Source organism: Melospiza melodia, chromosome 5 (assembly GCF_035770615.1).
Source record: "Melospiza melodia melodia isolate bMelMel2 chromosome 5, bMelMel2.pri, whole genome shotgun sequence".
NCBI lineage: Eukaryota > Metazoa > Chordata > Aves > Passeriformes > Passerellidae > Melospiza > Melospiza melodia.
In genome coordinates this window covers 15,458,158-15,600,890 of record NC_086198.1, presented here as the reverse complement: position 1 = coordinate 15,600,890, position 142,733 = coordinate 15,458,158, and the positions used below count along the sequence as shown (strand labels likewise).

The 142,733-nt window shown below is 44.1% G+C and overlaps 5 protein-coding genes and 1 non-coding gene across 11 annotated transcripts in view; 3 read left to right on the top strand and 3 right to left on the bottom strand.

Moving 5' to 3' along the window:
- Nucleotides 1-182, bottom strand: part of CLDN23 (claudin 23) — a 1,215-nt gene extending 1,033 nt beyond the window's left edge. Inside the window, exon 1 of the mRNA XM_063157993.1 lies at nt 1-182. This exon is cut by the window's left edge and continues 1,033 nt beyond it. Within this exon, the coding sequence (XP_063014063.1) occupies nt 1-96 (96 nt within the window). The 5' untranslated portion in view covers nt 97-182.
- A 23,403-nt stretch (nt 183-23,585) lies between these two features.
- On the top strand, nt 23,586-46,741 carry PRAG1 (PEAK1 related, kinase-activating pseudokinase 1). 2 transcript variants are annotated; one of them, XM_063156386.1, is made up of 6 exons: nt 23,586-23,607; nt 26,511-26,912; nt 28,059-29,893; nt 37,949-38,106; nt 41,385-42,109; nt 45,418-46,741. In XM_063156386.1, the coding sequence occupies exons 2-6, from the start codon at nt 26,547-26,549 to the stop codon at nt 46,453-46,455; spliced, it is 4,122 nt and encodes a 1,373-aa protein (XP_063012456.1). In that variant the 5' UTR covers nt 23,586-23,607; nt 26,511-26,546; the 3' UTR covers nt 46,456-46,741. The 2 variants fall into 2 exon arrangements, with proteins under 2 accessions (XP_063012456.1, XP_063012458.1); XM_063156388.1 differs by lacking the exon at nt 23,586-23,607 and adding an exon at nt 23,928-23,972.
- A 5,631-nt stretch (nt 46,742-52,372) lies between these two features.
- LOC134418982 (ribonuclease CL2-like) lies at nt 52,373-53,515 on the bottom strand. The gene is made up of 2 exons (XM_063157992.1): nt 53,357-53,515; nt 52,373-52,970 (listed from the first exon to the last, which is right to left on the bottom strand). The coding sequence occupies exon 2, from the start codon at nt 52,962-52,964 to the stop codon at nt 52,530-52,532; it is 435 nt and encodes a 144-aa protein (XP_063014062.1). The 5' UTR covers nt 52,965-52,970; nt 53,357-53,515; the 3' UTR covers nt 52,373-52,529.
- Nucleotides 53,516-55,128: 1,613 nt separating this feature from the next.
- RPS3A (ribosomal protein S3A) lies at nt 55,129-58,726 on the top strand. Its single transcript, XM_063156385.1, has 6 exons — nt 55,129-55,267; nt 55,524-55,627; nt 56,780-56,967; nt 57,110-57,318; nt 57,880-57,989; nt 58,559-58,726. Exons 1-6 carry the CDS (start codon nt 55,206-55,208, stop codon nt 58,678-58,680), a joined length of 795 nt encoding a protein of 264 aa, XP_063012455.1. The 5' UTR covers nt 55,129-55,205; the 3' UTR covers nt 58,681-58,726.
- On the top strand, nt 58,231-58,300 carry LOC134419167 (small nucleolar RNA SNORD73). Its single transcript, XR_010027993.1, has one exon. It is a non-coding gene; the product is annotated as a small nucleolar RNA SNORD73 (small nucleolar RNA).
- A 1,874-nt stretch (nt 58,727-60,600) lies between the features above and the next one.
- SH3D19 (SH3 domain containing 19) lies at nt 60,601-142,257 on the bottom strand. 5 transcript variants are annotated; one of them, XM_063156383.1, is made up of 21 exons: nt 142,121-142,256; nt 124,265-124,304; nt 102,835-102,875; nt 96,687-96,727; nt 95,751-95,793; nt 94,370-94,517; nt 93,940-94,141; nt 92,341-93,339; nt 81,394-81,501; nt 77,936-78,048; nt 75,724-75,782; nt 73,448-73,712; nt 72,183-72,251; nt 70,757-70,829; nt 70,311-70,441; nt 67,946-68,004; nt 66,176-66,363; nt 65,856-65,908; nt 65,188-65,374; nt 64,483-64,580; nt 60,601-63,214 (listed from the first exon to the last, which is right to left on the bottom strand). In XM_063156383.1, the coding sequence occupies exons 4-21, from the start codon at nt 96,700-96,702 to the stop codon at nt 63,098-63,100; spliced, it is 2,928 nt and encodes a 975-aa protein (XP_063012453.1). In that variant the 5' UTR covers nt 96,703-96,727; nt 102,835-102,875; nt 124,265-124,304; nt 142,121-142,256; the 3' UTR covers nt 60,601-63,097. The 5 variants fall into 5 exon arrangements, with proteins under 5 accessions (XP_063012453.1, XP_063012454.1, XP_063012452.1 ...); XM_063156384.1 differs by lacking the exon at nt 142,121-142,256 and adding an exon at nt 139,899-140,098; XM_063156382.1 differs by lacking the exon at nt 142,121-142,256 and adding an exon at nt 127,953-128,044.
- Nucleotides 142,258-142,733: the final 476 nt, after the last annotated feature.

The following is a 142,733-nucleotide window of genomic DNA, read 5'->3' as shown; positions in this document are numbered from 1 at the left end:
CTGCCTCCAGCTGGGTGCCAGCGTGCCCGTGAGTGTCAGCAGGAGCCCGCAGGGGCACAGCACCAGCCCCACGATCATCTCCGCCGGCGTCCGCATGCTGGGGACGGGGGTGAAGCGGGATCCGGAGGGCTTCTGCTCGCCCGAGGTCCGCAGGAGCTCCGGGGCTCGCTGGACAGGAGCTATGGCACCGGTGCGGGCAGGGCGGGGGTCCCGCGGCCGTGCCGGAGCCTCTCAGGCCGTGCCGGAGCCCCTGAGGCGGGCAGCCCGCGGAGCCGCCCCAGCCCCGCCCTGCCCGGCACGGGCCGGGCCTGGGGAGGTGCGGACAGGAGGCGGTGCCGGCGGGCGGGGCCCGGCCTGGGCAGGGCCGGCCGGCCCCTGCGGCGGGGACAGCGCCTTCCCGGGCTGCGGAGCCCTCGGGGACAGCGCCTTCCCGGGCTGCGGAGCCCTCAGGGACAGCGCCTTCCCGGGCTGAGGAGCCCGCGGGGAGCGCCGCAGCTCCGGCCCCGCTGTCCCCTCGCAGGTGGCGGGATGGAGGCCGTGCTCGGGCTGGTGGGGCGGCGTAGGACCCTGTTACAGCTCCCTCCGTTAGCTGCATGCCAGCTTATTTTGCTATCAAATTAGCTAACTAATTAATTAAAATAATTAGGATGAAATGCTGGCAGATCTCACATTTGGTAACTGGCCCAAGAGACCTCCCCATCTCCCTGTCCTTCAGGGAGAGCTCCTGAGCTTGGCCCTGCTCCTCCCGTCCCACGCTGCCCTCAGAGGGCACCCGCAGCAGCCTGGCTCTGGGCAAGAAGAGTCCATGGGATGTCCACTGAGACTGGTACGGGAAATCACCACATTTGAGAGCGCCAGCGTGGGATTTTGAGCCCCAAAAACCACTCGTCTTGGGCCTCGCCAAATGTCCCTGAGTTTCTGCCGGTCACACTGAGCCCAGGAGAGGGCAGCATGCTCTGTGGTTGGATTTGGGGTGAGCAGCGCCGGCTGAGCTGGGATGCTGGCTCTGTGCGCGCCCCACGGCATCTTTGCGCTGCTGGTTGCTGGCCTTGGAGGGAGGAAGGAAGGAAAGCCTTCCGTCTGGAGGGCTGCGTGGGGCTGTGCTGGACCAGCTGTCCCCACCTCCCTTCCCCACTCCTCCATCCCACAGCTATTTCCCGAAGTCCTGAAGCCCTTCAGCTCTCTGGGTGCCAGATCATTTTGAGGAGGGATTTTGAAGTTGTTGAACCCTGGATCTTAGTCCAGCTGGAAGGCAGGGGTGGGTTGGAGTTAGGCAAAGGCTCATGTCTCCAGCCACGTCTACAGAGCAGCCAGATGAGCACAGCTCCAGAACAGGAACACCTGGCTTTGTGGTATGTAGCCAGTAGCTTGCTAAAACTTGGCACTCCTCATCTGGGAAACTAAGCTAGGGGTTACTGATTCCTTTCCTGTCCAATTAACTTCTGTAACTTTTACTCTACTCCAGCCACTGACTCTGTGCCAAGGCACTCACTACTGCCCTGGGAGCTGTGGGTCCAACCAACACACCAAATGCTGCTGGCCTGATGTGTTTCCCGAGTCTGCCTTTTGCCAGGGGATCTCTGCACAGGAGCAGGTGCTGCAAGCCTGAAACCTTATAGTCCTGCCTCTCTTGTGAGCTGTATCTGGACACCTTTCCATCCGGACACCAAGTGGAGGTTGGCTGTGAAATGTAGTGCTCCTGGAGGAGAGGGAGGCAGAGGGAAAGGGCTGGTAGCAAGCTGGGTGGCACAGTGCCATGGATGAGTGCCTATCAGTGCCCTTTGCCTCCTGCCCGCTCAGGAGGCTTTTACCAAGGTGACAAATCACAGCTTGGTGGCAGCGCTGTCAGGTGTAGCAGTGGTTGCCCATGGACCGTCCAAGCCAAGCTGTGAGCAGGTGATAGCAAGCCCTGAGTCCTGCATGGCTGGCCAGGACTTTTCTACCCATCCCAGAAGTGTGGGTAGGCATGTGCCAACCCTGATGGAAAGGGAGGAATTCTCCATTTTGTTGGATTTGCCCACATTTTACCCAGAAAGGCTAAGAAAACTAGAGGGTAATACCCACCCTAGGCTTTGCAATGCCTGCCCTAGGATCTCTCTCTTGCAGCACCTTTCTTTTTCTCTTATCTGTTCCTCCAGCAGTGCTGTGCCCCTCTTGCCCTTGCTCATGCAGGCTGGAGTCTGGGAGGTGGCCAGTCCTTGAATCTGCAGCTGCAGCAGAAGCTGGATCCCAGGAGTATCACAATTATGCACCAGGGCAGGTTTAAAAACCTGGGCCTTTCCAATTTATTAATAATGCCCAGGAGGGTGCATTCTGCCCTTTGGGCTGATGCCCAGGCTCCTGGCTGTGGGACAATGATAAGCAGATTAGGTGATGTGGCCCTGATGCTGGATGACCTGCCCTGAGTAAGCCTGGGGAAGGAAATGGGATTAACAGAGCTGTTTCCCGTTGCCACAAAGTTATAGATTGTTCATTTCTTCTCTTTTACTTTCTAATGAGGTGGTATGAAAAGAAATTCAAAGAAGTGCCTGGCCCTTTCCAAGCTCTGGGGAAGCATTTAAAGCCATCTGGCCTCAGAGATAAAATGGTCTGGCTGAAACTGCTTTCCTTCCCACATTGCCCTAGCTACTGAGTGGGAAAAGCCACCTTACTTGGTGTTTCCTACTTCTCCAAGGCTGTGACTTAGTTTTTTCCTATGCTGTCACAGTCATCTCTTTAAGAACTTTATGAAAGTGATGGAAACTTTATCCAGGCCTGGTTGACTTGGCTTGCATTTTATTACTATTTTTTAATACCCTTGTAAATTGGAAGAGCAGCAGAAGGCCTTGAGCTAATTGGACCTGGAAAAGCTCTAGGGGAGGATAGTCAGCACTTGATTCCACGGAAGAAATATTTTTTTTTAAATTCCATGATGAGGTATTTAGTGTTGAGTTGCTTCTTCCAGCCTCAGATAGCCTGCATCACTGAAGGCTGGGAATGAATTCAGGGCAATATTCCTGTGTTCAACCTCTTCCCTGCCTCTCTAGCTATCTGCTTCCAGCCACTGGTGGTGATGGCACCCCAGACTGGACAAGTACTGGTGTCTCTTAGGTGACAGTGTGAGGTCATTGCGGATAGGACCAGTAGCTTTTGGGTTACCCCATTGTCACACCAGCTGAGCAGGATTTGCCTGATGCCAGAAATGGCCAAAGAACACATGAACACAACAATCTCCACAGCTTCCTATGTGATTCGTAGTCTGATCAGACTTCTAGGCCCAACTGAGCTTTCAAAATGTGGCTCTGGAGAGAAGAGCTTCTCTGCACAAAGTCAGCACTGCCCCTCCATTGTTGGCACTGAGACTTGGGGACAGGGGGGTCCTTTTCAAGGAGGTTACTCTTACTCCCTTCCTCAGCAGCAGCAGGATCTCTCAGCATCCTGTTTGCTGTGTGGGGAACAGTTGGGGCCAGGGCTGTTTAGCAGGAGCCTGCAGCTGGTAATTCCTGTTTACATCCCACTGACCCTGGGGCTTTGCTTGTGTCACATATGGCAAGATGCCCCCCATACCAGCACAGTGCCTGCGTGTCCTGCAAGTTACACTGTACCTGATTCCTTCTTGGGCTCAATGTGGGCTTGGCCCATGCTGGACACCAAGCCATGAGGCTGCCAGGTCTGTGCACATGCACTGTGCCACCCTGGGTTGCTCTGTGATGGCAAGTAGCCAGCAGGCACAATAGCTGCCCCTGGCTGTGTATCATTTATCCTCTCTCTCACCCGAGGAGGATTCGCTTTGCAGAGTGTGGCAGTCGCCTGTGTCTTGCCTGATGTAGGAGATGGGAACTGGCTGAGAACAGTGCCCGTGCAGGCAGGACCTGCACTTGGGGGGCTGCAATTTCCTCTGGTCTAGACACTTGTATAGCTCCACTATCCATCTGTGTTTACCTTTCAGTTTAAACCCTAAATCCCTGCAGGCTGGGATCAAAGCACGATGGCTCAAACAGTCCATGCTATGCTTTTTAGCATTAGACCTGGTTGTCTAAGCCTCTCCTCAGTCTCCATCCCAAAGGAAAATCTCCTTAGCCAGGTGTCCAGGTTGAATTTTTTTGTTCTTTTTTTGCTACTTTCAATTTTGCTACATTATACAGCAAATACATTCAATTTTGCTACTTTTTCCTCTAGCATTTCAGATGGGACCATTTCTAGGAGCGCAAACTGAAGATTCTCCTTGCTCTCAAGCCATGGCCCCTGCAGCATGTGATTGCAAGTGGAACACGCTCTGCATTGTGCTAACAGCTGCAGTTGCAATGGGCTTCTCCCAGCCCAGCTCCCAGCTTCCTCCCTGCACACACACACTGCTGTCTTTGTGCCTGCTGGGAGGCCAAGGATGAGCCCCAAGCAGGACAGGCTCTGTGATCCCCCTGGCTGGTTGAATGTGGAAGAGAGATCTGTGTGTGCTCCCCAGAGCTCCCAGCAGGCAGCTCCATGCCCCAGCTATCCAGCCTTTGTGGTGGCACTCCCACGAGCAGATTTATCAGCCTTCCACTTGCCCATTGACCTGCTCCCCTTCCAGGCTGGCCATAGTGGTAACAGCAGCCCTGAGGATGCACTCCAGAGGGGTTATCTGAGAGCAGGGATGTGTGGGGCATTGAAGGGCTTGCAAACACCCATACTGGCAGGTCTCACCCAGCAGTGGCTTAACATATCCAGCCCTGTGGCCATTGCAGTTTTGGCTGTTCCCCCTGCTCAAAATTCGGTGTGAGGGAGCTGCAGTTTGGGGTCAGCATCCTGTAATGCCTGCAGGGAACAGTAAATCCATCAGTGAGCACTGAGGCTGTTCCAGCTCTCTTTCTGCAGCCCAGCTGTGAGTCTGAGCACCATTCAGCCTGGATCCTGGGAATGAGCTGTTGAAAGCCTTATTAGATGCCCCCCAGGTATTCACTCATCCGTTAACCTTGCTCACTTTCTAAACTGCTGCACTTGGACTTGCCAGATTGCCCAGCGCTGCTTTCAGTTCCGAGAATGATACAAAAAGCATTTTTGCAGCTATATGTATTTTTGTCTGACTCAGTCCTGAAGTGGTTGGGAGTAGTTTAGACACGAAGCTCTTGTGCTGGGTTTTGGAGGTGCAGCCCTTTTCAGACAGGAGTAAGAGAGCAGTTAAAGCTGTGTCTGGCTGCAGAAACTGCATGTTTGTCCAGTTCCTGGGCCACACATCTTGCAAGCTAAAGGGCAAAGCTAATGCTCATGGGTGCACAGCATGTTGCAACTGGCAAGGCAAAATCAGTGCTCCATGATGGAGGTTCATCCCATTACACTGTAAATGTGACTCATCTGCAGGGACTTTGATCTCCCATTGGGCTGAAACACCTGAAACCAAAGGGCAGATGGCTTATACATGTGCCTTGACATATTTGCTGGGAGTTTGGTCAGCTTTGTGGGCCAAACCACTGGACATATGGCCAAGGCCACAGTGGAAACAACCTGCTTAAACCTTTCCCCTTGAGAAAGCCCTGGGTGGGAGACAGCTGTGCCCTGTGCCTGTTCTGGAGGCTGAGAAATTGTGCAACTTCTAGTATATGGGAATTTATTCTAATAGTTCTGCATGGAGAGATAGCTGCATCTTGCTCCTGTGTTATTTCGTTGAGTTACAGAATGCTTTGGATTGGAAGAAACCTTCAAGATCATCTACTTGCAACCTCCCCCACCATGGGCAGGGACCTCTTACACTAGACCAGTTTGCCCAAAACCCCATCTAATCTAGCCTTCAACACTTTCAGGGATGAAGCATTCACAAATTCTCTGGGCAAACTGCTCCAGTGACTCACCACCCTCACAGTATAGAATCATAGAATATCCTGAGTTGAAAGGCAACCACAAGGATTATCCAGTTCTGCTACTGCCCCTGCACAAGACAACCTCAAGAATCACACCATGTGCCTGAGAGCATTGTCCAAACACTTCTTGAACTCTGGCAGGCTTGGTGCTGTGACCCCTTCCCTGTAAAGAATTCCTTCCTAATATCTAATCTAAACCTACACTCTTTCAGTGTAAAATCATTAACCCTTGTTCTACCACTACATTCTCCCATAAAATATTCCTCTCCAGCTCTCTTGTAGGCTCGTTTAGATACTGGAAGCTGCTGTAAGCTCTCCCCAGAGTTTTCTCTTCTCCAGGCTGAGCAACCCCAGCTCTCTTAACCTGTCTTTGTAAGTGAGATGCGCCAGCCCTCCTCTGGACCTCCTCTGGACTTGCTCCAACAGGTCTATGTCCCTCTCATGCTGGAGGTCCCAGAGCAGGATGCAGCACTCCAGGTATGTCAGAACTCAGTACATCCCTCCGGATGTCCAGAGTTGCCGAGGACCCTGCCGGGGGGCTCGGAGACCCTGGCATGCAGCCCAAAACACCTGGGGATTTGATTATCACCCCTGGAGCAAGTTACCAGTTTTGTATGAGAACCTGAAAGTCACAGAACTTTGAATAGTATAATAATAAAATTATCACAGGGTGAAAATGTAGATTTTAGGGTTTTTGGTATGGGGGTTATGGGGACAAGATGGAGGAACTTGGACGTGTCTAGCCTTTCTTCTTCTTCTTCTCCATTTTCTGCAGTGATGTTGGCACTTTGGGATTGGTTTAGAGTAGAAGTACACTGTCTAACATAGGTGATGGGTATTGGGAATTAAGTGTAAATATGTTATACGTAGTTTGTAGTATAAAAGGACAACACTGCCTCGGGGGCGGTCAGAGTGCCTGTGGCTGCCCTGCTGAGCAGATCTCAGCTGGGCAGAAAGAAAATTTAATAGATAACAATTAATAAACAACCTCAAGACCGAAAAGTGAAGAGTCCAGACTCATTCTTCAGCCGCACGGGCCGAAACAGAGGCATCCCACGCATCTCGGGGCAGCAATTAACAACAGCAACCCAAGACAGGTAGGGTCTCACTAAAGTGGAGTAGAGGCACAGAATCCCCTCCCTTGCCCTGCTGCCCACACTGCTTTGAATGCAGCCCAGGACAAGCTGGCTTTCTGGGCTGCAAGGGCACATTGAAAATCATGTTCAGCTTTTTGTCCACCAAAATCCCCAAGCTTTTCTCCTCTGTGCTGCTCTCAATCTATTCTCTACCCAGCCTGTATTTGTGGTTGGGATTGCCCCAACCCAACTGCAGGATCTCGCACTTAGCCTTGTTGAACATCTCAAGCCTGCCCAGGTCTCTCTGGATGGCACCCCTGCCCTGCAGCTTGTTGGCCACACCACACAGCTTGTTGTCATCTGTGAACTTGCTGAGAATGCACCTGATCCCCCAGTTCCTGTCACTGACATTGAACAGCTCTGGTCCCACTGAGACCACGTAACACCACTTGTCACTGGTCTCCACTTGGACATTGAACAGATGACCACAGCTCTTTTAGTGCCGCCACACAGCCAATTCCTTGTCCACTGAGTTGTCCATCTGCCAAATCCACATCTCTCCAGTTTAGAGACAATTATGTTTTGTGGGACAGTGTCAAATGCTTTGCACAAATCTGAGTAGACTATGTCAGTTGCTCTTCCCTTAGCCACCAACACTGTAACCCTCTCATAGAAGGCCACCAAATTTGTCAGGCATAATTTGCCCTTACTGAAGCCATGTTGACTGTGACCAATCACCTTATTATTTTCTGTGTACCTTAGCATAGTTTCCAGGAGGATCTGCTTCATGAGCTTGCCGGGCACCAAGGTGGCACTGAGAGCCTGTAGTTACCTGTGTCTTTCTTATTTCCTTTTTAAAAAAATGCTTCCCCATTCTCAGTCAGTGGGTGCTTCACCAGACTGCCATGACTTCTCAAATATGATGGATAGAGGCTTAGCCACTTCTTCTGCCAATTCCCTTTGCACCTGATGTATCTCATCAGGTCCCACAGACTTGTGCAAACTCAAGTTTCTGAGATGTTCTCAAACTTTTTCTGCTACAGCAAGTAGTTCCTCATTCTCCCAATCCTTGCCTTTGACTTTTGCAAGTTGGCTGGTGTGGCTGGAGCACTTGGCAGTGAAGACTGAGGCAAAAAAATCATTGAGTACCTCAACCTTCTTTATGTCCTATGTAATCAAGTCTCCCATTTTCCCTTTTATTACTGATGTACCTATACAAGCACTTCTTGTTGCCCTTGACATCCTGGTCAGTTTAATTCTGACCAGAATTCTGACCAGGGTGGGCAGCTCCTAATCTGATTCCTGGCTGCAATTTACCTGTATTCCTCGCAGGCTGCTTGGCCTTGCTGCCACCCTCTGTAGCCTCCCTACAGGAGGGTTTGAATTTGAGTTTGTCCAGGGGCTCCTTGTTCATTCACATGGGCCTCCCGGCATTTTTGCCAGTCGTCCTCTTCGTTGGGATGCATTGCTCTGGAGCTTGCAGGAGGTCACCCTTTAATACCAGTCACCTTTCTGCCCCTCTTCCCTTCAGGCCTCTACAAAGCAGATCCCTGAAGAGACCAAAGTCTGTTGTGGCCAACATGTGGGACCCAGTATTTGGCCTTGTCATACCTCAGCCCCTCAACCCAGAGCCTTCCTACCAGCAGATCCCAAGTCCTACTCTCTCCGTGGGGTGGACTGATCCAATTTCAAAGTGTTTTATACTGACTTGAATTGAATTTCATCTGGATCATGTCAAATCCTGTCTTTGCCAGGTCTTTAAGGTCATCTGATGGGTTTACTTTCTGGCATTCCTCTGGCTTTGTTTTCTTTAACATTTTCCACAATATTTCTAACACAGTGTATTGTGATTTCTAACCCCCAGTATGGAAGCAGTGAATAGTATAAAAGCCAGTGCCATTTTCCTGTGGTTCCTTTTTGTATATTTCTTTCTAGTCTGACTGTAAGCCAGGAATAGCTCTTGTAAAGGTGCTTTATTTGCTCTAATTTTACATCCATCTTTCATCTAGATGGTATTTCCCTTTCTGACAAGAAGTCTGAATGAGATAACACAAAGTCCTTTATGGAGGCCAAAATTTTCACATCTGCTGCTTACCCTTTATCTGCCAGATCTTTGAGAGAGAAAATTTAAATGGTTTGGTATAAAATAGTTCTTAAGAAATTGCATTATTCCCTTCTCAGTGCTCATACTAGCCCCTTGGTGCCTCTGAACTAATCCTTTGTGTAGCTCAATTTTCTAGACACTGAATTATGGATCTATAACTCCACTTCAAGCCTTTTAAATAGGAGGCTGTGCTCATTCTGTGCCTTCTCCTTGTTTCCACTCCAGAAGGTCTTGGAGAACATGGCTTGGGAACTGAAGACAGCTTCTCCTCTGATAATGATGTTGCTGTAGCTCATACACATTTCACCTGGCTGAAAATTCAGGAACCTCTTCTTTAACAATCTTGCCTCATTTCCCGACTCCTTTCTCTTGATCATTAAGGCTGAATGCTGGGGCAGGAGTTTGGCTGTAGGTGCCTAAGAGAGAGACTGCAGTCATCATTTTATCTTGGTGGTTTGTGGAGGGTAATGGATCTCTTCAGTGAGATATTCACCTCTAGATTCAGCTTTTATGTGGAAGCTAAATGCACAAAAGGCAGCAGAGCCATCAGTTTCTTCCATGTTCTTTCCTCAAATGAATAAGAGTGATGTTCTTACTCACCTATTGGTCCCTCCTCTTCACTTTCCCAGTGTTGCTTCTCATGTCCATCACATAAGCTGTCTCCTCACTGGAAGCCAACACAGAGATAACTGGTTCAGTCTAAGGCCACCTGCAAATTTACGAGCTTTGCTAATTCTGAGATCTTTCCTTTGCTCTGTTTTCCCCCTCTCCCTCCCTTTTATAAAAAGCTGGTTGCAAGTAATTACTACTGTAGCACTGGGATTTTAGGGAAAAAAAAAAACTCCCCTAAGAGGAGAGGCAGCCCTGGGACAGCTCCTCGGAACAGAGCTGGCCTGTCACCTCTGGGGTTTGGTAGTGTTGGTTAGACAAAACCACCTGGATTGCTCCAGCATTGGGAACAGTCCTGCTCCCGGAGGCACGCTGGACCAGAAACTGGGGAGGGCTCTTCCAGACGGTGCTGCCATGGGTCTGCAAAAGAAAATATTCAATCCATACCAAAGCAGGGTTATTTTCTCACATCAGGAGCACATCTGCACTGCACTTGGACACTGCAGCCCTCTCTTTCTGCAAGGCAGCCCCATGTTACTCATAGGTACGACGGCAACGCAGCACATGCAGGAGAGCTGACCTTGCATTCCTCCCTCAGGCCTGTCACTGCATTTGGAATTGCCTCACTGAAATGTCTGAACTTGCAACCTTGTTGCTGAGCTTCCTGAGCACCACAATTTGGGATTTAGTAGTAGGGCTGGGAATGCTTCCAACTTTTCCCATGGCCCGCACTGCCTGCATGCTCTGGGAGCTGGTGCCTGTTCCATTGCTCTATTGTCTTTGCTACTGCAGCAGTAATTAGGATAAGGTATAATTACAAAGTTTGCTCTGGGACATGTGCAAGGGCATTGAGCTGCATTGAAAAGTCCTCTGTGCTTTCTGCTCCTTTTAGTTCTGTAACAAATGCATACTCTTTGGTTTAAAGTGGGAAGCCAGTGTTAATGTAGGTATAAGCTGGCACTAAGTTCTTCTTCATCCTACAGACCCTTCATCTGTCCTCTCCAAAGTAGCCTGTGGGTACTCAAGATGTGAAATATGGCAATTGTGAATGCAAACAAATTATTGTAGTTTAGGTGCTTGGTGGGGAAAAAATGGCCAAAAAATCTGGAGACGTGTCCTGGAGGTCAGCAAGAAACGAAAGAAAAGGCAGTCCCATCTTTTGGAGACACCCAGGATTATCCAGCAGCACCAGTGCCACCTGGCACAGAGGACTCGTTTTTTGCGGGTGGGCAGAAGGTATCATGCAAGGATGGCTCAGCTTGGCTCTTCTAGCTTTTAGTGCCTGCCTTTGGAGGATGGAGTAATGGGCTTGCTCCCAAGGCACACCCCAAGTCAGACAGCAAAGAAGACCCATTTTTTTCCAGGAAGTTCACTGCAGACCTTGGAAAATATGGCAGTTTACAGCTTGGTCCCTGAATAAACTTGTGCAAGTGTTTGCTAACTACCACCAGTACTCTTCCCTCAGCCCTCTGATTCACCCAGACCTACCTTGTTTTCACATACCAGCAATGCCTCCGGAACTGGGCAGTTATCAGAAGACAATGAATCACCTAAAACATCTGCTAACTCATTCTGTAGGAGCTCATCTTACTCATAGCACAAATTCCAACTCTCAGCTTCTCTGAAAATTTTTTACCCACAATATATGGAGCCACTCCCGGTCACATTTTTGCCATCTCAGTGAGGAACACAGGCCCACATAGCTAGAAGACAAGGTCAGCAGCTGCACATCTCACAGAGAGACCAAGGACTTCCTTTCCACTCAGGAAGAGACTGGTACTCATCCCTGATGCTTGTTTTTAGAATTTTTTTTCAATGGTAGAGGTTCCTTTTGGTTCTGAGTTTTTTTGCTATAACACCAGACAGAGAATTCCACTTGATGGCTGGTGCCTCTAGTGCAATAATGTGCCAGCAGGCTTGTCTTAGCAGGCCTGACCTTTCAGAGAGATGTTCAACTTGATGTCAGATACAGCTGCAAAGCCAAACAGGATCCAGTTCTGATGCTGCTTTTTCTTCTACCTTGGCTGGATTGGCTCCTAGACTGCTCCATAAATCATTGTCCACTGATAAAATACCAAGGGGGGCTGGGTTTGTCTGATGCTACTCTTGAGAACTCAGATCTTGTCTCAGTAAACACAGCCCCTGGGACTTGATGATCTTAGAGGTCTTTTTCAACCTAAACAATTCTATAATTCTATGGCCTTTATGCACCTTGGGTATTCTCAGGTAGGAATGTTATTGTGGGCCCTAGATGAGGCATAACAGTACTATCAAATGGTTCTGTTCCAAGAAATAGGAAGATTTCGTCTTGGTTTGTAGCATAACCATTTAGGAATGCTGTGTGTGTTTCAGGGGGAAGATCTGTTCAGTATTGCTGTACCTTCTTGTACCTCTATGTTCCCTTGGACTGTATCCTTAGCCACCACACCCTCTGTGCCAGGAAGCCTGTAAGGATTACAGACATCAGGTCTCAAGTGGCGTTTTTGTAGGTGGGCAACATTCAACCAGTTCAATCTGTCACCTCATGTGGGTATTGTCCCTCCCCTTTGTGGCTGTCAACTGGCTTAGTCCTGTGGCATAAGTGTGTCCCCCTGTGAGGGGTTATTGCTTCACTCCATCACAGAATGGGTAGAGGTGGAACGGACATCTGGAGGTCACCTAGTCCAGTTGCCCTTGTCAAGCACAGCCACCTAGAGTAGGCTGTCCAGGGCAATGTCCAGTCAGCTTTGGAATACCTTCAAGGATGGAAATTCCACAGCCTCTCTCTGGACAACTGTGCCAGTGCTCAATCACCCTTATAACAAAGCTGCCTTCCAGATGGCCAGCCTCCATCTTGTATGAGAATTTAGATGAAGTCTGTGCAACTTCTCTGGGCAATCAGTGCTGGTGATTAGTCATTCTCACAACAAAAAAGTATTTCCTGGTGTTCAGACAGAACCTCCTCAGTTTGTGCCCACTGCCTCCAGTCCTGTCACCAGGCACCACAGAAAGGAGCCTGGTTTCACCTTCTCTGTCTCCTCCCTTCAGGTATTTGCATAGATGAATAAGATCCTATCTGAGTCTCCCCTTCTCCAGTCTGAACAACTCAATTTCTCACAGTCTTTCCTCACAGGGAAAATGTTCCAGTCCCTTCATCATCTTCACGCCATGTCTCTCTTGTAATGTGGAGCCCAGAGCAGAAACAATACACCCAGAGTGGCCTTACCAGTGCTGAGCAGAGGCAAGGATTACCTCCCTCCACCTGCTGGCAGCATTCCTCCCAGTGCAGTCCAGGACACTGTTAGACACCTTTTCTGTGAGGGTGCACTGCTGGCTCATGGTCAACTTGGTGTCCACCAGATCCCTTTTCTGATGAGCTGCCTTCCAAATAGGTGGTCCACAGGGTGTCCTGATGCCTGGCACTGTTTTCTTCCAGATGCATTTACTTTCCACTTCTCTCTGTTGAACTTCATGAAGTCATTAAAGTTCATCTGCTGTCAACCCATTTCCCCAGCCTGTCCCTCTGAGCGGCAGCCACTCCTCCCAGTTTCCTGTCACCAGTAAACTTGCAGAGGACACAGTCTGCCCCATCATCCATATCATGAATGAGGATATTGGACAGGATCAGACCCAGTCTTGACACTGAATAGCATCCAACAAGACTTCCTACCCTCAGGTGACACCTTCTGGGTAAGGCCATTCACCCTGTTTTCAATCCACCTCACCATCTGGAGTTAGGAAGGCTAAAGTCCAACTGGAATTGAATTTGGACACAGATACTCAAACAATGTTTCTGTATTCCTCCCAGGTTTCCACCCTCCATGGGCTCCCTTTCTGTATCTGGGTTTAGCCAGGAGCTCCTTATTCATCCACATGGGACTCCTGGCACTTTTACCTGGTTATACATTTGTTGGAATGAAGGTCTAATGGACTTGGAATATTAACCAGATTTTTTACCTACCTTTCCCCTCATCTCTTCCATCCAGGGCCTTATCTCCTGGCACTCTTGCAAGTAGACCTTGGAAAAGGGCAAAATCTACTCTCCTGAAACTTGCTTCTCACCCTCCTCCCTCCCCTTGAGATCCTCAACTCCACCATCTCACAGTCACTGAAGCAAAAGCTGCTTTTGACTTTCACTTCTGAGCCCCTTCTTGTTGATGACTACGAGGTTCAGCACAGTAACTCTCTTTGTTGCCTCCTTTGTCACTTGGAAGAGGAATTTATGATAGGTGCACTCTGGGTACCTCTTGGATTCCTCATGTCCTGCTATGTTGTCCCTCTACCATATATCAGGGTGGTTGAAGTGCCCCATAAGGACACCAGGACCTGTGAACATGACACTGCCATTACTCCATTCTGTAGAGGGCCTCATCCAGTTGTGCCTCTTGGTCAGGTGCTCCCAGCAGACATCCATGGTGATAACATGACCTTTGCCCATTCTTCCTATAGTCCTAGTCCATAGAGCCTAGGCTGGCTCCTTACCCATCCCCAGGCAGAGCTCCATGCATTCCAGTTGCTCACACACATGAAGAACAGCTCTCCATCCTCATCTGTCCATTCTGCCCTTCCTAAGAGCCTGTATCCCTCTGCTGCCACACTCCATAGTCATGGGATTTATGCTCCCACAGAACTGCAGCAGCACACACATCTCTGATTCCCCATCCTGCATGCATGAGTGTACAGATGTGTTAGAGAGTTCCTGGAGAGGCTCTGGGGGATTTCTCCACAGTGGTGCCACAGCTCCTTGCTGAAGCCTGGTGGGTGATTTTGCGACCCTCTCCTGTCACACCACCCTTTGCTGAGCCACCCCATGTGCCACTCCCTCCCAGGGCTGCTGACTACTTTCTCTGCCTGTCGCTCCTGGTGCAGACGGTGGCTTTGAGCACACAGACGCGCTGACGTTTCCTTGCAGCCGTGCCCATGCCCATGGGTGTGTCAGCCGACACTCAGTGTGTCCATTAGCTAATTGAGCTAATTGAGTTTCGCTGTTTGCTTAAACTGCACCGAAAACAGTTTGCATTCCATTGTCTCCATTCCCCTGTGAAGTACTACTGACTGCAACCTTTTAAGAGCAGCAGACTTCCAGAAAGCAGACAGATCTCTGTCTTGCACCTTCCTGCAGCCGTGAGAGCACAAGCTGGCCATAAGAAGATTCATCCTCAGCCCAGGCACTTTGTTGATGTGTTTCTAGGGTTGGCCCAGTCTTGCTGAAGGCTAAGTGGTTGATGACTGCATTAATCTCAGCTGCTGCAGGTGAGATGGTGCCTCTGTTCCCTCTCAGAGCAAACTCTGGTCAAAGGTTGATACGATTGATACACATGCCTTAGTCACTTCCCAGTTGACTTGGAGAGCTCCATTTTGAAAATGTCCTAGGAGACACATCTGACAAATCTCTGGCAAATGAAGTTTAGCTCTGAAATCCACTGATTTTCTTCTAAAAAAGTCCCCTTTTGACAGCCACAAAGGGGAGGGACAATACCCACATGAGGTGACAGAGTGAACTGGTTGAATGTTGCCCACCTAGGTGCAGCCGAGGGTGAGATATTCTCTGCACTTGTTCCCTGGCGGCCTGGCCAAGTGCTCCAGCTGCTCCTCTCTCAGTAACCACAAACACTCGGGATGTGTCAGCACAGATGCAGCCCTGGGTGACATGAACTACTGGGCTTGTTTGTCATGTAAATGGGAATGGATGGTCTGGCAAGGAGCTGTGGGAGATCTTCAGTGCCAACACAGATCCCCCCTACCCTGGACAAGGTGGTTTTGGTTGATGTTCTCCTTGTGGTGTGGAGGCAGAGACAATTCAAGATCATCAGGAGCTGCCAGCTGGACACCAGCTGGCAGGACTCCTGGAGATGGGGAGCTCAGCCACTTTCTTTGGCCTTGGTGTCTCCAGGCTGAGCATGACAGTCTCCAGGGCCAGAGCATTTCCTTATAGGAGAGGAGTACTTTGCTGTTCACAGGTCTGGAGAAGCCCAGGAACCCAAAGAACACTGAACAGCAGTGAAGCTGAGAAATGTTTGCTGGCTCATGGAAGTTTCCAAAGCCTCTTTTGGGAATTGCCCTCCTCTGCTGTTGCCTCGTGTTCACTCACCTCCTATTCCCACTTTCTGGCACACTGTTTTTGTTTTCCTTTTGTTTACTGGCTGTAGAGTATTATGATAATCCTTGGGTATTATCAGCATCTCCTGTTTGGACTCATCCAACTGTTTTGCCTTATTTTCATACTTTTCCTATCATCACACATACCCAGGGGCATGGAGAAATCTCCCCTGCTTTCCAACCCTTGGAGTCACAGCTGGGGGCAGACCATTGGCCCCAGGGCTATTAGCATGCAAGAAAACCAATGGTCAGGGAAATGTCTCCCGGGGCAGTCTGTGGAGATGAGGACATGGTCACAGCACTCGGTGGGTGTCCTGTAGGTACACACAGCTCTGGTCCTCCCAGGCCTTCCCACACGGTCCAGCTGGGCCAACCCCCAGCAGGGAGGGATGGTGAGAGCCTGCATGTTCTTCTGCTGGTGCTCATCCTTTGAGGGAACTGTGTTAGAAGGCTTCCTGCCTTCTCTGAGTCATGTCAAAATCAGTCCCAAATATTCTCTTTGAAGCTCTTCACACAGCACTGAAGCGATCTTGCCTTCAAAGCAGTTGCTGGAAACAGGCAGGCTGCTTAAAAGGCATTTGAGCGCTCTCACATCATGTTCAGGCTGTATTAAAATTTTACCGTGCTGTTTCGCACCTCACATGAATCACAGTCGCTCCTGAAAAGCATCGGGGGCTAGAGGGGGAGGGTGGGATGTGTGCAAGGAAGGGGCTTTTGAAAGGGATTATTAATGCACAGAGATGTTTTGGTGTCTGAGAAAGGCCCTGAATGGCAGCTCCGTGCTTTCTTTCTCTGTGCTCATTATCAGTGAAGGGTGTAGCTGCTGAAGAGCTGAACAGAGCGAGGGGAGGACATGGCTGCTGCTCAGGCGGGGATGAGCAGGGGAGAGGACGTGGGAACAGAGGGAGGTGGGTGCTGGCTGTCTCCCTGAGAGGCAGTTTCAGGTTACGAGTTCAATGCCTGCCTCCCTTTGGGAGGCTGCAATAAGGCAAGTCGGCAAGTCGTTTCTTGATGTGCAAACAATTAAAAAGAGGGTGTGTGAGTGTGGAAGATGGAGAAAGCAAACACCTCCTCTGGGATCTGGCTGTCTCTGCAGCTGCTCACCTAAGGCACCTCTTGCGGAAGGAGTTTCACACAAGAAAAATAGCTGGGGGCATCAGGTTACTTTCAGGATGGAGTTTGAAAGACTAAGAGGTCTGCCTTGAACCTCAGGGTACAAAGGGTATTACTCACCCTTTTACACAGGCATAGAGTGGGTCTCTTGGGTCGTATCAGGGTTTACAGTTGTCCTTTTGGTGTTCCCCAGGGTTGCCCTGTAATAGTGGAGAGAGGGCTGTGTGGGGAGGCAAGAGGTCCGGGTGCCTTTATTCCCTCCCAGCAGCATCCCTGGGCACAGGGAGCACATTTCCTGCAGTGATGGCCTGCCCCGGGATGCAATCAGGCTTAGTTTCCTTCAGGTTTGACACGGTCTCCCGAGTTCTGCAGGTGCCTGCTGGGTCCTTCAGCCTTGTTTTCTGGAGAAGGTGTGTTCCAGTCCCCAAGGCAAGGAAGTGCATGTCTTTGCCTCCTCCTCTTGCCTGAAAATTCCCTGACTCCCCGCACCATGCCAGCCTCGTTGCAAATAGGCTGCCCGAAGGCACTTGCCCTCCTGCAGACTCGCGTAGCCAGGCCTCCTGGGCACGTGGAGAGGCCAGGAGAGGAGTCAGACATTTGCTGGCGGGGTGGGAAGCGCCTCCTTGCAGCCCTCTAGAGGCTGGGGTACTGCAAGGAGTGAGCAGCTGGGCTAGTGTGTGTTTCCACCCCAGCCCTCTGGAGATGAGGGCACACAGGGCTGACAGCACTTGCTGCCTGTGTGTGCCAGGGGCTGGCACAGGGTCTGCCTTGACAGGGCACATCCATCACATGGCAGCTGCATCAAGGATGGGCAAAACCCTGGTCCTGGTCCTGCTCCTGACAGGGGAGGATGCTTTTCTATTTCTGCTCACTACCTATTCACTCCAGATCTAGGAAGCAGAGGGGAAAACCTCTGTTTTATTTTTTTCAAAGCTAAATTTCCATTCTTCTTTGCCTGCCTCAGTGACCAAGCATCAAACCAAGGGCTCTATTTATCCCCTGGGAATAAAATGCCCCTCAAAATAAGTACTATTTCTTTCTGCTGAAGCTGAAATGTGCTGTCTCCCTTATCAGAGAGGGGGGAGAAGAAAGAAGATGCCCACAGTCTGCTGCCACTCCCTCTGTCCTGCTTGATTTGCCACTGCCCCTCATCATACTGACGCCTGTCACTCTGCTGACAGCATGAGACACAAACACTAGTTTGCCTTGGCCAGAAAACTTGCCTTGCAAAGAAAAAAAGCCAGCTCAGGCTTTTCACTTGGAGAGAAAGAGAGTGAGAAGAATAGACTTGAAAGCAAATTCCCATGGTTTTTTTTTTTTTGCTTAGGGTGAGAGCTTTTCCCACGCTCCATTGGAAAGAGTGCAAGGAGCAAATGTTTCCCAGTGCCTGCAAACACCAAACACTGCTAAGGAGCAAGGGAAAAAGCCAGTCTCATTGGAGAGAGGCAGAAATCAGCAGTGTGCACTCCTGCAGTGCCTCATGCCTGTGTGTCTGCTCATGCCAATGGCCATTCCAGGCCTAGCTATGTTTTCTGGCTGTGATGGGAGTGTCAGACCCTGGAGTACTCTGACATGAGGACAGGTGGTGTTTGCTGTCTCCCACAAAGCTGCTCCACGGTGCCAGAGGCTGCTGCTTCTTCTGTGAGAGTCCCAGATACTGAACCGGGAAGAGGCCGATGGGTTTATTTCCCAAGTTGACACCTGGGAAGCTGGTTGACATTTTTTTGTGTTTGCCTGGCACTGGTCAAGGACTATTACCTTACTGTGTGAAACTTTTGCTACTCTCTCCAAGGAAGGCTGGGAAAGCAAGCCTGGTTCACTCCATCTCCCGGGTCAGTTGCTTTGCCTGGCTCAAGCCCTGTTCTTCATCACCTTTCTTTGGTCAGATTCCTGACTCCTGTCTTCAGCGTCAAGAACTGACTGAAAACTGATCTGAAAAATCATTTAACATCTTTCCCTTTGCCAGTCATCAGCCCAGTCTTCGGAGCAACCTTTCCCAGAGCACCAAGTGCTTTGGGGCCTCCCCCCATCCCTTCCAAGTCCATGTGCTTTCCACAGAAAGCCAGTGTTTAGCAGCCAGCCTCCAGCAGGGCCGTGCAAAACCCATCCATGCCTGGGAGAGCGTGCCCATGCAATCGCATCCTGGGAACCGGTTCACCAGCTCTGCAAGCAGGGGCCTGTCTGGTGAGGGAGTCTGTGTCTCAGCTCCTGAGGAGCCATGTGTCTTTCAAACACTCCGAGGATGACAGATTTGAGGGCAACTTTTGCAAATGAGGAACCAGCTGAGGCTGGGGATGCTCAGCAGGCGTCCATGAGGATTTGGTTCAGCTTTTCAAGGGAACTCATGTCAGGGGAGGTCTGGAAGCTGGCTCTCACTAAGCTGTTTAGAGGTGTGGGCCCTGCTTCATCCCAAGGCGCTTAGGGGTGCTTGGAAGTCTGTCCTGATAAACGCCCCAGCAGCCTAGCGAGCCTGCTGCTTCTCCCAGCAGCCAAGCAAAGAGCATTTCCAACAACAAAAGCCCTGCCCAGGGGTCCCAGTTTTAAACACAGCACTGGCATCCGACTGCTGGTGCATCTCGGCATCTTCTCATCAACGAGAAACGTCTCCTTTGCCCCCCTCCCCTTGTCTTTGCTCTTGCTCGCAGAAAGCCGTGACTGTATCCTGCAAGCGCCCCTATCTGCTGCTGCGATCTCCCTTTGTTTGGCTGCCAGCTCTCCGCACCTGCGTGCACGCCGGCTCTCCCTCCCCGCTGCGGTTCCTCCTTCCCTCTCCCAGCCCACGGCCAGGAAAGCGGCTCGTGGCCGGGTCCGAGGGCTAAGGGGGCGCTTGGCAATGGTGAGCATTCCCATCCAAGGGCAGCCCAGCCGTAAGTGGGGTGGCACACGCAGCTCGGTTATTTGTGAATGAAGCACGAGCTGCTCTGTGATTAACCCTCTGGAGGGATCCTGCCCAGATCTGTCCCGATGGGAGCTGGAATCTCCATGTTTCCTTTGCTAATTGAGCCTGAATTGTATTAGCTAATCCCATCCCCAAATCCCCCAGCTGTCCAAAACTTACTAAGAGCAACCACACATGCCGGCTGGGAGTTTGTGCTTGTCTCCTGTTGGGACAGGGATTACTGGACAAAGTGTGTGTAGTTTTGGAGTTACGGAGTGGGGTTTTTATGCCTTTTTTGGGGGGGGGGGGGGGAGGAGGGAGTTTTTTTGCTTGGCAATCTGTAGCCAGCTGCCATAACCACTATCTCCCAATCCACAGAGAATATGCATCGTAACAAAAAAGACACTGTCATCAAGTGATGACAGGTGATGTAGAACCAGAGTTAATAGAAGTCAGATGCTGTGTGCTCCCATGGTCTGCTCTCTGTCATAGTGCCCACCCCCAGATTTGCTCCTTTTCTTGCAAGGGTTGCTGGGACAGGATAATTTGGAGGCAATGACCTGCCTTGCCCTTTTCCAAGAGTGTGCTCCAGATTACCACCAGACTCTACATCAGCAACACCAAGACCCTTTGAGTGATGGCAAGAAGCAAATGAGGCTCCTGGCCAGCATGGGCTCCAAGTATTCATCACAGCTACGCAGGGAAAGGAAACAAGCTGGATGAACCTACTTGGGCATTCCTTGTCCAGGAGGAACTACAACAGACACCACCAGCCCAGAGAAGCCTCTAGAGACCTTGCTTGAATGGAAGGAGGAGGTGCTCTGCTACAGTTTCATCTCTTAAAGAGAAGCAGGGACTGAGTCATTAAAATCTTATCTATGTCATCCTCATTTGCTTGAACTTTTGTAGCTTCTTCTCCCACCCAAACTACCTCAAGAGAGAGCGGGGACTGGAGCAGCTGTGGGAGTCCCTGGCCACAGCATACAAAGCCCACTTGTTATCAGCACTGTCATATGCCTCTCTGCTCCCTCCCCCTTCCCAGCTCCACCACAACCGCTGCATCCCAACAGCACAAGCCGGGCATCCATCAAAAGAGCTATTATCCCACGATTTCTTAACAGCCACTGTTGCTCTTGGGTATGGAGAAGCAAGCTCCCCCTTTGACACAGTGCCCCGAGCTAAGGAATAGCGGTGCCTGTCGCTGGCTGGCATTCTGATCTGCAGATTGTCATGGAAGCCAGGGTGGGATGGGGAGCTGCTGCCTGCACACGGGGCTGGGTTAGCAATTTAGGCCTTCCCTCCAGCCCTGCAAGGTAGACAGGTCCTACAGAGTTCATGCTTTTGGCCTCCAGATGTTAGCAGTGAGGGTAACTCCCATGGAGGGTGGCTAACAGACCACATCCTTCATTCTTTATGGCTGGTGCTTTTAATCTGCTCTTCCCGGACTGGGGGAGAAAAAGGGCACAGAAACAGTCACCAACTTCTGGAGTAGGCAAAGGGTCTGTGGTGCATGGAGAGGCAGCTTCCAGAGATGTGACTCAGGCAGCCTCTGACTGGCTCTGGGCACTGACATCCCCAGAGCCTGCTGGAGGGCGCCCCTTTGCCCTTTTGCCCCACAGGCAGTAGGTGCTGGCACTGCTTGCCCCTGCCTCCATCACAGGTGCCTTTTTCTTGCTGCATATGAACAGGCAAACTGGTGGCAGCACAGACAGTGCCACCTCTTGCACACACACAAGATCTACCAGCTGTGAGACCATGGGCAAGGCTGGAGTCCTGGCAGGGATGGGCAGACACCCCAGCACATCAGGGACCATGGCCAGGAGGAGATCTGTGCACCACAAGTGGAAACTCAGATTTGCTCAACCACACAGCGTAGACCATAACTGATAAAAGGTATCTCAATTTTCCAGTTGCTGGGTATTTTTAAGTCTCTTGGAGTAAAAAGCACTATTGGCACCAGCAATCTTGGTAACTGGGCAACTTTGCTGGTCATGAGTGATACTGAACCCATCTCCAGAGGGCTTTGCTTCTTTTGTCTGCCTACAGAGACACTCATTGTGGGTTTGTGCTCTTTGCCTGCCTGCTCCCAAGAGTTACTCTTACAGATGACTCTTTGAAAGCAAGACTCAGTGATGGTCTGTCTCCTTTCTGCCAATGAGGGATGGCACTTGAAGCTCCAGTCATCCTAAAGTTTCCCTTTGTGCTGTCAGGGCTGCTCTGAGCCATGTGCCTCGTTGTGTGACAGTGTTCTGGAAAACAATACACTGGGAGACATATGGCTGGCTAGGATATGTAGTCATGTCTTAGCAGGCATTGTGTACTGCTTTCCACTTGAGAGGGCTTCTTTTCTGCCAGTTCTCTTGGACATTGAGAAAATACCAAAACTGGACAATGATGAATACTGTACTGAGGAAACCATGTGGCCTTACAGACACGTAAAATCCATGGTCTCAGACCTTACGGAATAATTGTTTTATAAAAACTAGAGGTTGTTCAATTTTCTACTGAAATCTCTGGGCATTAACAGGCTGACTTCATTAGAAAAAAGAAACTTTAATTATCCTGTAATCCCAAGGCCTCTGGCATGGGAAAAGATTTCCTACTTGGGGTAAACATCTCAGGAGAATTCACTCACTTCAGTGCTGTTCCAGTGTGAACATAGCATGAATTTTAAATCTGGTTTTTCTTCTTAAAGCTGTCCTAGACTCTTCACTAAGAAGGCTGGCTGTGAAAATTATAGTGCTCTTATTGAAAAGAGTGGAGGCCGTTTTTAAAGTTTCAGGTATAAAATTCAGATACTTGAATTTGAAGAAGTTTACCACCCTCCAGGATTAGCCAGCCATGCAGCCATAACCTCATCTGTGCTGGTTAGAGCTGGGTTCTTTCCTCCAAACTTTCTAAAATAGAGAAAATGTCAGAAATTTGGGCCATTTGTTTTCCCAGCTCATTTCCCCCTCACACAGATGAGCTGATCTGTGCTAGGAGAGAGGTTTCTGTCATGGTGAGGCATTTCTGAGAGATAATTTACTCATACAAATAGGTGTGCTGGATCCCACACACAAAAAGATGCAGTAAATTGACTGTGAGTGGTTGCTTGAAAGAAGAAGCGGGAGATTGTTAAGCAGATGTCTTCATGGCAATACAGCAAATTAAGTGGAGGAGTTCTGGGGTCTCTGGACTGTTTTAATAACTGATCAAAAAAGGAGAGAGAGCACATGAGCAGACAGCCACAACTGCAAAAGACCAGCCAGCCAGGATGTTTGCAAACTGTGCTACTGCCAAAATTCCCTGAAGGGGAAGAATTTACTGGGATGTTTGGTTCCTGAGAAAGATTTTTTTTCTATAAGTGCTGTGCATATCTCCAGTTTCTGTTTTGTTATTTGGGGCTGGGATTCTCCATTATGCAAGCCTATTTGCCTTTTTAATCCACTATTATGTATGAGACTAGGAATGCTTTGTTGCACTAAAGGAGCGGTGACTTAAGCAAGGAACTGAACTAAGGCCCTGACCAGGGCAGGGGGAGAACTGTTTTGGTTTTCCCTAGTTTTGAAGAATTTAGATGCTCAAAACTACTCACCACAGAACAAGTACCGGGGTAAGTGAAGACTACTCCTTTTCCAGCCTGCCCTAAAGCATAGACACTACAGTGAACAAAATCTCATCCTGTTCCCTTTTAATGAAGCCCAGCCTCCCACACCAGCAGAGGTTTGACATTTTCCTGAGATGCTGTCTGCAGTTTTTGCACAGTGAGGTCAAATCCTGATTTCAGTTACGGCAAACTTCTCTCCTTTCCACAGCATCCCTTCGAGACGAACTTCACCATGTTGTTGTCTGGAAAGCTGATGAGTGAAGATGGGTGAACCCTCTGAACTCTCTGGCGCCCAGTGCCCTCCAGCTGGATCCCTACCGTCTTCAAGGCTGGTGTCGGGCTGCGAGGTGGGTTCGCGGTAGGACCCTATGGGATCGGTGTCTGCCTGCCCCGGGGGCGGATTCCCGCGGGGATGTGCCTGAGGCAGAGCCGGTCTGCGGGAGCGCTGCCGGGGCGGGGGCGCAGCGGGGACGCGGCTGCGGGCGGGGCGCGGGCAGAGCGCTTTGTGCGGAGCGGGGACGCGCGGGGGGCGCCGCTCCCGCCCGGGCCGTGCCCACGCCGTGCCCGAGGGGCGGGGCCGGGGCGGGCCGGGGCGGGGCGGCCGCTGCCCCCCGGCCCACGCGGGGCCCCGCTCGCCACTCGCCGGTGGCGGCGGCGGCCGAGGCGGGCGCGGCGCGGAGCCGAGCGGAGCTGCCGCCGCCGCGGGAGCCTGGTGAGCGGGGAGCTGCTGCCGGGCGGGCACCGGGCCTCCGCCCCCCGGGACAAAGCCGGGCTGGGAGGGACCCCGGCGTCGCCACTCGGGGCCGGGGCGGGGCTGCCCGGGGGCCGGGGCGGCGGGGCTGTGCCGCTGTGCCGCTGCCCACCGAGCATGCGGGCGGAGGGCCGGGGCGGGGGTCGGTAGCCGGCTCGGGGGTGTGCAGCCGGCTCGGGGCGCGCTCCGCTCCCGACCCGCATCGCCGCCCACCCCGGGAGCCCCGGCGGGCTCTCCCCGGTAAACTTTTCCCGGTCCTGGTTGGCGCCCGGCGCCCGGAGGGTCCGTCTGGCAGCCAGAGCTGCTTGGGCTGGGGGCTTGGGGCTTTTCTTTGCGCCGGAGCATCCTTGCGCCGCAGCCCGGGATCTCTGTCCTAGGGAACAGGGAGCCGTTCCTGCGGGTGCTCGCCGGTGCCCCGGGACGCGCGGCGGCTTCGGGAATGCCTCAGACCCAGGTGCTGGCTTGGGGCTTGCCCGGGGACAGAGCCAGGTGCTGGCTTTCGGTCCCTCATCTCTCGCCGATCCCGGCCTGCTTCCCCGCGCGGCGCCGCGTGGGTCGGTGCGGGTGGGTCCCGGTGCCCGGCCGGCGTGAGGACACGGGCCCGCCCCGCGATCCGGGCAGCGAGAAATGACGGCCGCAGACAGGGAAACCCTGGTCTTTAACAGGCATTTGGCAGCGCCGAATGTTAAACCAGAAGTGAAGAGTTTTTTCTGGCTTCGGTGCCTGCTTCCCTCCCTCTGATTTTTCTTTTTAATTTGCTGGCTCTCATCAGGACACTTGTTCAACTTCGGGTGATGCTGGACATTGCGTGCTAGATCTAAAAGGAAACAAAGGATTAAATATTTTTAAAGCTGTTTTCTCTGCAAATACCATTAACCTCATTGAAGGTGATGGAATATGCCTGAGAGTGATTCGCTGCCCTTTGGTTAATTCAGACTCTATGAAGTCCATGAAAAAGCCTGTCTATAACAGTGTCTTCCCTAAAAAAAGACACATGGCAATCTGCTTGGTGAATCCCACTGATACTTCCTTTTTCCCGTGCTTTTTTAAGAAGCAGACCCTAATTTATTAGCCTGCCAGACAGGAGGAGTCTGCAGGTGCTAATGGTTTGGCCGATCAAAGACACCCTTCCCATAGGTGCCACTTGAATTCAGAGATGCTTGTGGGTCAGTGGCTCTCTTCCCCTTCACTTTGTCCCACCCAGGCTCTTATGAGTTGTCTTTCTTTGTGCCATGTAGTGTGGGTGGCTGTTAGAGGGGCTGGCCAGGGCATCTCTGAGCCCAGAGGCAAGAATCTTTACTGCAGTGCAAGCTGGCTTAGGGGTGCATGCAATTGCAAAAGTGTGCATAGCTCTGGTGGTGTTCCGCTATGCCTATGTGGAGGAAGTGCTTAAGGATCAGGCTGGTAAATTTCGTTCATGTGCCTCCAGGATTGGAGTGCAAAAGTGCCTGTTCGCTTGGAGACCCTCAGGAAAGGGGCCTCAGTTTGCCTTGTGATCACTTGGCCAGGGGGTGATGACCTAAACTTGGTTAGATGAGGAAGGACTCTCTGTAGCCGCGTGGGGAAATTGTGCGTCCTGGCACCCACAGCAGCCGGCTGCATTCTCTGTCTGATCTTCTTTCGTAATCTGCTGAGCTTTGTGGGAGTCCTCCTCGGAAGTGTCTCCAAAGTTCTTGGTTCCAGGTTTAGTTCTACTGGCTAGAGTGCAATCAGACCTGGCCGGGAGGGGGGTGGCGGGGACAGGGACACAGGAATACAGCAGGAATGTCTTGTTCCTGGGGCATTTCCCTCCTGGGGAAGGAAGATGGGAAGGAATCCTTGTCTGTAAGTAATCCAAGAGCAAAACGTTTCTCCCCTTGCAGACAATGAATCGTTTCAGCGAGCTGACACTGTTATTTGTGGCTCTTGGCAAACGAGATAAGAGCATTCTGCCAGACACTTGCTCAAATCAGTGCCAGCCCCAGCCCTGCTGATTGCCTTTCACTGGGTGGGAGAGAAGCCTTTGTGTACCACGGCAGTAATCACAGTGGTGCTTCTGGGTGAAGGAAGGTTGTTGCTGGTCCCCTTGGTTACACAGTCTCTGATTCTGGTCCTTGTGTCTCCAGGCCTTTTTATTTTCCAGAGAGAGGATGCCCCTTTGGAGAAGAAATTTTTCCTGACTGGCTCTGCTTGTGGGGCTGTGAACAGCTATTTCCAAGACCCCTTTTCTTTACCCTTGATCTAAATCTTGCACGAGGCTGGTTATACATGCTGATTAAGCAGGGAATTAAATCACATAGGAATGCTGCTCGCTTGATGTCTTCTCTATTACGGAGCTATGCTTAGAAGTTGAGACTTTTCAAGTGATTGTGTGGGCTTTAGCTAAGCTGTGAAAAAAGCCTTGTAAACAATATGCCTTTGTGATGAATGCATAGTAAGTGTAATTATCACCTATCCTATTAAAAATCTTCCAGTCTGAGGGCATAATCAAGCTAATCAGACAGTGTTGTGCTTTTCCAGATGTCTAGGTGATCCTTTCGAGTGGCTCAGGAGCAAATGCAAAATGAGCAGTGGAGGGCAGTGCAGAAGACGCAGTGGGCTCTCAGTCTGCTCAGTCTGACCCACGAGGATTTGAAGATGTCTGCGTGCAGTGACTTTGTGGAACACGTTTGGAAGCCCGGCTCCTGCAAAAACTGCTTCAACCCGAAGAGTTCCCATCGGCTGCAAACACCCCCGGACGTGGGAGCTTGTGGCGTGCTCCCGGATGGAGCTAGGACCAAGCCCGAGAGCCTCGTGTTGGAAGACGAAGGTATAACTACTTCCCCCTTCTCAAAGCCAACAATTGCTGTGAAGCCAACAATGATAAACTCGGATGTTTCTGACGCGTGGGCGGATGTGAATATGAACGCAGATCTGTCACAGGTAATGATTAATCCAGTCAAAGCATGACTTCCCGTTACTTACCTATACTCAGAGTGCTAGGAATATCTGTTACAAATGCTTCCTTCCCTTTGTTTTTCCTTCTGGTCTTGACTCAGGATTTTAAGGCATATATTGGTTTCTCAGTGTATCTTTGGGTGAAGCTGAATGAGCTGTTGCTCACAAGCCATGTGCAGAGGAGCTTAAAAATACATTGTTTGTTTAGGAACTTCCGGTTTTAAAATGAGGATGCGGGTTATTTTTCTGGGAAGTTTTACTGAAAAGATGTCTTGTCTGGTTGCAGTCAGTGCTAACTGGATCCGTGGTCTTTGTGGGTGAGGAAGAAAGTGCCCTGCCTTCCTACTCCTTCCTACCAATCTCTGCCAGAGCAGTAATGCCCTGTGGGTGCAGCTCCTCGCCCTGACCAGTTGATACCAGCAGTGCCTCAGCAGGGTGACGCACAGGCTGCTGCCCCACTGCCTGTGGCAGAGGTGTGCTCCTATTTCCCCATGCCCCAGAGCACAGTCAGGGCTCACAGCTCTCTTAGCTTCTCATTGCTGTCCCTTTCTTTTCTCCTAAGGGGTGAAGGGCACACAGTGTGAGCTGCCATTGTTGGTGGTGTTTGATCTGTGCATGCAGATTTGGCATGCCTGCCCCCCCCCATCCCTACTTCTGAGCATGGCTAAGCTGCTATCCCAGGGTAACCCATGATAGTCTGTGTCTGTGTTCTGGAGCCACACACTCTGGAGCAGTGTGAAATGAAAATAAGCAGAGAGAGGTGCAAATATTCCTTTGCTCTCTGAATCTTTAATTGCACAGTGATTCACAGATAGGATGACAGGTTGGACATGTTTCTGGCAGCAAACCCATAGGAAGAGAAAGGGGAATGTCTTATTCCAGTGCATTACCATTGTTGGTAATGCAAGGATTACAAATGGTCCAGGAAATACAACAAGTGTAGTTTTACCTGGAAAGCTTTGTGGAAATTAGTGGTGAGGTGAGCACAGCAAAATAGATGGAGAATTCCAGAGTGCTGTTCTGCAGAGCTGGGCTTTTGTTTTTGCAATTTGTGGTTTGCTTAAATTTTATTTGTCTTTTCTTTTGCATATGCATGTTCTGACAGGGAATTTGTATCTTTGACCCATGCAGGTCAGTTGGGGCATGATTTCTGGCAAGCAACTCCTCCTGAAATCAGGAGATGCACAGCGCATCTGCCTTGACAATTTTGGCAATGGTGGTGTGAGAAAACCTTTCCTTCACAACCAGCCCAGCGACTGCTTGTCTTGCTGTCCTCCCAGCTACTCCATGGTGGGTCTGCGTGGCCTGGAGAGTCGAGTGGAGAGAAACGTCTCCGTCCACAGCCTGGTGCTTGTGGGTGAGGTGGGCAAGCAGGAGGACAGAGCTAAAGACAAGTTTGCCCTGCCTCATCAGGTCCCCTGCACTAATCCATCTGCCTTGGGGGACAGGAGCACCACTAACTCCAGCAGAAACACTTCTCCCCAAGCCAGAGAAGGAGCGGCAATCCCTTCAGGGCGTGACTGTGGTCACATCTCCTCCATCTTGGAAAGCGAAGGGGGCGAGTACTGTTCAATCACAAACTGCCACAAAGAGCACCCCGTCCCATGGGAGCCCTGTTGCACAGAGGAAAAGGCTGCACAGTGTGAGAAAGAGAGTCCCACTCCCAGCGGGTGGAGGCAGCGGGATGCTCCCGAGATTCCAAGGCCAAGTGGCCGGGCAGTCAAGTTCAGCGAAGAGGAGCGCAGAGCTGTGAACGTGGCCTTCTGCATCACGAAAGACCAGAGTGATCCTCTTCCCTATGCCCTGTGTTCAGACAGGAAAAACCTGGCTCTCCATGCTGAGCCTGCCACCCTCCCTGAGACCACGGGGAGCTGCAAGGCGGCTGCCCTTGCTTTGTCCCGGGAGGATGAGGAGTTGCCTCTCCCCGGGGAGCCCTCTGTCACTGGCGGCCCCCGTGCTGAGGGCTCAAGCATCCCTCAGCAGGCTCTGGTGGAGCCGCAGCGCCCTCGCCTCGCCGAGCCAGCCCACGGTGATCCCATCTATGCCGAGAGCACCAAGAGGAGGAAGGCACAGCTGAAGGCTGTTGGCAGCCAGGCAAAAGCGGAGAAGCTGGCCCACGGCACTGCCAAGGAGAAAGCTGATGGGTTGTGGAGGGATGGTGGCTGGGCTTTGGGAGGTGAGAAGGAGCACCAGGACTCCACTGGCCAGGTGGCAGCAAAGATAACTATAATGACAGCACACACTGAGGATGATCACAAGACAATATTCCTCAGCAGCCCTGACTCAGCAGTAGGAGTGCAGTGGCCATGTATCAGCCCCACTTCCCACCCTGATTTTGGGACTTCATCACCTGCTATTGAGTCTGGACAGATTTTTCAAGCATCTGGATGTGAAAACAGCACAAGATTTCATCTGGCAGCTCCTGTCAAGACCTCACTTACTGAGAGTCCAGCCATCCCCCCAAAGATGTCCAAAAACAGCCAGCCAGGCAGCGAGGGGAGCCGTGTGCCCCCCGTCAGCTCCCACGTGGGAAGGTTTGGTGATGACAACAGCCATGATGGAGCTGGTGCTCAGCTGCTCCCAAGGAGCTGTACTGATACAGGTGCCTTTGGGGTGACCCCTTCCCCCTGCACTCATGGGAATGGGGTCTCTGTGGAGGAGTCCAGTAGAGGCCTGGCAGGCTCATCCTATGACAGGAAGCAGAAATACTATAACCCAACGTGGACCAAGCAGGGCCGAATAGAGGAGGAGGAGGAGCAGGAGGAGGAGCCAGAGGTCTCAAACCACTCGTGGACAGGAGGAGCTGAGAGTGGAAGAGCTGGTGCCGACTTTGTGGATGACAGCCCGATACTGGAGGGCCAGACTGGAATGACCAAATCTTCTTCCTTCTCCTTTGATTTCCCTAAAGACAAGAGCAATGGTGTGGAGTTTGCACCGCCGCCACCGCCGCCGAAAAAGCAGTCTAGGTACAGCCCTGTGAGCGTGTGCATGGTGCTCTGTTAACCCTTTGCAATTGGGAGGGTTGCTGCAGGAGTTCATTGACTGGATGGTGCTTCCCATTCTTTTTTCCTCCTTTTCTGTCCAAAGGTGGGCTTTCAGGAGCATGGGGAGTGGCTGCACAGCTGAAAAGCTATTTGTCTTTTTACTCTGAAAAGCTGTCTGATCTTTTCAAGTCTTGGTTTGAATGTCATGTGCACTTTTAAAAGCCCTCCAGGGCTGCAAGATATGGCCTTAAGTCCCGATATTCAAGTGAGAAAAAGGTCTATGATTGGAATGGCTGGTGTTTCCCAGGTCAGCTTCATTCTGTCTTGGCAGTTCCTTGATGTTGAATAGCATAGAAAACCTGGTTGCAATCTTCTCTTGTAGGTGGGAATGGGCAACTTTTCTTGATGCTAATAACAAGGGCCTCCAAAATCAACATTTTCAATTTGGCTGTAATGACTTTCTGCTTTCAAGGTGAACTCTCAAAGCTGCAGTTTCCCAGGGAGGGCTCCTTGCCTGCAAGCAGGTAATTGGAGCTTGCCCGACGTGGGCTTGTTATGTGTGGGAGCCACCTGGCTTCAGGCAACCTTCTGCTCTCTGCTTTCCTGCAAGTCAGGTTTGCAGGCAGGGCAACTGCAGGCCCCAAACAAAAGTGAGGGAGGGAGGGAGAGCTGTTCATCTGGGAAGGAAATAGCCCTACTAAGCAATTAAAAAAAAACCTCGGGCTTACAATACTTAGTGTGCATTTAGTATCTGCAGCTGTGTGCATCACCAAACAAAAAAATAACCAGACAAAAAAGGGGGAAAAAGGGAAAAAATAAATAAAACAAAGGTCAAATGGGGGAAGAAAATTTGTTTTTCTCTCCATTAATTACGTTGTCTGAATTTACCAGGGAAGGACTTTCTCCTTTTGCAGGTGTCCCATATTTGCTTTATTGTGTGTGGCGGTTTTGCTACTTGAAACTGTGCATTGCACAACAGATTTTACTCCAGCTCTTGATTTAAAAGTCAAGAGAAGAAGGGATAGGTGTTTGGAGGAGAACTTGGCCTTGGGGTCCATGGTCAAGCTTATGTGTAGCCATCACTGACCTCCAGGCTGAGACTGTGAATTTTCCATGTGTTTTGGGATTGGCTAACCTAGGGAACTAGTGTTTTAAATTGGCCAAGAGGTGAACAAATGAGGTTTCTCAAGGGAAGAGAAGAGATGAACAAGTGGCTTTAGTTCTCCTTAATGCTAGGCTTCCTGCTGTGGTGCCACATGCTTGTTGGAGTCAGAGGAAACAAAAGATCCACAAGCAAATGAGCACACAGATGTATTGCTCTTGTTCTCTGTGTGGTGTTATGACACCAGAGGAGTGTGGAGCATTTTCTGCCCCTTTGAGGGGCTATTTCATGCTCCTAATGCAATTGGGCTGTGCCAGTTCTAACAATTGCTTTTGAGTCATCCTGATGAAAGCATCTGTGTGCTAGAAAGCCTGTGTGAAAGCAGGCAGGGAAACTGAGGTCAGGGAACACGTGGCATCCACGACTGGGATCTCTGGCAGAGCTGCAAACCCTGCCAGGTGGTTGAGTTAGGTGTTGGTTACCCTCTGTGGCTGCAGGGCAGGTTGTGCTACAGGTATTTGTCTCCCAAGGGCCTTGATGCCTGTGGCTGAGCCCTGGGCACCTTACTCAAAAGAGCTTAGTCCTGCCTGCAGCTATGGAAGCTGGAGCCCAGGGAGCCCAGCCAGCTGAGGAGCAGTAAGGAGTGATCTGATCAGGTTTTGCAAGGCCTGCTTTGTTTCTTTGCTTTGAGGGTGCTTGGTTTTGTCTCAAGCAAAGCAGTGGCTGCTGTGAGCATGTCAATGCAGGAGCCAGGGTGCTGGGAGGGATGGCTGCATGCACAGCTGCCAAAATCACCATGGTGCCATTGTGTCACCCTGGGTGTTGCAGCTTCATGCCATGGCCTGGTGCTGGAGGAACATCCCCTCTGTTCATCCTGGGCTGCAGCCAAATACCTGAAGAACCAGAATCACAAAGATGACTCTGAGACACATCCAGGCTCTCCTGGTGCTGGGTAGCCTGTGAACATGTGCTTGTCCCTGATGGAAGAGCCACTGATCCTTCTGTTAGGCTTACATACTCCCCACACAGAGAGAGAGCCCCTCAGCCCAGGACATTCCCTGGTGGCTCAGCTGCAAAAACTCCTTTGGGGGATGGAGGTGAAGCCAGTGTAGACCTGGTTGTGGCACAGGCTTTGGACTGGGGGCTTAGCAGATCAGGGTTCATCCCAGCTGCAGGAAAGGCATGCAACTGTCCTTTTTCCTTATAGATCTCAAGTTGCAGCAAGGCATTTGATTTCATGCTGGAAAATTAAGTTTGCCTGTTTGACTTTCCTAATGCAAATTAATTGCTTATTTTAAGGAAAATGTGTGTTTGAATAGTTATAAAGCAGAGAAAGAAAAAGTGAGTCTGTAGATTTTGTTTTGTTCATCTTGGCTTTAACAATTAAAAGGGAATTTTTTTTTACAGGGTACTTTCCTTCCAGAGACTGAGGAAGCTCTGGTTTGGAAGTAAGTTGTCTCTTAGGATGGCAGAAGGAGCAATTTCAGGGGGACTTAAAAGTTGTCACAAGAAAAGGGAAATAATGAATATGTGCCTGTTTTTGGTCCTATATAAAGCTGTTCTGGATCTCTTGCAACTGTTTCTTCGTACAATCCTCTTTTTCTGCTTGTTTGAAAGATTACAGATATTTGATGTTTGCTTGGTCTAGAATGACAGATAAGAAGTAAGAAAGATAAGAAACAGAATGACAAATAAGTATAATTACAAGGGGGAAAAGGCTGAAAAGGGAAGATGGTGGCTGATCTTCTTCCAAAAGCTGGGAAGGTAGTTGGCTAGGGAAGCTCACCAGGGAAAGTAGGAACCCCAGACATGTATGTGCAATGATGATTTAAAGGCTCTTTGATGTAAAATGCACTAGTATGGCCTTCAGTTTCTTGGCACAAGGAATGAATCTTTGCTGAAATTTATGTCTCTCTTATGCAGAGGATCAGGCTTAAATGATCCTCGTGGTTTCTTCTAGCCTCCAGAACCTTGATGGCTAATTTATTTTGTGTGCCTCCTAAAGAAAGAAAACAGTGATGCTGTTTTGCATCTTGAGCCACTTTCATCACAATTAGTGCCACCTTCAAAAGGCAGTGGCAAAAAAAGCTTCTGAAATTTGCTGAGCGTGCTGGCATGGGTTAGCAAAGGTGCAGCACAGCACTTCCCCACACCTGTCACTGCTGAACACAGCCAGGGAGAAAGATCCCAAGGAGTGCCAGGATTGCCTGTTCTGGTGCTGCTGCCGGAGGGAGCAGAGCACAGGAGTGTTACAGAAAAGCTGCAGTGCTGGGAATTGCATCACAGGAGAGGAGCCAGGTGTTGGGGATGGGATTGCCAGGAAAAGAGCCAGGTTTGTTCCTTGCTGGGGAGTGGTGCTGGCTGGTGGGGCTGTGCTGTGTTTTCTTGCCAGGAATCAGTCTGTGACGGAGCAGCAGCTGTATCTGAGGCAGAATATTCCTCTTTTCTTACTGTTCCTGAGGCACCCATTTCTCCTTGGAGCTCAGTGTCAGGGTGTACCCCAGTGACAAAACACACTGGCTTCAAATGTTGTCATCTATCAGCTTATCTTTTAGGAGAGTTTGTTTCTTTTAAAATTAAAGTCATTCACTCTTCTGTGTGTTTCCTGTCTTACCACTTAAAAAAGCACAGAGTTGAAAATTGAACTGAGATTCTTTACCACATTAGAGTATGCAGTGATTTAATTTTTGACTCACCTACCATCTTAATTCTGTATACTATCTGAATTTTCCTGTGCCTCTCCGGATTCCAAACCCTTGTTTCAACTTAACCCTTGCTACATAAAAACCCTCTAGTACAGGGAGGAGCAGCGTATCGCTCTGAACAAAGCTAGGAGTTCTTCAAAATTCTTTCTTTTCCTCACCTCAGTTTTGGTTTCTCCACATTTGCCAGCGGAAGGATAAGTACAAATCTAAGCTTCAGATGTTGTAAGCTCCTGTATGCTGGGTTTTAATTTCCCTCTGCAACCAGGGAAAGATGCTGAAAGAAACAGCAAGTGGCAAGAGGAGGAAGATATAATTATTCATGTTTCATGATAGACAAGCATATGGTACAATGGTGCTTCCTCTTGTGTAATAATTATGCCTAGCCATATGTTGTGTTTGATGCTGTAATGCAAGTCTGGCTTTTCTCTCTTCTGTGCATTAGTTCCATTATTTTATACTGGGAGGGGGTGTCTTGTTGACATTATCACCAAACACCTCCTGGAGTGCAGTTTGCTGTGTGGTGATCTCTGTGTGTTCTCTGTTCTCCTCTCCTCGTTGCTCTGTCACATGATTTATAAAGCTCAGCTTCTCTGTTATCTGTTCAGTCCTGTCATCTGTGCTGAGGAGGAGTGTCCTCCTCCTGCTGCTGGCACAGCAAGGCTGGGAGACCCCCGTGATGGCACTGCAGAGTGACAGTGGCTCTGTGCAGGGCAGAGGTGCCTTGCACATCCTCCAGAGCTGCCAACAGGCTGCCCGTGGGATGGCTGCGGGAAGGGAGCCAGCGGGAGCCTGGCAGCTTTTCTGTCTGTGGGGCCTCCTGCTCCCAAAACCTGCCCATTGCACTTGTGGAAGGTAACCAGATCTCCGTGTCAAATCTCAGTCAGGAAATTCAAGAGGAAGGTATGTCCAAAGTCCAGAGATCCCTGGGGCAAGATCCCAAGGCATGTGGGTCTTCTGCACTTAGGGGAGCCAAGCTTTGGGGCCCATCTCCACTGTCTCTCTGAGAAGTGCAAAGCATGCACTTGGTGACGCTGGAGTCCTGCAGCAGCATTAGGTGGGACCCTGATCTGTGGAGAAATGTGAAATTATACACGTGGCTAGTGGTCAAACTGAGACACAGGAAAGATGAAGCCAGCCCTGGCCAGAGGTGCAACCCTAGACAAGGGAAGCGAGCCGGGTCCCTTTTCAGTGTTAAGGGAACTCCAGACTATGGGTTTGTTGTTTTGTTTTGGTGTGCTTTTTTTACAAGACCACTCTTTTCAATTTTGAATTGTTTTCGGCAGGACTGTGAGAACCATGTGGAAAATCAGCTGGATGAAATTGTTTATGATGGGAAAGCTTGGAAATAGAGAACTGGAAGGGTTGTCTGAATATGCCAGGCTGTTGCATAGAGGATGTTGAGTAATTGAAGTGTATTTTAAGCTACCAGAATAGTTGGAGAGCTGAAAATCTGTGAAATCCTGTGGGTTTAGGTTATTAGATTGAGAGAGCTGACTCTGGTGACCTGTTCTTTATGCACAGGCACATGATGACAGCTCTGGTGCTGCTCTTGAAGTTGCTGGTTATGTTTTAGGTGCTGAGCAGGCATTTTTAAATTGATGTAAATTAACTACTGTTACATCTTTCTGAAGAGGAGTGTAGCCCACAGATGTTTACAAGTCAGTGGTGCAGGGCACAAACCCAGTGTTTTCTTTGGGTTTAAGATGGGTTGTGCTCTTTATTTCCAACACCCTTTGGTGATTTCCAATATCCTTTGGTGAAAAGGGCAAGGCAGAAAATAGCCACCTGTGCCCTTGCACTCAGGTGAGGTGGAAGGAATACTAGCAAAGCAGGGGATGTTTGGGGTAGCTGTAAAACAGGATCCCACAGGCTGTTGCAGCAATGAGCTGTTCAGCTCTTGGGGTGGAATTTTACTGAAATGGGAGAGTTTGACCCTAGCAAGTTTTTGGTAGTAATTCTTCAGTGGAGTGAGCGGTATTTTGATTGTGCAGGCTGCACCCTGGTCTTCAAGCAGCTCATAGGAAAAGAGGGAGATGTGAGGCAGAGGTAATTCCAGAGGTATTAGCTGGCCAGGCTGTAACATCTGAAACAAGAGCAGGATGTCGTTTAAGCGGCAAACAATTTCTATTTCGGTGCGCCCATTCAGGAACTGCGCTTTGCATCAGTCACGGCGGTGCGGGGAGGAAACGGGGCTCTCTCTGCATCTGCCTTCAGCCACGCTGAGCACAGCACAGCCAGGGCAGCAGCCAGCACGGCTCTGACCGGCGCTGCGCCCAGGTTGCTCGGAGGAGGAATAGGTGTGGCTGGGCACGGCGGACCTTGGACCGCGCCGAGCAAAGTCTCATCTCTCCCTGAGTGCGGGAATGGTAAGGCAGCTCCGCGAGTTTGTGTTTAGTGATGGGAAAGAAACAGAAATGCACCAAGGTTTTGGGGGGGGCTGGGGGAAGGAATGTGTTAGGAAACATCTTATCTCTGTGAATCAAGACCGGATATTTTGCTAAATCTTCTTTTCTGATGGGTTCAAATGCTTCTTTGATTCTTGCCTGGTCAGACAGTGTACTGGCATGGGTGTGCACCCTTGTGGTTTTTCCACCCAAATTACTAAGTGTTAAACATCTGAGAAAGTTATAGGATAAAGTTGCATCTTTATAGTGAAAAAAAATATTTAAGTGCAGTTGGTTGCTTTCAACAGCATTAGCCATAGCAGACCTAAACCCCTTAAACTCTCTGTCTGTCTCTCTTTCTCTCTCTCATTTTTGAAACTGTGACTTGTGTAGTTCATTGTGAAGTTTTGTAAATTGTCCCCAAGAGACTTGCTGTGATAAATTCATCACTGGTGGAAGACCAGTGTCTCTGCTGAAGTATACCTGAACTGGTTTTTACAGCCTTATTTTCATCAGCCCTTGAGTATTTTTAGACCAAGGCTGCTCAGGCAAATGAGGAAGTCTGGCAGAAGTTTCTTCCGGGCTTCTCATACACTCTGCTCTCCATGTGGTGGTGTGGACACAAGAGTAAGTGCTTTGTCTGGATTGGGAATGAAACATTTCTCAATCTTCAAATAAAAGTGTGTGTCTGCTGTGCTTGGGAGTTTTGAATGAGGAGGGGTCCCATGCATGTGACCAGGGTGCCACAAGAAAACGGTCGTGCGTGTCTTTGTTTGTCTTTCTCAGCAGCCATTCAGCCGTCTGATTAGGAAACACCGGATACCTTCCAGCAAGATAGCTGGTGGAAGTCCTTTTACTTCTGTACAAGTCTGCTCCTAACCTTTTTACATTCTTAATCAATGTGTTGAATTTTATCAGCAGATTGGCAGTTTTGCTTAAAAAATGTGGGCTGATAACCTTTGTGTTCTGGCTGACGGAGTGGGAACTGTACCAATGCTAAGAGCATTTATGTTCTTCTGTGCTGCCTGATTTCAACAGTTTCTGTTGTTTTCCAAGGCAGAAACATGAAGAAAATCCAGGGGAAATTCTTTATCTTAGCAAAAAATCCTGCTTGCCTAAACTGGTCACTTAAACCATGACCTAGCCGGTTATAAGCCCAGTTTATGGTTAGTTTATTTATTTTTTTAGGTAGAAGCTGCATGGAAAACTGCAGGTTTTACATTAAAAGCCGTATGGTAGGTTCTGAGTTTGGCAGACTCATGTTTTCTGCAGAAACTCTTCTTCTTTTGTAAGGTGTTGGTTGTTAACTGTGATACATGGTTGGAGATGATGGACTCTTCTGCTACCTATGCCTCTGTCATGCAGGAATGGGGTTCACACACCCAGCCTCAACTTGCCTTCTGTAGAATGGGAGGAGTGATGCTACTTCCTTCCCTTGAGAGCTTTGTTGAAGGTAAAGCTCACACTGGTGAGTCCCCACTTCTGAGTGGCACTGGCCAAAATAGAATGTGGTCCAGGACCTCACATGTTCTAGGTAAAGGAGGTGCAGACTTCGGCTGAATGCTCTTGGCTCACTGGCTTTCCCTCTCTGATCAAGCACAGCTAGTTCAGCTTGGGGGCTGCAAGCCTGTAATCTGCTCAGAGTCTGTGGGATGCAATTCCCCAGGTCCTGGAGAAAGAAGAAAAGTGCACAGGAATGAGGTAGTTTGGTGTGATAATACACTGTGCAGTGTGTGGATAGGCAGAGACCAAACTAAGGCTGCTCTCAGCTTGAATCTCCGTGCAAAAGTGCAGACACGGTCTCCTTTTGCCATCTGTCTCCTGACTTCTCTTTCCCTCTCTCTAGGCACGCTCTGAAAATGAACCCAAGTAACACTGAGTTGGAGAGAGTGAGCAACAGCTCTGCAGAGAGCCTCAGCCCACCCTTCAGGAGTGCCCACGTCAGCTTCACGGCCGGCTCCAGCGACAGCCTCGACTCGGACACGCAGACCGGCAGCGATGGCAGTAAGTGACCTCCGCCTGTGGGAGAGGTGGCGTTGTACCTGAGACCCACTGCCCATGGGACAGCGTCCTCAGGCAGGGGTCACGAGGGTCCAGTCCCCAGCTCCCCCAGTGACCCTTCCTCTTCTCACTTCTCCTACCCTTCTTCTGCCTCTTGATGCACTCTAGATGAATGTGGCAGAGTCAGACCAACGTCACAGACTTTTTTATTCAGCACGTGCCAATATCATTCACCCAGTAGATCTCTTCTGGTCTAGATAAAATCTCCATATAGAAACAATCCTGCTTGTGCTTCATGCATTTTACATTGTCTCAAGAAGCCCTGCTATAGAAAGTCCTACATAGATTTGAGAAGTACCAGAAGGAGTTTTGTGCTAGACATGATCTCTCCCTCTCATTGTGTTCCCAGTTATTTCTTAAGGGGAAAAAATCTGCCTGCACTCGTTTAACTGAGATTAAAAAATACTTACTATGAAGTCACTTTTTTCATCAGTGTGTAACTTAGACATGCACTAACGTGTTCAGCAGCTCAGAAAGTATTTCCTTAGCAAGAGCGACCTTCATGTAGTGGAAGTTCTCTCTTTCCAAGAGCAACAATGTGCAGCAATAAAATTAAGAGCCAGAGCTCTGGAAACTGTTTTTCCACCACTAACTTGGGAGTCTGAGAGTGAGACCTTGCCAGGAAATTGTACAGGGGTAAGAAAAACTCACATATGTTGGATCTTTACTTGCTAGGCACAGAAGCATTTTGCTGTCAAAAATGATAGGAACAAGAGGATTTCTCTGCCTTCACTAACAGAAGCAACTGTTTAAACTCATCATGGGGAAGATGAGTTTTAAATGAACACTCAAATGCAGCTTGTCTTGCTGATGCAAACAAGAAGCTCTGCAGTCAGTCACTGAGTGAGGTGAGCTCAAATTAATTGGCTATGCTGTCAGATGTTAAAATATGAACTGGAGGGGAGCTTTTACGCCCTTGACACGCAGAAGGCCTCCATGCTGAAGGTGCAGAGCACTGTTAGGAGAGTTGTGAAAGGGGTTAATTCATTACCCTCTGCTTGGGGCAGAGCCCAGCAGCATATAAAAAAAACTTTAGAGCAGTTTGGCATTTGTGGCTAGGCATGTGCGCCGGTTGCCAAAGATTCCAGTGCTGACGTTTGTTACTCTCTCAAGTAAATCTTGTCTCTTGAAACAGGGATTCAGCTGCATGTCCTGGCAGAGATGCCTCTGGTCAGGTACTCATGGACTGCACACTGAAGAATTTCTCTTGGCTCTATCCTCTTTTAAAGCCCTGTGGATGGAAGTGGCGTGGCAAGAGGTGCCATGCTGAATGATCCCTGCCTGTGGCTTTTGACAGGGTTTTAATGGAGAGAATCTTTCCTGTGGACCCATTAGAGCATCATGTGCATTTTCTCTAAAGCTTGGGACATAAATCTCAATTGTTAAGGCAGGTATTTCTTAGCTGAAACTGCAGAGCAGTCACTTGCTGGGCAACTGGGTGTACAATGCAGGCACACACCTGGGGCAAGGGTCCAACAGGAGTCAGATAGCTCAGCACGCAGGCACTGGGGCAAAAGAGACATGTGCTGATTCATGTTTCCTACAGAGCTGTTTCTAAGCACAGAAATGGGCTGTTGAAACAGCTTTGCATGGGAGACAAACGTGCAGAAGCTGAAATCAGTGCTGCTCATTCCTGAGGTATCTCTCAGTGATGTTGGTGTGATGGGAGAGATTACAGGAGGTGCACACAGAGGGCCTTGGCACTGGAGGAGTGAAATTGACCAGTGCTGGTCACAGTCTGGTGAGGAGGGATAGGGCCAGATGGTGCCAACATCCACTCTGGTAGCTGAGAACCAGGGGATCTGCCCTCACCTCATGTGCTCTCAGGTGGTGGAGCAGCTAACAGGGATTGCTACTCTAGCACAGCTGGTGCAAACCTGCAAGTGACGTGCCAGGATGGGCTGGGAGCTCAGGGACCTGAGCCCCTGCCCTTGGAGGTTGTGTGTGGTTGCTGGTGAGTCACTTGGGCTGTGAGGAGACAAGAGCCTTCTGCGGGCTGACACGGAAAGTGCCCCAGGGCATCCCTCTGGGCAGGCAGAAAGGCACTGTGAGGAAGTGCCTGCTGGCAGCTGAACCCTCAGCAACAGCTTTGTGAGGAGGAAGGGTTGTTTGCTACCACTCTGCAGCTTTGGAAAATAGATTTAAAGAAAGCAATAGATCCTGCTATCTGCTGAACTATTTGCTATTTGCTTGGAGCAAAACCCCACCTTCACCTTGCAAGGTTTACACGTGCATGTGAACTGTTAGCAGAGTCCCATTTCTCATTCAAGTGGCATGGATAAATTCCCTTGAATTATTGTCTCTCTTCTTTTAATTTCTCCTCCACTCCTCACTTTTCTGTCTCTGTGACCTGAAATTATTGCTCTTTATTTCAATGTCAGATCACCTTTCTGTCCTTTTTTTTCATGTCCCACTTCTTACATGGCATGTAAATGTATTACCCATCTCCATTCTGGCTTAAGTAGGAAAGCTGCTGCTATGGCTGCCCAAAATGAGCCAGCCATCCCAACCCAATCCATGTGCACTTGGCATGTGGAGCTGCTTGGGGTTAGTGCTATGTAGTGGGGCCAGCCTGCCCTCTGAGCAAAGAATAAGCTGGGAAACAGGCCGTGGGGGGAAGGCCAGATTTTTTCAGCAAAATGGAAATTGCCAAAATCCCAGGCTTGCTCAGCAACCCTTCCCCAGTGTGAAGCAGAGAGAAAAGGTCGATGTATTTGGAGTGCTCCAGTACAGCTAGAGGGCTGGAGCTATGTGCCATGAGTCACTCTCTCCTTATCATGCCCTGCTGCTGAAGCACTGGGTGGCAGCTCCCAGGTGAGAGAGGCTGTGTTTAAAAGATTGTCCTTGTATCAAGTGCTTCGTTCTTACCTCCCTGTGGATGACATCACAGCTTAAATATTTACCCTCTACTACCTTTTTACTACTGTATATGCAGTTCACAGGGGAGTGGTTTCAAGGGTGGGGAAGTGCATTTCTCTGGATGGCTGGTTGCAGCCTGCTTTGCAAACCTGCTCTATTAAACTGGATTAAGTCCCTAACCCCTCCAGTGAAACTTTGCAGTTGTGAATAGCTGAAGACTGTGCACTGCGTTCAGATGTAACTTGGCTTGCTGCTTTTCTTCCCAGCCAGGGCCCTGGGGGTGTCAGGGATATGGGGAAGGACTGTGCTCTCAGCCTGCAAGGCCCACTCACGCCATCTTCTTGTGCGTTGCTATCTCCTAGGACACTCATCTGAGCCGAACCACTCACCCCCTCCAGCTGAGAGCCAAGTGTTTCCCTCTGTCCCTTTCCTTTCTGTTTCTGCTGAGGATGGTCCCTCCTCTGTCCCCAGCTGCCCGCCCCCTCTGCCCCAGAAGAAGACAGTGATCAGAACCGTGTCTTCTCCAGATGGCTTTTTTGGGGGACAGGCATCTTCAGGCAAAGCAGCTGGTGCTGCCAGCCCCAGGCTGAATGTCAGCCATTCTGAGAGCAATATGTGCCTCCGAGAGGAGCCTCCCTTCATCCACCCAGCCAGCCTGGGGGGACGCCCTGGTGCCTTCTCCTCCTCCGAGTCCCTGGAGAAGAGCTCCAAAGGAAGCAGCTACTGGGGCTCCAGCGCCACCAAGAGCACAGGGCCCAGCAGAACCCTCCAGTCCCTCTCCTCCTCGCAGCTCAGCGTGTCCAGTCAGGTGTCCTCGGCCTCCAGCCTCCACAACCTCCTGAGCAACATGGACAGCAAGGAGGGGGTGTACAGCAAGCTGGGGGCGCTGTACGCCGAGTCCCTGCGCCGCCTGGTCGCCAAGTGCGAGGACTGCTTCATGCGGGAGCAGAAGAACGAGCTGCACTTCAGCGAGAACAACTGGTCCCTCTTCAAGCTGACGTGCAACAAGCCCTGCTGTGACTCGGGGGACGCCATTTATTACTGTGCCACTTGCTCCAAGGACCCTTCTACGACCTATGCTGTGAAGGTAAGTCCACAGCCAGGAGGTGTCCAGGCCTATTTCCATCTTCTGGGTGGAGATGTGTGCACTAGCAGCACATGGCGTCTCATGCAATGTCTGGTTTTCTCTGCTTGTATTTCTCACAGGTGAAGTTAGGCAAGCAAAACCCCTTCCAAAATTACCCCTTTCCCCTTACTGCTTGTGAAGGTTAATTTGCAGAAGGAGTTTTCATTGTAACAAATGCCAGTCAGTTTTAGCTTATTGCTGAAGGGGTCTGAAACCCAACCATTTTCTCTCTCTGAAAACATCTTTGTGCAAATACTCTGCTGTAAACTCAGAGGCATTCGCCTCTGATGACACAAACTGATGAAAGGCTGCTCAAAAGGCAGTGTTTTTGCCTCTGCCTGCCTTTTAAGTGGAAGCTCTGACCCAGATACTGAGTGCTTATATGATCTTGAAACTACAGACAATAAGATATTGCAGATCCCAATTAAACAACGTGAGGCTGACCCAGACATGCTGTGTAAGGTCAGGTCTGAAATATTTTCCTGTAACTCCATGGAATACATGTTTTGAAATGGAAACTTGAGGTGCAATAGTTCAGCTCTTTGAAACCTGGATAAGTAAGCTTATCCAACCAGTTCCATGGACATCCTGTGGATTTTGGGTTCTTGATCAATGTTACTACTTGAATACAGAGATTTTAATTTCCCTTCTGACTTAACACTGGGGACATCTCACCGCTGCTTATTCCTCAGGTTGTTTTCAAAGCCTAAAGTAATTCCCAGAAAAGCGCTGTCAGAGATGCATTAAGGAAGAAAAAAAAAAGAAAATAATCTCTGCTGAATACTTTCCACCATTATGAGCTCCAAGGGTTGTTTTAGAATGTTTTAATACATCCCTAAGGGATGTTCTAGTTAAGTGGTAGCTTAAAAGCCAGTTCATATCCTAAAGAAAGTACAGCCAACCCAACAGGGGGGCTGTAAGTAACCAGAATCGAATTAGATGAGATCTTGCACCAATACCCTTAGTCCAGCACTCAGAGCCACAGCTTTTCTTGTGTGTTATACCTAAATCCATCACAACTTTCTTCCTGAAGCCTAAGAACTGCTGTGCTTCTTTTCAATCTGCAGTTCCCTGTGGCACACCCACCCCTTTGCTTTTGCCTGCTGTGCTAGGTGGGGTTCAGTAGCTCAGCTCTATGGCTGCAGTGCATGAATTCCTGCCAAGGCAGAGGCAGCACATTTCAGCCTCCTGACAGGACTGCACTTGTGTCCCTATGTGTGAGGTGGGCTTACTCTGTGCCCTAGGTACACTGCAGAGTGGCTTAACAAAGTCAAAGCCACTGCAGCAAGGCCATGCTCTGTGCCAGCATAGTGATGTTGTGTGTGTGTTTATCCATGTGCATGGATACGATTCCTGTGTGCCACCATCCCTCTGGCAGCCAGAGTAGGGAATGAATAATTGTGAAACAATTCAATTGGCTGATCCCTAGCTGCCCCTCCTGGCTTCTGGTATAGATTTTTTTGACATGAAAGAAATCAAAGACCTGTAGTTAAAATTAGACTTGGAGAGCTCAAAATGGGCAGAGGATCAGACTTGAGCCAAGGAGCCTATTGAGAAACAGGAGCCAGAGTCTGAGCTGTGCACAGACAGACATGACTATGTATAAAACAGTTTGGAAATGGCTTTGGAGGAATTAAGCCAAGATCTGCTCCATGCCTTGGCTTCTTTCTCCACTAGAGGTGTGTGACTAAGCCAGCCCAGGCTCCTAGTTGGAGCTTTCAGCAGGAAGGATGCCTCTGGTGCAGTCAAAGTCAAGAAGAATGGCTGGATGCGGAAGATTTCCCTGTATTTGTTTGGCTGTAGTTATTCTTCCAGAGACTTTTCTCTTGCCAGGAATTCCCCCCCTTTTCCTATGCCTTACATGACTTTCCTTTGGGAGGAGGAACAAGCAGGCTTGCTAGCTAGAGGGCTGGAAGGCCTGCTCTGCATCTGGGGACCTCCTGCGTCACCCTGGGTCCCACTGCATTCATCTGCATTCTGCCTGACTCTCCAAAGCTTGTCTTTCCACAAATAAGCCAGGGCAGGGTATTTTTGTTTAGAGAAGAGAGGACAATAGGGATTTGAAATGCCCCATCTCCATAGTTTTGTCTCATCTGAGTGAATTATCTGTAAATGCCTGGATTCAGACCCTAGCTAGAGGAATACAAAAGCAGCCCTTTTCTTCAGCTCCTCTCTATTCTTGTGAATATTTTAACTTGGAGGCAAAATTGATTTCTCGTCGGGTCTGCACGCATGCTGTGACTGGCACTGGCACGCCCCAGGCTTTCAAACCTTTTATACTGAGTTTCAGCCTGTTGCTTACTCCTGTGGATGACATATAAGCACATCACTAAATAAAGGGGAAAAAAGTATAATAGAAATGCCAGGAGGCCCCATAAGCTAATGGATACTCCTATAATAAGCCTGGCTTTGAGTCTCTAATGCAGTATAAAGCTAAAATAGGGAAGAAAATGAAGATAGAAGTCATGTAGGTTAAAGAGAATCCAGATTATAAAATGCATTTTTCTCCCTAGAGTTTGCTGCTGCACTTTGACTTCTTTCTAGGCCTGTTGTAAGCTCCCATTTTCTCTTTGGTGGTTTTTTGGCCTATGCTGAGGAGTACAACTTATTGCTGGTTTTCCTCAGCCATTGATCAGGGGCTTGAGAGCAGTTGCTGACACACAGAAGTGGAATGGTTGAGGAGGGTGTGAAAGTGGCTCCAGGGCTTGGGACCAGAGAAGGAAGGTGGGAAGAAAGTGCTGGAGGCTTCTGTCCACCCCTCACCACAAAGAGCACAGTCGCCTCGCATTGAATGGGGCCTCATCCAGGAGTGTTAACTATCCCCAGAGATGGAGACAGCATGTCTTCTGCCACAAGCTTTGCTTTTCTCCAGGAACGTCTCCTGGGTTGCAGGAGTTTATCTCAATGATACCTGTGATGTAAAAGATATGTTGCTTCTGTTGGCAGTGAAACAAAATCTTCAGAAGTTATTCATGGTAGGACTACTGTCCTCCTTTCCTCCAGTTACTGGGCATTGCCTGGCAAAGGAAGCGTGCCCAGAAATGCAGCCCAGACAGCTGGTGGCTAAGGTTAGGCTGTTGCAGGACAAAAACAATCCTCAAATCAGGAGATAATTTAAAGTGCTTAAAGAACCAGTGCACATCTTGCTTCTTCTGTTGTCTTCCGGAGCATCCGCAAATCACAGCTTAGCATCCCACCTCTCAACTTCTGGTCTCTGCCCTGTCTCTGACACTGGCTGATGAGACTTTTCTTTTGGTCTCTTTTCACAGATTTGTAAAACCCAGGAGTCCAAGGCAGCTGCTTCGTACTGCAGCCCTGCAGTGCCAGTTCACTTCAACATCCAGCAGGACTGTGGGCATTTTGTGGCCTCCGTCCCCTCCAGCATGCTGCTGGCCTCAGATGTGGGGAAAAGCATGGCTGGAGATGGCTTCCATCCTTCCCGCAGTGCCAGCGAGCATGACTGCGTGGTGGTCATCACCCGCGAGGTGCCGAGCCAGACCACCGCCGACTTCGTGAGGGACTCAGTGATGCTGCACCAGGCCAAGCCGGAGCTGTACGAACGCCGCGTTTGCTTCCTGCTCCTCCAGCTCTGCAATGGCTTGGAGCATCTCAAAGAGCATGGCATCATCCATCGTGACCTCTGTCTGGAGAACCTCCTGCTTGTGCCCTGCATGCCCCCCATGAGCTGTGTGAAAGCCAAAGATGACAAACACTTGCCCCGCCTCATCATCAGCAATTTCTTGAAAGCTAAACAGAAGACTGGAACTGGAGACTCCAAGCTGAAGAAGAGCCAGGCCCGGCTGGCCCCGGAGATTGTGTCGGCTTCTCAGTACAAGAAGTTTGATGAGTTTCAGACTGGTATTCTCATCTATGAACTGCTGCACCAGCCCAACCCTTTTGAGGAGAAGGTGCACCTCAGGGAGCAGGAGTACAGCCCTGAGGACCTCCCTGCTCTGCCCAGCCTGTCCATCTACTCCCGGGGACTCCAGCAGCTGGCCCACCTACTGCTGGAAGCAGATCCCATCAAGCGTGTGCGGATCACCGAGGCCAAGCGGATGCTGCAGTGTCTGCTTTGGGGGCCCCGAAAAGACCTCGTGGAGCAGCCCCATAGCCACGAGGAAAGCCTGCGCCAGGTGCTGCAGAACTGGGTGGACATGAAGCGTGCCCTGCTCATGATGAAGTTTGCAGAGAGGGCCGTGGACACGGAGCGGAGCGTTGAACTGGAGGACTGGCTGTGCTGCCAGTACTTGGCATCTGCTGAGCCGGCCTCCCTCTTGCACACATTAAAACTGCTGCAGCTGCTCTGACCTTGGCTGTGTCTTGGAGGCAGCTGAGGGCTCCTGACTGCCTTGTGGCTAAAGGTACACAGCCCTTTCATACGTGAGAGGTTTGAGGCTCAGCTGCGAATGCACGTTCAGCTCCTGGCCTGCACTGCAGTCAGAGTGCACACGGCATGTTTAGTATCCTCAGCACTGTTAGTTTGTGAGCAGGCAGAACTGGGAACCTGCCCCTATTTTGGGGGATTTTTGGTTTTTTGATATGGTAAATGTGGACTAATAAACTCCTGCCTGCGTGTGTGCATGTTTCTAATGAGTTCACTGTACCAAGTTGATTTCTGTGCCTATGGGACAGTCCTGTGATCCCCACCTCTCCCAAAGCATCAGAGCCTTTTTGCCTGGGAACAACACCACACTCTAGAGTGGGAAGCAGGGATGAGCAGGTGGCTGGTTCTCTTCAGGAGCAAGGGAAGTTCACATAATGCTCCTTTGCAAGGGACAACCTGGAGCTTTCAAATTCACATCTTTTGGGAGTTTTGGCATCCATTTTGCTTTTCCCTTTCAAAACAAAAATGACTGCTTGTTCTCTGTGGGCAGTTCAGGATCAGCTGCCTGTTACTAAATTAGATACTAACACAGCCTGGCTTTCCTGTGTAGTGGTGCAGCTGTAGTGGAGCACAGCTCTTGGATGTGAAGGCATGAGAGGGAGCTCAGGGTGGGTCTGTTCATGGGAATGATACTGGGAATTACCCCTTGTAAAGCTGATGAAATGGAAAATCCCCAATTCACCTCCAAGGCCTTGGGGGGAAAGTCAGGGCCAGGTTGCTTTGCTTTCCACATCCCTTCAGCTCCCTCCCTCTGCCTGGTAATTCACCTGTCCCTTCTGTTTAACATTTATTTAACTCCTTTATTGAGAGATGAGCTGGCACGTGAAAGGCTAGGGCCACTGCAGGCTGGCAGGGTCTTATTGCTGCTGGTGTTTGAATTAGAAATGCATAGGGCTGCATGCACTGCCAACATGTTTCTCCAACAGATGGGAGGCAGGAGCAGCACAATGAAAGGTGGAGAAATGGCCTAGCTCCCTTCAGCCCCTTTCCCTCCATCTAGACATGGAACAGGCATTCAGTTTGGGAGAGAGGCAGTGTTGCTGAGGAAAAAAAAATATTTTTCGCCAGTTGCGAGCTTCTTTTACTTTTCCACCCCAACATGAGGCAGAGATGAGTGCCCTGCTCCTGACATCAGTTCTGCAGCCCTTGGAGGAGCGGTAAGTTTGGGACATTTGGAGAGAGCCCAGCATCAGCTTTTCTGAGACAGGATGTCACTAGCTGAGCTACCCACCTCCCAGCTCTAAGCAGGAGACATTCACGAGCACCTTCCTCCAGCCTTGATTCACCTCCAGACACAGCCTGGTCTTTTGGGGAATTTTAATTCCTCAGGTTTTCTTGACACGTTGTGTACTTTCTGTGAATCCTTTCCAGGCTTCTCACCTGGATCTTTCTTTTTTTAAATCTGTTTGGCTATGGTTGCTGCTGATGGGAGGAGATAGTTCCTTGGCTGGGCACCCATTTGCAATGAATTTCCCCTGATCCCCTTAGGGAGGAGGCTGTGCACGTCCCTGCCTGCTGGAAGAATGTGGGATGGCTCCAACTGCGACCGCTGGGAATTTTTTATACATTGACTTTCTTGCATCTGACTTTTGGGTCCACTTCCCTCTGGTACAGGTAGCAGGAGCTTTTCTGGCTTGAGACCCACTGTCCATCCCATGGATCATCCTGGGCACGACACACTGAAAGATCTGGCTCTGACTTGCTGCATGTGGTCTCACATGGGCCAGCAGAATGATGAAAGAGCTGGAGAACCTGTCTGAAGGAGCCCAGCATGTTTTTCTGAGATAAGATGAAGAGATGACTCAGTTTCTAAGCATGAATGTAGGGAAGAGGTTGGTGGCAGCTCTGCAGGAGAGCACTGAAAGAGACAGGACTGGCCATGACAGATCTATGTTGCGCTGGCAAGGGGGAGATAATTTGTAAGGCAGGTGGCTTGCAAACCTTTAGCTGTGTACTCAGTGGGCTCAAGAGGTAGCTAAACATTCAACCAGCCCACAAAACATGAGAATGGATCCATTTTGCATGCTGAGTTTCAGTTTGGTGACAAACACTGTTACAGGTATTGGCACAGGGCCTGCATGGTGTGAGATGTTAACTTGATCAAAACTCTTTACTTTGAGTTTGAGTGCTTGAGTCTGGTGTTTGTCTTGGCACCTTGCAGCAGCATTCCCAGCAGACCAGAGCCCAAGAGGTCAACAACAGCATTTTTCTGCTATATTTTTTTTAGATTGGGTGGGTGGCCTCTTGGTCGCATATGAACAGAAATTCTTAGCTCCTGGTTTTCCTGGTACTTCCTTTTTGGTAGCTCATGCTTCTCCAGCCTAGGTTTTAGGTCTTAGTGTCAATGCTTGAACTGGAGAAGTGCATCAGAATTTCTGATGTGTAGCTGTTGTGGGAAAAGTGACACCTAAGCCTCAGCTGAGTGCCACAGCTGAGTGTGAAGACTTTGCTGTCTTATGCCCTCCTTGTCTTTGCCGTTCCCACCGTGCCATGAGCAGCAGCTCCCTTTTTCCTAGCAGGCATTCTTGTCCCCATGCCCAGGAACCTCTGCCAGAATGGTGGAGGGGATGGATCCTTGCCTGTGTGGCAGGGGACACAGATGACCCTGCACCCTGGGGGCCAAGTGTGTCACTCAGTCAGGGGGAAGGAGGATTGCAGGAAGTGTCTGACTGGGAGCTCAGCTGGAGGTGTGTATGCCATAGGGACAGTGCTGAGGAGCAGCCGCTGGAGGAGCAGCACAGACCCAGGATCTCAGAGGTACTGCTGGAGGGCGAAAGGGCTGATTTCTTGTCTTGTACTGCCCCCAGGCAGCCTGGCAGCCCCTTTCCCAGTGGTCCAAGCACACAAGAAAGGTGGATGTGCCTTACAGAAACTGTCTTGTATTTTGCTGTATTTGTGCAAGGATGTATTTTAAGAGGAAGCAATAGATATACTGGAAAGAAGCTTTTTCCATGTCAATTTTGGCATGCATGGCATGCAGCAACAGCCTGGGTTCACAGGACTCGTTCTGCCAAACCCATGGAGCTGATACATGACTTTGCTGAGTAAATACTTCTGAAGGTCTTTGCAGTGCCTGCTTAAGCAATTCTCTGCTATGGTTCTGAAAAAAAATGCCCTTGCTTTTCAAGGAGCAGGAACAAATTTCCACAGTAGCACTGGAAATATTGACACACTGCTCATGCCTCTCATCTTATATCATCAAAGGCTGGGTGGTGGAAGCTTGTGAGCCGTAATGAAGTGCGTGATTCAGGATTATTTGTTTCATTTCCCTGTGCAAAACAAGCAACAGCCAGTTTCTGGTGAAGGAATTAATTGTTTGACAATAGAGTGAGTGAGCAGAGCAGGCTGACCACTGTTAAAGCAAATTCTGGGCATGAAAGTCAAGCAGATATGACTCAGAGACAAGTTGTAGGCATATAGTGCTGTTCTTCAAACATTTTTGGTCACATTTTTCTTCAGAAAAAAAAAAAAGCACATAAATGGGAAGGGAGGCTGTTAAACAGGGCTGAGGAGGTCTGAACTGAGGTCCTCTCAGACTTTTCTGTGACCTTAGGAAAGTTTAACTCCCACCCACAAAGCAGAGATGATCAGTTTCTGTGTTACAAAGCAGAATGAACCACAAACCTCACAATTTCACGTTTGACTGTGTTGGGCAGGACGTGAAAGTACCTAAATGAGGAACAAATGAAGAAATATATGCACTGATTTATTAAAACATAATATTGCAAAGTTCCTTCCTTTATTTTCAGGCACCAGTCGCTCCCTGGCTTTTTGTTGCTTGCTGCTATTACAAATTTGGTGACCACTGCCTGTAAATGGCCCACTGCTGCTTGTGGCAAAAGCCACAACACCCTCTGGATTTCCTGATTCCTTTGTGGCTATTTTTTCCCTTTAGCCTTCACAAAGAACAGACACAAACATATGTTGAAGAAACACAGCTGCGTCTTAGGAGAAAACACAGCAGAGGAGTGAGCCAACAGTGCAGTAATGGGATGGGATGTGCTGAAGTGGTGGAGCTGCCCTGCCATCAAATGGAGGATGCCAGGAATCATCCAGACTTTCCAGCAGACTCAGGTAGCTGCAGCATGCTGGGCATCCCAGAAATGGCACTGCTGTTTTGGGACTGCAGCTGTGTCCCCAGGACGGGTGCCCCCTCTCCCATGCACTTCAGAGCCTGAAGTGCAAAGCTTGTGGGGTAAATCTCAGTGATGATATGTTTCTCTGTCACTGCCGGGATGATCTCACCTACCAGAGAACAAGTGGAGAGGTGGAATCCTCCTCCAAATCCTAAAGAACCAAGGGAGCAAGAAGCAGAGATCAAACCCTTGTACTTGCAGAGACCCCGAGTATTCCCTCCTGAGCCAGTCAGCTCCTCCCATGGCTAGGAGTGAGCAGGGTGGAGAAATTAGTCTGCTCTAACTTGCTGGTCCAGAAATGCCCCAAATACCTTTGAAATACCCCAATTCCTTCCCAGTGCACAAAGAGAAGGGCTCCCCTCACTGGGCCTTGGTGGAGCTCAGCAGTCCACGGATGGCCCTCAAAATGCCCTTCACCTGAATTTCAGGAAAGGAGCCCCGGAGTCACTTGATGCACATGAGCAAGAGGTATTTTGGGGTGAGAGGAAAAGGATTGGGAAGACCGCTTTCTGCACTCCTTTTCCTCCACAGCAACACTTTCTGGATGCATTTGGGCTGCCTTTTTGTAGCAGCACAGCCCCTGGATGTCAGCAGTGCCATGGGATTTCTCAGGGCTCCCACAGCAGCAAGACCAGAGCAAAGGGGTCCCCCAGCCTGCTGGGCTGCATCAGGCAGAGTGCTGCCAGCACGTGCAGGGAGGTGATCCTGCTCCTCTGCTCAGCACCACTGGGACACACCTGGAGTCCTGGATCCAGTGGTGGACTGAGTACATGAGAGCCATGGACATACTGGAGAGAGTCCAGCAAGGAATTGATGATGATGAAGGGACTGGAGCATGTCTGATCAGAGCAGGAGCAGAGAGAGCGGGGACTGTTCAGCCTGGAGAAGAGAAGGCTCAAACAGGGGGAGCTTTTAAGTACTGACAGGGAGAATGAAGGACAAGAGGTGATGAACCCCAGCTGAAATTGTGAAATCATATCAAGACTCAGGAACACAACTTCTGTATGTGTGCATACTGTGTGTATGTGCTGGTATGTGTGTCCTGTGTGTGCTAATGCTGTGCTCGGAGCAGGGCAGTGAGTGTTGAATGCTTTGTGTTGTGTGTAGCTGCATGCTGTGTGCCCAGTGCAGGGTTTGTGTGCATTGTGTGCATGTGTTGTGTGTTCAGGGTGTGTGGGATGGTGGCTCAGGGCTCTGTGTGGCCCCAGCCAGGGCTCAGTCCTGTGGGGGCCCCAAGAGGGAGCAGCCTCAGCCCCAGAGAGGTCACAGGTGGGGTCAGAGGCATGTGGGAGATGGGGCAGACATGGGGGAATTTGGGGGTACCCAGGGAGGTTGTAAGGCATGTGGGAGGTTGGGAAACCCTGTGAGAGTTATGGGCTATCCAAGAAAGCAATTTGACACTCAGAGGGTCAGGACATTGGGGAGAGGATTAGGTGCACATCCAGGAGATTGATGGGCCTTGGGCTGGGAGGGTGCTGGTGGTTGTGGGGCACCTGTGGGAGTTGTGGGACACCCAAGAAAGGGGAGAGGGCACAGGAGAGGGCAGAGACACCCCAGGGGGCTATGGGACACCCAGGAGGCTGGGAAAACCCAGGGATTTGTAAGGCACGTGGGGGCTAAATACAGGATTGGGGTCACCCAAGGGGTTCGGGGTGGGGGGGTAGGATTGCAGGGTCCCACCGCAAGCTGATGCTGGAGCCCAGGCCTGTGACACCTCCTTTATTGGCAGCACGAACAGAGCCCCTGACAGGAGGGAGGATCCATGAGGGCCCACGGGAGCGCCATGGCAGGCCTCACTGCGGGGCAGCACAAACAGAGCCCCTGATGGCACGGAGGGCCCATGAGACCACCACGGCAGGCCTCACTGCGGGGCCGTGTAGGTGCCGGCCAGGTGCACGGGCAGCCCGTCGCGGCAGGCCACGCGCACGTGCTGCTGGGCCTGCCGGGCGCGGTAGTTGCACGGCGGCCGCGTGTCCCCGCCGCGCAGGCGGCACATGGTCAGGCTCAGCGCGTTCGGCGTGCTCTGGAAGCCCGTCGCGGGGTCGGGCGCCTGCGAGCAGGCGGCCACCAGCTCGGCGGGAGGGGCGTGCACGAAGGTGTTGGAGGGCTTGCAGGGCCTGCCCGGGCCCGTCACCCGGCGCCGCGCCAGCATGGTCTCGCAGTAGCGGTGCGCCGCCAGCGTGGACGTCCGCGGGCTGTCCACGTGCTGCCGCAGGAACTTCTCGTAGCGCGTCTCGCCCTCCGCCCCTGCCAGTGCTGCCAGCACCAGCGTCATGCACAGCACCCAGCCCGCCATGGACACCTGCGGAACAGGGCGTTACGGCCATCTGCACCTCTGGGCCCCCGACTGGAAATCCCACCCTGGACTCTTGGTTATTCTACAGAGTCCCCCTCCCAGATCCCTGGGTCCCATATACAAATCCCCCCCCAATGCCTGGGAGCTCTCTGGACAGGTGGGCTATCTGTGGATTCACCTGGATGCATGGGTCCTCTAAAGTCACGCACCCCCCAGAAGCCTCAGTACCCCATGGAACACCCCCTAGCTGCTCCTCAGACCCCTGGCTCCCCTACAGATCCACCCCGTACCCCCACACCCGGATGCCATACACAGCCTCCCTTCCCCACTGGATGCTCGGGTTCCTCCCAGACCCCTCCCACAGACATTCTGGTCCCCGATGCACCCCGCACCTGTGTGCGCGCCTCAGTTTCCCTTATGGCCTCAGGGTCTCTGGGATCCCACTACTCTGCACCTCTTTTATACTGGCCCCAGCTGTGCCCAATGGGCAAGGATCCAGGAGGAGGGGCAGGGTAAAGAGCAAGGTCCAGTGGATGTCTGGGGAGAGCCAGGTGTCCAGGAGGCCCCGCTCACCCTCATGGCCCCCAAGGTCATTAGGCAGTCATTAACGAGCCACGTGACTGTCTGCGTGCATCCCCTTGGGTGGCCCCTGCCCACTCTGGCCTTGGCCACCTGTCCCATGAAAGGCAGGATACCTGGTTCCTTTTGGTGGCAGGGCAAGATCCGTGGTTTCCTGGTGGCGGGCAGGATGTCACCATCTGGGGGGACATCATCTCTGGGGCAACTGGCAGATGTTCCTACAACTCTTGAAAGATGTGGAACATCTATGGCTCTTCTGCAGTGCTAAGGGACCTACGTCTTTCTTTTCCCTGTGTCCCCTTGGAGGAAAATTCATACTCCTGGGAAGTGTCAGGATGCATTTTCCTCACTGCTACCTCCCATGTCCCAGCTGCTCCATTGATGCAGAGAGAAGCACAGAGCCAGGATCCAGCTTGAGCCCACCAAACACTCCTTTCCCTTGACCATCGTAATGCAGCCCCAAGGAAAGCGTGTCCCCTCCAGACACACTCTGCTTTCCACTGTCCTGGTGTGGTGCAAAAGGGATGGCGCCCACAGGAGGAGGAACAAGCCTGGATGCTTGGCAGCGAGCTGTCTCTAGCAGGCATGGTGCAGGTACCTATGCTGGATCCCATCCTACCCGGCACAGCCTCAGGCATGTCCTTGCCAGAGGCTGCTGTGAGGCTCATTGGTGAGCCACAGCCTGTGGTCACCCCTTGTCCAGGGAGGCCCCAGGTGCCTGGCACTATCATGGGCACGGCTTCTCCATGTGCCATCCCTGCCCATGCCCGAGGGCTGAGCGGAGCCTCCTCCTGCCCTGTGTGGGGCGGAGAGGAGCCCCTGGCCGAGGCATTTGGGGCAGCCCAGACCAAACTTCTGGCTGTCCCCTCGCGCCCCAAGGCCTGGGAAAGCTGCCGACATTAGGAGCAGTCTAGTTTAGAAAGGAGATATTATTTATTCTGCATGGGATGCAAACTGGAGGTTTGACAAACACACCATGGGGTTTTAAAAAGTAACATCTTTTATACAGTAAAATTTATGTGAGCCCTCCTGTCTAAAGCATATTCCTCGTCTATCGATGTATATTTATTTGTATGATGGTACTCTTATGTGATGCTTGAAATACATTGAGTTCATTAAGCAACTTCCATTGTAGAAAATACCAGATGACATCAGTTACGTTTACAAAAGGTGACGAGATTCAGCCTGGGGACAGATCATTCAGCTTGAAGACACCAGACTGGGCAGGAGGCGGCAGCTGCCTTTCACCGGGGTACAGTCGGTGCAGCGAACCCCGTCCCTGTGGCCCTGCCCGTCCGCACAGCGGCCCCACTTTCGGGGAGCAGGGACCGGGAGGGCCGGGCCGGGAGATCGGGAGTGCCGGGCCTGGGGATCGGCAGCGCCGGGCCGGGGCATCGGAAGTGCCGGGCCGGGCCGGGCCGGGCCAGGCGCTCCCAGGGCCGGGCGTTCCGCAGGGATCCAGGCGGGGGCGCTGACGGGCACGGGCTCCCCCCGCCCCCCCCGCGCCGCTGGTTCCGTCCCGCCGTGGTACGTCCCGCGCGGGCCGCCCCCGCCCCCGGCGCTGGAGGCGGCCCGGTTCTCGCAGGTCTCGCGCGAGCGCCGCTCTCGTATAATCTCGCGGGAGCGCGCACGCCCCGCCCTTTCCGCGGCGCGGGCCGGACCATGGCGGTCGGGAAGAACAAGCGCCTCACCAAGGGCGGCAAGAAGGGCGCCAAGAAGAAAGTGTAAGGGCGGCCGGGGCGAGGGCGGGCGGTGCCCGGGGGCGCCGGGCGGGGCGCCGCGGCGGCGGGATGGCGGGGATGCGGGGCGGATGGCGGCGGCGGCCCGGCCGGAGCAGGGCCGATGCTGTCATGGCGTCAGGCGGGCGGGCGTGGGCCCGGCGGGGCGGGAGCAGCGGCGGGCAGTCGGGGAGGAAGGTCTTACTGCAGCCCGGTGCGGCCCGAGAACGTCGGCTAAAAAATCTAATTCCTTTCATTTAAGGGTCGACCCTTTCTCCAAGAAGGACTGGTACGATGTCAAAGCACCGGCGATGTTCAATATCCGGAACATCGGGAAGACGCTTGTCACCAGGACTCAAGGAACTAGTGAGTATTTGGGGTTGGTGCAGTACAGCGGATTGTGTTGGCTCCATGTGCTGGCTCCAAGCGGTTAAAGAACTTCTTGGATAAAAGACTGATGAAAAATGGGTTTTGCTTGTACTGTTAGGAGCTTGGAAGCTAGAAAAGTTGGGTGATTTGAGTGGATTTTTTCTTTTTTGAGTTGACCGTGTTGCTTGAATAAATGAGCTTAGCTGCAGGAAGTTCGTACACTGGGCTCCCTTTTGTACAAGAATGCCAAACCATGGAAGGAAGGGTCTGAAGTTTCTTATGAGGTTCCTCTTGTGGTAACTTGGCAAGTTGGGAAAAGTTCAAGAAGTAAGCACTAGTTGTGATTGTCACCGGGGGAAATGTGGGACAGTGCCACAGGCGACCTTAGTCCTTATAGGATCGCAACGACCGGCACATCAAGACACTGAAATATCTGAAATGTAAAGGTTTTGGGTAAAGATTAGAGCCAGAATTGCTGGCTTATTGTGAGGACTGATGTATCACTGGGGGTAAATTCGGTTTTATATCCTCTGGCACACCTTAAGAAGAGGAGACCTCTGTTAGGAATGCAGAGGGGTCTGGATAGAGGTAACCCTGTTTTTGGAGGCTTAGCCATGCAGAATGGCTAAATAGCTTTGTGATAGATACTCTGCTGGCTGCAGTCAGAGTTAGGATGATGATTGTTACTTTGAGTTGTAACATGTGAAACAGTTAAAATGAGGGTCACTGCCAAACGAAGTGTGAACCAGCCAGTGTTGTTAAAATGGTTCCTCGTTGGAGGAGGAGCTGGGAAATTATTATGCCGGGCTGTTCATTGCTGCTTCACCCCTGCTGAGCACTTGTGGCTTTTTATGTTTGGTTTTCTCATTGCTGTTGATAATTTCCAAATGCTCTGTAGCCCCTTTATGCTTGAAACAAACCAAATTACTACACGTGGTGGGATCTGCTGTGTGCTGCTGTTCATATCCCACACCTGGCACTATTGCCTTGAAAAGATTCCTCCCAAAGGGAGAAATTGCCAGCCTTGCTGGCTCTGTGATCACATTAGAGAACATCAGAGAACAGGATTCCAGAGGGAATTCAGTGCCTGATTTGAAGGATGTGCTCCTAATGTTAATCTAAGGTGTTTTGTTCTGTTCCACCCCACAGAAATTGCCTCTGATGGGCTGAAGGGCCGCGTGTTTGAGGTGAGCCTGGCTGATCTGCAGAATGATGAGGTTGCCTTCCGCAAATTCAAACTGATCACTGAGGACGTTCAGGGCAAAAATTGTCTGACCAACTTCCATGGGATGGACCTCACACGGGACAAAATGTGCTCCATGGTGAAAAAATGGCAGGTGTGTGAGAAACAGCATCGCTGCGGTGCCTCAGGGAGGGAGGGAAGCGCTGTGCCTGGCAGAGCCGTGTTTGAAGTGTGGGCGTGTGGGGCTGGGCAGCCTGTGCTGCAGCGTGCCAAACGTTCAGTGCTTCCTCTTGCAGACAATGATTGAAGCCCACGTGGATGTCAAGACTACGGATGGGTACCTGCTGCGCCTCTTCTGCGTGGGCTTCACCAAGAAGCGCAATAACCAAATCCGCAAGACCTCCTACGCCCAGCACCAGCAGGTCCGGCAGATCCGCAAGAAAATGATGGAGATCATGACCCGGGAGGTGCAGACCAATGACCTGAAGGAAGTTGTCAATAAGCTGTAAGCTTTGGCACTGTTCTTTTTTCTCCCCTACAGTTTAAATCCTTGTTTGGGGGTTGGTTGTTGCTGAGTGCCTGGGGAGTGCTGGTGTGTTCCAGGCTGTTGGTCAGAGACCAGGCAAGGAGCCCCTCGTGTGGAAAAGCCTTTTGTGTAAATGGCTTCTGTCAGTCTCTGCGTCCTGTCTGACCTGAATCCACTGTCACGTTTGCATAAATGTAAAATCACTTTCCAGAAGATTTCTGATTCACATTTCTACAGACTAAAGCTGTAATTCTGATCTACTGGGGCTGTGAATGCTCTGAGCTCTTCTGATAGAAGAGTCTGTCAGTGTGCTGATTGCTTCCAGAAGTTTGCAGGTTTGCTCTCAAAATGAGCAGTTGCACTATGTCCCTTCTAATGTTGGAAGGGCGGTGTCTTAGACTCTAAATGTACTTGGAGAAAATCGTCAAAGTGATGATACAAACTTTTGTAGAATATTTTGTATTAAGGATTTTTTTAAGCCTGTGTTGCTGCTGCAGAAGCAGGCAGCTTTTAGCATTGTGTTGCTCTGTGATTGCTCAGGATCCCAGACAGCATTGGCAAGGACATCGAGAAGGCCTGTCAGTCCATTTACCCTCTGCACGACGTCTACGTGCGCAAGGTGAAGATGCTCAAGAAGCCCAAGTTTGAATGTAAGTGTGTTCCTGCAGACATCTGGGGGAGGGTGTGGAAAGGAGGCAGTTTAAATGTGTTTGCTTTTGGATAAAGATGGTACAACAGCCTCAGTGAGCTTTAGTAGTTGTAGAAGGGAAAGTGTGTCCTTGTTCTCATGTGTGGCTTCCAGGACTGAAAGCCAAGCAGTGAGCGTCCAGTTTGGAGCTTCTTGCAGTCTCACCTGGAATTGCTGCTGAATGTTAAAAGCTTTGCTTTGGGAATGAATGATGACAAAATGTTTCGGTCCCAGATGATGTGGAATGATTCCATTTCCCCAATTTCTGACATTCCCGTGTAATGCAGCAGTAGGTGCTTGACACCTTTTAGGAATAGGTGTCATTGGCAGTTTCATTGCACAGCTTTATTTCACTGCTTGATCTGACTGTCACTGCAGCAGCATCTCTGTGCATGAGCTGTCTGCAATGGACTTAGTCCTAGCGACAGAAAACATTCTGGTGGTTCCATTTGTGTGTGATGAGTAATGGAGTAATTTAAAACTGTTCAAACAGGTCCATCTCTCACTGTTTGTGTCACTGCTTCTTTTTAGTGGGCAAGCTGATGGAGCTGCATGGTGAAGGTGGTGGTGCTGGAAAGCCCTCTGGGGATGAGACTGGCACCAAGGTAGAGCGAGCTGATGGATATGAGCCGCCCGTGCAAGAGTCTGTGTGAAACTCAAAATTGGTGGAAAATAAAAGGTTTTACTATACAGAACTAACACTTGGTTGGTTGCCTCTATTGCTCCTGGACAATATTGGTACTGGATGTGTGGATGAGTTTTCAGTAAGGTAAACTTACAGCCTTGGTTTAAAAAACAATTAAAATAAAAGAAGTAATTGTGTACTTCTCCAGTTATGTTGTAGAGGTGAGTGGAAGAAGGTGGGATGTCCTTTCTGTGGATTCTCTGTGTTGGTTTTACCCAGTAATTTTAGTCCTCACCAAAAAAACCTTGTGTATGTGTGCAGAGGTTGTATTGGTAAGAGGTGCTTCACAGAGTACAGGGAAGGCAGGAATTGCACAGGGAGACCTGTGTCAGAATTTTTTGTCAGTATTATTGAGAAGTTTTATCCAGATGACTTGCTTCAGAATAATATGCATATGTTTAAATTCCTTGGTAATTGAATACAACCTCTCATGGGATAGGTGTGGTCTCTGGTGGTCAGGTGGTGTTTGAAGGTGTTAAGGTTGTAACTGTGATGATGGAAGCAGTGTTAGTTAATTGAGCATTACAGAAATCCAGAATGTGTTCGAGCAGTGGAGTTGGGTGTTGGATTTTAACCTGTCAGAACTGAGGGATGACTGTATTGGAAGACCCGTGGAACTTCAGGGGAAAAGATTCTGTAAAGAGGCAATGGTGTGTTTTGAAAACAAAGCACTTAAATGTTTTGCTGAGTAATTTGTTTTTTCTGTTATCTAACAGCATTTTTGATTCTTGCTCAACTTACTTTGGCTTATAAGTGAAGGAGTGTTTTTTTCTGGCTAAAATTAGTTTTGTGTGCTATGGATGTGTTTGTTCAGGCCAACAAACCTAAAGTTAGTCCTGTTAAATTGTTGGTAAGTTAGTGATTTAAAACCTGAGAGCAAAACCTGGAATTCACTGAGATTAGTGGCTCTTGCAACTGGTTGTCACAGAGCTTAGGACAAGAAATAAAGGAAAATAGTGAAAATGTTACTGTTCCAACAAAGCTATTGGAATAAAGGAGAGGGGGTTCTGCTACCCATGAAGGCTGTACTATTCCCTGCCAGGGATTTTCACATTTTCCTAGGCAAAATGAGAAGAATGCTTTTGAACTTACTTCAGAACGCTGCAGGTGATGTGACTTTGTCTTGTGATTCCAAGTTAGAGTTTTAATATGTTCTGGTTTTTCTACTTTGTGTACTGGAAGGAAGAGCAGTGAGTGCTCAACACTCAGAACCTTGGAACAGGGGGAAGGAATCATGTTGCTTTTCTGTTTCCATCTGTACTGCTGAGGCAGGTGTCACCTGCCTCCAGGAATCCCAGACAGCCACATTTTTGAAACCATAGGTTTTATTTGTTACTTGCATATCTAAGGACTGTTGCCAAAAGGTTAGTTAAAGAGGATTGGGGGAAAGAACAGGAACTTGGGCTTTTTCAGGCTTTTAAATGTATTGTTAGGAACAGTGCATTGCCATGCAGGCATTCTGGGTAAGTGTAGGCTCTGTAATGTGATTTCAGGTGGGGCAAAAGCAGGAAGGAAGATACTGTGAGTCATCCTCTGTAATCTCTCATCAAACACCAGCTGAAAAATCACAGAGTATGAAAGCAGCATTCAGCAAAGCACACCTAAATTATGTGCAGGATCAGCCTGTGTCATCTTCACAATGTTCTCACAGTGAGAAACACAGTGTGTGTGATGCCCTATGGTAGCAGGTAGAAAAATGTGATAGGTTCTGCAGGTGGTGAGTGTGAGGCATACCCAAGTGCAAAGGATAACCTGTTAAAATCATCCACAATCTGAAGGGTTTGGACTGCTTGTCTGGGGGTGGGTGTCACTTTGAAGAATGAGATCTTTCAAACTGTCAAGTGGAAAGCTCTGCCTTCCACAGCATAATACAATTAAAATGCCATCATGACTTAATTATAAAAATTTTATTGGTTAAATACATTCTTAATTTACAGAGGTACCATAACAAACTTACTGGACTTAACAAAGGTTTATTTAGGACACTGTTCATTGTACACAGAACAAAGATATCTTCCTGAAGATATTTCTAGAGAATGGGTCAAACAAAATATTTTGGTAAGTGAGGCTTTTATTCTAATGCATGGAGATCTAGCAGGATTTCAAGGTTACCGCTGGGATTTGCTACTACATTGCAGTTAATATTTGCACTCCACCTCAGTCTCGGCTTTTCTGTACACCTTTGGAATCTTCTGTTGTGGTCTGTATGCAGTCTTACAGTGGTGTTGGGCATTGTCTTAGCAGAATCCTGCCCTGTACAAGCCGAGCATCTCCCTTGCTGCAGCGTCACACGGACGCCTTTCAGCTGCCTGCAGCCACGCGAGCAGCCCTTAGATGGCACTCGGTGCTCTGAGTAAAGGCCTTGCTGCTACTCCTGCCCTGCCCCACGGGGAGGAGGAGATCACGTACAGCAGAGTGGTCTTGGCAGTGAACAGGCACCAACTTTGAACATTCAGTGAAGTTACAAAAACAACTGGTTAAGACACAGTTATAAAAATGGGAAAGAGGAAATTGAAAAAAATATAAAAAAATCAATTCTACTTTTGAGACTTGTATCAAAACCTTAGAAAACTGCCAAACAAACAGTAAGTAAACATCATACACTTCAGCCTCATCTGCCACCACACTGGTGTGGTGTGTCTTTGAAGGACCTGGCAATTCCTTGGATTTCTTTAGGACACGACTGGTTTTTTGGAATAAACAAGAATCTTTAGAATCTCCTAACAGGAAAACTTGGGAGAGTGAGAAGGATTGTCCTTGGCTGTGGACTGCCACATGATTATTCCACAGGAGTTCTGGACAGGCTTGGTGGGGATGCTGAGTAACAGCTGTAGCCATTGTTGCATTTCCAGCCTTCTAGAACAGCACATAACAGTATTTTGCTTATGTTAATCCCTACTGGAAGTAGAAGTCCAGCTCCTCAGCTCATTCAAACTTTGTGTGATTATCATCCCCCAGTTGTGTGAGGGGGTACTGGTGTAGTTTAAACACAGAGCAGAACACAAAGGGGGGCTGAGTCTGTCTGTGCAAGTTCTGTGGCCTGGCAGTGACTGCTGGGTGAATGGTGCTGAGGCACTCAGACTCGCTCCCGGTGAGCTCCAGTCTGCCATGGGACTGGATGCCCATTCCTTGCTGTTACAAAAAGGGACTGACTACCAGAAGTTCCTATAATGTGAAACTACCTCAGTCACATCCCTCTTAGCTGGTCAGTCCAGCTACTCTGCTGCTCTGTACCAAGTGCCTTGGTGAGAGCTGCTTGGAGTAACCTCTTGCCAGGCATGTTTTCCTTAAGGCCTCCACGGGCAGTTTATAAGGATGCTCAGTGTATTTGGTATGTGGCAACAAACTGGAAACTAATCCCACGTCTGCTGAAAACTAAACCCAAGGCTCTATAATATCCTTCATGTTAAGGATAGGAATAGTGTTACTGAAGTATGTTCCAGTGCTTCAGTGACAAATAAAATGCAGACTGGGTGAACACTGGCTTTCCACTTCCATGAGGGGAGTGGAGGGGCAAATAGTTGGAATAGTGCAGCTACTCCATGGCTGGGATCTGAGAAAGCTCCATAGATACTGTCTGTCACTAACTTCAGCTGGAAAGAAGGGTATGATGGTGCTCTAAGAACAGTGGGCAGTAGGAGAAAACTAAACCTGTACTTTCAAAGTATTTTGGGGAAAGTGAGGAAGGTCTAAGATGATTCATACTGATTTAAACAGAATTCATTAAGAGGCAAAATACTTAAAAATTTTCTTTTTGTGATCTTGCTGTATGAGCAGCCTGGGCTAAGAATAGAAGGATACTATACAAGGATTTATTTCTCCATTTCCCCTCTTACCAGTATTAGATTCAATACCTTTCTACTATGAAATACCAGTTATTTTTCTTATCCTCTAAGTCATAAAACAAGTGGATTCTACTGCTAATGTGGAACTCAAGCAGTAATGAAACCTGAATATCAAACTTCATCTACATACTGAGTGCTGTAATTATATATTAAAACAATTTTAAAAGTTTGGATCTTAAGAAGTTCAAAGAAGGCCAAAGCAGCTTATGTTATGCAGACTTTGTGCATGATAAATATAATACCAGAGAGTAAACATACTAGAATGCTATATAAGTTAAAATGGTGTTGCACCACAGTATTTCCCTAGTTGGAAATGGCTAAAAAGCCTGCTTGTTTTGCTCTCTGAGCATTCATGAAACATGATAACATACACTGTCACAAAAGACTTAAATTTTCTTATCTGACTTCAAGATACTACTATGACTGTCTAGAAAAAGTAGTGCAAAACATTGATAATCAACACTTGTTGATGTCTTTGCTGTGCCTTTAGGGTAGAAAACATTCTCTCCCACACGCAGGGAGTAGTAGAAAGGCAACACTTCATGGTGTTTTTAAAATCTGAACAAAGTTCCTGGGAAATATCCCAGACTTTCCTAGTATCTCTCCACTCATCCAGTCCTCGTCTACAGATTCCAGCTCTGTTATCATGTCACCTGCCTGCAAGAGAAGGAGCAGTGTGAGTCAGTACAGCTTTCTGTGCAGCCTTACTGAGCAATGCTAATGCATGCAGAGCTGATCCTCTTTAGAAACAATTTATATCAATCAAAGAGAAGAGGGGTAAGATGTGGCCAGTCTCTTCTGTTGGTTACATCTGCGGAAGCTTTTCCTAGGCTAAATACTTGTCTATGCTGAGAAATCACCACCTTCAGGGGGACAGAAGAGCACTGCTGGATAACTTCTCATGTTGCTTTGCCTCTCCAGGTATGTTAAGAGCTGGCTCATGGGGCCCCTGCTTTAGTGCTTATTTGTGTGTGTTTCTGGGATTTGGTTTCTTAAAAAACTGGAAAGATTCTTCTTTCATTTAATCCCAGTATTTTCTAGTACTTGGAAACTTTCCCAAAAAAAAAAAAGGAAAAGCAATCTAAAAGCTCAGTATGGCCATTTAAATCACAGATCCTGTGTTTGGTACTGGCTCTTGTTCTCACTGTCCCATGCCACACCCTTCATCTGAAGTACTGGCCTTTCTTTTGGTACCTCTATTCCTCTTTTCTGCTTTAAAGGATCATCTATCCTTTCAGCATTGCAAGCTGCTAATGGTGAAACTAGTTTGCTGGTTTTAGAAGAGAAAATACTGTGTTGCAGCTCCTGTGAAAGTCTACTGCTTCTCAGATACTTGCTTTTGAGAACATGGTTATCTAAATCATGACTTTGCATACCAAGGGCACTCTGTCTCTTGTTCATGCTTAATATGATCTGGGCATCCAGCATGTATTTAATTTTTCCCCTTGTTCCCATGGCAACTCTGAATTGTGTTGCCAGTTCAAGATGCTGCTGTACTAGGTTTCCCTCAGAGGCCTGGCTGCTGTAATATTGGCACTCTCACCATTGCCTCCTACTCAGAGTTTTCTTCCTAGATCAAAGAGAGGCTCCCTTGACCATATCAACCAATCAGGAACTGAATGTACTGCAAAATAAGGTTTGTTTATCTTGTCATGTTAACTAGATCAGAGAAGTCAAGAATTCTGCAACTCCTGAGCTCCTTCCAGTGTTTTAATGAAGATTTTTGCTGATAGGTAACAGGAGTGATAAGGGAAAAATGTTTTTTAGAGAGACCACTTATCAAATGTGTTAATATCTATGCATATTAATATCTATGTGCTTCATCCTTCTTGTTTAAAGCCTACATTCAAAGGGGATGAACCTTATTTTTAGCACTCCTTAGGAGCATGAGACCTCTTGAAAATTGGTCTAAGAGAGGTACTTACTTTAAAGGAAAGCTCATCTTCATTTTCTCCATGAAAATCATAAAGAGCTTTGGCTTTTCCTTTCTTCCCTCCTCCAGGCTGTGACAGCTCTATCCTGGCTACAGAACATGGACAAGAGAAGTTAACTTGCATGGGAGTGAAATAAATCTCTGTTTCTGGAGAAGTTTCCTGTCATTCTGTTGTTCGCTCCCCACTATTGTGCTACAGGTTGTCCAAATGTTATTGCTACTGCTGTACAGAATTCCCTGTCCTACTGGAATAAAAACTCTACTGCCACCAGTCCATTTTATAGTATTACACAGGCTCACAGTTCTGCTTCTAAGCAGACTAAATTTAAAACTCACTTAACTTGAACTTCCCAATGGTGATACATAATAAATGCTGACTTTGCCTCTTTCTGCTCTAAAATGAAGCAGCATCAATACTCCTGAGTTACTCCTTAAAAGTGGCTCAGTGTCCCTGTTTTGCCTGTGCCCAAACCACACTGGAAAACATCCCAGAGTCTGTGTAACCTCACAGATTACTTACTGACTAGAACATTATATTGCCATTGTTAGAGTGGTTGGTTCAAAACTTAAGTTTAACTTTAGAATACTGAAGACTCTGGTGGTGTGTGACTTGCTGATGCCATTGTGTTCTCCCACAGCTGTCATGACGGGCACAAGCCAGTGAATAATGAATTGCCATCTAGTAGGAGCACTGTACCTGTGCAGGTCTGAACAAAAACTGCTGGGAAAATCCCTTCCTTTCCATTCAGTCTTCCTCTATACCACTCCAAATCGACTTGTTCCAGTATTTGGATGCAGTCTCCCTTTCTGAAGGATAGATCATCTTTGGTTTCTGCTGTAAAATCATGAAGCGCTTCACACCACTCCAGTGAGTGTCTGTTGCTCTGTTCAAGTTAACAGAAGAGCTGCATTAATTTTAGAAGTGTGAATGGAGCCCAAAAGCTGATGGATGCTGCTGAAAGCAGCTGTACAGCACATGGCTGCCCTGACACCCTCCCAATACAAAAGTGCTGCTGCAGATGTAGACCAGAATGGCATTTGAGCAATTAACACCACAGAATTTCATCTAGGCTCAGCCACATTCCTTTTTATCTCTGGTGGCAGGGGAAAGGATTAATAAATTCAAAATTAGATCACTGCATCTTAAAATAGAGCTAACAAGAATTTCCTTCAGCACAAAGGATAAAAATTTACCAATGTTAATTTGTCAGAAGCTCTGAATTCAGTCAGCTCAGGCCTTGAGTCAGAACAATGCAGCATTGTGTGTTGTGGGAGTGGTGTCACATTCTGCAGTTACTCCCACATTATAATAGAGTCTGTAAATCTATACATAAATTCTGGCCCTCACCTATACAGTTTTATTACCTGAGGAAGGGAAGACAAAACCTCCACCTTATTCTTCAGTGCTGTTTCTGTACCTATGTAAGTAAAGCACAACTTAAGAACAGGAGCGATGTCTATTCAGAATGTTACTAATGACAGAGATTTTAGATATTTGAAGTAATTATTAAGAATAGCTTCTTAAGAAGTCCTACTGTTAATTTTGACGGATTTTTTATCAGTCTTCCCTCTCTTTTTACCTCTTTTCTGCAACCACTGTCCTTTTGGAATTTTCTCCTATATGCTGCCTATTTGCATTAAGTACAAGAACATGCTCTTGAAGACTTTTGCAAACATATTCATACCTGTTCCAGGCAGGTCTTCAATTACTTCCACAAAGTTCAAGGGGAAAATTCCAGACATGCCTCTGAGCTCTCCTTTGGCCCACTCTTCATTTACATATTCTTTCAGGATAATAGTTTCACCTTCTGAAAAACTGAGCTCATCTTTCTGATCTCCAATGTATTCAAATCGTGCTACACACCTTGGACCTCTGCACAAACAAAAGAGAAAATTATTTTGCTTCTTTATTATTACTTTCTACTTAATAATAAGACAGCATTGTGTGCAATATATGGATTGATATTTTAATTAAAATGATTAAATATGCACTGAAGATAGGACAGGTGGAAAATTGGGGGCCTGCCCTGGTTCTAATCTCTGCTTTCTGAGGAGAATGAGTACAGAGTCTGGAGAAGCCAGATGCAATTTCTGCATCCCAATTGCTGGATGTTACAGTATTTTGCAAAAGACCCTATTTCCCTTCCAAGCAACAATAAACCCCTTGTTTCTCAGTCACCTTCTCCAATTTCGTATCTTTGCCTATGTCCAAGCAAGTGTCCTGATACACTTTTGTTAAGAGTTTGATTATTTTTTGAGCTAGCATCCCATTTAGATGCACTCAAACATGGGTGGGGTGAGTGCTGTGTATTTGTCCCAAATACATGGAGGTTTCATATGAAGAAGCTAGGTTTTATCTACTTTAAAATACTTTATTCTGTAAAATCCATCCCTTTAATCTTATAGGGAAAAAAGCTTATCTATCAAAGAAAGAAACTTCAATGCATCTGATAAGTTTTATATATTTTGGTACAGCACTGAAAAAAATCCTAATTATTTTTCCCCTTGACTTAAATTGATTTCATTATTTAAGACCTAATAAATGAAATTTAAGATATTAACCTAAGAAAATTTTTGATCAATCAGAAATGCCATGCTGGAAAAAAGCAGTAAGAGGCTTTAATTCTTTCTATATATTCATAGCACACAGAAAAGGTAAGCAGCCCCTTGTCCCCCACCAAGTATCTTTGCAAAGGTGTTTCTTTCAGGACAGAGCTAGAACTTTCTGTTTCTTTCTTAGCTGCAGAAGCAACTTTTTAAAATAAAGTTTTTTTTTCTGACAAACCAAGCTTCATCTAAAGAACAACTGAATGATCCCACTGACACTGGTTGCTCCTGCCTCTGCATGAATTTGCTTTAATTCCCGGAATGAATGATTACAAAATCCAATAAACATCACTGAGAAATTATGAACATGAAAAATCATTTCTTGCCCACAAATACTGCAAATTGTTTGAAAATCAGAAATGAAAGTGCTGGCAATTCATTTGATAATTTGGGGGGAACTTTGGATTTACCCATACATCAGCATACCTTAAGTACAGATAGATTTCTCTGCCTAAAGTACCTCTATATTCTGTTCCTTTTGTACCTTGTTCTTTCCCATGAGTAGGAGCCCTACCATGTTCCATTTTGTGAGGACAATGGAAGAAAGTAGCAAGGTCAGGAGCAGAGAGAGGTGTACAATGCTACTGAAGTTAATTAGATTGGTTCATGGTTTCTGGAACCAGTTTTCATGAAAGGAGGGTTTTAGGCTTTTTAAAACTAAATATGAGTCTTTATAAAACATCATAAACATTCAGAATTTTAAACATATAATTTAATTTTTACAATGTATTTTAGTGAATAAATTGTTAACCTCAGTGAGTGCAGAGAGCCCCTGTTTCAAAGTTAATATTTATTTTTCATTCCTTGTAAATCAACACGAGAAAGCAAATAAGATTCATCTGACTCACTTGATACATCGTGATGAAGAGGGTATTTTTTTCTTGTTGGCTTCTTCTGGAACATCAATCTAATAAGACAACAAAATAAATTGTATCTTCCATTACAAGCTCATGGCAACTTACCACAATAAACTTGAAACTGGTTAAAATAATCTGTTTTTCAGATGTGTGACACTCTGTAATCCCTGGCATGCTCTGATATATGATCACATTAATGTAAATTTATGCCTGTTTTCTCATTTTTTAATCTTATGCAAACAAGGAGCAATATTTAATGTTTTGTTTTATGAAGCTGGTTTATTGTTTCTACTTGTAGCATGACTGATTGACGGAATACTTGACTAGATGCTACCACATGTTGTTGAATTTAGATCCCAATTCTCAACTGGTAATTGCTCTCAATTATTTACTAGCACAGTACACCACAATAGACAAAACTACTGTTTACACTTATCCCTTCTGTGCTTTGGTAGCCAACTGCTCTCCAAACAAAACCACATCTCACAAATCTCCCTTGAATTAGAGAAATACAACTTTGAAAATCAATACACCAGTATATCAAACACCCAACATTCAAGTCCTTTCTCACAGGAGGATTTCAACTGTATTTTTGCTGTGAGATGTACAGGACCAGGAGCTGAGAGGCCCTAGTGAAGAGCTTTGGGTTGCAGCTCACTATTACACAGCCAGCTCCCATTAAATCAACAGGAATGTTCCACAGCTTGTGTGAGGCACTGGAAGAAATCACAATGCCTTTTAGGACAAATAATCTCTGCATTGCTCTTGCTGAAGGAGCTGGTATCTGTGGTGCTCTGAAGGTTCTATGGAAAGCCATAACTATGTATTATTGTTAGGTGTCTAAATCCAAACTACTACCCAGCTCAATATTGTAAAAAACACATTGCAGTGTATAGTATGGAGACCTTTTATCAAGATGAAATCTGACATGAATTAACAGGAGAATCCACTCAAGTAAATTAGCTTCAGGTACTGCACTCTTTTTTCTTTTTTAAAAAACCCCAAATTCTCAAACAAAAGATTTTTGCCCTCAAAGGATAATAATTTTTTACAACTAAAATAGAAATGCATTTTCCCTAGCTTTTATGAAGTTGTATCTGTCTGTATGAATGCTGAATTCGACTCCAGCTACTCACTCCACTACTTTAACATAAAATCTTTTCTTCATTAGCTATCAGTAGAAGCAAGAGCTTTTAAATGGAACTGTTGGTCTGTGTAGAAACAGCCAATCAATTTAGCTAACAAATCTTTCTTGTGAAAGTGAATCAAGCATGGTTCCATTACTACTAACTATGAATTTAGTTTTTATTCTTCAGCACTTCTCAGATCTTAAAATTTTTCTCCAATACCACCATTACAAACTAAACAGACACCCTCTCCTCTCTGATGTCCACCAAATCCTTGGTATTGCCCATGCAGCAGCAGGGCTCACTCTGCCAGCTGTGCTGGCCCAGGAAATGCTGCCACAGACACCTCCTGCACCTGGCATGGTGCCAGCCATGCACCTTCCCAGCATCCTGGTGTCCCTCTGGCATTCCTCCATGTCCACATGGCAGGTGTGGACAGCCCAATGCCCTTCCCACTGTCACAAAATGGACTTCAGTGTCAGGCTCAGGTTTGCAATGGGTTTGACCCAGCATTTGACTGCAGGGAACCATACTGTATCCCTTTTAAATGAATTACCATTGGGCTCCAACAGAGCACCTGCCTCTTGCCTTCCACTCACTGTCAAGTGTCACATTGAGCAACAGGATTGCTTTAAGCTGCTCATTTGCAACAACACAATCTCCTTGCACTGTGCCAGCACAACCATTTGTGCAGCCACTTAGAAAACCACTTAGGCAAATTGATCCTGTTGGAAAAAACAGTATTCTAGGAAGAAAAAAAACCCAACATGGTTTCAAATTGCTACTCTGACCTAGTTCATTACATGGCTAAAAAAGGGGTGATTCCAGCAAAGTTCAAGGGATGAGAAAATGACAGAAGATGGGGAACTGGGAGGAGGCACAAAAATCAACCATCGTATACTGAGTGTTGCTTCTGACATGCAGCTGTCAAAAAATAATCTGCTTTGAGGACCCTGAGAAACTATGCATGTTTCCAAAGAGAATCTGGTAAGGGCAATGATTTTCTCACTTGGCTTTAAATTGACAGCAAATTATTCCCCATAACACAAGCTGGTTGTGCCAAATCAAGCATCCTTCTAATACCACACAAACAAGCTGATGAATCTCCAGTGGGATAAGAGATTATCTAAACACATTATGGAGTTAAACACACAGGAGCCTTAGCAAAATAGAACCAGAAAACAAATGCAACAGGATGTTATGTAGCAATGTATACAAAGCCTACATACAACCACTTTAACAAAGTTGGCAGGAAATATCCCTGTGCGATTCCCACATTTTCCTCTGTACCACTCGCTATCAATTTTCTCCAAAAGACAAACAGTGTCTCCAGAATGAAGGTCCAAGTCATCAGCATGCTCTGTAAGACAATATCATTTCAGTTAACAGTACTTGTCACATTCACTGATTTTCTCTAAGTAAAACCTTCTTAATACAAATACCACAGAAAAAAAACAGAATCAGCTTTAAAAAAGTCTTAATTTTACCTGCTAAATCAATTAGCTTTAACTGAAAGATGGACCCATCTACATCTAAACCCACTGATTTGAGCAACTTTATGTGCAGACCTTGCAGACTGAGTTCCACACCATTTTTAAGCTCTAATTTCTAAGAAAATTTCCATTTGACAGTCTTAAAAGTAAAACATGCTTCCAGAATATTCACATTTACTTACCTGCAGGAAAATCATGCAGGACTACAGCATGAGGTGCACTTGTGTCAGAAACCTTTGGAGGGTGGTTTGAATCCTGACAACAACAAATAAATCCAAGTAGTTTATGAATCATGGAAGATACTAACAGATTCTCTGTTATGTGCTCCTGAATTCATTTTCTGACTTTGGACACAGAGCTTTTCTGGTATTGCAGAAGGAAATGGTTATTGGTCACACAGCATAGGGTTTGAATTCTGTATGCCTTTTGCCAGTGTAAACAAGAATACATTTCACCAAAATCTACCTTTGAGCCAGTGAAAGGAAGGGAAGTCATGCAACTTTTCCAAATATAGAAAAAGCCTCAACTATCTCTGTGGGCCAGAAATCTGTAGACTGATAGCAACACTAATTGCAAGGGCTGTGGACAAATTTTGTACTGGTGGCTTGGTACTTTGTGCTACCAGCCACTCTTCCTTGCTCAAGAGAACAGCCAACCCAACTCTGCCCCAGCACACTCAGCAGGGACAGCAAACAAACATTCCAAGAGGAGCAGGGAAGCCCCTCTGCCTTTGCTTACACTAAGGTAACACTGAGGGGAGCTGACAGTTTTGTTGTGGCATCTTCATAAAGAGAAATTATATTCAAAATGCTGAGCCATCTTCTCTGTCCCACCCACTAGGAATTTTTAGGCTGTACTGATGACAATGATGGTGTGTGAATTACATTCAAAGTAATTCACTATGTACAAAAAAAACCCCAAAACAAAATAAAAAACTGAAACAGCAACAACAAAAAAACCAACGACCCCCCCCCAAAAAAAAAACCAAACAAAAAACCCCATAGAAAACCCCAAAAAAACCCCACCAAAAATCCAAACATAGACAAAGATAAGACCTGAATTACAACAGAAAATAACATACTGCACAGAAATCTATTTCAGCCATACAGGCTTTTGATAATAGTCAAAAAGTCTGCTCATAGCTCTAATTTCCATTAGCTATTTAATATTAATAGGGTCATGCCCTAAAACCAAGTCAGGATCTGTAGAAGCAGAGAGAAGAAAATACTTTCAAATCCGTATGCCAAAGCCAATTTGCTGATGTACCATGTACAGCACTTCATAAAGTACTCACTTATCTTTTGCTCAATTCTCAGATACTCAGCCAAGGGAGTGATTATTTTCCTATGAGATGGAGGAACTTTACCAGTTTCCTCTCCCTTCTGGCACTCCAAGTAATTACTCTTGCTCTGTTCCATAAGCTGAATATCACTGTGCTATGAGGCAAATCACCATTATTGGGTTTTGTTTTGATTACAGAAACACAAGGATTTGATAAATCACTATTACATGTCTCAGTGTAACCTCTGAAGACTAAAACATTTGATACTTTACTGCAACAAGTCTTGTTCATTTAATATTTAAGCCAGCAGGAAAGAAGTACCTTACCTTACAGGACAGTTCTCCAGTGTTCCTGGGAAGACAATCTTCCTTGGCAACTCCATGAGGCACAGGCAGCTTGAAGAGAAACAGAGGCAAATGAAAAAGTTTTTTTCACTTCTAAGCATCTCAGATTTTCACTTCAAGTGATAACAGTCAGATGACTGAACTATTTAAACCACCCACTACAGGTAATTAGGAGTCCAGTGGAAGAGGACAGGTTCCTTTGGAAGGCATTCAGAACAGACTGCAGGTGATATGAACTGACACTCTGAGAAACTCAGGGGGTGTCACCCCCTTTAAAAGTGTCTTAGACACTTAACTGGTATCACACCATACACTACAAGATATTCAGAAAGACACTCTGATGCAGAAATATATTCATTTGTCATGGAGGGCACTAGAAAAACACCCTGGGAGGAAATTTTCCACTGACAGTAAGACTTCAGGGCAGGAAATTACTACTGATCTCCTACAGAAAAAAATCTCATACACGAAACTCTAAATGCAAAAGTGAAAAATCAAAAAGGTGGCAACAGAAAGTTTCCACTTCATGCTGATGGAATTTTGATGCTGTTCATGCTATGGCTGAGTGGCTGCTTCTTTTTTTGGACAAGAGCACCAGTTCAAGCAGTCATCAGCTCTACCACTGACCAGCTTCAAGTTTCTGGGGAAAGACCTTTGTTTTTATTTGCAGTGTTGATCCATTTGTATTTAAAATTCCATAATAACACATACAACACCAAAACCATTTTTATAATGAAAAGGGATGGCATCAATAGCATGAAAAATATAAGATTTGCAATGTTACATTCCTCACACTTTGCAAGCTTGATTAAATAAGGTCAACTACTTTATATGTTCCAATGCTTCCCCAATTTCCCTAAGCATTTTGATATGTATGGCTGAGCCAATATAAAAATGCAATTATTCAGCATAATCTCACTGAAAGAGAATTCAGAACCGGTGACTGGAAAAAGAACCCCCAAGCCCCAAGAGCTATGCATTAAAGATAAAATAATTACATATATACACAGAAATGCACCACACAGGTCTATACTTTACATGTATTCATTGCTTTCTCCAGTATTGCCTTACAGGACTTATTACTATTTATCTACTAGCAATTTCTAGGGAAGATTATGCTGATAGATGCACTTTGAAAGCCACATAATACTAACCTACTTTAGCAGGTTTAACTACCTTTTTTTCTAGTATTTTAACCAGCACTGTTTTATAAAAACAATGTACTCAGACAGAATATCTCAACTCACCATGTATTTATTGTAGAGAGGATGACCTGGTTTAGGTCTAGGAGGTAATGCTGGATCTGGATTTTTAAAGACTGCACTTTTTGCTCTCTTGGGTCCCAACTTGAACTTGTTGTTTTTTTTATCAGAAGCGATGTCCGAAATAGATCGCGAAAGAACATCCTTCTGGGAGGAGGACTTGGCTGCAGAGAATTTTGGTGGAGGTGGCCTGCCAGGAACACTTTTAGGTGGGGGAGGTCGAGCAGGTATAATTTTTCCATCCACAGGCCTAAAAATTGTGCAAACCATCAGAGAAAAATACATAATAAGCCTGCCACTTCATCCTAGATACAGAGTGTGCAGTAAGGAAACAAGATTTGTGATGACCTGGGCTGCACAGTTTGTAGTCTCTGAAGCTTTCTAGGAATACATCAGATCCTGACTGGGACCAATGATCAAGCCCTGAGACAGATCCTTTGACTACATATTTCCAACAGCCTGCCAGCTTTCTGGGGAGCCTACTAAATAAGGAAGATTTGTTTCAGCAATCCACCTCCAGAAAGAGCTTTCTTTGTAGCTGCTGCAGGATGAAGTTCGGCTATTAGAGAGCTTTTGTGAAAGCTGGTCTTCAGGAATCAACCTGGCTCCTTCCTTGGGATGTCACTTACCTAAAGTGACTCTGATGAAACTCATGACATACCACAACACTTTGCACACTGCCATCAATAGCACAATTTACCATTTTTTATGCAACAGATGTCTACCACAGAAAGAAAACACTGGTGAAAATACTCAAGTTCTCTGGCAATGATAGAGGTCTCCCACTCCTATTAGCACACAAGCAGTTTAGAAACCAAAATCAGAGACTAGCAAGTGACAGTAGTAATAGTTAATAGCAATTAATATTACTAGTAATATTCCAAAATTGCAGTATCATTTGGTTGTTATTGGGAGATCTTCAACAAGATACTGCAAGTTTCTGCTACAACTGGCTTTTTGTTTCATATAATGTAATTCAGCATAATTATTTGCTCATGTACAATCCTCATGGGTCTGCAAAAATTATCAACCCCAACAAGTGTGCATTGGTGGATCTTTGAAGTATCATTCTAACACATTTTGTGAGTGTCACCCATCACTTGAGAAGATACTAGTGCTCTACTAATGCTCCTGACAAGAGTTCTCTCTTACTATTTGAGTATGGAAAAATTTTTAAATGTCAAAAAAATTTTCCACTTCTCATCATCATCCATCTCTCCCTTTTCTTGGCCTCATCTTAAAGTAAGCATTTTTAATATTGACAAAAGGGGATATTCCAAGTTAAACTACTTTAAATCTGTAAACAGACCAACTCACACATTTTTAAAGCAACTAACTAAACAAGAAGACCCTAACAAGCAATTCAGTGAACTATTTTACTGCTCGCTTAAAATAAATTAAAAATCCATTTGAGCAGAAGAGTACAAGGACAAAATATTTACTGCAGTCCCAGAGACCCTAATAAGAATCAGGAATGTTATGCTAAACTGAATGTGGGGAAGGAACAAGCCAGTAAATGAGGTGTTTCCCTGTGGCATATCCATGTTCTCTCCTGTTAATTAATACTAATTATTATTGATAGACTCATTTCAATAACAGAAAGATTCTCTTGTCCTAACACAACAGAGCAAACTCTTGTGTTTCAACTCACAGATTTAGAATGCAAACACTGAGATACCCACAGTGGGCTGGCCAGTCAATGCCAGATCTCCATCCACTGTGTCTCTGGCATTGATGAACATGAATTAAAGGCTGGTCCAGCAACTTTTGCCCTTGGAGACATTCTTTCTTTTTGGTTCACAAGAATAAAAAACCCCAAGGCTGTCATTGATCCTGCACCTGCATTTTAGGTCCAAAGTGTATAGAGTAGCCAGTGCTTCGGGGAAGCTGCTGGCCCAGCATCTGCCCTTTTCAGGGTGGCATCATCTGCCACCTCCATTCCTTCACCACCCAAATCCCACCACAAGTGCAAGTGCTGTGGGTGAAAAGGTTAAAGATTCAGAAAGGAATGACTGTCAGCAGCCACTGTACATTAGCTGAAAAGTTAAACAGCTGCTCTCCTATAATCTCCCTGCTCATACCATACTGTACAAACAAGTATTAAACAGCTACCAACTTGGTCCTGCCTATTTATTACTGAGCAGAGTGCCCAGCCAAGACTATTGAGCTATGGTTGGAGTCAATAGTGTCTACACTGAGACTAACTATGCAAATTAATTTAGAAACAGCACTTTTAAGGGCTTTTGGAGAACCACACTCACCTTGGGGGTAGTAGAGGTTCTAGCTGAGGCACTCCACCTTGTTCTGAGTGATCCAACTCCTACAACCATTCAAAAGAAAAAAGACATTTCTTTAAGCCTAAGGAAAATAAAAAATCCTGTTTAAATGATATAATTCTTGTATCAAATGATATCATATGGACATGAAAAACAAGACTTTCTGGAGGTCTGTGAGTAAAGTAGTAAGAATTATGGTGTGATTCTGCAATTTTAAAGTGTTGTTGGATATGGAGAAAAATATGGAGGGTAGATAAGCTGATTTACCACCTGAAACATAGCTTCAATTGTGCATTAAGTATGACCCAGCCCCTCCTTTCCTATTACATGCCAGTAAGGACTTAAGAGCCAATTCCTGGAGAGTCATACAATTGTACAATTACACTGCCCACAGGGATTTGCTTTATCAACTTGGATTTAACTTTGACACATGGAACACTTTGAACAGGCTTAAAGCAGAAAACATGACATTAATGCAACTCACACAGGACAGCATCTCTTGCAAACAACATTAGCTCCCATTAAAGAAGGCATCAAAATATGTTTGCTAGAGATCTCACAGACAAATCCCAGTGAATCTTGCTTTGGCAGATAAAGGCATCACTCCTCCCAGCTGCCCATGCTGTCCTGCCAGAGATTACCCCCACAGAGCAGTCAGAGAGGAGGACATGTGCCATGTCTGAAGGGCTTGGACCACAGGGATGGATTAACAAGTGACCATCCTTACTGCCTCCTGCTGCTCGTTTTCATCCCAGTGCCAGAGAGTTCTGCCAGCTCTGGGGAACAAGCACAGCTGCTTCTGGAACAGCATCATAAATCAGATTGCTGAACCTGGGTTCAAAGGAACCCTTTCTGAACCAGTACTTCGAGACAGGTCTGAACAGTCTTGTTTACTTAATTAGCTGCTTGAATATGCCTGAAACTCAAACAATTTCTGTGATTTTTCTCATCTAGAAAACACCCAGATATATCTTGTGATAAAATCTGAGCCTTGATTGAGTTCCCAAATTTCATGTTCTGATTAAATGACCCTATTAGAAAGAAAACAACCTGCCACTTTCAGATGAGGATGTTATCTTCATATCAAAAATTTTCCTCTTCTGTGTGAAAAGGAAGAAATCTGTGCCAACTGCTGCTTATGGGCAACAATTTTTGCTGTTGTCATTTAATCACTTCCACTGACAATACTAGTTTTAGAAGTACAGCTCTTACCCTTCCAAGCATAGAATTTCAATGTTCCAGTGGATTCAATACAATCTTTTTCTAAAAGCTGAAGCTTACACGTCTGTCACAATAACCTGGATGACACTGCAAAAGTTTTGTAGTTCCGCTGCATAAAATGTCATTTAATGTCTTGTTTCATAAATTATTTTTTCAGCATTATTCAGAAAAGGTGGAACCTCTCTTAACAGCCTTTTCAATGGCAACATTTTAATATCCTTTATCTTAGTAGCAAAGGTAGCTACAAAGGCATTTGTTGGCAGCATCCATCTAGTAAGGGCTCTTAATTTTATTTGATCTTTTACTGTCTGGGGCTTTCACAAGATTCTCTGCCATTCTTGTCATCAGAAAACTCAATATTTGTAAATTTTACTGTCATTTTCTAGTTTAATTCCCTTTTGAAAATCTGTGTCAAATGTCATTTAGCTACAATGCCTACCATTACTATGTACATGCCCCAGAGCAAGGAGCAGAGCCTTACTTCCCAAAATAGGTGGTTCTACTCAGCAGAAAGAGCTGAAAAAAAGCAAGCTTCATTCTTCTACAGAAAAGTCTCCTCTGCCTGCAAATTAGTACAGACACCAAGAGCAATTGTGTGCAAGAAGGTAAAAAAATACATTACTAAAGCACAACACTGACAACATTTCACCATGTAAATCCCACTAGACTTTGAGCCACTTTGCAATGCTTTTGGCACTCACTTGCAGAATCATGATTTCAGATGATGAATACAGAAAATTGAAGATATGATCAAAGCTTAGTAAAATCACCAGAGTCTTTTTCAAAAACTGACAGCAGTCTAAATTACCTAATTAATTAGAGAACAGAATTAAAAGAAAAAAGCCTTATATTTTTGAGTAATTGTTTTCATCTTCTAGTCCTTCAAACAACTTACTTTACAAATGCTTGAGGATCACAAGAGATCTTTTAACCAAAGCAGACAATGCTGTAATACAGGAAAACAGTTCTAACTTACCCCTTTTTTCACTAGGTCACCACTGCTGGGTTTTCCCACTGTGATATTGGATGTGTTCCCAATAGGCTTTTCAGCAGGAAGTGGAGGAGGGCTATGTGGGTTGTCATTTAAAGCTGTAAAAAACAAACAAAAAATCCCAAATGAAAGTCTAATTAATACCCTCTTCATGTGGATCAACAATAGATAAAGGAATCCACTTTTGTTTGGGACATTTTTTGTGTGAATGCAACTTCCCTCCTCAAAGCTGGAGCAGCCAAAGGGAAGAACCACTTAAAGAGCAGTGAAGGGAAAAGGGACATGAGAGGAACATCCTAACTCTGAGGCTGAATTCAGGAGTACTTGCCATCCTGCAAAATGGATCTTCACTTTAATCTAAAGACACCAGCAAGTCATTTCAGAGTTTCAGCTGCAATATTTGGTGATATAATATTAGATGAGTAGAAGAGTTTCTACCCCTTGGAATGTCAGATTCATTACTGGATACCCTGAAACGCCATCACCACATTTCTAAACTGGCTCACTTTTTTTTTCAGCTGTCAGCTCCTGGAATATCCTTCAGGCTGGAAAACAGCTGAGGGTTATTTCAAGCAACCCTGAAAGATCAGGAGACTTGGATGGAAGAACCTTCAGAAAGGTAAAGGCAAGAAAATAAATTATTGCCTGCTACAAAATTCAGGATGACAGAAAACAGAGATGGAAGTTGCCAGGTAGTCTTTAATGAGAAAAGCAAGTTTAGACATGGAAGAGGAAACACTACAGATCTTACTAGGGAAGAGTGATGATGTCCTCATGCTCAATAAAGAATAGAAAATCCTTCTAAATATGACATTTGCTTTCAGTGTCTCTGCCATTGAAACTTGGGAAGTACTTGGACAGGTTTTACCAGCATATTTGCCAAACATTTTGTCTTTATATATTGGAACCATGTCATCTATTTTACCATCTGTTTGTATAATAAGAAAATTAATTTCATACAAAGAACCACAGACACTTAAGCTCTTCTGACTTCCAGCTAAACTTGGAGTTACATAAAAATATGTGTAGACAGCCTGGACATTAATAGACTAATGACAAAAAAATAGGAGGAGAGATGCTATTCAAAACAAAACAGTTGCTCATTTAACGAAAATTACTCTCAACAAAGAAACAACACATAGAAAGGAGCAGTGTTGTTTATTTTCAACACCTTTGTGGCATTACTATTATGTAAAACACTGCTGTGATGTTTAAAAATGGGTCAGTTCAGTTCAATGGATCAGTTCAATTCTTAGGAGAAGCTCACAGTTACTGTGTTGGCAGTCACCAGGTATGGGGAAAAAAGTTCACCACTTTTCTAAGGTACTGCAATGGATGAAAAGTAAAACCAATACCTGGCAGTAATGCCTAAAGAAATCTTTTTTTACCATATTTTACTGATAAAAAAGCATAAAATATTTATTTACCAATTCCAATCCTGCTATATACACAGACAGCCAAATTTCCTCTCTCTTACTCTTTTTAAGGTCAGAATTAATGGAACTAGAAGAACAAAAAAAAAAAAAAAAAAATCCCCAAGAACTCAAAGTCAGGTGTTATTTTCAGTGATTTCTAAGTGTAATAACTGCAGTGGAACTTTGATGTTTCCTTTCTAATCACATCTCAACAAAAATGCTAGTCCTAATTGAAAACTTCACTGGAGTTCAAATTCTTAAGCAGTTCTGTCCCTTTTTTGGTAGTGCTGGGTGGGCAAGTTTTGGAGGGTTTTAAAAATTTGTGTTATTTTGTTTGTTCATTGGGGCTTTTCAGTTTTTCCTGGTTCCTGACAGAATTTATCTCCTCAATAAACAAGATGGCAAAAGACTTCCCCGTACTGAGATTATGGGGCCCCTTAACAATGTAAGCCCTACTATATCAATTTTTACTTTGGCCCAGTTGTACTGTACTCTTTTAACTTTTAACAGGTTACATTTCTGCAGCAGCTCCTATTTGACAAAAGGCTACTCTGTTTTCTTGGAATATGCTTCTGTTCCTCCCTACCCCATTAATCTTCCAACCACTGATTCCCATAAGGCAGGCAGTCCTTCACAACCTCCTGCTTTTTGTAGCTAAGTACAGGACCGGCAGCCCTTTGTGGAAATTTCAATTACCACTAGAGAGCAGCAAGAGCTCAGTTATCTCTAAGTTCAAAAGGGTATCCATCTCGAAAAAAAGGAAAAAGAAAAAAATGTCAGGTAGTTGGCTGGCTTTTTGTTTAATTTTAGTTTTAATTGTAATTAAAATTTCCTTCATAGAGAAGAATTATGTCATAGTTTCTTTACAGACATATTCTTCCAAGTGAAAAAAACTTTTCTTTTTAATCAGGTATTAACAGAAAGACTTTTCCTCACAGCTTTTATCTCCAGTCTTATCTACATTTTTAAATAATTTCCACTGCATTTCTTACACATGCAGGGGAAAAGAAAATTGAGTATTTTAACAGTGGGTTGGTGACAGGGGGAGATGGGAAATAATGAGTGAAACCACTATTGAGAAATACCACCTGGCCATACAGTTACCACAAGTTGACTGTACACCTACTAAATGTGGCAAAACATGATTTTGAAACATGAGTTTTAAGAGCTATCTTTTGACATTTTTCCCTAAGCTCTGAGGATCAAAGATAAGGCCAAACAGAATTCTGCAAGTGCACACTCCAGCATACAAAGACCAACACAAAGACCTTGTGGCTCATTGATAAATTTCCACTCTGAGACGCTGTCAGTGTCATTTGTAAAGCTGCAAAAGATTAGAGGTGGCAGGCTTTAGGAATACAGTGACTTTCAGAAAACTACAGTCAGGACCCTGATGCAAAACTGAACACATAAGATTTTTGCATCCTGATTCTCACATGCCTCTTTTTATTCCCTTAAACTGCTACCTAAACATTCTTGCTTAAATGGCCACACATTTCAAAACTAGCAAGGATCATAGAAACTTTTTGATTTAAATGATGAAAACTATGCTAAACATCCCAACCAAGTTGTATTTGAAGGAAAGTTTAATGCACCAGTGTTTTTCTTTTGACAAGGAAGCTTGGGAGCAGCACTAAACCTCAGCTAAGGTCAGCACCAAAGTCAGTTAGGCCAAAGGTTCAGCTCCAAAATATGGTTTAGCAGACAAAACAAGGTTGCTTCTGCTGCAGGGGTCTCCTCCAAGTCTTCCTTTCCAGCCTGTAGATCTGCCCCTTACATAGTTTCACCTCTGATGTGCATTAGCTCCATCAGGTTTGAGACATCAAACTCAAGGAGGCAGGAGGGAGAGGGGAACACTCATCTGCCTCTGCCTCCCACCACAGCTCTCAGGCTGGCTCCTCTGACTTGTCAAACCATGACATGGGATTCCTCTGGCAACTGATATTAGCTACTAAACAGCAAATCACTTAAGCTCCAGTTGAAATGGCTTTCTAACACATTTCTCAGACATTTGGGTGAAGAACTCACATTTCCCGGGTTTAGCTGGGATTCGGATTACAGTGGGTTTCCGAGCCAAAGCTGGCTGAGCCGTCTGTTCCTTGGCAGGTTCACTTTTTGTAAGGAGCTGAAACGGATCTAGAAGGAGAAAAAAAACCCAACATTTGAACACAAATCTTACCAAATATTGCTTTCATTATTAAGGGTATTTAAATTTCACACTCAATACAGTAATAAAAATAGATAGATCAGGCTGATGCAGCTAGCACACCCAGCTCTTGGTAAGTAACAGCTTTTCTTTGTACATCTACTTTCATAGCAGACTTAACACAAACATGCTCCAGATACCTTCTGGAATTACATGAGCCACTGAACAAGTGGAACTGCATTGCTTGGTAAAAGGGACCTGAAGTCAGAATGGCTTTAGGGAAATGTTTACAAAGCACCTGATCTAATGCACTGACATAGCTGTGAAAACATTCACTGAAAAGTTTTAATCAATACAATATTGTCAATGCTAAACAATCAGCACTGCAGCAGATAAAATATCTACTGAAACATACAAAACATTTAAATACTGCTGATTACAACACGTCCTTGCTGTAGAACAACTAATTCTTCTGAAGATTCTGCATAATTTTGTTGGTTATAAACCAATTCCCATGGAGGGAACTGGTTCACACCAAGGAGAGTTGTGCCTGAGCTCTGCCCCTGCCTATATCACTCATTCCTCTACAAGCCTGCCCAAGCATTCCAGTGGTAAGACAGAAGCAATGTTTCTCATGCTTCATTACCTTAAACACTGGTCTCTTACTAACAGGCATAGGAACATAGGTGCATGTAGAAGGCAGCTCTAAAAATACTAGTACATAAATAAAGACCAAATTACTGTGTTCTTTCCCAAGCACACCTTCATGTCAAAGAGCAATACTTCTTTCTTCTTAACAACTGCTACTTCTTTGTCTGACATTATCAAATTCTGCAGTAAAATGGCAATGCTTAACAGTATCATAAAAGTGTAGAGTAGAAACTGGAGAAGGACTCTAGGTGATAAATCTGACACATATTCATAGCCACAACAACTGAGCCTCATCTCTCCTGCTGGCCTTTTCAGATGTGCAGCTCAATGAGATGTTATTTATGGAGTGTCACAGTCCAAGAGAAGAAATATGCAGGGCATCTCTTTGAATTCCTCATGACTTTAATAAAAGCATACCCTTTCCCAAAACTACTGCCATACTTCCTGATAAAGTTGGAAAAATCTGTGTTTGATGAAATTTTACCTTCAACACTTAGAAAAAAATGTTATGTCATATGAAGTCATGATTTCTTATGGACAATTTTGAACAATACAATCCAATCTGAGCAAGACACTACATATCTGTGCCTGGCAATTCATGTAAGATGTAAGAAATGCAATATTTATTTAAGAACAACCTCATGCCCTGCCACATGCACACCACTCAGTGGCCACAGCTCCCCCTTGCCAGTGCATCTGCCATCAGCCCCCTCTGGCAGTGCCCCCAGCCCCTGCTGCCAGCATGCAGCTGTCGCAACAGCAGGGACAACATGCCACAGGGCCCATGCATGCTCACCCTGCTCAGATGCCACCTCCCACCAGCCCCTTGCTTAAGGCTTTCTTCACAGGCAGAGCCACCCCGTATGGCTGTGCTGCGTGGATTTGTGCCGTGGCCTCTCTGAAAGCCAACCTGCCTACAGGTTCCCCAGAAACCCTCCCGGCTGCCTTCAGATCTCATTTTAATCAGGAATCAAGCAAATCAATTCCTTCTGTCAGGATGCTTGTACAAAAGCTGGGAGTGTACACTTCAGGTACAAAGGATCATGGCAGGTCAGCAATTTGTCTATAGATAAAGGTATACAGGCTACAGTTAAAAATAAATTCTGTTACCATCTAGACAAAAGATGGCTCCATCACATTGTGCCCAAAGATTTCCACTGCATCTGGAAATTAGGTACGGGCAACCCACAATGCTTTAGAATGTAAGGGTGAAACAACATTTTGTTCAAGTTATGGATTAGCACATGAGGGTAGAGGGTTTAGGTCCCTTCAGTGAAAACTGCATCACAGCAAGAGTTTTTGTAGAGGACTTGAAAACACAGACCACAAGTGGGGTACAAGCATTCTGGAAGTACAGTCACTACAAGGAATCAAAATCCCACCACTGGAGCAAGTCTGCAATATTCTTTTACTATTTTATACCTCCATCTGCTAGCTACAGTGCAAACACTTGAATTGCATTAAAAATCCTGAAGATTTATAAAACCTTAATTTTTGTGCTGGTGTTTAGAGTGACTTTAAGTGCAGCTGAAAAACACCCTAAACCCTGAAACTGGGCTTTGTTCTCTTTCAGTTATCTGGCAACTCCACATCAGACTTGAGAAGTGACCCTCAGGAGGCAGCAAGGCCCCAAAGCTGCATTTGCCTAAACAGAAGCTGGAGACACAGGATGAGCAGAGGAAAGGTGAGCAGGGCTAAGTCATGGGCTCCTTGACACAGCATGACCATAAGGAACACTCTGGCACACACAGCACCTCCCAGGGTAAGGTTCTGCAAAGGTGAAGGAAGTTCTGCATGAAAAATGAGGAAACCATTTTCCAAAGCCTCCATCTTATGAAAATATAGACACTTGAGAGACCGAGTGGAAATGCTCCAAATATCTCAAACCATCAAAGTTCTGTAAATATAAAGAAGATTTAAAATTGTAAAAAATTGCTGTTTGTCAGCTGTTAATCACTGCTATGCATGTGATGCATAGCATAGCTGTTGTGATGCATATGTGTTAATCACATGTGATGCATAGCTGTTAATCACTGCTATGCAAGTTTTCTTGACCATTCAGCAGCTGGCAGAGGTCCTACATCAATACATCTGACAATTTTTAAGTCTGAGAAAAGCAATTTCTAAGGCTGAGAAAACCATTTGATGAACGTTAGTTTTCCACTCATTATCTTATGTTCAATTATACTGTTGTCACCTCATAATTAGTTTAAAACTCATTACCTTGTTTGTGTTATTCCATTCCCTAGTGCTGGGCTTGCAGCAGAAATTGGCTGAGAAAATGACTGTGCTGCTTTGTGCAATGGGACTGACAACATATCAAATTTTTATGTTGTTTAACAACAATTGGGCATCATTTGAGCATAATTCATGGAGGTGTGAAAACAGAATTGTTAATGTACTCATTTAAAGCTTCTCAGCTCAAGGAAATTAATCTGCAAGTAATTTTTCATAAGACATATCAACAGACTTCTATTGATTTTTTTATTAAAGTTTTACAACAGTGCTTAAATTGTGTGGCTTTCTTAGTTTCATTTTTCTAGAGCTTCTGTTTCAAAGGGTTATGTGATAACATGTATTACTGTGCTTGTTGGAAGGAAAGACAAATGCAAGCTGTGTATTCTAATAATCCATACATAATCTCCTTTCTTTTAATTTTTGGAGAAACAACCTTTTACCTCCCATTCACATACACCACCCTTGTTTAAAATTAACAATGAGGTTACAGAAGAAGCAGTAAATTTTGCCCATGCAAGAAGGATAGATGGGTACCTTCCTGAAATATTTACTGATAGTCTTAAAGTGAGAAGTAGTAAGATGGGAATGGATACCTCAGTAACAACAAGGGGAATCTCCAAACAAATAGTAAGTGGAAGGCTAAAAGCCCAGATAGTACAATCTGCTGTGAAGATGCTCAGTCCTGCAAGAAGTACTCAGTACACATGAGAACAATGAAGTTCGAAGGTGTGGATGCTGATATTACACTTGCCAATACAGAAGTATGCAACTGTGTCCACTTTCAAGATTTAATTTAAAAACCTAAATCAGCTGTTAAAGGCAAAACTCCCACATTCCCTTCACACAGAACAGCATCGTCACCAGAGTCTTCCAGGAACAGAGAAGAGGAACAGACCTCATCAACAACTGGTTTTATTAAAACCAAGCCCTGTGAAAGCACTCTGGTGTTTATGGAAGCATAATCAACCCGCACTTGGGGGAAGATTCTCAACAACAAGCCCCTCCTAGTAATACAGCCAGAGAGTCAAAGGAAACCTGACAGGTAACACCTCAAAAAATAGGGCTCATGCTCAAGAAACACTGTGAAATGCCAAAAGTCTGATGTTCACTCAACCTATTTACAACAACAGAGAGATGTATTAGACAGGTATGGAATCTACATTCCAGCATCAGTGATTTTACCAATCTGCTTTCCACAGTATTTTTCATCAAGAAAATTAACAGTTCACTGTTTTCAGAAATGGATTTCTGACACAAAGAGAATAATATAGACTACACCACCTTTCACAAAATATGCAATTTGCAGCTCCCTCTGCACGGAACATTGTCATGATCAGGTCATGACTGCAACTTTTAAGAGAAAGGAAAATTAAAAAAAAAATAGAAAAGAAAAAAAGAGAGAGACAATAGGATGCATGTTCTTTCAGCATCTGATCTATGCAGAAACTGAAAGTAAGGTCAGGTGACACTCAGGCTTCTTGGTACTCTCTCAACGCTAGGAGACTGGACCAGCTCACTCAAACAACAGGAATGCAGCATCATTTGGGAGGAGACTTAGTATGCTTCAGACTTTAAACTGGACGAGAGGCAAGCAAATCTGCTTTGCAGAAAGAGCCTAGCCATCACTGTGACAAAACTGCGCAAACTATAATGTTTTGTATTCTCTGTAAAGTATATAGTTTTGTATTCTCTGTATAGAAAAAATTTGCCAAGACATGCCACAGAAGATTTGACTTAAATATACTTGCTGAAAATGCAAACTGTCCTTAACTAAGCACTGACATCTCATCCATGTAGTAAGAAAGCTGGAGAGCAGATAAAATCTACCACTAGAACAGCAAAACTTCTTGGACATTTTGTAACATTTAATGGCAATAAAAGCATTCATGGGGTAGAAAATGACACACTTGTACCTATAGAGAGATAGAGATGGACCTTTTCTGAGCTTTTTCTCTCTGGAAGTGAGAGGGGGAATGCCCATATTTTACACCTGTGTATCTAAAAGTGTCACCATTTGGTTCATTGTTCATCTGTACTAGTAAAGGTGATGGGAATTACATTGCCTTTGGCACAAAACTACTGTGCATACCAGCACGAGCTATTATGGGAGAGGTGGGAGGCTACTCCTCTCTCACAGATCCACAGATCCAGTTTGCTAGTTGATGTAAGACTAGGGCAGTTCAGATTGCGAGAGCCTTCAGGAGGTCTCTGATCAAACCTCCTGCCCAGAACAGGTCAGCTGTGAGGGCATGTTGCTAGAAATTGGTTGTGTAACCTGGTCTGACTTCAAAAATTAGATGCCAGAGGGTATTTGGACATACAATGGGTGACCAAGAAAATATACCCCCAAATTGCCCTGAAGATTAAGAAACACAGCCTTGTCCATTCTTGCCAGGTAAATAAATTATTTTCTATTGCTAAGAGATTGAAGTGCCCCAAAACAGGCAAGCCGGAAATTTCCAAAGCAGGTAATGGAAAGCAGTCAGATGCACAAAATATGTTTTTTTAGCTGAAAATGTGAAGGACAAGGTAATTTATAATGTTGTGTAAAATATCTATCTACTCTCCTGCAAGAACCTCACATGCTTTCAGCAAAAAAAAGGGGCGTTTTAAAAAACATTTTCTTTTAAATAAGCATTTTGTTGTTCTTTGACAAACTTTGTGAACAAAGGATATCTGCATTTCAAATACTGTAAAATAAACAGATTTAATTATCACAGAAGACAGATCTTATTAAGAACATTATTATTTATGTGTTACTTCACAGTATCTATAGACCTGGAACTCAAAACAAATTAATTTGCATTTGAAAACCTAAAGGGCTACTCATCTATTATGTAGCTATGATTTTAAAACCTTATTTGTTTCCTGAGCCTAGATATAAGGCCCTCTCCTGTGCCAGCTTTCAAAGTCCTTGACAGCTCCAATTTATGTCCACTAAGCAAGCATCTGTAGTGACTGAAGAGTTAATGGATGCTTCTTATCACTTTTCCTGGAGAATGTCAACCTTGCAGCAGAACAACAGGACACAGCACAGCCCCCAATCTCCAACAGCAGCATGTCCTCAGGTAAAACTGTTTTTACAGGGTTTTATGCCAAAGAGCAGATTAAAATGGATGAGACAGCTCATTCTTTTCTGGGGTGATAATTTGTCAATATGTAAAAAAGGAGACAGGTGTCTTGAAAATAACCACAGTAAGAGTCATCAGAAACACTGCTGAACCCTAAGAGAAGCTGCATTATTTTGATGATATGTCTGGACTAATCTACCAGTTAGAAGCATTTCCTTTTTTTTTTTTTTCTTTTCCGTCCTGAGGAAGCAATTAAAATCAAGCAGCTGGGCAATATCCCCACAGCAGAGAAATCTGGAGTTACTCAAGCAGCAGTTTTTCTGAATTGTCTATAATGTCACACAAGTGCCACCATTCATGCCACAGGAAGCAACAATACATATAAATGAATAGCAGCATTGCTTTAGTTGGGTATTTTTTTCTCAGGAAGACAGAAATGAACCTTTATACTATGATAAAGTAGTTAGACAGACAGATAAGACAATTAAGAAATGCAGTAGCCTTACTACTGTTGGACCTGAATGTAATGAAGATATCAAAATGAGAGCTGTCTCCTGCTGGCAAGGTAAGGCACTCTCTGAACTTCTTTTCAAAGCATCTGGTTTAAATTGAGTTCAGCTATGTCAGGCACAGAGCAATCAGTGAATTATATGCTGTTCCAGAGAGAAGGGAGAACAGAGAAGAGCTCCCCACATGTGAAAAGGAATAAAAACATTGCAGCAATATCACCTCCAAGTTTTAATTCAAATGTATGCTCTAAATGCACCATAACCTGATCTTCTTTGTCCAAAACATATTCTCATAACTTTTAGCAAGCAGGTCCACTACATGCTTTTGACATAGCAACTAATACAAGTGACAGGTAAAAATCATGAGTCTTCTGAAGCTGTGAAATTTACACAGCTAAACTTGCACTAGAATTTAATTTCCAAGCCTTGTAAAAATGGTAAGTGAGAATTGAGCCCACCTGATACATTACCAAAACTTTTAACCACCAGTGCATAAGTTTCTGTTATCAGCCATAAAAGAAATGCAGAAGTAACCCAGATGATCCAAAATACAACAACTATCATCACAGCATTAGAAACAAAAGGTGTGGAGTCCCAAACAGATGCCTTCACATTCTAAATGACTGACTTAAATAGAAGTAATTTCATTAGAACATAAATGGCTTTCAACATTAGCCTTTGAGTCCAAAAGTATGGCACTTAAAACTGTTTTTGGTGATGACAAAATAGTTCTACAGATTTGTCATTCCTGAATTCTCCCTCCTGGCACTTCCCTTGGGCCAGCATCATGAGTTGGCTGCAAGATTCTGTCACAATTCCCCTCTGAATTTCAAAGCTTTCAAATCTCCCACAGACTCCAAGTCTGAGTGGATGCTGAAAGCTTTAAAAGAAATCTCAGTATCCAGAATCTCTATTTGCACCAGAATGATTCCCCTCTTCACATAGGTTGGACAAAGATAAAACTATTGATGTTTGGATAAGGGTAAACTCAAGTAACAGCTGTGCTGCTGGAGATGCTGTCAAATACTGACAAATCTCACAGGATTGCTTGAGGTAAACTTGAATCATTCAGCTAGTTTTGGTAGTTGAACTACCAGTTAAAAACTGACATTCAGACAGGTGAAACCAGAATGGTTTACTGCCAACACTGTTGTTCTTAGCAGACACACAGTATTCAAATATCTTTCACCTGCTGTGGCGGCGTTAGCCTTCTGTTAGAGGAAGCTGATGTCTTATATCAGTCAACTAAACTGCTGCGAAGACCCTGAACTTTGTTTTGCCTGTTTCACCTTCTCATTCATATGCTCACTTCAACTTCTGCCTTCTGCACCCTCCTCATCATCACTGAACACTTCCCCTTCCTCCTTTCACAGCAGGAGCCAGCAGCAGAGGGATTGATCCCTGCAGTTCTGTTTACATTGGCCTTACACAGCTGTGCTGTTCCAGACAAAATGAAGCTCTGGTAACACTGCAATACGCAATGTAATGCTGCTCTCTGACAAACAAGATGTTGGTGCTTGCCTTCCAATGCCACTGCATAAAAGCTGCCTTCCTTTCCTAGGGTTGCCATAACAACAAGCAGAGCACTGTCATTTTGCTAAGTAATGACAATGACAAATATCTAAGAAATGCAAAGGTCTGGGGAACTGGGAGCAAGATTAGAGCTTCTCTTCCTGCCTTCACAAAACATTTTACCATGGATTCATCTTGCAAATCCCTAAGCTGTTCCTATGGGAACATGAGAAATAGCCAGTGTTAGTGCTCTGTGCTGCCTCATTTTCAGAGAGCCAGTGTTGCTCTTGTGGATGCTCTATCAAGACACTGCAGATTATTAGTTATCCAGGGTACAGGATATGATCTTGAGCTCAAAAATGCCAGCAAAAATCTGGAATCAGTCCTAATTTTGCAGTGTAATAAAGTGGTAATGCTGCCACACCTTTTTCTCTTTAGTGGACAAGAAGGGATTACAAAGTAGATCACATTTTATTGAATGAATAAAATCATGGGCAGATGACTTAAGAAGTAAGGAAACTATTCTATGAATAATTCCTTTGTTAGCCACAAGGACGGAAAGCATTTTCTTCTTAATTAAATAAAGAATAGCACCTAGGACACCAACCAGAAAGAGTAAAAACAACACTCTTACCACTTCATCATGAAAGCTGTTTTTCTCAGGTGATTTTCCTTTGTGATCACTCAACCTCTGATTTAATGGAAGAATTAATGTTTTATATTTTTTCTAGGTTGTGGGCAAGTCTGTCTTTTAATGTACATAGGTAAAACATTATTTTCCTTTTTATACATTTTCAAAATGTAAATATTCTCTTTTCTTGCCTACTACATAGAGCAGGTACATTTTCCTTCTATTAGCGACCTCAATAAATCAAAATAAAATGACTGAAACTACAAAAGTTTTACCCTAAAATGGCATTTCCTCTAAAACATCCACATGTACAGGGTCTATTCCATGACTCCAGCCTCCAGACACAATGATCATGCTTCTGTTCCCACCTACTCACCATCAGGCATACATTTCCGTGACATAAGTACAAAACACCTCTCCAGTCACCCTGTACTGCTGCCTCCTTTCAGTTTTGGTGACATTTTTGCCATGTTCCTGGAATCTATCAGCCCAAGAAAAAATGGACTTCTATCCATGTTCAAATAATCACCTCTTCTGCAGGATCTTTTGTTGCCTCATTTTCGTTGCTTACATAAGCTCTCCTGAGAACTGTATGTCTGTACATACCAATCTTAACAATTTAAAACTTTAAGGGAACTTTATACATCTGCCTTGGGGCTTTTATGACAATACAGAGGAGAAACAATAACAAATTGGAACTTCATCTGTCAATATAATTCACGAACTGTGAAGCAATTGCATTTGTTAATAATCATTAATATTGATTTGCCGTGACAACTACGCAGCATCTACACCTCTCTTTTGTGAAAGTTAAGATGATAAATGATGTATGGTGGGTTAACCCTGGCTGGATGTTAAGTGCCCCCCAGAGCTACTCTATCACTCCACTCCTCCAATGAACAGGGAGAGAATATGTAACAAAATGCTCTTGGATCAAGATAAGAGCAGGGAGAGATCACTCACTAGCTGCCATCATGGCAAAACAGATTTGACTTGGGGAAACATTACTTCACTTTATTATCAGTCAAATCAGAGAAGGGTAATGAGAAATATATCCAAATCTTAGCAACACCTACTCCCACCCCTCCCTTCTTTCCAGTCTCAGCTCCACTTGCAATTTTCTCACCTCCTCCCTGAAGCAGCACAGGGGGATGAAGACAGGGGCTGTGGTCAGTTCATCACACCTTGTCTCTGCCACTCCTTCCTCTTCAGGGGAGGACTTCAACACTCTTCCCCTACTTCAGCATGGGATCCTTCCCACCCTGTCAGACATGGGGGAAGCTTCTGGCAGCTTCTCAGAAAGCCACCCTGTAGCCCCCCAATATCAAACTCTGGCCACGCAAACCTAATAGATGAGGCTAACAAAAAAAAATTTTAAGTCCTAGCCACTCCCTTAAACAAGCCTTTTGTATGACACACCCTCTGCTTTAAAACAGAACTCTCCCTAGATTGGAATGGGGCTGGTGAACTAAACCAGACATATTGAATATTAAGAGGGCAAAACCTATCGCAATAAAATGTGATGACAGCCCAACACCCAGCTGTGTCTTAAACTACCTAAAAACAACACTAAAAAAAATTGACTCCAAGTATCTAATAGTATCAAACAAAGTTTATGGAAGGAATGTAGTTATAGTAATTGATCTGTCCCAATTAATTAATTATTTTCATTTATTAAAAAAAACCCTGAAGCTGAAACTGTGTTACAAGAATGCTGTCACATGACAGGACAGAAAGATAGGACAGAGAAAATAAGTAGGCATTGGTGAGATGGACAGACCACCCCAGTATGTTTGATCATGAGTGCTCCTATATGCCACAAACACTGCTCCTTCTTCAGATGACCAGGTTTCCAGTACAGAACCCGAGGCACTCACATAAATGAGTCACATCAGATGGTGAGAGATACACTGTCCCAAGTTCCCCAGAGAGAATTGTTACACATTCTGGAGGTGACATCTAGCACATAAGATCAAGTCTTTTATCATTATTTTAGTAATCACATAATATATCCAACAGACAAGTTCTGAGATACATACAGCCTTGAAATCTCCTAAGTCTTAAAATCCACGTAATTTCATAGTGATCCTGGCATAACAGAAAACCAAAGATTTCTTACACACACATAAACCCCAACAAGACAGGTAGATGTAACTCACACAGGATACACCTGCAAAGAATAACCATAGTAAGAGTTTAAAAAAAATTTCTTCTTACCTGCTGCTGCTTCAGAACCGATGCTATCTTTAACTACACAGGCTGGACTCAGGGGCAAAACATCATCATCAAAACTGATCAGATCTCCTTCCACATCTAGTTTATTTTGCAAAGCAGGTGCTGGGGAGTTGGCTGCAGGGGATAATTCCCCCAGAGACTTTAAAACCTTGTCTTGGGCAGATACAGAAGGCCGTGGAGGAGCAGCAACTGGTTTTAGTGAGGCCAAAGAAAGGGCAGGATTTTCTGAGTAACATGACTTCTTAGGAACAAGAGGCCTTGGAGCAGGAACAGGAAATCTCTTTTGTCCATCGCTGTTTTCTGCAACTGATCCACTCCTTGCATCAAGAAAATCACTACTGCTACTTTTAACAAGGCTGGGTTTTGGCTTCTTTGGCAGTTCAGGTTTGGTTACAACACTGCTCCCAACTATTTCAGGCTGAGGCTGCAATTCCTTGGAAGGAGTTGATTTGCTTTCAGTCCATGCATCCCACTCTTCTGAAACTCTGTCTACCCCTGGCTTTGGAGCAATCACTGGCTTCTTAGTGGTAACAGATCTTGGAACAAATGAACGAGGGGCAATTTCTGGCTTTTTTGATAATCCTGAGGTATCACTAGTGCCTTGGGATTCAAAAGCTTTGATCCTTGAAACAATACTATTTTGGCCCCTTTCTGCACTCATGCTGTCCATCCCCAAGTGATTGTCTAGTAAGCTGTCTTCATCCAGAAGAGGTGACTGCTGAATTGGAGATTGCTGCTGTTTTGCATTGGGCTGGTTCACTTCTTCTCCACTGTCTATCTTACTTTCAGTACTTTTGACCACAGGTCTGAGATTGCTTCTTGATCTTGGTTTTGGCACAGGACATATCACAGCACTGGGATTTTCTTGGCACCTCTGACGTTCAAGATTTTCAAAGACTAATAAAGGATTCTCATTTTCTGCAGGAGACTTAGACAGAAGAGTTGCAGGAGGCCTGGGAGGTTTAAGAGGACTCTGCCCTGCTAACAGAAAATAAAAGGTTTTACTTATCTGTTCCAGAACATTTCATCTGTGTTATTTTTTTGACTGCCATCAGGATGGTAAACATGATGCCTTTGATTGAGAACTCTACTAGTGCTTGTAAAAATACATTTCTGTCCCTAAAAAGATGAATGGAAAAATATACAAACTTTAGGAATAAGCTGAAGACTGCTGAAATGCTTGGTATCTACAAGTTGAGTCCAAAAGCTCCTGTTAACTTGCAGCACTGAGAGGCATTCAAACAAAATCCAGACTAAAGAAGAGTATAGTAGCTTTCCCAACTTGGTTAGCACAGTTTTCAGTCTAAATTTATGAAGTGCTGCTATTTTGATAAGATATCTGAGCTCCTAAGGCCCCAAAGTTCTGACTGTCATTTTGGTTGAATTGAACAAAACTTTAATGATATTCTGAATACAATAGTAGCTTTTCAGAAGAAAGGATTTTTACAGAAATTTATAGTAGTAATAATTCACAGAAATTTAACTGTTATTCATAGTAAATGCTGCACAGACCAACAATAAAGTTCATCTTCAGAAGACAGGGTAAGGTTTTCATCACAGAGAAATCCAAAACAGTCTCACCTCGACAGCCTGCTGATTCCCAGTGTGTAGGCACACTAGTTTTTACATTACTTCCTGGCAAATGGCTGATTAGTTCCTCTGGAAAGTCAGTTTGTGTTGCAGAAGTAGTGGTATGTCTAGGAGCAGCAGCATTATTGTTATTTGTTGTATTGACTTGCACTTGATTGATTTCTTTTATCACCTGCTCGTATGATGGCGGAAGCTACAAAATAGAGATATAGATATTAAGGCACATCCAGATATGATACTTAAAAAAAATTGGCATATGAATTAAAAAATACTAAATTAACATATACATAGGAAAAGAACACTGTCATAGTCTTCTATTCAATGTGATGAAAGTCTGAGCAAGCAAAAATTGTTCTTGTCTAACCTAAAGAGCTTTTAACCTTTGTAAATCAAACAATGTCTCATGTAAATTTACACTCACCTCAGCTGGAAGATGCTCATTTCTCCTCCACTGAGCATGAGATGAAGCAGAAGGGAATCCTAATCCTTGAGGAGTGACAGGACTTGCACCTGGAAACCAGGAGGATGGCCGGAGGGGTTCAGCAGCAACTATTGTAATTTCAGGACGCCTAGAAATGAAGGCAAAGGGGAATAATTACCTAAAACATTTACAAATAGTTCTTTTAAAGTAAAACAGCCCAAGGTTTTCCCAGAATGGGAAATAAAAATAGCTCAGTTTTTTTTTTATTTACCTAAAGATGTTTTTCCATGATTTCAAAGCAACTTACCTGACCTTTCTAACAAACACTTAGGCTTCCATTCAAAACCCCTAATTAAATGCCTTAGCCAAAAAGTAGGTTTACTGGCTTCAGTGAAATAATTTAAATGCCTAAAGTACTTAAACACAAGTGTAACTCAATTAGATGGCAGAAGTCTTAGTCTTCATGGGATAATGAGAACTAATTATGTGTTTGTCCTTAACCAGCTACAATCTGAAAACAGGCAGGGCAGTTAAAACTGCTTCTTGGCTGGATACCTAAAAACTTGTGTATCCTCAGACCCCAAGGGAAGATTTCCAGGGTGCTGAAGTGGGGCAGAGCAAGGCTCACAAGGTCTTTGGGGCAGGCCTATCTGCTTCCATCATGCAGTACTACAGAGACCTCCATGAGAGTGAAGGACTCACAGGTAGCACCCCTGGTTTATCACTGTACCTCCTCTTTCAGAGCCTCAGCTGCAGGAGTGGCCCGTGCTCCCAGGCCATGGTCCCTGCAGCACCACTGATCCATCCAGAATCTCACAAAACCTCCACTTTGAAAAGGGACTTTTGTGAGTAGATAAAGCATCTGCTTACGGAAGCTTTGGTCTCCTGACAGAAAAAAAAGCTGCAGAAGCATAACTTTTAAAATTATTTAAAAAAAACAATTTAAAAAAAGAAGGGTACAGTTCCTTCACATCTAAAATAATGGGAGACTCAGTTCACCAGCAATCCAGGTTGGTGACCTCCTTTCTCAATACCCTTTGAGAACCTGAAAGGAGGCTTGAAAGTGTGCTTATTTTCGTTGTGAAGTGATCCTGTACATAGATGTCAGGAAAATAAAACAACTCTGCAGAGGTTTGATGGTTGGTTGCATTCTCCTTTTGAGGACACATAAAAGTTGATGAGAGAATTCCTCAAACTCTTAACCTATCGTGCTTAAAAATCAAAGTATTTCTATTTTTTTTCCAAGTCTACTCTAAACATACTAAGGATAGAGACAAGGAAAAAATAAACTAGAGGAGAAAGCCATAAAAAGTAACATTGTGACACAATTTAACAAGTTTTACAGTAAAACCTAATTGCAATATAAATAAGAGCATCATACCTTCTATCCCTCTGTTGATCACTATGGCTAGAGTTCCGAGAAGCTATTTAAAGAAAGGAAACAAAAATTTGAAGAGGTTAAAATATACTGTCAGAGCAATATGAGGATAATAGCTGAGCCCTTACCAATCCACTATCAATGAAATGCAGAACATAGAGCATGTGATCCTAAATCCCAGATTTTAAGACTGGCCAAGGTTAAAAAAAATATTTGTATTAAATATGAGAAGTTTTTAAAATAGTCAGAGTGGAGTTTCATAATCATTTAAAGTCTCTCTCTGTTCCAAGTTACCACCAAGAGAGATGGTCCTTTCCCCTGTCTTCTTCATTTCCATACCTTCCTATATTCTGCATTGTGGGGAACCAAGAGTTGAAACTTCTTCTCCTTTCATTAAAATGACACATGGATTAAACAAAAGGAAGTGTTAAACATAGCAGGCTTTTACTTTCAATGAATAATTTCTGAGATGTGCTCTTCAATCTTATTTAGTGTCTCTTTCTGTTTGTTTTATAGAAGGGAAAGGTACTAAGGCACAGAAGCTAAAAAGATATTTCACTCTCCTTCGTGCAAAAAGAAAATACTAAATGTTCCCAACTAGATATTTGCTAAAGTTTAAATCACTTGTGGTTTAAGAGTCAGAATTTTTTTTTCCAAACAACGTGTTTTAAGTTACATAAAATAAGCAAATCCTGACCTCTTAATTTTTCTGATTTTGCCATATTTACATTCAAATATTTTTTTTCAATGGCCACATTGCATTTTCATTTGGATTTCTTTAGACAGAAAAACAAATTATCCAAAGGAAAAATTTTTTGCACAGCAAGTGCAATTTAAGGAAGTGGTAGGATCTGTTATTGTGCAACATCACAGCATCATTAGCCAAAATCAGCAAAGCATACTTGATTGGAGAGCTGCAGAGTGTTGTGTCAGACATACCTCTTCGACAGGGCATTTTGGATGTGCACTATTCATGAGTGCTAGAGGAAAAAAAGAAGGGGTTACAGAAGACAAAGAGGAGGTAAAGGAGAACAAACCAAGGCTTCAGAGTGCCAGAAGTCATGATCAAATGGGTTAGTCATGCAAGGCGAGTGCATGTGCCAGTGTTGTAAGGGGATTACTGTAATGTCTAGTCACAACACTATTTACTTCACTTTTTTATTTCCTAAAAAATGAAAATAAAAGTGTATTTTATTTCTAGTCGCATGCCAATTTTAACAGCGGCTGTTTAGAAGTTTTCCTCGCAATAAATTAACCATGAAGAATATAACTGAACATGGAAATGCCCACTGTATGGCTCAACAAGTAAACACAGTGGAAATGAGGAGAGGGAAATCAAATCTCTTTGAATGGTTTTTCTAGTTTAAAATTTTTGTTTATTTGGGTCTGCCTTTTCTCCCCTCCAAAAATAATAATTTATACTGAGGACTTAGCTCAGGACAAAGAAGTTGGGATCCCCTACCACAGAGGTATGGGCAGGCAGGTTGATCCCAGCAAGAGGCTGGGATCAAATTATTTCACATCTAAATCAGTTCTGTAAAAATTGTCTAAGTAAATAAACACCTCACCTTCAGCTTCTTCTTCAGAGATCTCAACATAGCGCTGATCTAACACACACATTGGGAAAAAACCCCCAAACTGACTCAAACCAATCAAATCCAAGATCACTTTTGTGAAGATGACAGAAGAAAGTGTTCATTTGGTAAATGGGGTCAATACATCTGCTTGGGTTATAGCTCAAGTCCAATGATAAAGGCAGGAGAAATAAAAGCTAATTAAAGAGGAATGTAAAACTGAATTGAAAAACCGGTCACCTTACTTCACTATTTCTTAATTTCTGAATAAATTCTACAAGCTCTTTCATCCTGTGAGACTCTAAATGTGCTTCTATTTATCAAAGTGCTTCTATTTATTAAACAGGAAAAATCTAAAAAAAGCCTGAAAGACCTTTTTCCTTTCTTAACATAGGCAAAAAAAAAAAAAAATCTAGTGAGGTATCTACGTAATCCATCAAGCTCCAAAATTCAAGTAAACAAACATATTTAAAATATTTATATAAAAATAACTTTACTAGTTGATATATAAATAAATAAACAAGTCTCCTTAAGAGGACTAATGCCCAAACTATCATGTACATTTTCAGAATGTACTCATTCCTCTGGAAAAAAAATCTCTCAAGCATTAATGGAATCAAGTTACTTCCATGTGTATATAAACATTTAATATAAACATTTATTTTTTAATGACACTGACAAAGGTCTTCCCTTCTTCTGTCAACATCTCCTCTACTTTTGCTGTCCCATTATTTTACAACCACACTTTTAGAACATATTTTGTTTTGGAAGCTCTTAAGAAGATTTAAATCCACAGTAGAAACAGAGATGAAAGCTATTGCATCTTCTGCTCTCAGGTATTCCACAAATGCTAGGGAAAAGAAAATACAACCTTTCTAAATAATCCTTGTCCCCAGACTTGCACAGCTTTTATTCCTTCACTATTTCTAAGAAATTAATTTTAATTAAAAAGTGCATGAAAGAAGACATGAATTGTTAAAATATAGTATATATCTGACTTTAAAAACACAAGAAAAAAACCTGCAGCCATTTTTCTAGCCTTGGGGTCTTTTGAGCCTTTAAGGCCATTCTTCTTTCCCTTTGTGGATTGTCTTGAAAAAGCATACTATTAATTTTTCCATTAGAAAAATACAGATTTCAAATTACGACAGTTTTAAGATTTAAAAAACTTCTCTTCCATCAGGGGAGTCAATGGAAACATATTTCAGCACTGCTTTATACACTGACAACTGAAAACAGTTGGTTTCTCAACATCAACAATAAGAATGCTCAGGGTGAGAATCACTAACATTTCCAGAAGCTTATGCTTAGGGGTATGTAAATAAAACAAGCAAAATAGCTTCAGAAGGGGAAGGAGAGGAAAATATCAGTGCATAAAACCCTCACTTTTTCATCTTGCGGGGGGGGGGATCAAATTGATTCATACCATTGTCAGTATTTATTTCTGTTAGTGTCAATGAGGCACTTTATTAGCCAGTGTCAATGAGGCATCTAAATGTATTTAACCTTGTACAGCATAAAGTACTAATGGTAATACTGTAAATAGAGTATTAAATACTGTAAATAGAGTATTACTGTAAATAGAGATCAGTGACTATATATAGATTCCTCTTTACATATTTCTTAGAAGAACTAATTCGTGGGCTTTTCCAATTATTTTTAAACATGTGGACACAAAGGGTATCCCATTTGTGCTGCATACTTATGTTTCAAATTTTTTCCTCTACTGTTTCTTCTCAGGGTCCTACTTTTCAAGTGTACTTAATATGTCATTTGTATTTGAAATACATACATATGATGCAGGGGGCATCTTAAGTTTTGGGATCAAAATGCCTGTGTAAGTACAAGCACCATTATACCTCAAACCCGTAAAGTTCAATGCTACAGACAAGATGATGGCAATAGAAGTCTGACATGCAGATTTGAGCCTTTAGAAGACAGCTGGGCTAGAAATTACAATCTTTTGGGCAACCTTTTAAGGCAATACAAAGACAACTGAAGTTATCAAGGATGTGCTCAGAGATAAGGTTCTGTTGTGGGCACTGAGTGCTTCCACAATGCACACACTGCATAGCAATATCTGTGTGCTTCCATTAGCAAAACAGTATGAAACACTGAATAATTTTGTCATTGCAAAGTGTTTTAAAAGCAAGTTTAATTTTGCATTAAAGATTGGAAAGATAGCCTCAAACAAGCCAAGCTTTCTACAACAAGGACATGTGCTAATATTTAAAAACACAGCTTCTTTCAATGCTTTCTAAAACTAAGTTAGACATTTCTTTCAAACTTATGAAATATGGAGACTATTAGACTAAAAAGTAATTTGTTTTGCTAATTTGTCTCACTATAGAGATGATTAGGAATAAAGGTTATTCATTACAGTATTTCAAGGAAAGCCTCAAAAGTGGGCAAACACTCCCTCCCTTACCTATAAAGTAATGCAGTTTGAAGAACTCACAGAATGTTCCCATGGAAGAGGCCACACCTGCAGTCTTTAAAATATCAAAGGTGTCACATGACTGTAGAGATTCTTCTTCAGGGAACACTAAAATGATCAGATAATCCTCAAGCCAACACCAGAAAAAAGAGCCTTAATTTCACCCAACACCTGGTTAGACTATTTCTGTATGAAATGGCTCTGAAGAAAAGATTAGGAGGTTCAAACTAATTGGAATTTTTCATGCATCTCTGCAATAAGGAAGTTTTCTCCCAAACTGTTTCTTGGCACAAGGGGGAGGTCTTGCTCCTTTTCTGGTTCTGTTTCAGGCACCTCAAGGAAATATTAGATTGTCTGACATTGCAGCTGGGCTGATTTAATGCCTGAACATAGCTAAAGAGATGGTGATGCCCAATTCCCCTTCCAAACACGGATTTTTGAGTCCCCTTGAGTGAACGCTAGCACTCATGTGACTCCACAACGAGTTCACAGTGATAAAAAAATAACCACTGTCTGTACAGTTTTTGTCTCACTTTCCTCCCTGAACCTGCTTACCTTGGGCTCAGACCACCAGCAGCACAGGGGAAGGAAAATGCCACCCCCAACAGCAGTCTCTTTCCTGCCTCTGTTTCCTGTCTCCAGTGCTTCTCTGTGCAATTTCAGGGAAGGAACTGATAAAATAATAACCATGGGGGGTTACAGGGATTCCTCTTCCCATCCTCAGGGTAGCCCTCTATACCTTTTTCACATCTGATCTGACTGTTAGGCACAGTAGAGGCTGGCACTGCTGCTGAATTAAATCTTTGTAACTACACCCTTAGAGCAAGTCCGTAGTTTTACTCAAATTTGACAATCATGATTTATGAAGGCACTTCACTCCTTCCTACACCTTTCCTTGCCTTGTATGTTCCTGCCTCTGCACCATTCCCTGCATTATGCCAGCCCAAATGTTTGTGCAGATGGGGAAGAGAATGAGGTCATGGAATCGATCTGGTTGGGAAAAAGTGGGAGCCAAAAGAACCTAGGAAGCCCCCAAGCAAAACAAATAAATGAAAAACAAACAAAACCCACAGCCAAAAATGGCTGCAAAACTGCCAAATGGAAAGCCACAGCTTCAGAGTGCATCCAAGCTGTTACACATCCTTCATTCAGCCATGTATTTATTTAGGACAGAATAGAAGAAGCCCACAGGTTCTTCCAACATTTTAGGATAAGAGACTTGCTTCTGTAGCCCTGCTTCCCAACAACAGCCTGGTCTGGAAGGGTGGAGAAGTGAGTGAAAACACTGTTCCCCTTTGTCTCACTGCTGCAGCATTTGGCTTGCCTCTTTCCCCTTTCTTTGCCATTCTTGTGCACGTTGCTGCGCTGGCATCAATGGAAACAGTTTCACTGATTTCAGTGGGAGCTGGATAAGTGTGGGGCGTCTAGGCCTGAGACCATCATTACTTTTTAAGAGTTGAGATCAAAAGATTACTCCTGAGCAAATCTCATGCTCACATGCTTGCTTCCTTCAGGTTACATTGGGCTCACTTTTCTGAATCCTATGGAGCAGTCAATGAACTGAAAATGACACCGTGGTTCTACCTGGAGTTGTGGTCAGGGTGCCAAAGGAAAATAAATCCTCTTTCTCTCTGGCCACAAGAAATGGAGAGACTTATCAAAACAAAATGATATACAGCATTGTCCACAGGTGGGTAAGTTGAAACTCTCTACATACTTAGCATGTTTCTTCCAAATCTGAGAGTAAGAGCTCAAAGAATCAGGGACTAAGAAAGACAGATTTCTAACTCTGTTAGGGAAATACACTTGTCCAGAGATTACCATACTTTTTCCAGATTAATGGCAAGGGGAGTTAGGAATTACTCTGTGTCCATTGCAATATAGGTCCATCCTAACAGCACTGGGTAATGGCATACAAAAAACTATAGTTTCATAAACAATGCCTTGCTACGTACATGGATGTTATTTTGCTAGCTTATTGTCTGAATTATTCACATGGTACTTATATTTCATCATAGGTATTCACATGTTAATAAGCAAGTACCACGAGCCACAGCTTCTTGACTGGATTTTTATGTGATTATGCCTCAAAACAGAGAATCACTTGCTACTGCATTTTCAAAAACATAGATATCAAATGCTTAATGATCTCGTAGATGATTTCTCAGTTTGGCAAGGTACAGGGGCTTAGCCAGTCTGAATCAATTTCTGACTCCACCACAAAAGGCCCTCTGTGATCTGGTGCTCTGTTTTCCAGTTTCCATCTGTGGCAGCAACAGCACAAATAAAGTGCCGCATTTTAAGGACAGCATCATGCAGACTGACTCTGAGTAAAGCTTTCATGATGCCCTTTCACTACCTCCAATCTAATCCACACTAATGAGTCCCTGACTAATAGGTCCAGGAGAAACAAATCAGCACTACATACACTAATTTATTTTTCCCCATAGCAGAATCCTGAGTTGTTTCATTAATATGAAATTAAAAGTCATGGACTGAAAATAAATAAAACTGAAAAGGGGAAGAAAGTAACAGCATAAAATACTTTGAAAAATGCATCTAAAGAAACTCTCTGCCTGGAAACATCATGAGTAGGGAAAGGGGAGAAGGACTTAAATGCTGAAATCAGGGAAGAAGAGTTTGGACTTTCACTCAAGATTTATACACAATCTTTTATTTTCCAAAACAAGCCTAGTACAGGAGTCTAATTCTGTCCCCAGTAAAGTGAATAAGAAGTTGCAGATTTCTACAGCTCTGTAGAGAACTCTTCTATTAAAAATCTTCTATTTTGTCAAACAAACTAAACATTCGGCACATCTAACCCAAGCTTTTCAGAGAAGGATCACACCTGTGCACAGGTGCATTAATGCATAAATAAGAAAATGTTAGCAACTGGAAAGAAGGAACAAAGAGAGATGGTCTATAAAGAAAGAGAGAAAGAAATTACAGCTCCTCAGCTTACTGCTTTCTTATTTACAGCTACTTTGTTTTTGCATACCAAGTTAAACAGTTACTAAAAATAAAGATGTAGCAATCTTACAACATTACAGTTCTGAAAAAGGAAAAGTAAACTTACATCTCTTGATTGCCGCTCTTATGGATGACAAGGGTCCTTGGCTTATTGAAGAAAAAAGAATTATTAAAACATGGTTAATGTCTCAAAGAGAAAACAATTAAGTAACATCACGCAAAAATTCCCCACATATTGTAAAGGGTTTGCCAAGCCTGTTTTTCCCCTGTGCTGTTATCTTAGAGAAACTTGTCCAAAACTCCTGGACTATACAACCATACCCAACCCCTTTTAATGAAAACCAGGTTACAGCTTGGCTTCAAAACTCCGCAAAGATAGAAAGCCAATTATTAAATCCATTATGTCTCTCAATTCTGTCTTGAAGTTCACATTCTGTCTCATGTGGGCGTGCATATTTACAGATTGCAAGTACTGAATGACTTATATTCTCATAAATAAATAAAACTTACACAGTGAAGTAAAAACATACAACCCTTTGCAAAATATTTTTAACAATTACTTAACTACTTGTCTTCCCTTCCAGTTGAGGTAACATTTTTCAGTAATAACTTGGTGGGTGGGGTTAGGAAAACAACACGACCAAATATTTGTTGATATGCAGGGACAGAAAAATGTTTCCTTTTGCCAACTCATCTGTTTTCTTAGTAAGACTAAGGTTTCTGATGCCTCTCCTCTGAATGTTCTATTTAAGAGATACAGCAGTCCCTACTATTTTTGCAGGTAAAAATCAAATCTAATTTGGGATTACCACTTTCAGAAATGCTGCAATTTGAAGAACAGGGTATTAAAATTCTTCCACTTTGTGTTAAGCTACAGAGGAATTAAAACAACACAAACAAACAAACAAACCAATCAGTTCAGAAGAGAAGGGTTTTTTCTCTTTTTTCTCTTTTAAGCACAAGAGATAAAAAATATTTATTGGTGAGAAGCTGAATGGACTTTTTAAAGGCTGAAAATAAATAGAGTGTATCTGGTTCAAATTAATACATTATCTTAACAACAAAACAAAGGTATACTAATCAAGCCTTTTCCAGAAACGTTCCAGCACCAGACTCCATCAGCAGGAATGTTAGTACAGGGAGTGCATTAGCATTTTGAGTCTGCTCTTGCGCAGCACACCAACTCTGCCAGGGCTCAGTTTAGCTCCACATGCACAGGATGGCTGCAATTACTCCAGTGCGATGAAGAGTGGGGGGAATTGGAGGAGAGAAGAAAGAGACAGTCAAAAAGGATGTGGATAAAAAACGTCCTCCCTCTACAGTCATTCTGGAAACTAATTAAGACTAGAAATGAATGTTGCTCTGACTGAACTGTTTTCTGAAACAGTCTGGCTAGTCTAGGATAAACAATGCCTATTTGTCTGGTTTCAGAAACAGTTCAAATGTGGCTTGGCCCCAATCCACACTGCTTGCAAAGCTGCTTTAGAAAACATTTCTATCAGTCATATTTCACTGTGCATTTTTAGCAGAAAAGGGTTCTAATTTTCCTTTAAAGTGTCCCATCAAAATATAGCCTTATCTTTAAGAAACACTTTTAGTTGTGTGTTCCTCACAGCTGTACCCTGGACTCTTTTCTGAGCTCCTTGTATCTCATGTCTCTTTCTTTTGGATGTTCATTTTTGAAGCCTTAATTTTGGTTTTATTTTTCTGAATAACTACAATCTTTAGGGTTTTAATCATATTTATTATCAGACAGAAAGGAGACTGAAGTCTGGTAACATAAATCCGAAATCTCCTGGAGCAGCAGTAACTTTCTAAACTAAGAATTCAGGATTTACCTAAGCTTCATAGGCAGAAATTAAGAAATCTATGAAGTATGCACATTCAAGTATGAGTGACAACAACAAGGAACAAGCTCTTTCTTGCACTGGCAAAAGCCCTTTGACCCCTTGCAATTTGCCTCAGAATCTGATAAACACTTTTATATGAAAGCAAGTACTTTTGGCTGGAAATCATAGGAGTTGTCACATAGACACAAGTTCAAGCTTTCCATATGGCATGAAGACCAAAAGGATACATAGAAAACATTTTTAAAATCAAAATACAAAGAACAAAGAAGTAAAATCTCTCATGAAACCAATCTAGTGAAGTTGAAGAATGGATATACCAAGGGCAGCAAGGCAGCCCAAATATACGACTATTTCTAATTTAGAACCCAGTATAACATGGTTCTATAAGAAAATATATGAGCTCACAGACAAAACAAGCTGTTAGAAGACAGTTTTTCTTTTCCACTTTCCATTAACAGGTCACTCATCAACAACCTTTTGGCAAAGCACTACATTTCCTACCCCCAGGAGAGTTTGATTCACATCTAGCTTACAATTATTTAAGCCCTTTAAAAACATGGAAATGACAGTAGACACATTATTTTTTTCCCCATGGAGCCCTGTAAAGGAACTGCAAACTTCGTAACTTCCTTATATACTAAACTTCAGTAATTTAAATAAGCCCAGTAATTTAAAAATCACCAGCTCTTGGGGCAGCTGGTGATTTTACCCATACCTTATGCTGAGCCTACCCATCCCTGCTCCATAGGAAGCAATTCCTGGTCTTTTATTCTGTGTTGCAAAGAGAGAAGTGACTCCTCTGCTCCACGGTTAATGACATGTTTTCTCTCAAGCCATCCAAATAATTAAAATAACCAAATCAAATTTAATTCTCCTATTTGATGAGGTAGGAGCTGCAGCAATTACTGTACTGCATGGCTCTTGCCTCTTTCCCACCTCCTCCTCCTGTTCATAAGGCACAGCAATGAACCAGAAAGCAGAAAAAAACCCCTCATAAATGCACACGGCAAGGAAATATTAATCCATCCAAAATGTGACTCCCCCCACAACTACATGAGAAGTCCTGAGGGGACAGTGTGACAATAACCAGCTGTGGGGATGGGAGACAGCAGTTCCTGTGGCACCCTGCAATGTACACAAGCAAAGTTCAATCTCACACTGCTGGAAGAAAACCATGCAGAGAGCAGGAAGTTTGAAAGTATTAAAGAATCCCATAAACATCAGGAACAACACCAGAGTCACATCTAATACGGAATAAGTAAAGATGCAAACTAGCCATCCAACCCACACCCCCATCTTCTAGCAGGAAGGACTGAACAAACAGAGCAACTCCTCTGACATCTGCACACTTATCTTACACCTTACTAACTGTTAATTTAAATCACAAACGTGGTTTCATTTCCAGCGAAGGCAATAGCTTTGATGAGCTTCCCCTGCCAGCTCCTCAAAACTCACATTGCACCCAGAAAAACACACTCAGTAAGTTCAGAGGGGATCTGTAAGTTGCTGTGCCTGCTACGCTGAAAGCAGTTGGGTACTTCAAGTCGGCAGCAATATGAAAAGGGTCCTATGGGTCACCATTTCTGAAAGATAAAGAACCTGGAGTGGTGTGTTTCAAGTTGTTAAACACCTACTCACTCTTTCTTGGCAGGCTCTGGGTTTCAGGGACAGGTTTTCTAAATATAAATACTTGAGGAAAATGCTTCAAAAGTATATTTCACATCTGTACATTAGGAAAATAAAATTGCTCTGGCCAAAGAGCTGTAAACTGTTCAGTGGAGTAAGTGCAATTACTGTGCACAAACCATGGTTTCTCTCTCATCTGGGGCTGTGCTTCAACACTTCCTTGACTTAGCACTGTCTCTCTTCAAACACAATTTCAGTGTAGCTACCAGGTTTCTCAGAAGGCTGCTCCTGCAGGGTGACTCCTGACCCAACACAGCAACTGTGTGAGCATCACTCACCTCAGCAGTCCCACAGAGCAGGGAAGGGGAGGTGCTGTTTAAGTGGAAAAAAGCTCAAATCACACAGCCATCTCCAAGGGAGCAGGCAGGGAGCTGTGTCTGCCCAGAGCAGGACAGCTACCTAAGCCAAGAGGCCTGGAGGTTCTGAGCTTTTCACCCACCTGGTCCTTTGGCTGTTTCAGGAGTACCAGAGTCTCCAGTCCAGTGGAGGGCACCTCATGGGCACAGTCCCACAAGCTGGCTGACAGTGAGGCAGTTTGGTTATTGAGTACAAAAAGGATTGATGGATTTCACTTGCCTCTGGAGATCACAGGCAGGACTGGCTTCTGACTGTCCCCTTCCTGCCTGTGAGCCTACCCATAGCCATCTAGGGAGGGTCTCCCCTGGCTATCCACAGCCTTCTGCTCTACAGGTTGTGATACTGCTTGGGATACAAAAGACATCCCAAGCTACTAGCCTGCCCTAGCATCTCTCTGCCATCTACTTCCACACCCTCCTATTGACTTGCATGTGATTCTCAGCAGGAATTGAGCAGCCCTTCACATTGCCTGCTCCCTTTATCAGAACCAGGACCTTTATTTTATTTATCTAAACTGACATAACAATGAATATTCTACAGGAAAACTGATTGCACTTTTTTCATACATCATTCTAGACATACATAAAAGCCTAAAGGGGGAAAAAAGCCAACAAAAATAATGAAAAATGATCACTTGTTCTAAAAAATTAATATTCTCAAGCATTTATTCCAAGATCTCAAAAATTATCCTTTATGTCAAGTTATATGAAGCTTTTCATAAAGTATCAGTCCTTAAGTTCACATACCCGTGTAAAAGTTAAATGTATGTCTAATTGTGATGGTTATTGACCCTGCTTTATACTTACACACAGAGTAAAAAGAATTAAAATGTCGCTATTTTTAATGTCTTGTGACTTCTTGGAATGTGAGCCAAGAATTTTAAAATAGCTCATGCTGAAATTACTGTAAGGCAAAACACTAGTTTAATAAAAAGCATCATATATTCCTCTCAGTTACTTTAGAAATCATGTCATCTTTATAACAGCCAGAGAACTACAGTACAACATTCTAAAAACTTATTAGAAGACATTACTCCAAGCACAAAATGTTTTAAATGTCACCTAAATTATTTCACTGCAGACTGAATTACATGAAGATCGTAGTAACTTAATAGCTAAATTAGGGGTCGTGCAAAAGATCAGATTTACCACCACCTGCAGGCCAAAGACACACTTACTAGTTCTACCAAAAAGCTCTTAAAGCTAGAACAGAAGACTCACAGCTATCCCAAATTTATGATGTGGGTGCAGTAGACAGAATTGTATCAATCCTGTGGAAGTCAATTTTCACTGAAATGCACCCACAGTGGTCAGCTGCTTCAATGCCTCCATTGCTGAGGAGCCCCAGTCCTCTAGCTGATAGTGTAAATTAGCTGACATGGCACATGGAGTCCAGGTGCACCTTCCCCATCAGTGTCACAGAAGCAGACAGTGCACAGCCAGTACTCCTGCCTTCCTCATGCTCACCATTTCCACCAACTCTCTTGTATTGGTGCTGGCATGGTCACAAGTCTGCTGGATCAGCCACATGGTTTTGTTAACAACAAAGAATCCCATCCCAAATATCCTGATTAATTTTCAGCCAGACAGGCCAACTGCTCCAGCTGGCTGCAGAGCCACATGAGCATCAGGGTAGCACCGGAGAAGCGATGGGAGTGGACAGGGAGGCCAGCAGCAGTCCTTGGGGTAAGCAGCTCAGCCTCCACTGACAAAACAAACCTTAAGTCCATGAATCTGCCACTAATCTGACAGTAAATCACCAAATGTTGGCTATACCTCATGTCAGCTGCTCTTCTCATCCTTCATTATCAGCTGACTCTTTTTTTTTTTTCCTGTTAGTGCTGATCATCCATATTGGCTCACTAGGAGATCAGACAAGCACCAGAACAAATACAGTTGGCAGCAGCCTGTCCCCACAGCCTTTCTGTAAAATGAACACTTGCGTGTTCTCTGCTAGATCATGGGGTATTGTCCCGGCCCTGCAGGTACAGGAGGCTAGAAAAGATGTAGTCACCTAAGAAATCACATGCTCAATAGTACAGATAGGTCATCTAGAAATTAAGACTTACCCCCACACAACTTCACTTCTCTCTTGGGTTCAGCCTCAAAAGCAAGAAATCCTGAACCAGTAATTAAGTCCAGCAACAATTCAATCCTCATCAACATGCTGAGGATGTCTGCTTCTGCATCACTTAATGAATGCCACAACCGCGACTTCCCACTGCCTGGACAAGTGAGGATGTAGTTAAGCAGCAGCTAAAATCCAGCTGCTTAGCTAATTAAAACAGCTCACATTGATCAGCATAGGGAAATCCTTTCAGGAATTGCTCTCTAGCTGTTTCTTCAACTACTTATTACATATTCATGTGCTTGTCACTGTCATACTTTGGGATCATATTTTAGCAATGAAACCTTCAATTTTAAGGCAGAACACAGGCAGGAAGTCAAAGCAAATCATGGCAGCAGATGATAACATTTCACAGTTCAATTCTCACAGCAGCCTACAAGTCATGAGGTTACAACAGCTTCCACATTTAATAATGTCCAGCTTAGACCCTGAAGCTGAAACACCTCACAAATTTTTTGTGAATCTGAGTCATTTGGTTTCTGTGCACCCTGAACTCTTTCCTGACTGAGAGCTACAGACATTCTAGACAGATTTCCTACAGCATTTTCTTTCAGTCAACAACCTGAGCTGAACTGCCCCTAACCCCAAGATGACTGTATAAACACAGCCATTCCAGAAAGGCAAATAAATGCCTAGAGCATGATTCAAGTAATTCTCAGTCTTCATTGCATATTGACTGATTTCAGCTCCCAATAAAATGTATGCTACAAGAAGACTTTGGCCCTCCTGTAACAGCTAAAAAGGCTCCTCACTATGCCATCTATCAACATATCACACTTGCTGTTATGATAAGCCAGCTAGTATGTTTTGATTAAAATCAGTAAATAGTATTTATGATTAATGGCAATTTAATCTTGGTAGTAAATAATTCTAGGAGTAGAAAACACCTATAACTTTAATAATAGCATAATAGCAATGTAGCACTGTAAATGTAAATTAAAGTATCACTGAATTGTTATAGTGATAGGATCAGGATATTTGGGAAAGTAACAGTTAAAAAACAGAAGGGAAGAACCAGCGCTTTCAAACCGAACAATTCAGATGTAAAGTGCAGCTTCTGCTGATGGAAATATTTTACCATTAAAGTCTACAGAGCTTCTGCATTTGCACATGGGGAAAGATGACAGTGCCCTACTTTTACAGTTCAAGAGTACAAAACAAAGCCTATTTCTGAAGAATGGCTTTTTGATTCAACTATTTGCAGTTGCATTTCAGTCAGTAAATCAAAGCCTTCTCTCGCCACTGATGGGACATTCTACTTGCTTCATACATCTCTGTACATCAAATATAACCTGGTGGCTAAATGAGCTCCAGAACCTTTGTAATTGACATCACAGATGAATAAAACCTGGTTTAATCATGAAGGATGAGCAGGACAAAGGCATAAAGAAAACCAGTAAATCTGGATCCACAGGATTCAAGATGTCTTTACAGGGCTTTAGCTGTTATAAAGCATGAATATTAGATTTTCTTCAAATAGTTTCTATATTTCATAGAACATATGAGTATAGTGGAAAGATTATCTTTAAAGTACTGTAAAGGGAAAAAGTGGTATGTCAATGTTCTCATCTGACTAGAAACATTAATAATGACTGTAACAAAATAGGTAACGCTATTTTTATAGCAGTGAGTATCTTAAATCCCTACTAAATCACTTATCTGCAGATAAGCAAAGCGAAAACAATAGAAACAATAGGGAATGGGTGGGGAAATCACCCAAAGAAATTAAAAGATGTGTATATTTCAGCTGGACTTTTGAAAACAGAGAAGCTTCAGAATAGAAACACAAAAGAACATTGCTCCAGAGAAGAACAAGCAAGAACAAAAGGATGTTGACTGCAAGGACAAGAACTCAGCAAGACCCAGATGATGCATGTACTGGAGGTGAGGAATCCAGTGGTGAAAGCTCAGGTGCCTGCAAGTATAAAGACTTCAAAGACATCACAGCAGTAATCAGACCAAGGCAACAAGGTACAGGTTGATTTTGCCTACATATGTTTGTTTCCCGTGCAAAAATCTGTAAAAGACACACCCACTTGCTTAAATTGCTGTGCATCCTTTGAGAAGAAACTAGAGTAATAAGGAAGGAGTTCCTGGGGAATCTTGAGGCAACTGAGGCCTCCGACAGGTGAATCATTGAGTCTCACTTCCCAGAAACACTACTAAATAGGTTCTACACTCAGCATTGAAATAGTGTCTGGATCTTGCCTAGTCAAACATTAGCATCATGATTCCAGCACTGCAATACAAAAGACAGATATTTGGGATCTAAAATGTAAAGTTCAACCTAACCCACAGAACTGGGATTACGAGAAGCGTTCAGCACTGCTATGACCTCAGTGCCAAAAAATTGAACGCCTTTGAGAATTTCAAAGTACAACAACTGCCAATACCAAGTTCCTTGATAAGTCCCATGCCATAGGATTGATTTCTGTGCTCCTTCAGCCTAATTCAACTTCCTTATAGGCCAGTTGAGTCAAACAAGCAGCATGAAATTTGCTGGAGTTTAACCTTTAGCTGAGTGAGGAAACAAAGGGAATTTCCTTATTGTTTTAATTATAGATGTGTGTTGGCAGTAAAGGCATTTGTTGTGAAGGACAGCCTACATGACAGAAATATTAAAACATATGTACCAAACAAAGTAAGGCTCTAACTGAGTGCTTAAAAATGAGAAACAAAGAAACCAAAACCCCTTGTACAACGTAAATGTGAACCAACAGCCAAAAGATGTGTTTAAAAATACTACAAGGTCATCCATATAAAGAAACATACTGGTTTCAAATAGGCCATTTGTACTTATAAACAAATAATTTAACAAGCAGCAGAAATACTAATTTTCAACCCTCTTACATTAAAATCTCACAAAAGTAAAACAATTTTCATGCATGATCACATCTTGTTGCAATGTACTGCTGACTCACCCAGTTACACCCTACAGTATGTGAGATCCATGAACTTGTAATAGTGGCCCTTACAGAATGCACAGTGCACAGCAATTGTCAAATAAAATCTCAAAACCACATCCTTCATTGGACCTGTCTTTTGAGAAGGTACCCTGCATGCAGCTCAGTCAGAGAGATGGCATATTTTCATGAACACTTTGCCCCTGCCCTTCTTGAAATGCTTCCTTTTCTTCTATGACACAGATATTCATAAAGCTTTTGGTTACAAAACACAGAAAATGATTCACCAGAAATTTGCACTACACAACAACAAACCATACATTCACATATCTGCAGGAACGCAATGTTTACCTCTGAGTCTAAACATGACCTTAAAGTTCACTCCTTTTTATACATTCACAATGATCCAGCAACTCTGAGTTTAAGGTCAACCACAAAAACATATGCATCAAAGATTATTTTTCAAGTCTTTTAATTTTGATTCTACAAGGAGGTTGGTAAGGTATAGTGTATAGGTAAAGTTAACACCTTCACTAGCCCAGGCTGGGGAAAAGAATTCAAGTTTATACATACTCAAATTATTTTCCAAGAGTGATAGAGAAGCATCGATCCACAGAGCCAAAGAAATTTTTAAAGTCATTCTGATGCCTACAAAACCTGCATTTATCCCACTGCAAAATCCTGATAGGTGGGAACAGCACTGAATTTGCTGTAAGAACAAAATACCTACCTCAACAACCAAGAGAAGGCTTTTAACCTCCGGGGACATTTCTCCAGAGATCTCATCTTTGAGCAAGTCACCATGCAAACATACTACAAGACAAAAGGAACTCCCTCCACCCTCAATCATATATCCTGGCTGTCTTACAACATCATGGACCTCAAATTATATGGCAAGACAGTAAATACTGCAGTCTCTAATGGATGATTACAACTTGGAAGAAATAATCACTATCATTTTTTGCCACCCAACTAAATTTAGCTTCAAAAACAAACACCTTGTAGAACAGATTGAACCGGACCTTGTCAGCGCAACAGCCATAAGAAATACCTCCCCAAAACATTTCACAGCCACAGATATCAATGCCCTTCCCTCACCTGTATCCCCCAAACACATAGCTCTATCACGTGCTCCTCCATGCACTTCAATCAATGTGCCACATGTCATCAGGTGAATTAGGCAGAGGAAATTAAAAAGAGCCACAAGTATCAGCTTACCCCAGCAAATAAAAAAACCCCAGAAAAAACCAGGGACCAGTGGGGTTACCCTTCTTTTATAACTACCTCTTCATCTCTGACCTCTAACCCTTGATCCATAGTTTTTACAGGGACAGGTGTAGAAAATAAGTATTGCTTTTTTTCAATCTCTATTTCAACTTAAAGGCCCTGAATTCAGATAACATAAGCAGGTAATTTCTCCAATCTCCACTCTCAGTGATGTCCTTAATTCCAAAGGCAGTAAATCATTCCTGTCCTTTTTCTTATATCAGTCAGCCTTCTTGCCTATTGCTAAAATGCCTCTGGGCCTCCAAAAGTAATAGTGACCTTTTCCTTAAGACTACCTAATTGATTGACAGGATCTATTTAAAAGCCGAACACCATCATTTTAACTTTCTCAAGAAGCAGCAAAGCTATAGGGAATGACAGCTCAGTCTCTTGCTGTACAGAACATAGAAGGTATTATAAAAAACTAGCAGACACCAAGCTCAAAAGAGCCAAAGCGCCTTTTCAACATGCAATGTGAGGTTAAGCTTTGGCACTGCTTGCCACAACACACTGTAGGTGCTAAAAGTGTGAATGAATTCAAAAAAACCCTAATGAAAACCTACTGTCGGCTAATAAATACAAAGTACCACTTCTCTCAGAGAGCAGTAACAGCAGAGCAAGGGGGGTGATCCTGCCCCTCTGCTCAGCCCTGGTGAGGCACATCTGGAGTGCTGTGTCCAGTTCTGGGCTCCTCACCACAGGAGAGACATGGAGCTCCTGGAGCAGGTCCAGAGGAGGGCAACAAAGATGATGATAAGACTGGAGCATCTCCCTTAAAATAACAGGCTGAGAGAGTTGAGCCTCTTCAGCCTTGAGAAAACTGAGAGGGAACCTCATCAATGTCTCAGTATGTGCAGGGAGGGTGACAAAAGGATGGAGCCAAACTCTGCTCAGTGGTGCCAAGCAACAGGACAAGAGGGAAGGGACAGAAACTGATGCACAGGAAGTTCCACCAAACACAGGAAAGGACTTTTTTACTGTGCAGGTGACTGTGCCAAACTGCCCAGAGAGGTTCTGGATTCTCTCTCACTGGAGATTCTCAAGAACCATCTGGACACAATCGCTGCCATGTGCTCTAGCATTACCCTCCCTGAGCACGGTCCTTCACCTGGGTCACAACAACCCCAGGCATTGCTACAGGCTGAGGGAAGAATGGCTGGAAAACTGCCTGGTGGAAAAGGAGCTGGGGATGATGGTTGATAGTGTTTGTTCATGAGCCAGCATACATCCAGGTGGCCTCCAGGCCTGCCTCAGAAACAGTGTGGCCAGCAGGACTAACACAGTGATTGCTGCTATGTACTTGGCCCTAGTGAGGCCATACCTTGAATTCTGTATTTAGTTTTGGGCTCCTCACTACAAGATGGACACTGAGGTGCTGAGAGTGTCCAAAGAAGGGCAACAAAACTGGTGAACAAATCTTGGAGCACTGGAGCACAAACCTTGTGACAAGCAGCTGAGGGAGTTGGGGCTGTTTATCCTGGAGAAAAGAGGCTCATGCAAAACCTTATTGCTCCCTAAAACCACAGGAAAATAGGTTATATCAAGGTGAGGGTCTGTCTCTTCTGCCAAATAACAAGGAAAAGAACAAGAAGAATTGGCTTCAAGTTGCACCACAGAACTGTGTTGTCATTTCAGATCCGTCTTTGGTGAAAAAAAAATAAATGGTGTAACAGAAAACATTTCTAGTCAGTTCACACTGTAAAAAGTTCATTTAACAGAACTCATTTCCTTGTCAACAACCTTAGAGGGAAGAAGACAGATTGACTAGTAAAGCAAATAATCTTTTGTCCTATACACCAGTAAGGTGTGGTGAGAAAGCCTCTCCTGCAGCTGTCATTAATGTACTTGTTCCATCATATTCTTCCCTTTCTTCCTACCTTCACCTGTCAGGAGCACTACATGCTTTTAGCTATTCATCGACCTATTATTATAGAGGAGGCCATGGAAAAAAGGCAATAAAACAATACAGTGGTTTTAAAAACAGTTGTCCAAAGAAACTGTGAAACTTCCTGACCTGGTCCAATCACAAAATGATATCAGGATTGTTTGAACTATGCTGTATTCATGGAATCATAAAATCATCAAGGTTGGAAGGGACTTTTAGGATCATCAAGTTCAACTGTCAACCAAGCACTACCACTGTAACCCCTGAACCACTAAACCATTAAATTGTACCATCCAGCACCAGATCCAGATGTCTCTTGACCACCTACAGGGATGGTGACTCCACTACCTCCCTGAGCAACCTACTCCAATTCCTGACTACCATAACAGTGAATTTTTTTAAAAATAATATCTAATCTCAATCTCCCATGTCTCAGCTTAAGGCTATTTCCTCTAGTCCTCTGACTTCTCCAACCTTCTTATAGATTCTAATACTAGATCCTGGATACTGGTGTGTGAGGGGATGGAGAGGCAGAAGTCCAATGACATCAAAGAGAAGAATTATAATAGTAAAACCAAAGCTGTTTCTTTTTACTAAGCATTTATTCCAAGCAAAAGTATTGCCTAATAAAAACGTGATATCACTGAGGTACTTCTTTTGCTTCAACTAAATTATTATGCTATAGATCAAAAGAGAGATTTAACACAGTAATTACTGCTTGTGGTTGGAACACCCTGATTAGATTTGGACCTCCTCTTTAATTAGAAGTCAACCTTTGCCTCAAGGAGATGGCAGTGTCCACAGTAGTCAGATGACAAGCCTCTTGTAACAACAATGCTCCCAAGATTAGGATGCAGCTATGCATACTTATAAAGACCATACTTCTACAAATACTTTCCATATTTAGGGTTGCATGGTCTAACTTTAGTCCTCAGTACTAGGGGACCCTCCTGGGGCATGAGATCTGCTGGTGACCTGCCTTAGTTGTAAGCCTCCAAGGGAACAGGCAACATGACGTTTTGTATCACTGGATCTTAGTTCTCTTGAAGCTGAAGCAGCTGGAACAGATGAAAAAGCAGCTCATCCTTGTCTATACTAGAGACTAATACTAGCTCAGTTGAGCCTGTGATTTGTCACAGATGGCCAAAACTAGGACAAATGCAGTATGCAAACATGGCTTAAATTCAAAGGGTGATGCTTGCACTGAGCAAAACACCATTTTTGAACAGAGAAATTTTTTAGAAAAATCAGAAATGCAATCTCTCACAAAGGACAGAATCAGAGTCAAAAGTACAACTGTGCAAACTGCACATTATACCGTACATTATACTAAAATACATTTAAGAGGAAGAAATTATCAATGTGACAGGCCTCACTAGGAATACTTTACCCCCATGATGTAGTAAGAATGCAACTGTTACAGGCTTTAAAAGAGTACTTGATCAATCATTTCAATGTTCAACCTGCCAAATCAGACGCTGGTACTTGAGGTAACTGATTCCCTATACCAGAATAAAGAACAAAGACACCAAAGAAATAACTTACAATGAAATTACAAAGTAGGTGAGTGGTACATTAAGAGAGCAAAATAAAAAAGAATGAAATAACAATCTCTTTTGTGCACATCAGAGTAAGAGGCCATAGAAACGAATACAATATAACTGCAAACAGAGCTCTCCCACTCAAATTCCAGAGGCAAAAGAAAATGTAGATACTGAGCCTAGACAGAAACCTACATAAATCCTTAGGGAAATAAACAAAAGCTCCAACACTCTTAAAATATCAACATGAAATTCTTTCAGAGACAACCTCACGATTACTACTTCTGCATTGCAAGTTTACAACCTGCTGAGTCTGCCTCCTCAGCCCTGACACATATCCTATAGGCTTCTCTTAGCAGCTCCTCCTCCTTTTCTGTTTTCTTTAAGAACATTATAAATACCTTTGGAAAGAATTCTCTCCCAGCCTTCCTTCCCAGCTACCACAAACTTCATCTGCTGTTCATCATTCAAATGTCTTGGGGAGAAACAAAATTATAAAGAAGGAAAATTATAACCATGACTGATTAACTTGGCTTAAAAAAATGGGCAATTGTGTCCTTCCTGAAGCCACCTTTCTTAGAACCAATGTCTATCATGGTTGTTCATGCCCCAAATAACTCTCCTAATGCACAAGGAGTGTGGCCATGTGTCTGGATGGTCCTCAGGACTTTCTATAGAAGTCTGTTCTGAAAGATGATGGGATGGTGAAACTTGCTCATGTACACAAGATGCCCAAAGAAGCAGGGAAATTCTTTCAGCGAAGACAGAGGGTGAGCCTTTTTCTCTTTATTCTTTCAACAACCATCTCATTTGCAGCGTTATTTTCCATTATGAATTAGAATAAGCACTGGAGAGCAGCCCAGACAACGGAAAGAGTTGTTCAGGGCACCAGAGCAAACAGTCCTTCAGAATTCCCTTTGCAGAAACCAGGAACAGAGCACTCTTTTTATTAAAACAAATCCCTCTTCTCTGTTTAGGAATAAGGGATCTAGGAGGCTGGCTAGGATACACCCTTCACAATAACTCTTTACTGCTATCTGTGAGATGAATAGGCAAAAATCCCCAACACAACAGTGACAAATGGCCAACATTAAAACAAACACCCCCAGGAACAGGCTCTAGATACTCTTGTGATCCCTAACTGCCAAAAACTATGCTGAACCCATCTGTCATTTATTCCTCAGCTCTACCTGTGATTCTTTTTTTCCTCATTTACAGAGAAGTATAAACTGAGCAGAGTAAAAATTAACATTGCAAATTCAAAATTAAGCATGGTGATTTATTGTGGCAAAGAAGCTACCAAAGAAATAAGCTGCACAAAAATTGCTCCAGCTTATTCTACTCCCAGAAGCAACAGCTCCAAGGTGAAAGCCCGTGCTGATGAGAAACATGTGATAAACAAAAGAAAGACACATAAGTAGATTCCAATCTCAAACTGCACCAGTTTAAATCTATATTTAACCTGTGGGATTGCACTGAGTGAGTAAGTCCAAAATTTATCTCTTAGACTGAAAATAAAGGAGTCACATGAGCCTACTTTTAAGATAACAAGAAAAGTCATAACTCAGAGCCCCTGTTTCCAGTTCTGCCATTGACTGATTGTGGAACTTGCAAGAAATCACTCTGCCCCCCTGTGCTGAACCTGCTTCATCTGTGAAGTGGAGACACAGCTATTTCTTTCCCTGGAGACCAGCCTTGTGATCCAACTAACCACATGAGCACTGACAGCAGCCCAAAGGAGAGAACGAGACCTTTCCTTCTTGGAGCAACACAGGCTTAGCTCAGCTCAGGGCAATTGTGAAACTGCACCCCAAGGATTTGGAAAGGAGACTACATACTTTTTAGAACTACCCTGACTTCTGACCTACTGGGAGGGTACAAAAGCAGGGCACTTCTATTTTCACAGCCTAAAAGCACACTTAGAACAAGAGGAACTTGATGGTCTCTAGCCTTAAAAATTGCAAAAGCTAAATGTAATGAATATCACTGTAAAACATACCCCAACATGCATTCTTTCTTCCACACACAACCCTTCCCATTCAGATGGAGTGCCAGCAAAGTCTCAAACTTCAGATGTGTGTTACAGTCTGTTACACTGGCTGGATGGGCAAAAGCCTGAAATTTTCCTGTGTAAAACAGAAGCACTGACAAGGCTGTTCACACATTGCTAGTAGACAACACAAGGGTTTTAAACAACAGTGATGAAAAACTGTACTTCAGGATGTTTGTGTGAATGAATTCAGTCCTCCTGGATATGAAGCAGTCCAGATTTTAGACTGTTTCTTTTGGTAGTGTTTCCCACAGCACAATAATTTGGAAATAAAGTTAGTAAATGACAGACAAGCAGCCTCAGAGGTGGGCTGAAAGTAAGTAGGCTCAATCTCTCATTTCTGGGAGATTTTCACATCTTGGCTATAAAAAAACATCATGGGCCTGACCTAGCATCAGCATCTTCCCACTATGAGCACCATGCTTGATTACGTGACCTGCATGACCTTCCCTCCATTCTGTGATTTCTCAGTACAGAAGCAGCAGAAGTCTCTCCACACTGCCCCTTTGACTAAGGCAGGGCATTCATCAACAATATAAAGTTTAACAAAGACAAATGCCAGACTCTATACCTCAGATAGGGCAACCTGAATGTACATACAGACTGAGGAATGAGAGGCTGGAGCAGCGCTGCAGAAAGGCAGCTGGGGGTGCTGGTCCATGGCACTGAATGTGAGTCACTGAGCCCTGGCAGCCAGGAGGGCCCGCCCTGTCCTGGGGGGCAGCAGGCACAGCCGGGCAAGGGAGGGGATTGTCCTGCCCTGCTCTGAGCTGGGGCAGCCTCACCTCCAGGGCTGGGGGCAGCTCTGGGTGCCACCACATCAGACAGACCCTGAGCTGTTGGAGAGTGTCCAGAGGGCAACAAGGATGGCAAAGGGCTCGAGGGGAAGCTGTGTGAGGAGTGGCTGAGGTACTGGGGCTGCTCAGCCCGGAGCAGAGAAAACTGAGGGGAGACCTCAGTGCAGTTACAACTTCCTGGTGAGGGGAAGAGCAGGGGCAGGCACTGACCTCTTCTCTGTGGTGACAGTGACAGGACCTGAGGGAATGGCCTGAAGCTATGGTTAGGGGAGCTTTAGGTTCGATATTAGGAAAAGGTTCTTCACCCAGAGGGTGTTTGGGCACTGAAACAGCTCCCCAGGGAAGTGGCCACAGCACCAAGCCTGACAGAGCTCAAGAAGCTTTTGGACAATGCTCTCAGGCCCATGATGTGACTCTTGGGGATGGTTCTGTCCAGGGCCACGAGTTAGATTTCAATGACCCTTGTGGGTAATTTCCAACTCAGGATATTCTATGATCTGGTGAAACTATTAAATGACTGACTGTAATGTTTACAACATAGAAAAACCTGTTACTGTTTTCTCAAGGCCTCAAAAGCATACTGATTTGCAAAACCACCTCATTTTAATTATAAAGAAGGGACAGTTCCACCACATTCTCAAGCCAGTGCCTTAGGATTTCCTTCATGCTCTGTTAAACGCTTACGATCCTCATTAAAGGGTGTCTTTTCAGGTTTCACAGATGATCTGGGAAAACACACTCTTAAGAGATAGTCTGACTGTTACTGTAGTAACTCTTAAACACAGAGATTAAAATCAACATTATGTAGCAGATGAAATAGAAATGCAGAGAAGCTTTCACTAATGGAATTCTGCTACATTAAAAAAAACCCCAAACAATTAAAACCAAAGTCAGATACAAAATACCATTCATAAAAACGATCACTTGATTTACCAGAGCTTCACTAAAGGATCAGTAGCCCCTTTGATCAGCCACTACAAGTGCTTGTTTATAAAGGAACAAAAGACAACTTTTGTCTATTTGTATTGTTGACTTGATGCATTTTAAATAAAAAAGCTCAATTTACTGCAATCAAATGAAGGCAACCAGCTGTAAAAGAACTTAAACACATTACAGTCACCAGGCAGACTATATGCAGTAAAACCTAGGATCTGTTTCTAGAAATGAACAAATTCTTTTTTCCCCCTTCCCATTTTTCACAGAAGACACTGATATTTCTGACTTGAAGTCAAGTGATTGATACTCTACTAAACCTCTCGATAAGTTGCTGCAGCTGTTAGCTACCTTCACCTGCTCATCTCCAAGGTCAAGGCAACTACAAAGAATTATACCAAATTATAGGACCGTGTCTCAGGTTTTCTTGATCAACAATCCTTAACCAAAAGAAGAAGAAAAAAATTCCAGTTCCTTCTACAAGCTTTACTCACCTTCAGGGATTAACTGCAAATATGTAGATGCCTGAAATCTTCTTTTCTATTACTATCATATTTTCAGTTTGAAAACATTTAGAGGAATAAAGACCTACTTCTTTTGACCTAATTGACTTGTGTTACAGCAGTGCATGACCTGAAGCTATCAGAGACAACAGTACAAGCATGACCTGACAGTAAAATCAAGAATTATAATTACAGACCACTGTTACCAGTAGAGATATATTTTCATACTGTCTGAAATGTAACAATTGAAGGGTGGCTATTAGGTCATGAGACTAAATGTCTCTTGATTAAAATTAACATAGCAATAGGTATTATCTGGTTTGAGTGAACACTTGTTTTGATCTTACTAATGTGTTATATTTAACAAAAAATCAGTGCAGAGCAGTACATGAAATAGATACACAGGCCCTGTTCTGCTACTCCTTGCTTTATCTAAACTCTCCGGAGTGTCAGATGGTTGATAATCACCAAAAGAGGCAGAAGAGGATGTAATAATACACATTTTGTAAAGGTTAGCTATTTCCCTGCCTTTCAATCATTATCTTTGGTTTATCCACTCTCCAGGTTTCTTCCCCATGCCATGCTAGATCCCTGTATCACTCTCAGAATGCTCCCTCCTTCTGTAGCATTTCTCCCATGCTAAATATTTGACAGGCTAATAACCAAATCAGAATATTTGTCAAAGTTCCTGATACTGCTGTAAAAATTCTTCTATATGGCATCACCCTATAATAAAGTACTACATGAATGACCATTTATATACTGTTCTACCTAGAATAGTTTTTTTAATGTCTTTCATTGCAAGTGAATTATGTCCAAAGGTATGTTTTAAAACTGATCCTGTCTCACTGTGTATAAACTCTTCATTCCTAATACTACAAAGACTCAAGCACAAGCTTGAAATACATCTAGAAATGCATAGGCAGAGACATATATAAGAATAGAAGATTGGAAAGGGCAAACTTTAGAACCTTGAAATCACAAGAAATATTGTTATGTGACCTTTTTGTTATGATGATCATGTTCCAGACCACAACCTAACATTACAATACATGAGGAAGAGTTGGTGGTGGATATCTGGGCCTTCTTTTGGTCTCTTCTTATCCCAGTGTTCCACATTTATACTTAGACTTGACAGACTTCTGGGCAAGATCTCATCAGAGTTTTGTATGAAACAATAAACTACTTCTCTGAATCTCTCTTGGAAACATCTATGTCTGCTATTTCACCTTAGGTTATCTACCTTTCTTAAGGCTCACTGCTTATTCCTTCATCTTGTCAGCTGGTATACCCACGTCCACATCCAATACTTCCTAGTAATTCTAGTGCAGAACCTCTTGTTTCCAGACCTTGAGTTCAAGACCTGCAGTGTCATTTTGGTTCCACTTGAGACCATGAGAGGGATAGTATCTTGTGTGTGTAAGCTATGCATCCCTCAACATGCAGTTTAAGGAATAAGTAGCCAAGATGCCTCTGAACCACTGTATTTTCTTTTCCCTTTGTCATGAACTGCTCCCAGAGAGGACAGTGTCCAAAGTGCAGTAGCTCATCATAAAATGGAATAAAACTTTCCCCAGTAACAGTCAAACAGCTTGGAAATGCTGCCTATGTTACAAGAGAAGTGTGCTTTACACTTCAGTTTTAGCTGTGCATACTTCACAGTTTAGCTTTCCCTCATGTCTTCTATCAAGGGGCTCTGGCCTTGATGCAGCTGCAGCTTTTTTGCAGGGCATGACATGGCCAGACTTGGGATAAGAATTTGTCACCACAGAATAGTGCTTCTAATTATAATGAGAGATGAACCACTGAGTGCAGCAATATCAATTAGCAGAGTACATCATTTAAGCAAGGCAGGCTGCTCCTGTTCCAATCTAGAAACAGTAATGAGACATGCACAAAACAACACTACCCTTCAAATGGTGGCTTGTCTTCCTCATAGCTCATGACACAATGGCCAGTGAGACTGAGAAGGGGGTAGAAGATACATAAATATGGTCAGAAAGCACATACACTACTTACAGGAATGAAAGACTACTGAAAGCTGCATTTCTCTCAACATTATGAGCCATCTACATTATACTCTTAATTACTCTGTGTTTTCCACATGAGAATTTGGAGACTGTAGTCCAGGCAACTTAGGGCAGTGTTTTATTGCCAAAAAAAAATGGTCCACATTTGACTTTCCAATTCCATGGAAAAAAAATCTGAAGTTTTACTTTGCTTTTGGTCCAAATTCAACTTGTAAACTTGTAAAACACACTCCAGACCAACAAGATATTGGTGAGAACAACTAGGGAGAAGAAAGAGGAAGAGATTGAAGCTATTTCAACCTTAAACGAAACATTTTGATAAAATAAGTTTTCCTTTTTACAATGGTTTGGATTTGTTTGACATTATTGTAATATGACATGATCTAATGAAAGTTCTAACATTTAGACTGTAACCACAACATTTTTAGAAAATAAAAGAAAAAAGTTCAGTATTTTGAAGTATTAAAGGAAATCAGCACATGCAGTGATTGAGCTTTTAAGCAGATAAAAGTATTCTAAGACAAACGCAATACCCCCCTGCAACTTAAACACGCTGCTGGAATCAGCTACAGTGCTGAGGCAGATGGGGGAGGGAAGGGAAAATCATCCTCCCCATCACATCACACAACAGACACAACACATCAAGCGTGCTGTAAGAAAATGCTACACTGTTCTTCCAGCTGTAAATCCTAGCCCACTGTACTGTAAAACTGTACCAAAAAGGAAAAAATGTAGACTGTAAAAATCAAATGAAAAGGTCAGGTCATGTCAAAAGCCTGGACACCAGGGGAATTTTTTGGAAAGACTTTTTACAAAGGAATGGGAGAGCCAGTGTTCACTGGTCTGCTCTATCACTTTGGTTCATTAAAATTCCACTATCTACCACATGACATGGACAAAATCCTATTCCCCAGTGGAGAACTGAAAGACAGTTTGAAAACGAGGCAATAGAGAAAGAGATTATCTAAAAATCACAGGATAAGAAGAACTACAGAATATTCAGAAGCTTAAGGAAAAATATGGCCTTGCAAATCAATAGCCTAGAAGTTCATGACAAATCCTGATGGAAATTCTAAATAAACACAATGTGTTGGTGCGTGTGTGCATGGGCTCTGTTCAAAACACTTTTATTTGTTTCTTGTGAAACCTTGGGTATGATGAGATCAGAGTCAATGGAATAAATTATAAAGTGTTGCTGTTTTTGAACCAAGAATTACTTTCCTTGCTATAGAAACAAAGAGTTCAAAGTAGTAAAAGTCATGAGGGGCTTCTTGTTTTAAACCACAGTTTTACCAAACAACCCTGTGCATGATACATAAACAAGCATTTGGAGTTGCAGTGTGCACAATTACAATCTAGCAAGTCCTATTAATTTCTTGAAAAAAGAACTTTGCCCATAAAGAATATAAAACAATTATTTTTAACACATACTTATTTTGTTTAACACAAAACTTGTTTTATTTTACATTACTGTTACCAAAACAGAGAAATAGAAGAGTGACATTTTTATATTTCTAGCCAATTTCCTAGTTCACCCAATAAAAGGAAAAAATTAGGGTAAAAAAAAGAAAGAGAAGGGAAGAATAAATAGAGAAATACAGTTCTTACCCTGAAGAGCGGCAGTCTGGTTTATTTCTTTCTGAGCGATCTGTGAGAAAGGAGGCATAATGTCAGCACAGAAGTTGGATGTTCTTTAGCAATACTAGTACAGAGGTCTTAAGAGACTAGCAAAACTTATATGACTAGCAAAACCAAAAGCTGATTCTGTTCTAAAACTGTTTTCCCACACTGAACTAGACTGCCTAAGACCAAGTAAAATTACTGCAAGTTTAACATTTGTTACAATTCCTCCACTCAAAACACAGTGTATTTAATGTTTTGTATTAATGCTTTGGAAGCTTCTCCTCCCTTCAGCTGAAATGAATAGTGCTTTAGTTCAGGATAAAAATAAGGGAGAGGGAAGAGGAAAAAAGAAAAACCACAGATTACTCAGCGCAAAAAAATCATTCCATGAATCATGGCTGGCAGGCTTCCCTGACAGGATGGGAGAAAAATCAGCAGTGGGTTGCAGCAACATCTGCAAATACACTGAATCCAGTGCAACCCCACCATTAACTCTTCAGTTTCTGGGGGTTCCAAATACTGAATTTTTCTGTGTTTTTAGAAAGGATTTTCTTTATCCTGTAAGTATTTCAAGTAGCTTATTTGGACTAATGAGATTGACCCACAAAAATCTACATATAAAGCTCCAGTATGCACCAAAAGTATAAATTATTTCTCTCAACAGTTATGATTATTGTACAAGCATTATACAATAACTGCCGTGCTATGATATTAGAATTCATGTATTATCTTTTATATTTTAAGTCCAGAATATCTTTTACTGCATGACTTTTGAACTACTTGAAAAGCTGAGGCTTGAAAATGCATATATTCTAAAATTAGAGGAGGGGGGTTTTAATTTTTTGATGCAGAAAGATCCACTACACAAGCAGAAGTTAATTCCTACAGCTGCACATAATCTCCACTGACCATGGTGCTTTTGCTTCTAATTTGATCTCTGTGTATTTTAAACAGAAAGCTATTTTTCGTGTGTTAATAAACACTTCACTGAAAAGCTTGTCTATACAAAAGACTCTTCCTAAAAATATTTTCACAGATTGTATTTTCAATCTTAAAGCTCTGCGTTTGAAATAAAATTTGCTCTGTTTACAGTACATATTTGTTTGTGCAGTTTTATTTCCTGTGTAAAAGAAATATTTTCCTCTCCAAGCTTTACGTGCTCATTTGATGAAGCTTTCATTAAAGTGGTAAAAAAAAATCTCATGTCAATTGTGCTTAAAAGTATGTAATGCTTTTTCCATCCATAGGTGCTCCTACTGAGCTGTCATAGCCACACAGTTAAAATTTATTGTCTTCCTGACTCACGGCGATCTTCATTTCATCACACTGTGTGCAACTCTGCCAGCAGAAGCAGCATGGTATAGCTCTGGAACAGCTCAAACCAGAGCTGCAGCAGCAGCTCTTCAAACACACACTCCTTCCATCCTTACCATGTAACCTCCTTACCAGAGAGCACTGAACAAAATGGGACCGGACCTCCTGCTGAAATCTGCTTGCCATCTGTTGCTCGTTATCAGCGTCCCCTGCTCCGTCAGCAGCCACAATCTAAGGGCGTTCAGACAAAGCCCCCCCACTGCTGAAACAATTGTGTGGATGGGAAGGAAGAAACCGAGTGGGAGCACGTGTAAGCACAGCCTCTGGGAGCTCTGCCACACAGCCCATGGCCAGCCAGCACATCCTCCACTGCCCGCCCACACCGCTGCAACCTGCTCATTCAGGAAATCAATGGGATTCCCTTCTCCCTTTTACTTTCATTCCCCTTTCAGCATTTCAATGCTATATTTGGTTTTGCACATTTTATTTTCTGATAAACTTAGTGAGAGCACACCATCCACACACATAAAGATCTTCTTGAAAAGAACAAATTGTAATCCTACAAGCAAAGAGCCAACATTTAAAAATAGAACTAAAACCTCCACCACATTAGGTTTGCTGTGACCTTAACCTTTAAAATTTGTTTTAGTTTCAGGCGTAATGAGAGACTCAAAGAGTTCAATCTTTCAGTTATGTGCTTGGAGTCAATTAGGTGGAGAAGTCACTGTACCAGGAGGTGTTTAAGGAAAGACTGGACATGGCACTTGGTGCCATGGTCTGACTGACAAGGTGATGTGGTCAAAGGTTGGACTCAATCTCAGAAGTCTTTCCCAACTGAATTGATTCTGTGATTCTGTAAATTTTGCATTTCTAAATGCTATTTTGGCATTAGGTTCAAGCATCAATTCAAATAATGACACACCTCTACAAACACTAGAATATGAAAGCCTAGAAAAAACAGGCAAATTTTTTTGCAATACACACACACAGATCTAATCTTTCCATTCTGTAGGCAAATCCTTGACTTAAAAAAAGCTGAGTCTCAAAAGTGCATGCCCACAACTAATTCTTTTTTCTCTATACATGTTACCTCAACAGCAGAGAGATGTCTTTGTAATCTTTTCTAACAGAAATAAGCAACAAGACTGTATAGTTACAAAGATCTGAAAATGAAATCCTGCACTACATATTTTCCTCAATATCAAAGATACAAATTGCTATAAAACATTACAGGACATTATGTCCTTCTAGCAGAAAACTGTATATTCTTCAATCCTAAACTCTGGAAACCAAAACTGTGTCAAATCAGAGCAAACACTGAATGCTGCTGGACTAGCACTTATAATGAACAAACAAGCCTGTCTGCACTCTGGCATAGGAAATACACAGGAAAAAATCCCACTCCTAGTGACAGATACTACCTTCCAGACACAAGACACCAGTACTATCCTCCCTATCCTTCTGTTGCTAAAAGCAATAAAATTCCTTACTGTGCATGCAGCTGTAGTATAATATGCTAGGAATTTACAAGCAGCTAGTACTCACAAGCTACAAAACCGGACTGTACAACTCTAAGTTTATTTTAGTTAACGAAGTTCTTTCTGTCTGTCCCCCAATCCACAATTTGCATATGCAGTCTCTCAATCTGTGAGAACTGACCATGCTCCAACCTTCTGCAGACCATCCTTGAGATTTTCTCAACTTCATACTCACATCTACTATTTACAAAACCTTTGCCGCCCTCATAACATTACAGCCATACAAGAGACAAATTTTAGCCTTGTTCAGAAGCAGGATATAGAGCAAGAAGCAGTTAGTAGGTGCAGCAGACGAGGTGGAGGAAGTCAGAGACTCCTGGCTGAAGTGGGGAAGACTGTTGTCCAGTTCTAAGCACAGCAGAAGAAACAAGGAAAACATTAAGGCACAAAAATCTGCTCTTCATACCACAATAATAGGCAAATCTAGCATTTCTTTACAAAATCATGCTCTGTGTATTTCAGTGGCAGCATGGACACCTTATGCCTTTTTTTCAGCATGCAAAAGCTGAGTGGCAGACAGAAATGCCATGTACCAGTTGCCTTCAGAAAAAAAAAGGTGATTCTCTTACATTCCAAGTTTGGGAAAATTAGCTCCTTTTGAGTTTGTTTTTAAAATGGCATAAAAGTTGTTCTTCTCAAGGAAAATATAAGTATAATCATCAGGAGAAAAATAACTGGGTCAACATCATTTCAGTCGCTCCACAAACCCAAAATAGCTTAAGTTTTTGCCAAAAAGACCACCAACGCAGAAAACAGTATATTTTAAGGCAATCACTCTTGTTTCTGGAAGACAAGCAAAGAAAAGGAAAAAGGCAACTCACACTCAGTAGAGCCATTATTTTCCTCTGTTTATTTTGCAAGCTTCTTCAAAGCATCTTGTTGCTAAGAGTGACTTCAACTGAAAAGTTTGCTCTCACTAGAAAAAAATTCAAGTATAAACACAAAATGTTGAAAAATGAGTGGAAAGTTAACACACATTCTGCTGCATCAAACTGCAAAGCTACTGGGGAACCTTCAATACCCTCCTGAACCTCCTGAGGCTGGTAACTTCCCACTTTTAACTCCATTCCACAGCTTGATCTCTTAAAAGCTGAAGGGAGGAAAGGGGGGCACATGCCATTCCCATTTCTGGGAAATAGAGTTTAACTCTGCTGAATTGACCAGTCAGCAAAGGAGGCAGGGCACTAACACCCTCCAGGAAGACATGTAGTTAGAGCAACCAGCAGTCTCCATGCCAGCAGTTTTTAGCCCCCAACGGCCCAGCAGTGGTTTCACAGGGAAAGCAAGCATGATGTGCTACTGTAACAATACAAACCTCCAAATAAACCAAGCAATGGAAACCATGGGCTTTTAAGCAGTGCCGTCAACACCAAAATATAGACAGAAATTATGTTTTCAGGATAAGCAAATTATTGGAAGAGGCTGTACAACTTTCATCCTGATGATGCATCTGAATGCAGTTTTGAAGGCCATCAGGCCTTGACAAAGCCAGACACTAAGACCAATACAGCAGCTCTACAAAGCATCGTGCTGAAAACGTGATGCCACTATTTCAGTCATACACATCTAGACCACAGCTAAATGGTGCACCAGTCCCTGCCAGACAACTGAATCAAAACCTCCAAGTTTTCATTTCTAATTGCCAGTGTAGATGGGGCCCTCACTCAAATGAATTGCACATTTTCTGGACAGAAGATCTGCATTTGTGGGGGATTTTCAATGCTAGTTGCTTTATTTGCACTGGAACAAGCAGTAACTGCCACTGATACTGCCACCTTTTTGCCTCTGTTTGTTAAGGCACATTGCAGCTCAAAGCCACTCTTCCTTCCTTTCAGCACTTTCCTCAGTATGGAACCAAAACAATGCAAATTGATTCCACTGTGTAGAATCTACTATAAATTTTGGTCAATTTTGTTAGGAATAGTCATACAGCAAAACTCATAAAACTGAACATTTGTTTAATATTTTAATATTTTAGCAGCAGAGTCCCTTATCAGTTGTTTAAAAGACAGAAGGCTCAAGCAGAGATTAATGAGAGGCTTGGAAGGAACTTTAAAAATTTACTTTATGTATAGCTTTCCCTTTACTGCAAAAGGCTACAAAATCAGGACATGATCAGAGTTTTTAAGTGTAAAGGTAGACAGGTTTTATACTTACTTTAAATTCCACAGTATGCTGTTGACTTCCAGAGCAGTACACTGCCAGGAAGAAAACAATATTATAACATCCCCCACAATTAAATTATAGTAGTCTGTCAGTTTTAGTGCTAAACAGTAACTGAGTCTGTAAGCACAAAGCATTCCTGCAGTTTTTTATACTTGGAGTAATGCTTTTTTCCCCCCACTCTTAAACACAACTGATAGATGGCTGGGGGTGGACCCCAACACACAGCTGAGAATACAATGAACCTCAGCAGTCAAGTATTTAATTTTGAAACCTACTGACCACCATAAAGTGTGTAATTTTCCCAAGACTTTAAGTTATAGTATCTTTACCTTGCTAAAAAGGTTAAAAATAAACTATAATCATGTTTAAAGCCTTTAGTGCACTTTTAAGTGCACAACATATAAGTGAAAAAGGATTTTACTGGACAGCAGAGGCCACATTTGCCAATGCTACATTTGCTGTTGATCCGTTTTTGTGACCCTGAAGTTCCACCCCCTCATTCTTGCTCCTACATTTCTCCTGCACTGCAACAGCAAAAGGGTGCGTGCATCAGTGTGAGCATATGCTCCAGCAAAAGAGGGGGCAGATGCAGAAAACAAAAGAGAAAGGAAACAGACTGTATAAGCTATCACCATTTCTCTAAAATGTTTGTGCTGTAAGAATCTAGACTAAACTCAGCACTGGGAACTGGGCTTGTTCTTAAGCCATAAACGATAAACAAAGTATATAAGCAATCAAATACACCCACTACATACATATGTTACCACACTTTTGCCTTCTACCACAGTTGTTTAAAAAGGAAAATTTGGACACAGCTGCTTCTAAAGCTCTTTTTTCAAAAAATTAGCAACTCCTGGAAGTACAAATCCCCACATCTTCATAAAAAACATACCAGCTGATCAGTGCAATGTAATTCTTAGATTATGAACTTCAAGGATAACTAGACACAGGTATCAGGATACCACCAGTATCACAGTGGGAGCTACTCTAGATGAGCCCTACTACTTATTTTTTTATACTTTCCTAAGGAAAGTATTAATTGACTCAACATTTTGATGAACAGAAGACTTATAACCACAAAATACGTTTCTCTCTAGACATTTCTAAAATGTTAAATCCACATTTCTGAAAAATAATTCTATGATGTTGCTAGCATTGCCATTAAAAGCAAATTATCTTTTATCTTTTTATAAGAGCACTGTACTGCCTTGTTCTTCCTGCATATTCCTCAGCTAGACCACAGAGCTCACTTGGTCCTACCTATGTATGCCTGTCAAAGGGTGCTGATAAACATACAAAAAATGCAATAGTTAGATGTGTGAATAAACTTGTCCTTCTGACATTGTATTTAACAGACTATCTTATAAGCATTCATACATAATATGCAAGATCCAAATTTATTCCATTGTTCTCCTCCTCAGGCGTCTGCCTTACTTGAGAACCAGAACATCCAGCACCAAAAGTGCCCCCAGTTTTGAACACCTCTGTGTAGGTACATTCACCTGTCACAACGTACTGCTGAGGTGGAAAACCTCAACAACAAAAGTCCCCAGTGTACTCTTATGGATTAAGCACTTGGCAGCCAAGTCATACTCAATGTGGGCAAGACATGGATTCACAATAAAGTGCTGAATAGCAATTCACCAGATATTTCCCCTTCTGTATATGAGGAAATGAATTTGGCTTTAAAACAAACAAGAAAATTTCTTTCTTGACTATTTCATCCTGTGAAGCCCCTGACAGAATAAAGGTGACACTGCTTTCAATTTAGATATCAGACATGACAGTGAGTGCAAGTAAGTGCAGAGGTCTGCACTGTGGGAGGAATCTGGAGACTATGGAGATGAAATGACACAGAGAGAAAGAAAATATTGTATGAAAAGAAAGGATTGTAATATACTCAACCACAAAAAAAAAAAAAAAAAAGCAGTATCTCTAAAAATAGAAGAAAAGTACCAGGCAAAGGAAAGTATTTATTTCTCTTAAGATACCACTGAAATACTCAGTAGTTTATTCTTGGAGTATTTTATGGTCCTTTGTCACTATTTATGACTAAAGAATCCCCAGGCTGTTTACCCAGTCCACCTAACGAGAACAGTCTTAAATACCACTGTTTTTTTTACAAGTACTAATTTTCTAGGGAAGTGCATTCGACATAAGCCTATTAACAACATATTTTCTCTCCAGTGACATTGGTAATGCTGCCCAATACAGAAATAAAAAAAATCTAGGAAAATGAATGGAACAATTGCTTCTCACATGCATAGGATACTTCTGAAGTACCATAAAATGGATTATTCCCAAAAACGACTCTTTATCATCAAACAAAGACTACAAGACCTAGACACATCATAAAAGGGATTAATGTGAAAGTGCAAAAAAATGGATTTATTTAATGATGGTGGCATATATGAATAAATTGTTGTACCCTGAGATAACCCTCCTCCATTAGCTTTGAGCAGATGCCTAAAAGTTGTGCAACTCTCTGCCACTATTCCACAGAACAGGAAGCCCAGCACTTTGCTGTTATTAAAGCAAGTAATGTTTTAAGGCATATTATTTAATAATGTAGTGATCGGCATCCAGTTTTTAAAGAAGTGAATCACCAGGCATTCTGAAGACATTTTACTGAGGTGTGCACTGAATTTATCCACATCTACTCCAAGGTGTTAAATATCTACCAAAACCCCTTTAAGGTACCTCAGAGTCCTTCATTACTGGCCTAACGTGTGCATGGAAATCTGCATACATGTGCCCTTTGGTCCTGGAAGAACATCCTGACCAGCAGTCACTATGTACAGCTGGATTCCTGGCACCATGACGTCACCTTGTGCAGCTGTTAGAAAAGTAATTCTTTGCCCATTTCTACCCTCAACATGAGGCTACTGCATTTTGTTCTCAGTCCTCCAAATGCAAATTTCATCCATTCAGGTGCTACTCATGGTAACACAAAGCAGTTTCACCTACAGTCTATGAGAGGCTTCAAAAACTGCTTTGACCAAGAAAAAGGATGGCAAAGTTATTAAGCATTTGAAAGCCCTCAAAGCAAAGAAGCCTGTGCTTACCACAGATAAACACAGCTTTTCTCAACACTCGGTAATGCTGGCAGAGACAGTTCCAATTGTTTGGTACTTTGGAGGAAATAACTACCCTCCCATGTATTACTAGACCTCTCCCCAAAAAGGCCTACAGATCCTATCAGAGGCATCCAGCCTCTGTAAATATACTAATAAGTACCTCTACATTGCTATGTGCCAAAATACCATAATGACACACTTCACATAGTTCTTGATAATGGATCCACAAACATCAAGCTAGAGGACAGCAATTACAGAAATGAAATGTCCCTAATGTCACGGCAGCTGCTACCATGTATTTCCCAGAGATGATACTGGTCATCTGCAGCAAGCTTTACACACTAGAACAGAAAAACTAATTTTTTCCTGAAGTTAGGCTGATGAGAGCTGAATACATGAGGTGTGCAGCATTATCCCATTTTGTCATTCAGTGATACTTGTTCCATGCTCCAGTGATGCTCATGCAAGCATGGACTTGACCTGCTTAAACAATGGATGTGGTAAACTGTCCAGGCAGGACATGGCAGGTACCCAGCCTCAGGAACTCCATTCTCAGGCGTATTTCATCATGCCAGTTTGGAGTTCACTGGATGCTGCAAAGAATGGCAAGCTTAAGACAAATGACAAAGCGTTCAGCATTTGGCATCAGTTGAACTGTGGCACCTGACAATGCAGTTTTTCAAGTACCAGGTAGAAGGAGAGAGAGTTCTTAAGAAGCTTCTACTTTGATCTTAAGTCCCACATTTCTATTAGAGTTGTACCCTAAACTTAAGGTGCAGCTATAAAATGGATACAGCACAGCCATGGAGTCATTTAATATGAGAAAGTTACTGAAATGCTGAGGTTGTTTCCAGAAATTTATGTCCCATCTCTCCAACAGGATGAACGAACAGTATTTTAATAACAAATAAGATCACAACACGCTGCACACTCAAAAATTCTTTAAAATGATTTAGCACAGATGTGCACAATCTGAATCAATTTTCATATACAGATCTGTGATATTGAGAACTCAGTTTTTAATGGAAGGAATTCATGATGAATACAAAATTATCACCTTGAGAAAACAAATTAATTATAACTTTAGTTTATCTCTTATAAACAGAATCTAAATGCTATAACTGAAGGAAAACATCAAACAACTTCTTTTATACATACAATATTCTGTCTAGAAGGAGAATGGACCAGAACCCTTTTGTAGTAAACACGGTGCTTGAAAATTTACCTAAGCTTTTAAGGAAGTAAATCACCACGATCAAGACCACATTGAAAAGCAGAATACAGATAAGAAATTTATCATTATAATTCAAAACCCAGTGATTATCCAGCAGAAATACCAACATGTATGCAAAAGGCTGTAACTGATTTCATGTAATGAATGACTGTGCTCCTTACTACCATGCAAGATTTGAAGACAAAGTCTAAGTGGATTCAAAAAAGGAATTAGTGAAAGATAAATCCATTGGCAGCAATTTAGCAAGGCCTTTCATATGAGGCCTCCCAGAAGTTGCTAAGAAGTTGACTGCAAAGGGGAAGGAATTTCTCTTGGAAGTAAAACCTGAATCCTGGGACGTGTTTCTTGCATACTTTCCTGAAGACATTTCTTTTTTCAGTTTGTGTGCTCTAACACACGAGCTACTAGCACAGCTCTGAAAGTCTGACAGTGTGCCCAATATTAACCACAGGAGTAATGATGTCATTTATTTGAAATCTTTAGCATGTTCTGATCCAATCATATTTTCTTCAAAAGCCTGAACAAGCTGACTGAGGTTGCAAAAAATATACACAAAATAAATGCTATGACCTCTTTAAAAGCTTAGGGAAAAAAAAAGGAACAGTAAAATTTGTTGCATTCAGCTTCTACTCCAGTGTGAACCTTTTCAGCCTTGCTGTCATCCAGCCTTTCATGCTGGACCCAAATACAGCCATAGAAAGCAGAAAAGCAAGAACATATTTGCTTTGTAACATATGCAAGAGTTTCTAAGCTAATTAGGTTTATCTTTGAAGCATCTTATTTAGCATTCCATTAAATGTTGTCAGAAGATTCTAAATTCTTAAGTCAGAATGTCAAATTGATGTTTTTAGAATAACACATGAAATCCATACAAATCTCTACAGATGTAAAACATCTGAAGCAATTAGTGTAACAGCACAACATCAAGTGGTCAATTTAAAAATATTGATATACATAAGATCCTGTGTCTGCCAAAATTTATACAACGTTGAGGGGAAAACCAGGAATTTTTCTTGGTCCGTGGCATGAACCACTAAATCTATGCTTTCCCACAAAACTTATTTTCATCCTTCACTAAAGGGAAGGATGCTTGCCAAGCATAAACCACAGATCAACAGATGATATACTGTGTTCCCAAATATGCTGCTGGAATGCTTCAGTGCCTTTTGTGCATACTGTTTTTCAAGAGCAGAGTAAAAATTCTTGGTCAGCAATGAAAGCAACACTTCCACTACATTTTTTCTATACAGTCAGAGGACCTGAATAAGCAAGGCAGGACTGTGCAATACGAAGGCTGAAGGGGCCAAACTCCACTATCCTAGAAAAAAGAAGGCAAAGAAACTACTTAACCACAGCACACCACTACTTGTAGGGTAGCGACAAAGATCACAAATGCAAACGCTTCCTGGTGTTAGTGGACAGCATTGAATAGGGCAATGGTCGCAAATGTAGCTTGGGAGGCTCAGGTTGTAGGTGAGCAAAAGTTCTTCCTTTAGGAAGAAGCACTGAAACAGGTTGGAAGGAAAGCACTGAAAGGAAAGCACTGAAACAGGTTGAAAGGAAAGCACTGAAACAGGTTGAAAGGAAAGCACTGAAACAGGTTGCCTGCAGAGGCTGTAAATCCCTCTCTTTCAGGAGACTTTTCAAGACGCTGCTAGACAAAGCCTTGGCAACAGGCCTGCTTCAAGAAGGAAGCTGGACTAGGTGACCCCAGAGCTCCCTTCCAGACAACACTTCCATGGTCACAAACACAAAGTAAGCAAAGCAAAGAAACTGAAAATGCAAAAGCGTTGCATTTCACTATAGATAATAAGCATCAAGAAAAGAAGTTCATGGCAAATTATTTTAGTGCTATCAAAATAAAATTTCATATGGCACATATTGTGTGAGATGCTTATTGAAACAAAATAAACAGAACTACACTAACTTTTAATGAAGAGCATAAACACCACTACCCTGTTGTTTCCAGATTTTAAATCAAGGTGATGCATGGCTTCCAAATAGACAAATTACATTTAACATCTCAGTAATTGCAGCTTGACATGCCTCAGTGACTTCAGCTATAGAGAAAGAAAAAACAAGAGAGAACTTCAGAGTGCAAAATTTGAGAAACAGAATCACAACAGAATGCTGAACTGATAGACTGCAAGGACACTGGGCAGAATGTCCAAGATAAGGCCAGCAGGAACCAGATTAGGAGGAATAAACAAAGCCAACTTATGTGCTAGGTAAAAGGCAGCTCTGGCAGGGGAAGACCACAACCACTGACTCACAGCCACCAACTCAAGAAACCCATATACTCAAAAGAGTGAGCGTGTGGGCTGAGTAGCAGAAGAATAAAGAAAGTAATTTACTTAACAAGAATAAAATACTAATTAATAAGGGAACTGTATAAATTATAGCCAATACACATTAATACTTCTGTTTGTCAAAATGCATAAATAATGAAAAGGTTTGATAATTGGTGTACTGGCTTTGTGAATTAGCCAGGTAGGACCCCTTTTTGAGCTGAACTAAATGAATCAAACACCTCAACTGTGTGTGGATTGGCCTCTTGCACACTGGGTGAAGGAACTCATTTTGGGACAACAAAGGCTATAGTCTCAAAAGCAAATATTAACAAATTTATTTACAAATATTACATTTTTTTTCATCTGTAAACATCAACCACTTTGGTAAAAGCTTCTTGCAATGAGGTTATGACTCATTTTATGCTTTAGTGTCTATCCCCATTCTTTATGCAACATCCCAGACTTATCATTTGTCGCCCTGACAGGAAATGATTGCTTACAACACAGGTAACAGCAAGGTCTTTGTGCAATCACAGTTCTGTGGATTATTCTCTGGCTACAAACTCATCTCTCCTGAAGCAATTATAAACTTCTGTGCCTTGCTTTGGCTCTAACCTGAACAAAGTAGGTCCATTTAATCACTTAATAGTGATACTTATTATTATTTGTCCTTCTACAGTTTACTTGGCTAAGACATCACCCCCCACTGACTACCAGAAGTTTAATTATTTTTGTAAGACCAGCCTTCATTTTTAGAAGCATTGTTTCTTCAGAGGGCACAACATTCTTTGGGGTTCAGTTTATACTCTGGGCCAAGTAACTGCAAGTGGGTTTTTTTCTTGCCACTAACTTGAATCTCAAGATATGCTGGAGAATTTCCATGTATAGGCTACATTTATTTAACTTCCAGAAAAGCTTTAGTTAGTATTTATACTTACTTCAAACAAGCTACAGTCAGAAACTATGAAATATAGCAGAAATTTCAATGGGCTGTGAAAAATGCTTAATCATATAATCTTCTTAATACTTCCAAGATACAGCACACCAACATCAGTCAGAGATTATTACAGGAGAATTACATTATTTGTGCTCTTTGGATCTTAAGTGTTTTACTGTGGTGGTGCCTGAGCAGCTATTAAACCTGAAGCTCCTAAATCTGCATCGGGACTATCAAAACAAAACAGACTGAATCCCAGGGAAAAGAGGGAAGCAGTGTTCAGCTGCCCATCCCCTCCACCACTTCTAGAATTTGTGAGCTGAACTAAACAAAGAAATAATTAAAACAGTGGCACCCACTCCCCTATTCTAAATGCTCCTCTTAGTCCTCTTTTTAAGGGCTTCCTGTGTACACAAGGGCAGACTAGCAGATCATAGGTAGATGTATGAATTTATTTAAAACAAATGATCTACTTGATGGAGACTCTTTTCTCTTCTCTTAATAAAAGAGGATAAATGGTTACACTTGGTATGGACAAGCAGAACACTTTCCAGATCAGCACTGAAGGACACAGGCATGCAACAAATTCAGTTTCAGCTGAACAATGCTGACTTCCCTTCTGCAAGATGCCAATCCTTCCACTTCTCAAATAAAAGAGTCGGTTAACCAACTAAGTCTTCAAATTACCCTTTTCCTAATCATGCTTTCTCCAAGCTCCAGGGTCATTGGCACGTCTTGGGAAGGACTTGAGCTGTCCTTGTTATGATCCAGTGAACCCTAAAGGACATCACCACCAAAACAGCCTCAGACCCAAGAATTTAACGAACAATTTCAGACCATCTTATTCTTTACTTCTTAAGGCCAAATATGTAGTTTTGCATTAACATGGGAACAACTGCTGAGCGTTGTTGTATTAAATTCTTCATTTACCTGTAAAAAGTCCATGATGCCTGCAAAGTAGTGTTCACTGAACTTTGTCAGACACACTACAGAAACATACCCCCACAACCTCTCAGCATGTTGAGCAGTGAAATATTCAACCTTAATTTGTTATACTGGATACAGCTCATTGTTCTCAGCTTCGAAAACAAGTCAGTGCCAGTTTGATGTGGGAATTGTGGGAGTGTAATGAATTGACCCAACTCTGAACTAAATCTTGTTTTGGCATAAAAAACCCCAAAGCACTCAGTCAATCAACCAACCAAAACCAGATGATTTCACTCATAATCTAAAACTGCTCAGTAGAGTTGAAAAAGTTCCAGGAAACATGTGAACTACTATGGAGAAACAGAAATAGGGGAAGGGGAAAAAACCCCAACAAAACTCAACTCAGAGATGTTTCAATCAGCACAGCTAAACTTATGTGCAAAATTTACAGCCATTGTATGAGAGCAAACCACAGACAAGCATTTTCAATAAGTAAAACAGAGTAATAGTAAATTAAACAAAAGCCTTGACCACCTGTACTTTTAACCACGCATTAAAGTAAAAATCACATAGGTCTTCATTATCAACTCAAATAAATTTCATTGTTGGCTTCCATATTTGGTAATTTATTTTATTTTTAAGTAAGGAGATTTCTGCCACATCCACAACGGGCTATTCTTTCTCAGGGAACACTGGCCAGAATTCAAAGTGAAATAATGCTGATACTGAATGTGTTAAGAATTTCTTGTGTGCTTTAGATAATACTGGAATATTGTGATGCTCAGCTCTAATGTGACAGTAAGGACAAATAATCAACCAATGTAATTCATAACTAAAATTTGCTACTTTCACTATAAACTTTCCTGCAAGTCCACGTTAGTCAGTAGTTACAGAATAAAAAGGCAGTGAAAATAGGAAAGCACACCAGATCAAGGTTTAGAGTTAGACTGGAGAGAATCTATAAGTCTATGAAGAAATAGCATTTTAGTGAGGTTGTTCTGGTTTGTTTGGAATTTTTAATGTTTATTTATTTTACAAAAAAGTTTATTTATTAAAAATTTAGTTTGTTTATTGAAAACAAACAACATTCTAAACAAAAAATTCTAAACAAAAAAAAAAAACTAGTAAATATCGTGTGGTCTCTGTAACTTCCCAGAACAACAATGCATGTGACAGAAATAAGCAACAAGGGAGGTAGAAATCGATCACATTATTTATATTGCAGTTAAAAACCCTAAAACTTTCCAACAAAAGTGGTTTCCTTTTCCAGAGCAGGTGTCCAGATGATTCAGTCTTAATGAACCTATGCAGCTACTTTCATTGTTCTCAATTTTTAGAGAATATGTTGTAGTTCTCCTCCCTATAACTGAAAAAACATTATATATATATATATAAAATTCAATCAGCACTTTCTCAAAGGGAAAATAGTTTATTTAGAAGAGTTTTCAAATCGCTCTATTTAATAGATCTTCTCTCAGGTTTTCCATAACATGCCAAATAAAAACTTCCTTGAATTCAGAGGAAATAATGCTCTGGCATGCACTGTGGTAGACATATCAGACACATCACCTGAGCTATCTACAACCACCCCATGGACACAAATGGTTCTGCCTATCTCATTCCTCCGAGTTTCTATTCTCCAAGATCTGCTCTGGCACTCTGCTGATTAAGCAAGCATCTTCAGCTCATTAAACCACCAAAAAAGCCCCCAACCCAACACAGCAAAAAAAACCAAAAAAAAAACCAAAAAAAACCAAATCAACCCTCCAGTGAATCAAATTTAAAAAACCCATAAACCAAACCATGAGCAGGTCTCTATCAGCTGTCAGGCTGCAGTTTCACAGCACTCTAAGTCAAACTAACTCCTGACTGGCATAGGCTCTTACCTCCCTCTGGCTGCATGTTCCCACTCTTTCCCGTGTGCCAGCTTCAACATTCACCCTAAACCATTACAGTGAGCTGAATCAGAAGACTCACAACCACTGAAGAGAACTAGAAAAATATCCCTGTGCATGGACAATGCACCAGAACAGGTTGGTGCAGGTTCTAGCAAGCACAGGGGCTCTCAGTGAGGCAGCCACCCAGTCCATCAGCCCAGGCTACCACCAAACCACAACTCCAGTGACTTCACTCACCAACAGGTTGGATGGGAAGCAGAGCTGACACACAACAGAGCAGAAGTGCACATCCCCAAAGGAGATCACACCTCTAGAGCAGCAGCAAGCTGTTAGTTTAGTCTAGCTGGCTTCATCCTACAGTACATGGTGCAGCACAACTGCGACTGTCTTCAAGGGAAAATATGATTTCTTCATTGCAGAGCCTCCTGTGCTCTGCCTCTCCAATAAACCACTGCTAACCAAGTCTGAGCGTTCAGGAAGTCAGAAGTACTTGTGAACTTTCACCTTTCAGCTCCCACTTTGCACACATGCCTCGCACCAGCAGGACAAAGGTGATGAACTGCCCTTATGCACTTCCATGCACAGGCTGAACACAGCAGAGATTTAAGCTGTTGCATTCACAACTAGTTTAACAGACTGAAATACTTAAATTGACAGCCTGCTAAGATGCCACTACATTTTTTTTAAACCCTACAACAAAATATCTCGCAGGCTTATTTAACACCTATTTGTATTACCATTTTGGCAGCTTAACCGCACATTACATGCAAAAAAACCCCACTAATTTTCAAAAAGTTTGTAAATAAAATTAGGTAAATGAAGGTCAAGTGAAGGAAGAGCAGCAAACTCATCTACTTTGGATGATATTCTTCAATGATGCCTTAAGAATACTCCGCTGGGAGCCTCAGCGGTGTTTTCCAGCTAGATGTGCAAACAGATGGAAAGAAGGCGAGACAGCTGAAGCAGAATGCTATTCATTCACACATACTTTACACCAGGAAGGTAAACAAACAGTGCTGGCCCCATTTCAAGGGGTGGCTATCCGGAAAAAATACTAGTAAAAATTGAAAAAAACCCTTACATTACTGGTTGTGTCAAAGACAAATTCTGGGAACAAGCTTTGTTCCACAAGAAGGTGGCAAAGGTTATATAGATATAGAATCTGTAGAACCAATTCTATGTTTTCCATTAATAAAAACTTCTAGAAGAAACACCTTTAGAAAACAGACATCATAACCAGCAGCACGAACACTTTGCTGTGGAGGAAACCATACAGGAACTAACACTGACTTTCTGCACTCTACCCCAGACAAGGCGAAACCCTGCAGACATGCCAAACCACAGTGGTTTCAATAGGGTCCTGCTAATCCTGCACCTGCACAGACAGGCATTGACATAATTTGAGCCACTAAAGGCCACAGGGCCTGCCTGTTGAAAGTTGTCCTCTAGAATCCCTCATGTTGCTGTGTTTTTCTCAACTACAAAAGGGACACTCGATTTCTTGTTCAAATGGATGCAAACTCACATGAATTACAAAGGGTGCTATATAGTTACAGTTGTACCATAATTACTAAAAATCAGAATACTTGGAATTCACCTACGTAGCATGGATGAGATTTTACCTGGAAACAGACCTTATGAAAATGATTTATCCTGGAAGGGTTTTACACTGACAGAAGAAATGCTGTATTCACACCTCAGTGACTACAGGACAGTGACATGCATGTTGACCCTCAATTAACAATGATGTCCAAATAAAATAATATCAGCTGCTGCCAGGGTCCACTTGAGTTAATAATTTCAAACAAAAGCCAGGTCTCTCTACAATGACAATCTGCTCACTCAGCGCCATTCCTTCTCACATGCAGTGGTTCTTGCCTTTTTGCAGGGGCCTGCTGTCCAAACCTACACAGAAATGGCTAAACATGAACAACAACTTTGCTCTCTAGATATTCCTGTACCTTAGTACTTTGAAAACAATGGGCAGTTAATTTCCTGATGGAGCACCCTGTGCACCTGGACATGTCTGTGCTAGTCAGCACGTGCCCATGTTAGCTTCAGGGTGGCGAAACAGTGGAACAGGCTGCCCAGAGAAGTGCTAGACGTGCTCAAGGACAGGTTGGATGGGAATCTGAGCAACCTGGTCTAGTTGAAGGCGTCCTTGCCCACAGCACGGGAGCTGGAGCCAGGTGCTCTTTAGGTCCCCTTCTAACTTAAGCCACTGTATGACTGTGCTGAGCTCGGAGCAGGCTCTGGGGGCGGCCCGCGGGCACACGCCTGCGGCTCGGATGCACCTGAGCTGAACCCAGCTGCCCTGGGGCGAGGCCGCCGGGGCCGGCACACCTCGGGGCGGCACCGCCAATGCCGCCCTGCCCCCGACAGGAATCCAGGCGCGGGGAGCGGGCCAGGGCCAGCCCAAAGGAAGCGCCGCCGCGGCCCGCCGCGCCCTCGCCGCTCACCTGCTGCCGAGCTCAGCGCGACCCTCCGGTGCCTCCTGCCGAGCTCCCGCAGCTCCTCCTCGTCCTCCTCCAGCCTCCAGGCTTCGGCCATCGGCGGCGGAGGGGCGGCTGGCAGCATTCAAGAAGCGGGGGCTGCCATGACCGGCGCCCTCTCCTCGGCGCGGCCGCCCGGCCCTCGCGGCCGCCGGGCCCGCCCCGCACCTGCGCCCTCTCCGCCGCGCTTCTCCCGGAGACCGCTCCGCGCTGCTGCCGGCGGGGCGAGGCGGGAGGAGAGGCGGCCTTTCCTGCCCATCCGCGGCTCTCCGGCGTCAGCAGGAAACCCGGCGGCCGCCTGGCACCGCCACAAAAGGGGGCGGAGGAGGCGGCGGCGGGGGGAGGTACCTGGCTGCCGCCGCTGGGCAGCCGCGCTCCGCCGGGTACGGCGCGGGGATGGCCGGAGCGCCAGGCCCGGCAGCGAGCGGGGTGTGCGAGCCACGGCGGCCTCCTGCTAAAGGAGAGAAGGGGCTTGCGGCGAGAGGGTGCGAGGTCTGCCTCGCTTCGTGACGAGAGCAAGAACATGCCAAGAGGAGGATGGTGCCAGACTCTTTTTCAGTGGTACCGAGCGACAGCACAA

Coding starts and splice junctions, on each gene's coding strand:
- PRAG1 (XM_063156386.1), top strand. CDS start 26,547: ATGCAAAATGAGCAGTGGAGGGCAGTGCAGAAGACGCAGTGGGCTCTC. Junction 38,107..41,384: donor GCAGACCGGCAGCGATGGCA/GTAAGTGACCTC, acceptor GCTATCTCCTAG/GACACTCATCTGAGCCGAAC. Junction 42,110..45,417: donor CTACGACCTATGCTGTGAAG/GTAAGTCCACAG, acceptor CTCTTTTCACAG/ATTTGTAAAACCCAGGAGTC.
- LOC134418982 (XM_063157992.1), bottom strand. CDS start 52,964: ATGGCGGGCTGGGTGCTGTGCATGACGCTGGTGCTGGCAGCACTGGCA.
- RPS3A (XM_063156385.1), top strand. CDS start 55,206: ATGGCGGTCGGGAAGAACAAGCGCCTCACCAAGGGCGGCAAGAAGGGC. Junction 55,268..55,523: donor AAGGGCGCCAAGAAGAAAGT/GTAAGGGCGGCC, acceptor CTTTCATTTAAG/GGTCGACCCTTTCTCCAAGA. Junction 55,628..56,779: donor CACCAGGACTCAAGGAACTA/GTGAGTATTTGG, acceptor TCCACCCCACAG/AAATTGCCTCTGATGGGCTG.
- SH3D19 (XM_063156380.1), bottom strand. CDS start 142,238: ATGCTGCCAGCCGCCCCTCCGCCGCCGATGGCCGAAGCCTGGAGGCTG. Junction 70,442..70,756: donor CCTGCATGATTTTCCTGCAG/GTAAGTAAATGT, acceptor ATTGTCTTACAG/AGCATGCTGATGACTTGGAC. Junction 65,375..65,855: donor TTTTGTCTTCCCTTCCTCAG/GTAATAAAACTG, acceptor TAACTTGAACAG/AGCAACAGACACTCACTGGA.